This window comes from Marmota monax, unplaced genomic scaffold (assembly GCF_021218885.2).
Source record: "Marmota monax isolate L192 unplaced genomic scaffold, Marmota_monax_Labrador192_F-V1.1 WCK01_AAM20220418_F8-fsc00218, whole genome shotgun sequence".
Lineage (NCBI taxonomy): Eukaryota > Metazoa > Chordata > Mammalia > Rodentia > Sciuridae > Marmota > Marmota monax.
Genome location: NW_026694764.1, coordinates 1564095 through 1708273, shown reverse-complemented (window position 1 = coordinate 1708273; position 144179 = coordinate 1564095). Strand labels below are relative to the sequence as shown.

General features: G+C 47.7%; 1 protein-coding gene across 2 annotated transcripts; it reads right to left on the bottom strand.

The window, feature by feature from the left end:
* Window positions 1-85115: 85115 nt before the first annotated feature.
* Wscd1 (WSC domain containing 1) lies at window positions 85116-129179 on the bottom strand. Of its 2 annotated transcripts, none has more exons than XM_058572812.1 (9): window positions 129096-129179; window positions 117941-118642; window positions 111322-111436; window positions 109653-109837; window positions 105269-105390; window positions 92853-93012; window positions 91807-91971; window positions 88593-88793; window positions 85116-86129 (listed from the first exon to the last, which is right to left on the bottom strand). In XM_058572812.1, exons 2-9 carry the CDS (start codon window positions 118356-118358, stop codon window positions 85777-85779), a joined length of 1719 nt encoding a protein of 572 aa, XP_058428795.1. In that variant the 5' UTR covers window positions 118359-118642; window positions 129096-129179; the 3' UTR covers window positions 85116-85776. The 2 variants fall into 2 exon arrangements, with proteins under 2 accessions (XP_058428795.1, XP_046281052.1); XM_046425096.2 differs by lacking the exon at window positions 129096-129179 and adding an exon at window positions 127693-127899.
* Between the last annotated feature and the right edge of the window lie 15000 nt (window positions 129180-144179).

The window sequence follows — 144179 nt, the reverse complement described above, 5'->3', positions numbered from 1 at the left end:
TTGGACATCCCAGTCAATTCAGTAAGGCAAGATGAAATAAATTGGAAAACAGAGGACAAGAAAACATTGCTATGGGTGGTGAACACATAGGATCAGTAAAAATTCATGAATTAAAGAGTTTAAGGGAGAAGATAGGTGCAGACTGCATGCATAAGAATTGATGTTTTCTAGAAAACAGAAGGAAAAATCTTTACTTTAGAGAGAAATAAATGATCTAACATGCTTAGGAATAAATATAATATATGCCTGACCTTTTTAAAGAAAATTGCAAACCCTAATGAGGTGGGGGCAGAGAGAGAGAGACCTAACATAACCCAAGTCGAACACACTTGATATTATGAAAATGTCTCCCCACCATAGGTTAATTTACAAACATGGCCTATCTCAAATCAATCCCAGCAGTACTTTCCTGAAGATGATAGATTCTGGAAAAGGAAACAGAGGAGGATTTCAAAGGACAGGCTAAAAAAAAAAAAAAAAGAGTAAGTGACAAGGCCTAACCCGTAAGACATTGGACCGTTTCTATAAAATAATAATTTAAAAAATAATTAAAAATGAATGATGCTGGGGAACTCAATAGCATTGAAGAATTTTAATTCAGAGCTCCCCTTTAATAGACTACAGATGGATTCCAGAGCTGAATACATTTTTAAAAATAGAAAAGTTAGCAGAAGATGAAATATGTATTATCTTTACAAAGAAAGACCACTCAGCTTTGAAGCAATAGAAGAAACTGCGAAGATAAGATTGGCAGATGACACAAGAACAAAACGAAAACTCCCATATGTCAGGGGAAAAAAATAGTAAAATAAGGAGATGCTAGATGGAAAAAAAATGTAGTTTCCCCAACTCCAGTACACAAAGAATTGATAGCTATGCCACATAAAAAGTTTATAAGAGAAAAAATATTGTGACTTGATAGACAGTAAGCAACACGTTTAGGCAGGCTTGTCACGGGGCGGGGGGTGGGGACACCCAGTAGGTTAGCAAACACCTGGGAAGATGTTTAGCCTTGTTAGTAATTAAAGCAATTAAAATTAAGCAGTCTTGAGCTATTTGATACTTATTAAATTATCAAAAAACATCTCCCCACAAAACATACCCATAACCACTATGCCAAGGTTGGATGCATCCCTTTGATGATGTTCCATGCAGAATTGTTCAATAACAAAAATTAGGAAGTAACCTGTGTAGCTCTTTAGTAGGGGAATTGGTTAGTAAACTATAGGGCATCTAAATTATTTTGTGCAGCTATTAAGTTTGATTACAAAAGCTGCATGGAAACATGAAAAATGTTTATTGTGTATTGTGAAGGGGACAAAAATTTCCATTTGTATTCAAAATTACACACATGTAATAAATAAAATGAAGGGAAAATGTATGCCTCTGTGGACAAGGGCAGGAAGGAGATACATAAAAGTGAAAATTGGTTTGTTAGGGTTGGGATTTTCAGGTACCTTTGTCATTACCTGCCGCAGTCTGGCTGGGCACAATCAGGAGCCACTTGTCAAAAGAAACTAACTTTATTTTTAGAACCACACACGCCAAACAAAACAGCCTCTCAGGAAAAACCCTCAGAGCCTCAACTGCCACGACCGGCTTTCCACAAGCCTCTCTCTCCCACACAAGCTTCTCCCCACCTCCCACAATCCTCCTGCTCTTGAGGCCGATTGGCTGGGTCACGTGGGCGGAGTCAAAAAAGTCCCCCAATGAGCAGCTCCGTGGTCTGAAAGGGCAGGGAAACAGCCCAATGAGCATCACCGCAGAGGAGCCAATCAGCTAGATGTTGCTGGGGCCGCTGTGAGCCAATCATCAGCCAGCAGCTGGAAGTTTGCTGGCAGCTGGAAGTTTGCTGGGGCCCCTTTGGCTGTGGCTCTCAACATCTCCAAAGCCTTCTGCATTTCTTCCATCTGTTTTCGGTACCTTTGGCTAAGCTCCTCCAGATAGCGACCACTAAGAGACATGTTAACTTCTAAGGCTTTAATACGATTATTAAGTCTCATAAATACTGACTCCTTTTGGTTTGATCCATGTACAAGATTTCCATTAGCATATCCTAGATCTGTAGAGTTTTGTAATTCAGCATAGAAATCTGTAGCTGTCCTCTGTAACCCTTACAAAAGGGTTACACTTGTCAAAAGAAACTAACTTTATTTTTAGAACCACACACGCCAAACAAAACAGTTGTTTAAATTTTAAGAGTTTGCAAGAAATTCTCCAAGGCTCGTGGGATCCAGCCAGAGCCCCATTCCCTGGCTGGAATCTGTGTCCCAGAAACACCAGAGGCCAGCAAAAGCCTCTGCCTCAGCACTGGCAGCAGCTCTGAGGCCTTCCAGCCAGCTACCTCTGCAGCACCAGTCCCCAGGTGGCACGGATTGACTGTCCTCCCAGACGAATTATTACTGCAGTACCCACACGGGCCAGCTTCAGTCTGATTCCCGGGGCTGCCAGGACATCACAGCCATGGGGCCTGAGCCTCCAATCTGACAGCCAGCTGAGGAGCTTCCAGCACCAATTGAAAACTTCTCCCTTAGACTCAGCTCCCTCCAAGTCCTGGGCAGGGGACAAGTACCGGGAGCCATGCAGGAGCCAGGAGCAGGCTGTCTGCAGTGACCTTGCAGAGTCAGGACAATCTTGAAGACAAAGCTACCCAGACCCTGGAGAGAAATGTAACCCCCTCACCCTATGCTTGCAGACCCTGGGAGCTCCAGGTTGGACTCTGTGGCCTCTCCACATGCCTCCCCATCCATCCCAAGAGTGGTTTAAGAGTGTGTGTGTGTATGTGTGTGTGTGTGCATGAGTGTGTGTGTGTGTGTGTATACTCCTCTCATTCCTTCTCTCCTCCCTGCATTTAGCAATTGGCTTCTTGGTCCTGGTTCTTGTGGGTTCTGCTCCTTTTATTCCATCTCCAAGCCTGTCTTTGGACCAGAGTGCTCATTTTTATGAACAATAACTACAAGGATGAAGAAAAGACCACCAGCAGGTGCACAGCTCTTGACAGTTTGCAAAACGCATCCACACACACTTGCTCTCTGTGTCCTTCCTTCCTTCCCTCAGAAGGACAGCTGCAGCTGTGATCCCACCTTAATGCTCAAAAATGGCTTCATTCCTTTTTACACACACACTCACACAAACACACACACATCACCCCATCAATTGTCATAGTTTTTGTAAGGTTCCTGAACATAGGTTCCTGGTATTGGCATGGCATTCTGCTGGAAATATCTGGTAGGTGTGCTTCTTTGGACTATAGCTCATCTCTCTCCAATCCCAAAAGGCCAACCTCCATTCTGGGTGCATGAGTTCCAGGTATTTACCTGACCCAAGAGGGTACCTTCTGGGTGGGGACTTTTGTGTGCCAGCTTTGAAGGTAATATAGTTTGTTATCCCAGAAGGCAAAGAGCCCTCATTTCATTTATACTGTAATAAAACTCTTATTGATTTTAATAAAATTGAAAAATCTCTTTGTGAATGAAAACCCCGGGGCCCCACCCCGTAACTGCTGACTTGCTGCGTTTTCTCCACACCGTGGACATTATGATTCATGTCTGGGCACCGTTGCGGTCGAGGGCTGATTTCCCCAGCAGAATAGATGTGAACTATAAAAAGTTGCACATTTGAGTACCTCCCGAGGGCTTTCAGTGGGTCCAGGCTGGGAGGGAGGGGGATTTTTCAGTGGGGGTGGTCGGATCTGCCAGGACTGTGAGGACACAACTTGGAGAGGAGCAGAGAGAGAGCCTCTGTCACTCTGCCCACGCTGCCTCGGTCCTTGCCACTTGTTCTAATCAAACTCCATGCAGCTCCTTCCTTGTGATGAGTGCCTCGTCCAGGATCACAGTCTGCACGTTTCAAACAGAATCTGGTCCCCAGAAAGCAGAAGAGCCCCCACCTTGGTGCACAAGGCAGAAATCACATGCCATCTCTGATCCACCCTTCTTGTTCTTTGAAGGGTCCCTTGTGCTCTGGTTACCTTCCCTGGTATCATCGCAGGGACCGTGGCCTTTGTCTAGGACTGGGCACCCCGTCCACTGTTCCTGTCACTATTCATCTTTTCTCTCTACCCGTTCACCTGCACACACAAACCTCACCCCCAACATTTGCTGCTCCTGGTCTATGCTCTCAGGGATGCTGTATATACCTCTCTTTCTAGTTTTCCAAGTGTCTCGTACATTACTTTTGAGTGTATGTCTGTTACACTTTTAAGCACTTACTCGTTCTAACAATCTGTTGAGGTAGATAATGTTATTGTGCCCCCTTTTCCAGATGAGGAACAATCCCAGAGAGGCTAAGGAATGTGCCCAAAGTCACAGAGTACAGAAGCAGCAGAGCTAGCCTTTGAACACAAGCTGCCTGACTTTGGAGTCTGGGCTGGTGACAACTCTGCCTCCATTATAACATTTATTCTCTTTATTTCCCTTGGATCTCACATCCTTCACCCTCACATCTAACTAGTGCCTACCATAGGGCTGGGACCCTGTAAGCTGTCAACAACGTGGGTGGGATTCATGCCTTGCTTGGTACCATCCCCTGTGCAGGGAGATAATTCACAATGTCTACAAAGTTTTTTCACCCCTGCCAATATCTGGAGGGTCTGAAGGGCTTGGGAGTAGGCAGGCACTATTCTAGGTCCACATTATTGACTTTTATCTCATGACATAGGTTGGATTTGCCAGGCCGGGCTCAGTCAATATTAGGTGAACTGTGAAGCACCTGGCAGTCCCACCCTAAATAGCCTGCCTCCAAAGCCCGGCTCTTCTCCCTGGTCTCTCAACCCCTCAAACTCAAACCTTAATCTTCTACTCCTTGACTCATGGCTGTTTCTAATTCACAGTCCACCAGCAAAGGCTTTGGCTGAAATAGGACCCAGCTTTGGGTCTTATCTAAGGACCTTCTAAGGGAAATACAGAAGTTGTTTCATTTCCCACTCACTCAGCAAGACATAATACATAGGCTGAATATAGAGCAGGGGACCAGGATGCAGTGTTCCTGTCACAAGGCAAGAGGCTAGGATGGAGCTTCCCTGCTCTGAGTCAGGATGTGGGTGAGCTATCTCCAGAAGAGGCATCTGCGTGGTCGTGACAGCTCTTGGTGTGGATGCTTAGCCCATTCCCCTTCCTGGGGCTCCACCTACCATACCCACAGGTACAGCCCCAGGCAGTCCTGTCCCCAGTGGCTCCTTGCCACCAGTCATAGTTGAGTGGATAGGAGTAGACACCTGACCTGGGCTGGCCCAGTAGACTGTCTCCCAGGGGTCAGAAAGATACAGAGACCATGATCAGCTTTAGCTAGTTCCTTGAGTGACAAGTAATAAAATCAGGTCTTGGGGGTCCCTAGAGGTGGAGGGGAGAGAGAGAGAGAGAGAGAGAGAGGAGAGAGAGAGAGAACAGAGGTAAGAAAGGAAGAGAGCAGGAAAAGAGAAAGGAGAGGACACAGAGAAACATCAGATGTTTAGAAAGAAACAGAGAGAAAACCTGGAGAAATGGGGTCAGAGTGACCTCCATTCCCAGTGGCCATGTGCTTCTTGGTGGCAGCTCTGTGGCCTCTATGTTCCTCCTCACCTTGTATTCCAGGAGACCTCCCATTTTCTCTATCGCCTCCCCACTTTTTTATTTGTGTAACTAATTAGCAAACTAATTAGTTGTCTGCAACCAGAATAACCTTGATTAAGACTTTCACTGACCAAATTGTCTTCCCTCTGAATTTAGCCCTTGGGTCAATAGACTGCAAGGGAGACTGGGGACACGGAGAAGAATTGCCACACACCTCCACCCCTGGCAGGAGGTAGAGAAGGCACTGGGGGCTGGGGGCAGGGTACATGGTCAGTGTCCCTGTGTGTCTAAAGGGCTTTGTGGGAGGGCTCAGACCGTGGGAGGGCTCAGGCCATGGGAGGGTCAGAGAGAGGCTTCGGCACAGTGGAAGGCAGGCTCTCCCAGGTTTGTCCTGGGAAGGGAGGGGCTGCTTGGAAGGTCAGTTCTCCTGGCACCTGGCATGGCAGCATAGGTGCCACAGACACAGGGCCGGGCAGTGTTTAAGTGTCTCCGCTTGAGGGTCCTGGAATGCATAAAAATTGGTCATCCTTGCTCCCATGGGAGACAGATGGGTTCTTGATACTGTAGCTCTGGGGTGTAGAGAAAACAGATAATCTAGGAGAGGCTGATATTTTTTTTTTTCCAGAAATTGGAATGGTGCAGAGCCAATGATCAGTCTCAGTTGTCTTGGAATGAGAAGTCCCTTGTGCCCACCCACAGGAAAACGCAGAGGCCCTCCCAAAACCCTTGGTCCCCTGTCCTGGATCCCAGCATTCCTGATCCACCCACTGTACTAGTCAACCCAGGAGACCTGGCTGTTGGGCTGCAAAACCCTGCAGGGAGTCCTCTGCTTCTGGCACATGTCCTTGGCCCTCTCCTAAAGACCCACCAGGATAGACCAGGTTGGTGGAGACACAGCTTCCTGGAATGCTCAAATGAGCTATGAGTTCTGGATGAAGCCATCTTGGGTTTGGTCAGCTCCTGGGGAATCCTCTTCCTGGCCTGTTCCCCAGTAGAAAGCCTGGTGTCCAGTGAGCCCTGGGTTCCAGTCCCAGATGAGATTGCTCTGTCCCTTCTGGATCCCTCCAAACCTTGAACACAGGTGGATCAGGAAGGTGAAGCCCCATGCCTACTTCTAGGTCACACTGGGAATTTGTCCTTTATATTAGTTTTGGAACTCCCCCCGCCCCACCTTCATCCACCCTGCTTACTGTGTCTCTCTCTTGTTTTATGTTGTCTGTGTCCTATCTCTTCCCACCCTCATGACTGCACTTTTGGCTCAAGATAGCACTGAGCTGGGGTTGAGAGATTTGGGATCTTTCTGGGGGTGTTCACAGCCATGTTCCCTGAAAGCCATCCCCCGGAGACTCTGGGAGAGATGGGGTAATTTTGCTTCCTTCCCAGCTGTGATTTATAGGCTGCCGTGTCTTTCACAGTTAAGAGGACATTTTAGAGTGTTCCTGGAAGCGTGTCTCAGGAAGTGCCAATTAACCCCAGAAACCTGTGGAGGGGGAGTTGAAGGTCCTGGGCTTCTGACCAGATTTGGTCTCACATTTAGGAACCCTGTGTACCCAGGGCTGTGGCTGAGTCTGAGTTTAGGACGCAGACCAAGTGTGGTCCTGTGAGTCCGCCTCTGCTGGGTGCTCATGATTTCTTCATTACTCACCCAACCACTCATTCATTTGTTTATCATGACCCTCTAATTTATTCCTAGTCACTCATTTATTCCCATTGGTCAGTTTTTAAATTTATGCATTCCTTCTTGACTTGTTTTCTCATTCATATACTCGCCCATTGATTCTTTTTATGTCCAGCTTTATTGAGGCACAATAAACAGGACACATTTAATGAGCATAATTTCCCTTGAAATTATGAATCGATAAAGGAAGTGTGGAATACCTACACAACGGGGTGCCCTTCCATCATGAAGAATGGAATCCTGTTGTTTGTGGCAATGTGGATGGAACTGGAGAAGCTTATGTGGAAGCCAGGCATGGAAAGATGAATACTGAGCTTGTTCTTAGTCCTATGTGGACATTAAATAAATAGGTCTCACAGAAGTAGGGAGTAGCATAGTGGTTATCAGAGGCTGGGAAGATTGAGAAGAGAGAGGTTGATTAATGGGTACAAAAATACAGTTAGACGGGAAGAACAAGTTTCTGTATTTTATAACACAATAGGGTGACTACAGTTATCAGTAGTGTTTTACTCAGCTTTTTTTCTGTGATTAAAATACCTGAAAAAAAACAATTGTAGAAGAAGAAAAGTTTATTTAGGGGCTCATGGTTTCAAAGTTTTCAGTCCATACACAGCCAGCTCCATTCCTTGGGGTTTGAGGTGAGGCTCAACATCATGGTGGAAGAATATGGCAGAGGGAAGTTGTTCAGGTGGTGATCAGAAAGCAGAGAGAGACTCTACTTGCCAGATACAAAACATATACCCTAAAGGCACACCCCTAATGCCCACCTCCTCCAGCCATACCCTACCTGCCTTCAGTTACCACTCAGTTAATCCCATCAGGGAATTAATCCACCAATTGGGTTAAGGCTCTTATAACCCAATCATTTATCTTCTAAACCTTCTTGCATTGTCTCACACATGAGCTTTTTGGGGGACACCTCACATCCAAAGCATAACAAGTAGGTTATTACATATTTCAAAATATCTAGAGAAAAAGATTTTGGATGTTCCCAGTACAAAGGTAGGATAAATGTTTGAGATAATGAATATGCTAATTACCCTGATTTAATCATTACCCATTGTCCATATGTGTCCAAGTAGCCCACTGTACCCCATAAATATGTGTAAGTATTATGTAACAATTAAAAATAAAAAAGCACAACCTGATAAGTTTTGAGATCTATCTATACATGTATCTATGTCTAGATCTGTCTCTGCCCCGATATTTTTTTATCTCCATGAAACCATCACCAAAATGAAGACAGTGAACACACTCATCACCCCAGAAAATTCCTCCTTCCTCCTGATATGCTTTCCATCCTCAGGCAACCACTGATCTGCTTTCTTTCTCAATAGACTAGTTAGCACTTCCTAGAGTTTTATATACATGGAATCTACAGTATGCAGTCTTTCCCCTTCTGGTTTCTATTACTTAGCATACAAAACTCTCTGTTCTGCCGCATGAGTCAGAACTTTTATGGTTTATTACTTTTTAGGGTTGATTGACAGTCCAAGGTATGGCTAGACCACAATTTGTTTATCCATTCATCTGTTGATGGACATTTGGGTGGTTTCCAGCTTGCGGCTATTACAAATAAATCTGCTGTGAACATTGATGCATAAACCATTGCAAGGATATAAGCTTTCATTTCTGTTAGGTAAATACATAGGAGTGGAATAGGCTGATTTTATAATAGGGGTAGATAGATAGATAGATAGATAGATAGATAGTATATTGAACATTTTATTCAGATAATTGTAGATTCACATGCCATTTTAAGAAATAATACAGAGAGCTCTGGTGTCCTTTTCTCATTTACCCAATTTCCCCCATAGTAACGTTGTCCTTTATATAAAACAACTGATAGACCTCTCTCTTGTTACTCCCTTTCCTAACCCCAGAAGATCACTGTTGTTTTTTTCTCTATTTCTAAAACTCTCTGCATTAGTTGCCTTTTTCTTCACTGTGACCAAAAGACCTGACAAGAACAACATAGAGGGAAAAAAAATTTTATTTGGGCTCCCGGTTTCAGAGAATCAGTCCATGGTTGGCCAACTCCATAGCTCTGGGCATGAGTGAGGCAGAGCATCGTGGCAGAAGGGCGTGGCAGAGGAACGCAGCTCGGGACATGATAGTCAGGAAGGAGAGAGAGAGAGAGAGAGAGAGAGAGAGAGACACCTACTCACCAGGGACAAAATATAAGCCCCAGAGGCACACCCCCAGATATGTACTTTCTCCAACCACGCCCTATGTGCCTACAGTTACTGCCCAGATAATCCACATCAGTGGATTAATCCATGGATTATGTTACACCTCTCATAATCTAATCATTCCACCTCTGAAAATTCTTGCATTGTCTCACACATGAGCTTTGGGGGGACACCACATATCTAAACCATAACACTTATTTCAAAAATGTCATATCAATGGAACTATTTGGGTGTGTAGCCTCTTGGCATTAGTTTTTTTTTAAATTCCACATAATTTCCTACAGATTCTTCAGAGACGTTACACATATCAGACACTCTTCTTTGTGGATGATTGATATTCCAAGTTATGAATGTCTCAATTTGTTCAACCATCATTCCTCGGCTGATGAACACATGGGTTGATTCCAGTCTTGGGCTATTATGAACCAAACTGTGACGAACACGTGTGAGCAGGTTTCTGTGCAAATACAAGTCTTTGGTTCTCTAGGATACACATTTAAGAATGCGACTGCTAGGCTGTGGGGTAATTGCAGGTTTAGTTTTATAGGAAACAGCTGAATTGTGTCTGTCCACAGAAGAAACTTGACAAATGTTCAACAAACACTAAGTGAAAACGAATGCTGACCTGCATTCCCTCCTTATCCATACTCTCCTTTCTTCCCTTCACAGATTAATTAATTCCTTCTACTCATTAAACTCGAAAGCCCTGTGAATTTCAACTGTTCCTTTAGCCATCTCACTAAAATGGAATCAGCATACGATTTAGCTCAGTCCCGTTGAACTGTGCCACCAGGGCTCTGCCAGCTGTTTAGGGGCACACTGCCAGGGCTCCTCGTGGGTCCTTCCTTCCTTCCCTATCCACCCGGATAGCTATGCCCTAGCAGTTTCCTCTGCAGATTTTGTCGCAGGGTAGGAGACCAGCTGCATCCAAGTGCTTCATGGCTGCTGTCCCTCTCCTTGAAGAAACACTCACCCTGTCTCCTCTATCACCTTCTCCCTTTCCTTTCCGTCTCCCCAGGGTCCCCAAACAGGAATCAGAGCTTTGCTGGATCCTTGGCAGAGAGAAATGAGTCCACTTCTTTTTGTTGCAATTCAGAGAGGGAGTGTTCCTGGCCCGACCTTGATGTCAGTGTCCCCCAGGGAGCAGGCAGTGATGGGGAGGCCAGGAGGGAACTGTCCTCTCCACAAAGGCTCACGAGCTTACACCTGATGCCACACATTGGGCTGAACCAAACAGACCCATTCCCTGCTCTCAGAAAGTTCTTTTTCTTGTGGGGAGACAGACAGACTTGCATTGTACACCTAAATATAATAAACAGAAGCAACATAGATTGGGATAAGGATTATGAGGCAAAAGTTCATGATGCTATAAGAACATGTAACATGAGGGATGGTCTAATTTATGGAGTCATAGAAGTGACATTTGAGCTGAGCAAGCTCAAATTGGGAATAGAGGTGTACAAGGGGAAAAATACAACAATTAAGCCATAACAGCATGTGCAAAGGACATGTGGTCAGAAAACCAGAATGGGACAGCATGGCTGGAACAGAGTGAGATTGAGAGGGACAGGCACCCAGGCCCAGACTGTGCAAGGTCTTGTTGGCTACAAGCAGGATTTTGTTCTTCATCTTAATGATTTTGATACAATCACACTAATTTTTTTTTTTAAATCACAACGAACCTTCAAGAGCTCAGTGTGACTGCTCCGTGGGGAAAAGTTAGATCAGATAAGAGTGGAGCAGGTAAGGGTGACTTTGAAGGCTAATAGCAAGAGATGGAGGCAGCTGAGGTCAGGGCAGTAGGGATGGAGGAAGACAACAGAGGGCCACATGTTCAGGAGGTATAGCTGCGGAGATCCCAGCCTCACTCTTGGCAGTACGTGGCAGGAACAGGGCAATTCTGAAAGTGAAACCCGAGTTTCTGGGCCATTCCCTAAGAATAGGAAGGAAGTCAAGGTCTGGAGCGAAAGATCAAGAGTTTAGTTCTGTATTTGCTGTATGTGGGGCCCTTTGGTGATGTCGCCTAGACAGGTATTGGATATGCAAGTGAGAAACACAGAGGAAAGCCAGATGGGAGATGCACCCGAGGGAATCAGGAGCCTGGAGGTGCTGATTGAAGTCTTGACATGATTATGATCATCTGGGGAGAGAGCTGGTTCAGAAAGTGACAGAGACGGCAGAGGTGCTGCAGGCTGAGTGAATGCAGATCGAGAAACACGGAAACCTTGCAAGAAAATACGGGAAGAAATTGGAAATATGATGCTGGGGAAGGAAAGCCTTCCCACACAGGTTGCAAAACGCAGAAGCTGTAAATGGAAAGACGGTTAGAGAGGAATTCATAAAAAATTTAAAGTCTCTGAACAAGGAAGCACAAGGAACAAAATAAGATGAAAGATTTGCAAGATATTCACAAGAGAGAGACTAAACTCTCTCAATTCCATAGGAAAAATGACAAATAACTTAATAGAAACTAGACAAGAGAATGACCAGACAATGCACAGATGACAATACGCTTACGACCACTAAACACGGGAAAATGCGCTCTGCGTTCCCAGGGGCTTGCCCTCATCTGCTTAGCAAACATTAAATGAAAATACCACTAGCAGTGTGGGGAAACAGACACTCAGAGCCCTGTGGCAAATTGTGTTGGGAGGATAATTTGGTAGGATCTGTCAAAACTCTAACCAGCAGTGTCTCATTGGGAATCTAAGAAAACTCATAAATATGTGCAGAGACGCATTTAGTTATGAAGAAGTGCACTGTGATATTATTTACAAAGGTTAAAAAAAACCCTGGAAGCAATATAAACCTATAAACACTATACAGATGCTCCTCAATTTACGCTGGGATTATGTTCTGATAAACTCAACTAAATTGAAAATATTAAGTCAGAAATGCATTTAAAGGACGAGAGGTAAAGGGGACCCAAATGGAGCAAACTATGTATATACATTTATGAGCATATCAAAATGGACCTCTTACGTATGATCCATAAAGCACCAATAAAAACATTTTTTAAAAATACATTCAAGACAGGTGTGATACACCTGCAATCCCAGATACACCTGTTTTTCCAGCTGCCTTGGAGGCTGTGGCAGGAGGATCAGAAGTTTGAGGCCAGCCTCAGCAACTTAGTGAGACCCTGTCTCAAGGAAAGGGGGTGGTTGGGGATGTAGCTCAGAGGTAAAGCACCCCTGGGTTCAATTGTCAGTACCAAAGAACAAACAAACAAAATGCATTTAGTGCACTCGACCAACGGAGCATTACAGCCCAGCAGCACTGTACAGTGTATAGCATCCCTTGTTTTCCCTCATGGTCACGTGATTGGTAGGAGCAGCAGGGCACTGCCCCTGCCCAGCATTGAGCATGGAAAGACACTGTTGTAGGGCCTTTCACGGGCGTGCAAAAAAGATCAAAATTCAAAGTACAGTTTCAACTAAATGCATATCACTTTCACACCTTTGGAAAGTAAAAAAACCAAAAATTCTAAGTTGAACCATTGTAAGCTGGGGATCAACTGTAAGTGTGTGTGTGTGTGTGTGTGTATGTGTGTGTGTATGTGTGTGTGCACGTGTGCATGCGCATGCGCACCCATGTGTGCTTGTATGTACTACTGCATATATACATACTACATAAAAAATACTATATATAAACTGTATGTATACTATGTGTATATACTATATATACATACTATATGTGTATAAATCAACCTATGCTGTAAAAATGTGCATGTGATTACTAATAGAGCATGGTGGTCCCTTGTGTTTGATGGGTTTCTCTGGAGGAAAAAGGGGTTTGGGGGTTAAGGTTGTGGGGAGGGTATTGAAGGGGAATTCTCAGTCTGCTCTGGAAACTTCTTCATTATTTGAATCAAGCATAACATGAATGCATTCTAGCATTAGCTGAGTAATAAAAAATTATGAAATGATATAAAAAAGAAATTAAGTGATAGCTTCCATAGAAAGAAGGATGGGGGGACTTGCCACCTGTCAGCTGGCTCACCACCTGTGTTGTATCCACGACTGACTAGACAAGGGCTATTCTGGTGTGCAGGCTGCTAGCCTTCGGTCCCCATGTCCCCTTGTCCTGCTGACCACTGGGTACTCCCACATGGGGCAGGGGGAAGCCAGCTGGCTGTTGGAGGAACCGCCACAGGAGGGAGGTGCCAGTCCCCTGTTCAGAGTCTGACCTCCTACTTCAGCCCACGGACTCCTCCATTCACATAACCTGGCAGAATATTTTCGAATAAATCATGAGCATGGCAGTTACATTCTCTAAACCACACTGGAAAAAGGATTATGGTATTTACAGTGGGGACAGCAAGATTGATTTTTGCCCAGAAAAATCTGCCAAGTTCTTGATTTAGGGAGCCGGTGATCAGTACAGGTTAGCTCTGATTTATGTCAGCTTGCCTCTCCCACGGGTTCCGCTACTATTCTGGGGGGACTTTTTTGGGGTGGGAGGGTCTGGAGCAACTGCTGTCCTGCTGGTTCCAGGCCTGGGTTACACATGGACTCAATCCACCTGAACCCCATTACTAAGTGCTCTTGTCCCAGACTAGCCCACTCTTAGGAATAAGTCCTTAGCTAACTAGAAGCCATCAGATAATTCTTGTAGGGATCACTGTTGTACAAGTTGGTGGGATTGGGATGAGTCATGAGCTCAGCTACTCCCGGGGATGCTCAGATACCAGCCTTCCACCTCCCCAGAGTACCTCTGGCATGGACCCCAATCTTCCCCATTTTCCCTTAGAACCTGCACTCCCAAAGCCTTCTCTCAGCCATCTTTCCCTGGGAATACGAAGTATGGTTTGAATTTGGTTTCTGGCTGTTACCCATCCCCCCACCCAATCCTTCAGCACTCCCTCATCTCCCTGTTGCATTTCTTCCAACCCTCTTCAGACAGCCATCTCTCTTCTATGGTAGACGTCGCCTGGATCCACCAAAACTCCAGCTGGTAGGAAAGCACCGTGGGTATGTTACAAAGAGCATGGGGCGTAAGCCTTGCAATACAGACTCCCGTCCTAACTCTACCACTTTGGGCTGAGTGAGCTTCGCCAAGCCAATTGATGCCTGTGAGTCTCCGTTTTAGATAACAGTAGCTAACTCCAGGTCGTTGCAAAATCACCGGTGTCAAGTTACTTCATGTGCTCTTAATATGATACAAAGTCACAACTTGGTTAAACACCCAGTTACTGTGGACCCCAAACCCTTACCTGCTGAGTCTGGGGGACCCAGCAATGCTGGTTCAGGTATCTTCAGAAACAGGTTCCTCAGGCTCTGCTCCAATACCTTGCCTAGCTGTCCCTTCACTGTCTTGGCTCATGGGATAGTTTGGTGTCATTGGACACTGTCATTTTCCATCAGGGACCCCCTCAGCTATTTCCTGTGGTCTATTCCATTGTCACCCCAAACCTAAGCACAGGTCTGGTCTTTCTTTTAATTTTCTCCAACTGAGCCTGGAAGAAACTTTGAATTCTGATAACACTTTCCTAAAGGTTCTGGCTTTAAAAGGAAAAAATACTAAACAAAACAAAACAAAAAACTGCGGAAGATATGGCTTCACCCAGATAGCAAGGGCTCAGACCCCTCCCTGGGGATCCTGAAGAGCACCACTGTGACATTTGCCTCCATGTGGCAAAGACCAGCTTAGCTCAGAGAAAGGCTAGTGTCCCTCTCACTAAGGTCCAGTTTCCCATTGCCCACCTTTTACCTGAGACTAGCCATCTCCCAGTGTGATTGACTTGGGAATATCTATTCCCTTCAAAGAAAACTCCACTCCAAGGTGTGTGACAGTAGTAGTGGATTCAGGCTTCTCCCCTTTCATCCACGTCATCCTAAGGATATTGGCTGTTCCATCCAGTTCCCCATTCCAGCAAGACATGGAAGCAGCTAATCTCAGCCTGCTCTTTGAGGTAATTTCTCCTTCTTCCATGAAGAACTGTCCAGAAAGGACTCTCTCTCCCCCCAGGACTATATCCGTTTGCAGCAGAGTTCATGCAGAAGCAAGAAGTATTTCTCTACAATTTTCATCCTATTCCTCCTGTGACACCTCCCCCCAAATGGGCAAGGAGGACAAGAAAATCTCAGGGCCACATGACTGCATGCAGCCATCCTTGAACTTGAGCTGCCAAACAGAACCTTTAAATTCTGAATTTCAAAGATTTGTATTCAGGCTAATGGTGATTTCATGGTTTTCTCCAAGAACAAACCGGTAAGTATTTGTGTTACTAAAAAGCACATCATGGTGATTTTCCTAAAATTAGTATACTCCCTAAAAATGAGTGTGTGAGATTCTCAGGAGGAAATACAAAGCTGTTGTAACTCTTTTGGTAAGAGGGCGTCCCTTCCCCGGCCCAGTGCACTGAGTGTTTGTGAATCTGAGCAGGGTTCTTCTTTCCATCTCAGCCACTTTAAGAAGTACAGAATCCCAGGTAGGAAGGAACGTGGGAATTACCCAGTTACCTCTAGGAACCATTAACCTGTCCATCAAATGACCCTCCTGTCTGCCTCACCTGCCTTCCTCTTGAATATTTTTAAACAATTTTTAAAATGCACCAAATTGGTTTGTTTTCAGCAGAATGCTTCCACCTCATGAATCAAGGCCACGCTCCCGCCTACTTATTTTATTCCTGTGAAAAGGTCTCTTCAAAGCCCGCCCTGGCCCTGCCTCCTCTGCCTTCACAAAGTCACATTAAAATGATCCAGACTCACGTCCATCAAACCTGAATGGCCAGAATCCATGATTCTTTTCTCCATGTGGGATTCCCGGGCGCTTCTTGCTCCATTATTTCCACACATCAAAAAACATCTACAAGGGAGTTCAGATTGGATGTGACTCAAATAATCTAGTTCATAGGAGTTGGCATGGAGCTAATTATATAGTAATTCAATTAATTAAAAGTAAAATACAATTAAAGTCAAAGGGATTTTTGCAGCAGTTGGTCAATAGCTCGGCTTAGCTGAGATGATATAGTGGACGAGACTTCCGCTTCCAGAACCAGCGTGTGGAGTTGAAATAAACTCAATGTTCTACACTTGCCATGGTGGTTCACACTTCTGATGTCACTAATAATTGTCAATGCGTTATATGTATTGTTCCAAATAAGCAATAGCCATTACTACTAAAAGGGGCAGTATGGGGACTCTAATGCAGAATCTTGGTGCAGATTCAAAAAACAACAACCAGTGTAAGTAATATTTAATGTATGCAATTGACATATAATTAATTTGATATTGAATTACTAGTAAAGCCTAAAAGCCTTCAAATGTCTCATATTATCCCTCGGCATTTACCTACTACTTGCACCAATTTCAGTTAATTACATTGACAGTGTAATTTACTGCTTATGAAATCCTCAGTTCTTTTTCTACCAATGAATTGACATCTAATCAAAATAGGTCATTTGGTTAAACTCCTGTTAGGGTATTTGCTGGAAAATAGGATTGGAGGGTCCTCTACTTAACTGCATTTCGAGGGGTCCCTGGGGCTTTCCTTATCCTGGGTGCTGTAATTTGGATCTGGTGCCTCCACAAAGGTGTTAAAGGCTTGGTCACCAACCTGTAGCACCATTGGGAAGTGGAAAAACCTTCAGGTGGGGCCTAGTGGGAGGAAGTTAGGCTATTGGGGGGTGTACCCTTGAAGAGAGTATTGGGACCCCAGCTGCTTCTCTCTTTTATACTTCCTAGTCACCATAAAGTGAACAGCTTTGTTTCACCACACTCCCTGCCATGATGTTCTGCCTCTTTGCAGGTCCCTTAAAAAGGAGCCAACCAATCTTAGACTGAAACTGAGCCAAAATAAACCTTTCCTCCTTTCAAATTGGTTTTCTCAGGTATTTTGTCACAGCAATGGAAAGTTGGCTACCATGCTAAGGTACTTTGGTGGTAACTGTGTTAAGACTGGAAGTAAATAAGAAATTATAATGGTCCTCAAATGAGCTGCATATTAGATAACCACCCATAGAGTTTTTAAAAATTCATAAGCCCACATCACATCCCCAGATCCCACAAATAATTATATCAGATTCTCTGGGAGTGGAAACCAAGCCTTTGTGTTGTTTTTAATTCTCAGAATGTTTCCAGTGTGCATCAGTTTGACAGATAGGAGGTCCCTTAGACTTGAGGTACAGGCTGGACATCTCTGCCTCTACAATAATGGGACTGTGGCCACAGGTGGTACAAGTGTCCTCTCTTATCCCATTGAAGCTGATGGTCAGTGACAAGCCCTGGATCAGCTCAACCCTAAGCACTTGAACCATGCTCCTAACAACAGAGTTCTGCTCAGTCCTTCCCCACGCCAGCATCTCACTTAGCATCTTGGAACTATCTTCCACCCTTGAAGGAAGATTCTCTTCTCTCCTAGCCAGCCAAGCCTCTCTTTTTCTCCCACTCTACCTCTCCTTTCCATGTTTTCTTCCTTCTTCTACTTGCTCCACTTTGAGTGTGCACCTCAGTTCTTTACGCAGCCTGGTGGAGCCTGAGGATTTTCTCTTCTGATCACACCCATGCCACAGGGCTGGCCATGCTGGCTTTGGAGGGAATTCAGTCCCACAGGAGCAGGGACTGTGACTGCCTGATCATTGCTGAATATGCAATGCCCAGGAAAGTGGGGCTGCCATTAAAATTGATTGAAGGAGCAAAGCAAAGAGAATTGAAACAGGGTCTGTATGCTAAGGACCATGGATACACACTCACCAGCCCCACGTACATTGAAAGGAGAAAGGAGCTGTATTTTTCTGCAGGAAAATTGCTGGGAGTCCATTTTGCTGTTGGATGAGGCAAAATTATCCCAGAAGATCAGCATGAATTGAGAGATTCAGCGAGGGGTGGGGAGTACATGGGTGTCTTTGCACATGTGGAGGGGTGCAGAAGTGAGTGTGAAGGTGCATGCAAGGGCATGTGGCATGGGGGATCACACTCAGGTGAGGACTTATGGACCTCATGCATGCAAGTGTGATTACTTCCACGTGTGCATGTCCGCCTTGCCTTTGTGGGAAGTCCTGGTGAACACTGCTGCTGTGGACCTGACAGAACACGCTGTCTGACCCACTTAAAACAAATTCTAGACAATACAAACCAGTCAACAGTGACAGAAAGCAGGAGACTAGATACTTGAGGGTAGGGACAGAAGGGAGAGATGACCACGTCATCCAAGGAAACTTTTGGGAATGATGAATGTGTTCATGATCTTGATTGTGGTAATGATTTTATGGGCATATACAATACCAAAGCTCATCAAACTGTCCGCCTTAAATGTGTGAAGTTTAGTACATGAGGATTGTGTATTAATTAAACTGTAAAAAAAAAAACATTAATGAAACAAGGTCAAAAAATATTTTTAAGCTGGGCACAGTGGTATACACCTGTAAGCCCAGCAGCTCAGAAGACTGAGGCAGAAGGATCACAAGTTCAAAGCCAGCCTCAGTACTTTAGTGAGGTCCTGAACTGAGCAAGACCCTGTCTCAAAATAAAACAATAAAATAAAAAGGGTTGGGGATTAAGTGCCCCTGAGTTCATTTCCTAGTACAAAAAATATTTTTTCTTTAAGTCAACAAGGCTTCTAAAATCTATCTGGCTTCTGACCCTGGACTTCCTATTTCCTGGCTAGGATGATCTTGGGCAAGTTACTTAAGATCTCTGCCTCAGTTTCTTTATCTGTAAAATGTGAATAATAATCTGCTTATTGCATACAGTTGCTGTGCAAATAAATAAGACAGTAAGACAGAGACAAATCTGCAAAGTCCTTCAGACTGTGCCTGGTACATTTTGACTTCTCAGTGAATGGCACCTGATATTATTGGGGTTAGTGGACAGGTCAGGCTGTGCACATGTCTGCGTGGGTATGTGTGTGCACATTTATGTGATGGTCTTGGCGCCTGTCAATGCACACAGCAGTGTGGGGTGTGAATCCTCTGTCTGTCTGTTTCAGTGAGGGAGTGAGGGGGCTGAGGATTCTGCCGGGTGTGCACACTGTGAGTTCATCTGTGAACCCTGCCTCCTCCTGCCCCGCCCCTCTAGATCGCATGGCTATTGATTTTTTTGTAACAGTTACTAAACTGCTACATTTACTGACTCATTCTGTCTTTTATCATATCCAATAACACAGTGCATTTTGGAAATCACATCGCCTCAGTTCCTTCATGGCTTCTGCAAATCAAATTTATTTTACCATTGAAAACGTCAAAAGGATTCAACCACAGGAAACCTAGAGCTTTCTGGGATGGTAGGACCCTGAAGCTGGTTCTCAGGTGGCAGTGAAGGAGGTCAAAGCTCTCCCTTTCTAATTGGATATAATTTTGTATGAATTCCCTAAAGCTGGGAGGGAGTCAGAGCATCATCTGGAAGGACAGAGCTTTCAGGCCACGCTGGGGCAGGCTCACAAGGAAATTACAGGAGGCCTTTGGAGACAAATGTGAAATCATCAGATTGCAATTGCCCTGTGCTGGGGGACTGGGTAAAGGGAGCTGTGGAATCCTGGTCCTTGGGAAGGTCAGAGATGAGAGGGGGCATAGATCCTGGCCTGCCCCTGGGTTCACAGCAGGGCTCTCCAGGTCAAGTCTGCAAACATGAGAACAGTGTTCCGGGGTGCACTTTGGGGCCCCACTGTTCTGGAAGTTGAGTTTCAGCTTCATTCTTCCCCAGCTATTGCAACCTTAGTTAAGTGCCTTCACTTAACTTCTCTGAGAATCTTGTGGTGATCCAGGCACCTCACACATGGGCCCCCACTTCCAGTTCTTCATACTATATATTGAGCCTGAAATTGCATCTAGACCTAGTCAGGGGACTTGGCATCTTGATAAAATACTTATAGGTGAACATGTCTCAGGATGGGGCAGGAAGGTTGGTGTTCCAGGTTTTCAGAGGAGAAAGGCATCTACAATGGAAGGACAAAGCTTAACCTACATTTATGGAGCACGTACTGTGTGTCAGGGTCTGTTCTGGTCCCTGATGATGCAAAAATGAATGGGTCAAGTCCTGGACTCCCAAAACTTAGCACTTATTGGGACAAGGGCTTGGTAGGAACTGCCAAGCCGTAGGTCTGTGTTAGAGGGACAAGCCACATACGACAGAGCAGGACGTGGAAGCCTCTGGGTCCTGGTAGAAGGGACCCTCCAGGAGGACTCTTTGAGATCAGACCTGGAGGGTGATTGGCAGCTGCATTCAGTGCTTAGCAACAGAGGCAGGAGTGTAGCGGGACATGCGGTGGAGAACATGGACATGAGGGGGAGAGAACAGTCATTGCCAACACACAGTGTCCTGATGTCAGTCAGAGACACAGGCTCTCCCCTGAAAGAAGACCTGTAAGTATTATAAGCAGGGTATCTGAGGTCCCAGAGATGACTAACATGTGTGATAACTTGTTAGGAGAATGGGAGGGACTCAGCATATGCTCACATTCACAGCTAAGATTGATCCTATTTAAAAAAAAATAGAGAGGAAAAGCAGCAGAGAGAAAAGTCACAGGTAAAGTCTGGAGAAGACCAGGTGCCAGCAAGAAGTCACAACTACACATGTGCAATGTCGCCCATCAGAGAGGCTCACTGGGGTCTCAGTGGCCAAGGGTTTTATCGGGGGGCTGGTCACGTAGATCCCCTGGGCCTAACACTTAACTAGACTCCAGACTTCCAGAAGGAAGGCAGGTGTTTAGCACCAACCATGTAGATGACACCACAATTTAGGCAGAGTGAGCCGCTGTTCTCAGTCAAGGTGGGGACCTTTCTGTCATCTAAGTTCCCAGTCACCAGCCAAGGGTTCACTTGCCAGCAACCTCCTTAAGGATAGAAGTCCCAGGCCTGCCGTGTCACCTCTTTTCTGCACACTGTGGGGACTGACACAGTGAGGTTTGCCTGGAAGCCTAGGTGATGGATGGATAGGAATGGAGCCAAGTCAGACTGGAGGCAGGGAGGCCCCGTCCTCTAGAAAGAGGACGAAGCCTGACCTAGGGCAGGTGTCTTTATTAGACTTTTGGTTGTGGTACCCAGTCAGAGTGACTCAAGAAAATAAACTCTATTCAGTACCTAATTTCACAAGTGTCTTGCAGATGTCTCAAGGGCCAAGAATCCCATTGAACCACTCAGGAGACCAGAATTGGTACATGCAAATCTACCAGGAAGAAGAACAGGCTTCTCTTGTTTTTTTTCTGTCTGGAACTTTGGGGTTTCTCTTGCTGTTTTTCTCTGTGAATACTCTTCTTTCCCCTTTCTCTACAGATTGGCTTTCTTCTTGTCTTTGAGTAGTGTCCATCAGGAAGAATGGCCACATCCCTCACACAGTATTGGCCTATCCTCTATCCCCAGGATTCTGACACCAGCATTTCTCAATTGCAATTACAGTTTGCTGGGAGAGAGAATCTGATTGTTGTACCGTAGCTCAGATGTCCCTGTCCTAAACTATGTCAGGGAGCGAGAATGGGGTAATATTCACATGGTTGCCCCATGAGCAGGTACAGTTGTTGAGAAAGGGAATGGTCTCGTGGCTCCTGGATCTCAATAAATGATTAACAATTTGTGATAAATCTGATGAACTTAAGTCTAAGTAGGGAAGTAAATAAAGTAACTGGGAAATCACAACAGATGAATTTAACATCCTATTAGAACATACAATTTTAAAAAATCTTTCTTCTGCAGCGATCATACAGTGGTAGTTCTAACTTTGATCATAGGTTCTGTTCTTCGGGGAAACTGCTGCCGCTCCATCTATTCTGAGAGTGAGGAAGAAGGTCAGGGTGACATGGACCATTTTCTTCATCATCACTACATAACACTTACCAATGGAGAGTTCCATTGGCGATAATGAGGCAAGAAGTTGGGTGGCTTTCTCAAGTTCATATAATGTGTCCATAGAAGCACCTCAAATTTCTCATTCATCTGTTCAGCAACCGTTGACCAAGTTGACAGTATTGATGTCTGGGGAACATGTGCTGAAATAAATGAATGTATTCTCTGCTTTGAAGAATTGGTCTCATTCAAGACATACACAGATGTATGAATTGAATGACAAATGATGTAACCAAGGAATATCCATTAGCATGTTCCAGTTGCAAGCAATGGAAATAAACTTTGGGTATAATTTAAGCAAGGAAAAAAAGGAATTAACTGCAAGGGTATAGAGCAACTCACTGCATTAAAGGAGAAACAGCAGCACAGGTTTTGGGCAGCTCAGGAAAGTGAGTAGCTTTGAGGACCCAGTGTGCAGGAGGCAATGGACAGTTTCTTCAGAGCCCTGGTGCCAGGAACAAAGTCATTCTCCATCTCGGCTCACTTGCTGATAATCTAAGGCCCTGCAGGGGAATCGGACTGACATAACTAGAGTTCTCCTTTTGTCAGGTTTCCTTGGCTAATGGCACCACCAAAGCTATACCCATAGGACAATAGGTAGCTCCCCGCAAAAATCTGCATATTTTAACCCTAATCAGGACTGGAGAGAGAATATTGGACAGGATTGCTCCAGGACCCATGCTTCTCTTCTTTTGTATCCATGAAATTTTTAGATGGGCATATGGCCACCTAGAGAAAAAAAAGAAAGACTAATTTCCCTGCAGTTTCTGCCCATGTAACTAAGTTCTAGCCACATTAATTGAAATGAGTGTCATGTTGCAGTTCCCAGAAATGTTTTAAAAAGTAACATTCTTGCTGGGCGTGGTGGCACATGCCTGTAATCCCAGTGGCTTGGGAGGCTAAGGCAGGAGGATCATGAGTTCAAAGCCAGTCTCAGCAATGGCGAGGCGCTAAGCAACTCAGTGAGATTCTGTCTCTAAATAAAATACAAATTAGGGCTGGGGATGTGGCTCAGTGGTCAAGTGCCCCTGAGTTCAATCCTGGGTATGGGGAGGGGGAAGTAACATTCTTTGTCTCCTCTCTCCCTCCCTGAGCATTCCATTTTCCAGCACCAGGTGTGATGGAATGACTGCAATTCTGGCCACCATCTTGAACCAGGAGCATGAGAACTACACTCGAGGGATAATTGGAGAGAAAGGGGAAGTAGTCTGGATTACAGGAGATAAATAAATCCAGGAAATACATAAATTTTAAGTTATTTAAGCCATAATTATTTGGGAAACCTTGCTACTTGCAGCAGAAACAAATCCTAAGTCAAACAATAGGGGAAAATAACAAATGCTTATAAAAGGTTGCTACAATTTGCTGTTCAAAAGAAGATGATGTAACATAATCTACCTGGGAAATCTAGGAAGGCCTCATAGAGCAAGGTCTATGGAAGGAACCGCATGTTCCAGGCTGAGAGGACAGGATGGCAGGCTCTACTCATCTTCCTGCCTCCTTCACACTCTGGAGCAGGGGCCTTGGAATCACTTGCTTCTGGCTGTATGTTGTGTCCTCTTGGTCTCCACAACTAAACACTACATTAAGTATCCTGGAGAAATCAGGCAATGTGCTGAGAGTGGAGGGCAGTTGTGGCTTGGTGCCTTTTCAGTTCTTCTCAGAAGGCGGTAATTTCTTGTTACATGCCCACAGTTCTGAGAGAGAGGATATCCCAATGGGACTGAGTGTGTCTATGTGTTTGAGCATGGATCCCTGTGAGTGTCATGTATGTGTGATCAGAGAGCACTCTAGAAGCGTACCTTCAGCCTGATTTGTTTTTTGCCAAAAGTCAGATCAACATTTGTGTTGTCAGTTCATTTCTTCTAGGTGAGGAGACATTATTTCTACTTAATACCTCTTTGGCAGTTTCTGATAACAGGCGGACTGCATCAAGGTTAGTCCTTGTGGCTAGTTCTCATGACCCATGGAGCTGCTCATAGGAGAGTCACAATGTGGTTGAAGAAGTTGCATGAGGCAGCAGGTGCCGGGCTGGTTAGAGACCAGTCCATCTGCCTGGGAAGGGCCCGTGGTCATCTGCTCACAAATCAGTTTTGGGTTTGGCCGCTGCTCTTGTACTTTTGCCTTGGTCTCCATCAGCCTCCTCCAGTGCTGTGAAGAGGCGGGACCAAGTCTGAGAATCTTACAGTAACCATTCTCCATAACCTAGGCATACAAGCCACACCTCAGGCAGATTCCTTTGCATATAAGTCTAGCTCTAGGTTCAGCTATTTCTCTCCTTGGAGAAAAGGAATGGCAGAGACTAGATCTGTCTGAGTGAGGTCTCCTCCCGTTAGACTGAAAGGCAAAAAGCGTAAGGTTTCCTTGCCATTAAAGGAGCCCTTCCAATAGCTACTTGGAGTATATGACAGGCAGGCCCAGCCGGATCTGGGCTGGGGGAGGAGTCAGTGGGGAATGAAGCCCCCCTTTTCTCTGCCATTGCCAAGCACTCCAAAGACTCACTGTGTGGATTCAACTTAATTCAACCAAGATTTTGATAACTTTGGTTCTAGGACTGGGGTCATGTCACTTTCCCCATGTCCAGGCCTATCAGTCAGAGACCACCAGAAACACGCATGTAGTTTAACAAGTAGGGTTTAGTTCACTTGTCAAGCAAAGGAGAATACCCCACTGCGATAAACCAGGAGGAAACCCCGTGAGAAGGCTTCAGGGAGGACTTAAAGGATTTGTGGAATTTGAGGCAGGGTCAAAGGAAGTGGAGCTGAGTTCTGATTGGATGCTGCCAGGAAGAAAAGATGATTAATTACGTTGTTTGGTATCTTAATAGTTTTTTTCTGTGTGTCTGTAGGTCCTTCTCTGGGAACCAAGGCTGGAATAGACTAGGGAGCAGCAGTCACTCCCATCAGCCAGGATCGGGAGCTTTTCTGGTGATTTCCATGGTTTGGACAAGGTTCCTGTTTGGTCTGTGATCAGACATGATTATGAAGGACCTGGTTTGGGTCCGGAGGCATCACAGTCACAGTGTATCTTTGTCCAATGTTGATGTCCTGTGAAATTGCTCATGCTCAGTAGGACGGCCCCAAGGCCTTGCTGAGAATGCCAGGCCATCTCTCAGCTGTCGGGATTGTTTTTCAAGCCTTCCCTGACATTTCATTCTGTCCTCCTCACGCCTGGTCTTGTGCATCGGGAGATCGGAGAGGAAACACGCCAGTCACCTTCCCAGGGAAGCTGTCCTGCTTAGAACAGGGACAAGCTTATCAATAGCAGAGGGACTATTTTCAGTTCAGAAACTCCGACTTGCAAAAAATTAAAACTCAGTATTTAAGTAATTCAACCTAATTTCTGTTTCAAGCTCCCCATTCAGCTGATAGTGGGAACTCATGATCTGTTGCTGTGATCTGTGCCCCTGCCAAGTTGATACACTGAAATCTTAACCACCCTGGTGGTGGCATAGGAGGTGGAGCCTTGGAAAGGGGATTAGGTCATGGGATGAGGCCCTTATAAATGGGAGGCCCTAATAAAAGGCCCCAGAGAGCTGCCCTGCTCCTTTTACCATATACACATGGTAAGAAGGCACCATCTAGCAAACAGGAAGAAGGCTCTCACCAGACATTGAATCTGCCTGCACCTTGATGCTGGGCTTCCCATCCTCTAGAACTGTGAGCTATAAGTTTCTGCTACTTGTGAGACAATAAGTCTATCTGTCTTATTATAGCAACCCAGTGAGAGACTAAAAAATCAGTCACCCTCATCCAGACTGTCTTCATGGTTGAATCTCTGTGTTTGGAAGGCTAATATAGTGGTGTGGGACAAGATAAAAAGTCTGAAATAAATATTCTAGGTGATCTCATCCACATGGGGTGGGGAAGAAAGATGGTGAACAGTTAGAGGAAGTCAAGTATGTTAGGGCCTGTCTCAGTCAAGCAGAGGGTTGTATTTATAGATGTATACTGGGAGATGCTAAAAAACAAGGGCATTTGCAAGTAATTTAAAGATATAAAAGGAAAAAAATAGAAACTTCAATTTTTAATCTATTAAAGGAAATAATCATATCTATAACAATAACAAAAACTTTGATTCAATAGAAAAGAAGGAAAGGGACATTTCAAAAAATGAAAAAAAAAGACAAAGAAAGTTGGGAAAACCAAATAAAATAGCAGAAATGATGTAAATGTATCATCAACGACAATAAATGTCAACATATTAGACTTACCAATCAAACAGATTCTTAAATTTGATTTTTAAAGGACCCAGTCATATACTATTGAAGAAGAAAACAACTAAAACTAAATGTCAACCAAATATTTAAAGTAAAAAAAAATGGAAAACAATAATAGGCCTGCAAAACAAATATTTATATCAGACAAATTGAATTTATGGTGAAAGGTACTAAAAATATTACTGACACATTGCATTGTACAAATCCCAACAACTGAAATAGTTATGGGGAAAAGTTGATGAATCAACAAAGATAGTGGGTAGTTGAAACACATATTTCTCAGAAGCCAAGAGATTAAAAATAATGTTTGACTCTGCAGGCATATAGATGTGCATCTGAGCCTGACAACTAGAGAATGTGTGCGGAATATAAATATATATGAAGAGAGATCACAAAAGAAGTCTCAATAAATCCCAAAGAATCTTCATTACCAACAGGTTTTCTATCTGGCATGCAATAAAATTAGTAATCAACCACAAAGAGATGGTTTGAGCGTCTGTTTGGAAACTTAAAAGCATACTTCTAAGTTATCCATGGCTTTAAAAAAAAAGAAAATCATAACAGAAATTAAAAAGTATTTTGAATTGAAAATAGTGAAAGCACGACACATCCAAGTTTGCCCGATATAGCTTCCCTGGTTCTTCAAGGGGTAATTTATAGTCTTGAATGCATTTATTAGGAAATTAGAACAGCTGCATGGAACTCACAGCCCCAGCAATCAACTTGAGAATCTAAAAAGAGAATCCGAGAAACTAGAATGAAAGAAATAATAAAGGTAATGATAGAAATGAATACAAAATAAAACAAATAATAGAACATCTCCATAAAATAAAGACATCAACAGAATTAACACAAAACCAAGAGTGAGTGGCTCAGGAAAGCAAATGTTTTAACCAATTTCAGTAAAACTGATCCGGAAAAAGAGAGATAAGACGTAAGTGAACAATATAATAAAAGAATATAAAGCAATAACGTCCCATGGATAGGCTGGAGATGGCTTACAAGTCGTGGACACCATGAACAGCCATGGTCCCGCTGGGCTGAGAGTCTGGAGAGTGCTTCTTGGGTTCTACTCAGACTCCTGCTCACAGTTCAGGGCTTGGGACAGTGCAAGCTCCCAGCAGAGGTCTGGTGACTTGCAGAGCTGAGTCTGACTCAGAACTCTGGTCAAGAGCAATTTGCATTCAGACTTCTGTTATACCATTTTGAGAAACAGAATCCAACCAAGTGGTATTTGTTCCATGTGACCCTCAAAGCCCAGGGAATTTGATCAGAGAAGACTAGGTCAGAAATCAGAGAGAAGACCAGGGCTCCAGCAGGAGAGGAAGGGAATTCATGGCTGGAGAACAGCATTTGCCAAGGCTGAGAGGTCACCATGAGGACTGCTGGCCGCTTCAGTGACTGTGTGACTTTGAACAAGTTCCGTAAATCACTCCCCTGAGTCCAAACAGCCTCATCCTCAGGTTGAGGGCAATCCTAGTATCTACCTCATGGAATTATGAAGAGGGAAAACGATAATGAAGGTCAGTCCAGGCTCCTGGCTCAGAACCTTCCAGAGAGTCAGTGGTCTACAAAGGCACGTGGCAGTGGTGACGGGGATGACAAGGATTAGTTGTAGCAGTGGGGATGGGAAAAGCACCTGAGAAGACGTGCAGGAGAGTCAGGTTTGGGTTAGATGGTGATGAATCATGAACATCACCCCAACACACTGACTTCATTCCAGATAAGCCAAAGAGCCTCTAAGGTTTGAGTTGGGTCATGCTGTATAAAATAAGACACAGGGAGTCCTATTTTAGTGAAAGGGAGGTGCGTGAGAATCAGCCAGGGAGGAGGAAGGATCTCCAGTAAAGAAACCTTTTGGGGGATCCCAGTTTTCCAATATGCCAAGGTTCTTAGTGCCACCAAATCTCCACATGTTTTCATCCCTTTTCAATTTTCTCTGCTGTATAGCATCAGAGGTGTGTGTGTGTGTGTGTGTGTGTGTGTGTGTGTTTAAATATTAGAAGCCACTATAAACAGAACAATAGCTCAATGGCTCTATACCAGTTCACCCCACAGCCATGTTTATTAGCCTCCACCTCCCCTCTAAACAATAGTAGAAGGGAAGAATATTCCTCTAACTTGGCTCATTAGGAAAGCTCTTTTCTCTGTTTGGAATAGAAGGCCAGAGTGAAGCATAGCTGATATTCTCCAGCCACCTATACCCCAGAGTCAGCTGGCCGTGGCTGCTTTAAAAAGCTTCAAAGATGCAGCTGCCGTGTGTAATTTCCCTATCACTCTGCCGCCTGCACACACGGCCCCCTCGGAGGACGCAGAGACCTCCAGCCCCGATGAGTCTTAATAAAAATGTGCTGCAGAAAGTCAATACCCTGTTGAGTGAGGTCTGCCTGCTTCCTTCTGTTAAAATAACTATTTTAAAAAGAAAGAAAAACTAATTTGTAGAAAAATTGAGTGCCTGTTGGATGAGCCAGCGTTGCTGGATCGGCTGGCCTGTGCTGTTTGCCCATATCCCAGCTCCTGCTGGCCTCCATGCACCTGCAGACTCTCGTTTGCATATAACCCCATCCTTTACCCAGGCCTCCTTTCCTGCCTGGTAACACCAGGGTTGAATTAATGGACTTTTCAAACATTTCCGGAGCATGTTGCTGTGGTCTGAGTCCAATGCTGGGCATGAATAATCCATTGATGGATGAGATGCATTTCTAACCCTCAAGGGTCTGGTGGGGGAGGTAGATAAGGCAGTGTACCTTGATGGGGGGGATCTAGGAAGACAGCAAGAGCACTGGAAGGGGAGGACCTACATCCATCGAGTAGAATCATCAAAGATGCCACTGGCCATATTCTTCCACTCTACTCTTGTCTAGAGGGGAAATGGATACTAATAAACATGGCTGTGGGGTGAACTGGTATAGAGCTATTGAGCTATTGTTCTATTTATAATGGCTTCTAATATTTAAACACACACACACACACACACACACACACACCCCTCTGGACCCACCACCAACCTCATCACCATCACTACCATATCCATCAGGATTACTCAAGGAAGAGCCATTTACCCCCTTTCCCTGTGTTTCTGCCAAGGCCCATAAGAACACAAGAACAGGAACTTCAGTCCTCCTGCAGGCATTGATTTTTGCTCTCGTCCCCACCCCTCGCTCCCTCTTCCCCAAGAGACAAGCCTCCTCCTGGTGTAGGGTGAGGTTAAAGGACTGAGCCTTAGTAGCTTAGTCTCTCTGGCTTGTGCTCTTTTTTCCTGACCAGCCCGACTGTGGCTGCAGGCTCTTTTCTATGTCCTCTCTGTGTGATCATCTCACCTGGACACTCACAGGTGGGTAACATGCCATTTTATTCACAAGTTCCAAGGAGCATCTTCCAACCAAGTCTTACCCAGGGGGAGAAAGTGATTTTGTTCCCTCCCTGTTTCCTGTCTGTATTTCTCAATTGCTTCAGAACCTGGAGGAGTACATCCATTATTTATTGTGATAAAATGCTGCATACAATTATGGCAGATCCTCAGGGGCTCACACCCATTGTGTTTATTGCTCACGCGTCACCTGTCATTATCCGGGTGGCTCTGCGGATCTTGGCTGGGCTTGCTCATGGGTCTGGAAGCTGGTGGAGTGTTGACCCATTTAGAATGACCTTGGCTTTCTTTGTGTGAATTCATCCTCTAGAGACAAGCTCAGGGTCCTGGAGAAGGAGAGGGGGTGGGGCAGGGGGGGAGCTGGAACAAGCAGGGCTGCAAAAATCTCGATCTGGACATCATATGTCCCCTGCATTTTCTTGGACACAATGAGCAGCAAGACCCTTCTGTATTCAGTGGGGGGAGACAGACACACCCTCTTGAGGGAGAGGAATGTCCAGGGCTTGGACCCAGGAAGGGAAACACGCTAGGAGAACGGTCCTGACTCTATGTCAGGATCCCAATCACTTTCAGAACCACAGTGAACCTGGCATTGTCGTTACCACAGACAGCACCCTCACCTCCCACCTCCGCCGTGGACCTTCTGTTTTTACGAGCTGTTCATGTCACAATATGCTTGCTTCCTCCCCTCTGATGGATGTGAACGTGTCTCAGGCTCTAAATCCAGAATCTCATATCAAGGATGAATCACAGCCTTGTGAGGAAGGCACAGTACCTGGAGGAATCTAAAACCCAGAGAGGCCAGCTGATCAGGCTAAACTATCACTGCTGGGCTGCAGGGAGGCCTGACTCCTCCCTCTACCCCAGTGACAGACTTTCACCTCCACCACCATCCTCAGATGGTGGCTTTGTCTTTTTGGTCCTCCCTAGCCACAGAACCAAAGCCTCCCTCACCCAGAGCCTCTTGCAGGATCCGGCTGCTCAGCTTCCCCCCCCCCCCCCCCTGAGCAGGAGGCTGCCTGTCTCACCCCTGAAGCTTAATTAAAATGAAGATGAAGTGCTCTCCATGACGGGTCACGCTCGGTGGCAGTCACAGTGCCAAGGACCCCGCGGGCCCTCTGATGTTGAAGATTCTTCTCCAGCAGCAGTTTCCTCCGGGAGCCTCATTAGAATTCCTTTGGTAATTAAAACAACAGATGTTATAATTAAAAGGCTCCTCATTAAATCACAAATAACTGAAGCTTGAGGTGGGGCCTCACTGAACAGTGTCATCAAGTCACCTTTAGAAGGAATTAAAAAGCAGGTGAAAGGGGAGGTCTCAGCCCAACTTGGCGCACTGCTGCAGCAGGCGGCCAGGCTGGGAGCGGCTGGGAGTTGCTGACAGAGGCATGGGGACAACCCCGTGAGGGGCCTCGGGTCCCAGTTAAGGGATGTGTGGAGAGAGCAGAGCCACCCCAGGTTGGACGGAAACAGCCCAGGGGAGGAGACTTGGGGGGCTTGTTCTCTTGTATTCTGGGGGACCAGGTCCAGAGGCAGCTCCCAAGGCAACTGAGGCCCTGCGAACTTGGAACAAGGAAAGGGCAAAGCACAGAAGGGGGCCAGACACGCGCTGCTCATCCCGGTGGGCAGCTCACTCCCTTGCTGACTCTGAGTTAAGCCTGGCCTCTGGGCCACCGTACCTTCATCTGGGAAATGGATGAAACGATATCTGAGCCTGAGTCGCTGGAGCAGGCGAGGTTTGTAAGAGCTCTAGCTCACGCCTGCAGTGCAGACCCGGAAGTGTGGACTGCCTAGGCTGCTTAGGTGCTTCTAGAAGGTGCCTGAGCCCAGGCCCCGCCTGAGCACAGCTGTGACTGATGGGTGACTTCGACTCCTGTTCACGCAGGGTCTGCAAGGAAGTAGTCTGGGAAGCACGTCTCAGGGGTATGTGTGTGTGTGTGTTTGTGTGTGTGTGCACGCACGTGTGAATGTGGCGTGTATGTATGTGGGGAGTGCTATAGCTGAAATCAAAGCCCCACAGAGGGGTAGCACCCCTGTCCTCAGCCCCCACCTACCTCTCCACCCTGGCTGTGCTGCTGAATTGGAGGGAGCCATAAACAGCAATAACACTCCTTTACTGAAAGAGCCTGACCTCAGCCCCCTACTGCTGTAGAGGACAGGGTGCAGCTGTGCCAGAGAGTGTGACTTGGCCTCTAATTCCCTCTGCCTCTTCCTAGGCTTGTCCTTAGGTGACACGCTTTCTCTCTCTCAGGCTGTTTCCTTGACTGTAAGCTGAGGGCAGTGAGGCCCCTGAACAAATTGCCTTGAGCTTTAAATGACAAATAGTGAAAATAAATGCTCCTGTTGTGCCTACTCCATGCCAGGAACATTCTAGAAACCTGCCCACATCTGTTCATTTCATCCTCACAACAGCTCTACGGGAGGGTAAATGGAAGAGTGAGCAGATAGCCAGGTGGCTGCTGGGAGTCGGGGTGGGGTGTGGAATATGGTCAGGGAAGCGGGGCCGAGACAGTACCAGGTCACAGCAAAGTGCTGCCTGCAGGAGAGCGTTCGCGCACACAGGCCCTGCCCTCCTCCACCTGGGGCCTTCTTTGCCATCTCTGAGGCTCAGACTCACATGCTTCAGGTGAGCCAGTGCAGAGGGAACCAGCGCTCCTCCTCCAGGTGCCCTGGGCCGATTTAGAGAGGACATCTCATGATTTCAGAGCAGCATCAGGCCAGGTGGCAGAATAGAAGCTGAGCAGGAAACCAAGGCCACGGCTTCAAACATCAGGAAGAGAGAGCCAGAGAATGTCTCAGAGCCATCTTGTCCCCAGTACTCGCTACTGTATCTCCAGTCTAGTTCTACGGCAGCATAGGACACTCCATGGAGAGTGGACAGATGGATGGGTGGATGGGTAGATGGATGGATAAAAAGATGGATGGATGGTTGGATGAAGGGACAGATGGATTCAGGGAAGAATGAAATAGATGGAAGGAAGGTCAGATGGGTCCTACAGCTACCATTTATTGAGTACCTACTGTGTGCTGGACACTGCGTATCTCTCCTGTTTCTCACAACAGCCTTCAAGGTCAGCTTCTTTATTTCCATTTTATAGTCAGTCCAGTGCCTCGCCTCAATGCACACACTGAGAGCATTCGAACCCCCATACGAGCATCTCCAAAGTTGTGTTCTTCCTACTCTGCCACTGAGCTCTGCAAGACCAGAGTTAAGTTCAGGGACTGTTTAGAAAAATCCTGGCCCCACCCATGTGTCCCCACCAGGCAGACAACTGGTACCCATATGCCTGCCATGCCGGTCCTGTGCCGAACACCAGGAACACAGAGCTATGACCACAGTCTTTGCCTTGGAAGAGTCTGGAGTCCAGGGCTATTGACCATGCAGTAGGGAGTGCTGGACTTGGGGGTGTGCTCAGGCCATGGGACTCCAATTCAGAGGCAGGGATTTTGCTTGAACTTTCCCAAAACTTTGGTATTTGAACTAGGGTTTGAAGGCAAAGTAGGAGTCAGAAGAAAGAATGCAAAGGCATGAAGAAAATTAAAAATGCGGGCTTCTTGCTGGTGGCAATGATGGGGTGGTGTGGCAGGGATAGGAGATGGAGCAGAAAGGAGAAGTTGAGGCCAAGCAAGGGATGAAGGGCTTTGAATGTCAGACCAGGAAGTCAAAAGCCATGTGAGATTTGAAGTAGAGGAATGCGATGCTCAGACAGGCAGAAAGAAAGCTCAAATGGCATTAGGGCTGAGGATGGTCAGAGGCTGGAAGATCTGAGGCATGTATCTGGATGATTCTAGTTTTTCTTAGAAATCACAAAATTACAGTGGGTTGGGATAAAAATGACCCCCCTGGAGATTTAGTTGCAGAGATGGTGAACCTGAGGCCCAGAGAGGCTAGCAACTAGCTCAAGGTCACACAGCCAGTCAGTAGCTGACCATGACTATAAGCAGTGACTCCTAGAGAGGTGGGTATCCTTTCTCTTCCTCTTTTGTGACTTCTGGGTGTAAAGCAGAAATCAAGTTAGTGTCTTCGCAAATTGTAAACCCAAGCACATCTGGGAGGCTCATGTAAAATGATGCTCATAATAAATTTTTCCCCCTTGAGGACAATGAAGTACAACAGGAGGGAGCGAGTGCTTGACAGGATCTCTGATTAAAGCCAGATACAGATGTTTTCAACTGTAAAGGCTGCTGACACCTCTGAGAAATGAATGACACAGAATGCAACAGTCCGGGGCCTTCAGAAGGAGCAATCCTGCCCATGGCACCCCATGCCTACACCCCACCCTCCCTTTGTTAGGAAGTCCTGTGGCCTCCTGAATATGGGGGGCAGGGGGCCTGTGTGCTATTGACTCTGATTAAGGCTTGTTTTGCTGCATGAATTTGTAAGGAAAAAAAGGTAACTCATTGCTGGGGTGTGTTTTCTATGTTTTTTAGACCCTTAGAAAACCCATCAGCTAAGTAGCTTAAGCTTATACAAGCCTGGAATTTTATAAAAAGGTTTATAGCCTTAATCCCAAACACCTTCCTTCATAAACCTACCTCCATTCTCCACCTACTAAAAGCCCTGGCCAGTGTGTCACCTCCTCCCTGAAGCCTTCTTGGATTCTGCCATTCTGCACAGCTATGCCTTCTTGGGCTCTCCCAAAGGATGGATTCTGGGTCCCTTCCATAGTTTGGTTATCTCTCCTTGTCAGATAGTTTCCCATCACCCCTCAGAGACCAGAGTTGAGTCCAGCCTCCTCCAGATCAGACTTCCCCTGAAATGCAGCTTGGGGGCTGGGTAAACCAAGGCTGAGGCTTGGACTGACCCCTTGCAGAGGGGAGGGAGGTGGCGCACCTGGATTCCTGTTTCTGTGTGTTGTTACTATAACATTTAAACATAACCAGAATGTTCTACCTCCTCCTCCCTACCCCAGACCCTTGATCTTCCTCAGGTAAAACCAGTATTATCATTTAGTGTCCATTCACCCATGCTTTTTTATTTATAATCATATACTTAGGCACTTAGAGCAATAAAGAGAGTTATTTGGCTTTTGTTTGCATAAGGAACCTGTACCCTCTGGGTTCTCTACTCAGAGCCCACAAATTTGCCATCTGTCTGTCCACCAGGCTTGTGCTCTCATCTGAAGGCTCGAACGGGGAAAGCACCTGTGCTCATTCCAAGTTCACTCAGACCACGAACCGAATACATGTCCTTGTAGCTGCATGTCGGGTGGCCCTTACTGGCTACTGACTGAAGAATGCTGTCAGGACTCTCTCACCCTCTCCCTCTCCCTTTCCCCAGGCAGTTGGCTTGTTCAATGTCAATCTCTCTCTCTCTCTTTCTCTTGCTAATAAAGAAACTTCTGTAAGGTAGGATGGTCGTGGAAGTGACATACTTCACCTTTGCAACATTCTATTGGTTAGAAACAAGCCATAGGCTCCACCCACACTCAAGGGGAGGGGATTACAGATGGTGGACTCCAAGGGGTCACCTTAGGGTATGTAGACTGCAGTGTGACAATAAAATCCCTCTTCTTAGTCCTCATATTGGCTCCTAAACCCCCATCCTACCCCTGTGACTTCCCTCTACTTTGCCCAGATATTTGTAAATAATCTCTGTATTGAACTATCTTCAAACTACCTTCTTCTCAACCAACCCATACATGGGAGAAAGTCCAAGCTCACTAGTATGTAATGAGGATAAACACGTCTTCCTCTTCCCTCTGGCTTCTTGCAGAAAGATTGCCCTTAGTATCCCTGACCTCTTCCCATCTCACTGCTCCAGAGGACCTGACCCCTAACTTTGTTCCTCCCTCTCCTTCTTCTTGGAGCTCCACATTGGAGCCTGTGCTCTGGGCTGCTGCTTCATGCTGGACGTTTTCATAGGGAGGTCCCATGCCAGGATGCCTGGCATAGTCCAGCCCTGCCTCCGACTATTTCTGATTCTCAGGTTCAGAATATGGGAAGCCCGTGACTGCGGCATATCTAACCTGTAAACTAGGTTTCAAAAGTCCTTCTGCTGGTAGTTGGATCTTCTTCTGCAGGACTTCTCTGTGCCATTCTATCTGCTCACCACCCACCAATAATAATCACAGACATTCAAATTAACTACAAGCCGTCTCATTTTGCTTATCAAAGTGGTAAAAATTTTAAAGTGAAAATGCTCAGTGCTGGTGATATTGTAGTGAGATGGGCACATTGATTTCTTGTTTTTAGGGGCATAAGCAGTCACAGACATTTTGGAGTACAAATGGGAAATATGAGTCAGAAGCCTTAAAATATTCATCCTTGGTAATTTCACTTCATGATTTGGAAAGGAAAGCAACCTTGTTGTAAAGAAAAACTTATACACAAAGATTGATTCTAGTATTATGAATAAGATAAAATATTTAGGAGAGAGCCCTAAATCCTTATCCATAGGAAAAAGGCAAAGTCAATCACAGCATGGTACAGCCAGCTCATGAAATATGACATAACTGCTAAAAATTTTTTCAGTGGATGCTTAACAATGGCAGAAAATGATTATAATGTGATTGAAATCAAAAAAATAAGAAGAGGAAATTCTTGAACACATGATGCCCATTATGAAAATGTGGAAGAAAAATGACAAGGTTGTTTGTGTCATGGTTATAAGCTATGTTCTCTCTCTCTTTCCTCCCTCCCTCCCTCCCTCCCTCTCTCTCTCTCTCACCTGTTTTCCATTGTAAATAGGCATGTTCTCTGTGCCCACTTACACCCACAGTTACACAGGGAAGAAGAGACCCATATGCCTTCCTCTTTCTGGGGACCTTTGATGATGTCACCAGAGGGTCTTCAACTCCCAGCACACTGTGAGTTGCAAGATGCTTCATAGAAAATCACCATTCCTGGGTCCTTCACGACAGGATCCTGGCTCCCTGGTGCTCCTGGTGGCTGTGTGGAAGGTCACATCCTGGCTGAGGAGCTCTTCCCTGAGTCTTCTTTTTCTGACTTCTCATTCTGTGTCTTAAGAACTCTCTCCAGGTCTTCCTGAAGCAGCATGTTTCTGTTCCCAGAGAGTTCTCAGAGTTGTCCTTTTTCCTTCGTCACATGCTCAGCGGTGACACCAGGACACAGTTGGCTGCTGTTCAACAGTCAACCCTTATGCCAACCCTATCTGAAGGGCATCATCCCCTTGCATGGACATTACGCTCCTGACACGCATTGTCAAGGCATAGGACACATTCTTTAAATGCTGAACCAGGACATGTGCCCATGGACGTGCACACCTTGGCTTTGCCCCTTTTAGATGTGCTGAGTCATGTGGTCATCCTGCCTATGGGCTGGTGTAAATCCTTGTCGCTGGGGAAATGACCCTGGTTTTTTGCTCTGGGTGCAGGAGGTCTTGGCAGCCATGGTGGAGGGAAGAAGAGTGGTTGGGGAGGGTCCAGGGACTGTGGCCAGAACCAGGCCTTACTAAGGTTGTGAAGCTGTGAGTCTGTTACCGTGTGCCTTCGTGAGGAGAAGGAGCAGGTTCTTCTAGTCTGAGATGGTGACTTTCTCCTGCCACACAGCCCTAAAGGAGAAGAGCTAACTCAACCAGTCTGCGAGGGCAGGGGGTTAGCCAGGCACTAGGCAGAAACCTCATTTATTAGCAGCTGGGTAAATGGAAATGAGGGTCCAGGGAGAGGGCATGGACCCTGGTTGTATCAGCACTGGGAAGGGCTGTCCATCACCAGGGACGAGTGCAGGTGGGAGCTGGGTTGGGAGTTCACTTAGGGCCAGGATTAGCTTTGGGAGCTGACCGTGCCAGGCCAGGCTGTGCAATGGATGGGATGGTGGCTCAAGCCAGGCCATGATCAGGGGCTAGTCTGACCAGGATCCAGGCTCTGTCTGCAGCCAATGTCAGGGCCTCCTGTGGAGGGGTCGACATATCTTCTCCTTTTCTTTAGGAGAATCAGTGGCCTGATAGGCAAGGCATAATGGTTGACTGTTGAACTGCAGCCACCGCTGAGCATGTGACTAAGGAAAAAGGACAACTCTGAGAAGCTGAGAACTCAGATATAAAACCTCCCACAGGCCAGGGCCCTGGTTGCTGATGTCCTTCTTGCCTCCTCACCTCCCAGTTCAGCCTCCCCTGCATGGGCTTGCCTCCTAATGCATACCTCGTTGAGCCCAGGGGTGGTACATCATGGTAGAATTCACAAGGAGTGCATTTGGCCTCCACCCTGGGACAGCTCACTGTCCTGTTGGGTAGGATTGTGTCTCATGGGAACAAGAGCAGTTCTGGAGGCTGTGGGATCCTGACTTGGAGGCCCCTTTGCTCTGAGCTTTGTAGCTGGGGCATCTAGGGGAGGCTTCCTGGAGGAGGAGGTGTTTGCATCAAGTGGTAAGACTCCAAAAGACATTGGGGACAGAACCAAATCCCATTAAAAGGCGCACAAAAAACCTGGCAAAACTACCAAAAGGCTTTTCTAGACATGACTTTACTTCAGACACAATATTTTGATAGTTTCCACGTAAGATGAATCAGAAACATATGCATGAATTTCCCCTTAAAAATATACGCTTGTTTTACTTGGCAAAATGCAGCAGCATGAGATTTGATAAATTTGGGGCAACTAAAAAATTGTATAGAATCCAAGACGGGGAGGTCTCAGAAGCTGGGGCATCTTGCAGCCTAAACCTGGCTGCACTTCTCCAACCCACATGCGGCAGGGACCTGAGACAGAGTCGCCTGTTCCAGATGCTTTTGCTGAGGACATCCCAGCACACAAAAGCTCAAGTCTTCAGTCAGGTCAGATCCCCATAAACTTCTTTTATGGAGTATTCAAACATCAGCTGGGCCCATCCTGACTAAGAAGCTTGTGTCTTGGAAAAGGCAGTGGAGATCAGCTCCTTTGGATTTGCTTGATGATGTCTATTCTAATCAAACCCCTTCTCCCAGCAAGTGTTCCTGACCCAAGTGCTCCTCAAATGCCACCCAGAGAAATGCTTACATTATTATTAATCTCCATACATGGAGAGGTTTATCACAAATACCGTTTGGCAATTCTTAATCCCAGACCTGAGGTGAATTCCCAAATTCTCTCTCTCTCTCTCTTTCTTTCTTTCTAGTATTGGAGATTGAATCCAGGGGCCCTTTACTACTGAGCTCCCTCCCAGTCCTATTTATTTTTTGTTTTGAGACAAATTCTCCCTAAGTTGTCCAGACTGGCCTCATACTTGTGAGTGTCCGACCCAAGTTCACATGCTGAAATCCTCACTCCCAGGGTGATGATGGTATTAGGAGGTAGGGACCTGGATTGGCTTTGTGATTAGATTCAATGCTCTTAAGAAAGAAAGAAAGAAAAGAAAGAAAGAAAGAAAGGAAGGAAGAAAGAAGAAAGAAAGGAAGAGAGAAAGAAAGAAAGAAAGAAGGAAGGAAGAAAGGAAGAAAGGAAGGAAGGAAGGAAGAAAGGAAGGAAGGAAGGAAGAAAGGAAGGAAGGAAGGAAGGAAGGGCAGGAAGGAAGGAAGGAAGGAAGAAAGAAAGGAAAGAAAGCCAGAGAGGAAACCCTTGTCTCTTCTGCCATATGAGGTTACAATGAAAAGATGGCCATCTGTGATCCAGGAAGAAGGCTTTCACCAGATACTTCATCTGTTAGTGCCTTGATCCTTCATGTCAGAGAAACAAAGTTCAGTAGTTTTCAAGCCTCCCAGTATATTGTGACAGCAGCCAGAATGGACTAAAGCAGCGCCGGATGTCCCAGAGTCCCCTGCTGCTCTCTCCCTTACCCAAGGGCTGCTTGATGTCCTCCCCACAACAGAGCAACTCGAGAGAGGGAGGGAGGTGAGAGCAATTCCCTGATGACCTAGGCTTGGAAGTCATATACCACTGCTTCTGCAAGACTCTGTTGGTCATACAGGTTGGTCCTGATGCCATGTGAGAGGGGACAATGTGGGGCCTCAGAAACAGATAGCAAGGGTCCTCAGAAGCCAACTCGTATACCTCGAACAGGCTGTCTGTCCCACGGAGGCAGCAAATGGCCCAGACGCCTTCGGTTACCTTATTCACCAGCAGTGACTTCTCTGCACAAGGCTCATGCCACCGGGATTGCTCTTCCTCTTGGGACCCAACCCCTGATTGGGAACATGTCATGTTACAAGCATGAGTCTGAGCCTTGGTCACTAGGGGAATGCCGAACACTTGGTGTCAGAGTAAACAATCCTTGAATTCTGAGGAGGAAAAGGCCCAGAGGGTAGTGGGATGATAGGAGCGAGAGATAGGTTAGGAGCCAGGAGACCCGGGTTCTTGTCCATAAGCTGGTGGGTGGTGCTCATGGGTAGAGGGAAGGGTACTCTTCGTTATCAAGGATCCAGGGGCCCACGTGAGCAGGTGACTGGTCACTTCCATGCCTGAGCTCTGACTGCTCATATGTCAAGGTTGCCTGGCACAGTGCGAGTGATCAATGAGTACAGCTAATATTATTAGAGAGTCATTATGACTCTACTAACCCACCTCCCAGGTCGGGCCCTGTGCCATGTACATTTCAGAAATTACCTTGCTAACTCTCCCAAGCACCCCTCGGGGTCTAATTTCCATTCCTATCATCCTCCTCTTCCACAGCCACAGCCACAGGGATGTGACCAATCTGCACCTTTCAGAGTGTGGCTCTAGATGCAGGGGACTGAGAGAGCTGGTGAGGGGTGGGGGGTGGGGAGTGATGCCATCTTGCCTGACTGCTTCTATTTAATTGGTGGGTTAGAAAGCAAGTTTCTCAGGCAAGAGGGGGTTGCCTTCTGGGTCTGGCTTTGTGTCCCAGGTCAAGATCGGGGATAGAGGGGGGGAGTTGGTCCCTTGATCTGGGGTGTTCTCTCTGTAACAGCCTGTAGGACAAGACCCAGGCTGTTCTTCATTGAAACCACTGTGGAGAAGTCCTCCTGGGCACACCACTTGTTGGATCTGTCTATGGGGTACTCAGAATCTTGCCTGGTGCATGGTGAGTGCCACCTACAGATCTTCAGAGCCACTGGTGCTATTGCTGCTGCTGCTGCTGCTGCTGTGGCTTCCACTACTACTCTGGGCATCCTTCAGCAGAAGATGGGGACCCGTGGGGCGCAGGTGGCAGGCAGTGCGGAGTAGGTCTGGAGCAACAGCAGTGTGGTGGAGCTGGGGACTCCCTGATCAGACAATCCCAGCAAGAGCTTGGAAGTCCTAGTTAGAGTCTTACTCTCAACTTGATAGTGCTGGAAATATTCCAAAGCCACCCATCCAACTCAAGGTCTAGGATGGAGACCTGAGACACCGCAAGAAGAAGGGACTTGTCCCATAGCACAGAGTCTGGCAAAACAAACTGGAACCCAGGGCTCCTGGATCCCTGACCAGGACACTTTCTACCCCTTTGTATTGCTTTTTTTTTTCTTATCTATATCTATATTTTCTTTGCAGCATACCCCCAAACATTAACTTCTCCTTTGATTGATGTCTTTGCTCTGGGCATTTCAGTCTGGGCCACAGCAGTTCTCTAGAAGTATAGGTCCTGTTATTCCTTGACGATGCAATATAGTCTAATAAGAGCTGGATGTTTTGGAGTATTCCAGAATGAATGAGGTATGAATGAATGAATGAATGAGTCAGCCCCTAACTTAGAGAAGCTCAAAAAGCAGATTTATAAAAAAGTAACACCAAGTAAATTGCAATACCCAGGAACAAAGGCAGCAATGGACATGTGTTTGAGGTGTCCAGGGCAAGAGTGAGCACACTGTCCAGGACAGTCGGTGAAGGGAGTCCACAGTACCACAGTTTCCCTGGCTCTAAAACTAGCAATGACAGCATCTTTCTCCTCAGGGTGCTATGATAAGGACCACAAAACATGTAAAATACTAAGCATGGGGCTGACCCACAGGAAAAACTCAGCCAATTATGATTGTTGGTGTTGCTGTTATCACTAGGGAGGCACTTAGATGTCAACTACTGAGACATTTTTTTTCCCATAGATCGAAAGGGAAGTTAGAATGCTGGCACTGGGGCCGGGCACCATGGCTCATTCCTGTAGTCCCAGTGGCTCTGGAGGCCGAAGCAGGAGGATCACAGGTTCAAAGCCAGCCTCAGCAACTTAGTGAGGCCCTAAGCAACTTAGCGAGAACCTGTCTTAAAATAATAATAATAATAATTATATATATATATATATATATATATATATATATATATATATATATATAGGCTGGGTATGTGGCTCAGTGGTAAAGCACCCTGACTTCAATCCCCTAGTACCAAAAAGAGAAAAAAAATGCTGGCCCCCGGGGAGTGGCAGGCATATTTGAAGGTAGAGTGAGCCCAACTGGCCCAAAGTACAGAACAGGGATCAGTGGAGGCAGAATCCAAGTCAGGAAGAGACTACTCATAATAAAGGCCAGAGAGAAAACAGAGTGCCTTACAAGGGGTGAGCTCCCCATCCTTGAAGGTGTGCAAATAGAGGATGAGCAGTCTGGGTAGGGATGCAGAAAGCAAATGTGAATGTATAAGTGTGTGTGTGTGCATGGGGGCGGTTAGGGGAGTTTTCTTCCTTGAACTCAGGGCTGCTGAGGGGAGGGGGGTCCCTCTGGCCCTGAGAATCTATTGTTCTATTATTAAGCCCCTGGGATCCGACATCAAGGCTGGGTTAAGCTGGGCTTCCAACTCTCCTCAGACTCCCACAACAGCTCCACTTCTTCCAGCTTCACTGGGGAGTGGGGCTGAAAACCTTTTGGGGGTAATCTGCAGCTCTAGCCAGAGGAGGGGGCCGGTATTAATTAAAGCACAGATTAACTGTCAGTCATGGGTAACAACACCAGGGCCTAGAATTGCTTAATAAGAGGGTTTGTTACACTATTTGGCCTTGAGAAGGCAATATTGATCAGGAATCCCTGGCCTGGAACTAATTGAATATTCACCCCCCAAATTGCAGAGTCTGATTACTTTTAAGGTCATCTCTCCATTGTTACTTGGGAAATTGTGGGTGGGGTTGGGGCTCAGTTGAAAGAGAGAGGGAGGAAACAGGAGGGGAGGGGGGAAAGGGAAAGAAAATGAGAACGAGCAGCAAATGAAATGGAATCCTTTTTTTTTTCTTTGCCTAAAAAATCAGATATGACAAGTTGGATAACACCTTCATCTTGAAACAACTTCTTATCCCTTGGAGAGAAGCTTCCTTGTTGTCCAAGTTCACCAGGAAGTGTGTGCAGTGCTGCAATTTTGATGAAGGAAGCTTTCAGTATGTTAATTTCTGGGGAATAGACAAATATGAATTCACTCCTATCTGAGCCGCCTCCCTCCCGTTGCTGAGGTGAGGTACTAGGATAATGTGCCTTTAATGGTGTTTGGGGAATCCTGCAGCTTCCCAGCCAAAGAGGAAGACCCTGGGAATGTGTGCTGGGAGCAAGACAGGAGGAAATGGGGGCTGGGGAAGGTTTCAGGGCTCTGCATCTTTTACAAGGTGGTCACATGGCAGGATCCTAAGTGTAGAGAAGAGCGACATTCTCCTCCCGTGGCTTGTGTGTGTTCCTGACCTCAATTTGACGATCTGCCCCTCTTCACACCTCCAAGGCAGCTCAGCTGGCCACAGGCTGGATGCACATGTGCACACACTTCTTAGGCGCAGACTCCCTGATGAGGAAGGCGCTCGGTCTGGTGAGAGATTGGGAAAATGACGGAGAACATACAGACTGGGGTGACGCACACTCGCAGAACCCTACCAGGTGCTCTGGGTTGTGAGCTCCAAGGATAAGCATGAGGTCAACTGGCAAAGAAGGGTGGAGGTGCAACGTCAAGGGCACGAGAAGCACTGTGGTGTGTTCCAGAGAGAGCAGGGGTTGGGTGAGGTGCAGGTGGATGCGGCTTAGCCTGGGGCAGGAAAAGAGCCTCAAAGTCGAGTGCCCTGAGCATCATGGGGAATGCCATGAGGAATCAGGGGAGGGATGGGGACAGGTGGGTGCTGCAAGAAGAGCAGGGGCTTGCAAGTGAGGAAGGTGCTGGAAGGAAACTGGGGCCACTGAAGAGGCAGGGACAATAACACAGGGTGGCAGCGGATGAGGATCTGAACCTGGAAAGTGACTTGGGGTGGAGAGAAGAGACCTGATGATGGAGGATCAAGTGGCTGTGATTGGGTGGGGGATAAGAGGGAGGGATGGGGTCCTTGACACTGGTAACAGAGTAGATGGAGTGGCTGAGATGGGAACACAGGATTGGCAGTGAGTCTTAGCGGGAGATAACACACTAAATCTTGGCAGTGCTATCTGGGATTTCAGGATCTGCCTGACCAGGGAGCCTGGATTCACAAGCCTGGTATTCAGGGGACAGCCCTGGGAGGCTCTTGAGATAGATTTAGCCCTTGAGGCCATGTGAGAGGAAGTCACTGTAGAACCCAGGGAAGCCCCAGAGAGCAGAAAGAGTGCAGAAGATCCAAGCCGAAGGAGCACTTACGGCTCAGAAACATCTTCCAATGACCGAGAAACCACCATCCAAAGCTTAGGAGTTCGTCTAATGAAAGGCAACTCACTATTTTAACAAATTCTTGGTTCTACACACTTCACAGGAGTGGGGAGGCCTGGGTTTTAATAGTAATTTATCTCAATGTAGGCTTTTAAACCTCAATTTATCATTGTTGCTGACAACACTTGGATTAATCTGTTGCTCGGTGTCTTTCTTGCTGCTGCGAATCCCAGAAGGATCAAAGGGAATTGATATACATAAAGAACTGAATTTCAATTAATGCAAGCCTGTGCTAATTTTCCAACACATAACCCAGAAACATTCTCATTCATTGCAATTTTGTCGCTGCCGATCCTCCAGGGGAAACACGCCCATAGATTTATTTATTTTTTTCTGGTGTGGAATTCATCACGGAGGGCATTACAGAGGGGAGGGAGCTGGCTGCACTCCCTGCCCCTCCCCAGCTGTCCATGTTTTGCTGGGGTATGGAAAAGAACTCCAGAATTTACCTGGAGTTGTTCACTTTCAATAATTCTTCCTCCGATGGAGGCTCGGCCTTGTGCGGTTGCAGAGGGAAAGGGAGCCAGAGGTCTAGAGAGGAAAGCAGATTCTGCTACTGAGGAATAGATGCAGGTCTGCCTGTGCCTCAGGTTGTGGCTATCTCTTGGTGGGTCTCCAAGTGGGGACCTTGGTGGAGGGGCAGGATAATGGCTTCTTCTGGAGGCAGAGTCCCGATCTCTACTCCCTGAAGCTTTAATTCTGGAGGGGCGCATGTCTCACCAGGACACAGAGGGAACAGGTAGTGGGTTGAAAGGGATGAGAAGAGCTTCCTCCTCAGGCCACTCCTAGCTCCTCCGCAGGTGCCAACATGCCCCACATTTGCATTGACCTGTCAAACTCCCCTACATTTGCCAAGATCTCCCCAAGCTGTTTATCTGAGGTGCTCCAATGCATTCTCGCTCGTGGTCCTTGGAGATCTCTTTTGATTGACCCGAGTCTGGGGCAGAGCAAGGATGCCAGGTGTACTCAAGAGGCTGCATCTGCCTAGAGGGGCAGATCTTCTAACCTGTTCCCAACCAGAGAGTCTCCTTGTGCCAGTTGGCAAAATGTACCCCGTGCTTGCCCTCCGTAGGCGGCCCCCACCAAGCCCACATCCTCACCATGACCCTGGGGGTATTGCTGGGTGAGAGAGCCAGGCTTCCCTGCCAAGCCCGGATGCAGAGTCTACCAAACAAGCTCATTAGAATTCCCTGGTCTAGCTGGGCCTCTCCGACTCTGTGTGACGGTCAGGAGCAAAGCCTTGTTTAAATTGCTTTGGCCCAAACATGGGAAAAAATCAGAAGCTAACCCCCTATGGCCCTCACTTTGGCCTGTCTCCCTCTATATGCATATGCATATGTCTCCCTCCCTTCTTAGCTCAGTCTGGGCTCTGGATTGAGCTCTGGGATGCCAGCCCTGAAGCACCCTTGCCCGTGAATCATGGCTCATGTCCATCCGGCTTTTCTTCCAAAGTCTCCCTATTCCCAACCAGGAGGCTACTGCTTGTCCCTTTTCCTCTTGGACCCTTTTGCAGAGGAGTGATCACTGACATTTTCATTCCCCCAAATTAAAAGGGCTATGTTCTGTACCTGGGAGTTAATGGTGACCGATGGTCACCACACACAAAGAGGTCAGTTCCATTGGAGGAAAATGTTAATGTTGTTGGTGGTTCCCCCAGAAATAAGAGGGTGTCAAGGCGAGCAGGGCTGCATGAGCACTGGTCAGGAGGCAGAGGGAGCAAGTCAAAAGCACAGGCCACAGAATTACTGGGGCTTCTATGAGGAAATACAAGTCAGGACAAGGAAACAGCTTAGTTGGCTGGTTTGAATAATTCCAGTGGGCTCTGGGCTATGAGGGGCATCTCCAGTTGCTTGGTCCCTGGTCTAGGATGATTGAAGGCAAGCCAAGAAATATTGGCTTGGGGTGCGAGAGTTAGGTAAGGTCATGGTTGAAGGCGTATGGACTCTGGATTTGTTGGCTGGTGTACGAAAGGCTTTTCTATCCCTAAGAATTGGCTGGCCCTGGAAGGGCAGTCTCTTCCCACTTAAGAGCTTCAAGTGCCAGAGCATTGGGTGTTCAGAGAAGAAAAAAAAATGTAGTTACTAGGATGAACCCCGTGATGGACAGATTCAAATAGACAAATACACACTATGAGGACAGACAGAACAGGCTGTTTGGGTTCTCTGTGGCTCTGCCACAATCGTCCCCAGAATGCAGTAGCTTAACATGGCAACCATTTTATCTGTGATTTGGGCAGAGCTTGGTGGGAACAGTTTGTATCTCTGTTTGCTGCACACGGTGCTGTCTAGGCTTGACACAACTGGTCCTTCAAGTTCCAACATGGCTTCCCACTTGCACATCTGACACCTCAGCCAGCCTGGCAGAGCCCTCCCCAAGTGATCCCCCAGAAATGAAGCTAGACTCCTTTCCATGGAGGTTTGGGGTTCCACAAGGACAAAGGTGGAGGCTTCCAGGATGCTAGAGGCCTTGGCTTGCCACTGGCACAGGGTCATTTCTACTTGGTTGGACAAAGCAAGAGCCCAAGCCATCCTGGAGGGAAACTGGCTCCTGTTGATAGAAGAAGTAGCACGCTGTAGTGGGGATGAGGAAGAAGTGCCAGCAGCCACCTTTGCAAGCCGTGTTCTAGGAATGTGGGTCATGGTAGAGGGGAGGCAGAGGCACTAGAGGAGGAATTTTTCCCATCTTAATATGGAGGAGCACAGAGTCCCACCGATCATGAACTACAAAGCGGGAAATAGTTTCCAATTCTCTATAGCCATTGCCACAAGAACAGATTGGCAAGGCCACCTGGGAACACAGGACTTGGATACGTGCAGCCTTGGGCTCAAGTTTATTCAAGCATTTTATGGCTGTGTGACCTTGGGGCAGGGTCTTCCAATGACTTTTCACCACATTTAGAATAAACTTCAAAGCCTCCTCCTGGGTCGCACTCCCTCTCTGTCCTCCAACTCCCCTAGCTCTCCCTGCTCCAGTCACAGTGGCCCCGTTTTGTGCTGCCAACCCAACTATCAGCCACCTCCTGCCGGATCCTAATACTCACTGCAGCTTCTTCCTGGTCCCTGTTTTCACCCAACAGCACCCCCACCTTCCCTCTACTTCCTGCTCTCCTTGCTCCATTCATTCAGGCCTCTGCTCAAACTTGCCCTCCTGAGCAGGACTTCCCCAGACACCTTACATGAAGTGCACCCCAGGCCTTGCTTTCCTGACCCCCTCCACCTTTTATTCATTGCTTTTATTAATTCCTGACCTTACCTATCAATTACCTGTCTCCACTAGAAGTGAGGGGGAGAGGGGCTGGGCTTCATTTTGCTTACTGCTCTGCTCCCAGAGCTTCCAAGTGACTGGCACAAAGTAGGTGCTCAGTATACACTATGTTTTGAGTGCCTCCTCTAAAACACCTGCTGAGATTTAGCCACTACCATGAGGGTGTTGGGAAGGGGGACCTTCAAGAGATGATTAGTTCATGAGAGCTCACCCTCATGACAAATTAACTTGTTACCTGGGAGTGGGTTAGTTATTAGAATGGTGGATTGTTATAAAAGGGAGTTTGGCATCCTGGGCACTCTTTGGCCATGTGACACTTTTGTCATGTTCACATGTACCAGAAGCAGCCCTTGGACCTTGGATTTCTCTACCTCTTAAACCAGGAGAAATAAATTACTTTTCTTTATAAATTGCCTTGTCTGTGATGCTCTGTCATAGCAACACAGAATGAATGGATTAAGATAATATATATGCATTGAATGAATAAAGGAGTTGAGCCTTAGATTTCTTGCCTGTAAATTGAAGATAATAAACCTCAAGAGAGGATTAGATGCCATGCTAAGTGGGAAGGCAGCAGATGCAGCCCCTGTCTCCTGTGGGTCCTGGGAGTATGGCAGTCCCCACTCCTTCTCTGGCCCCTTTCAGAAAAAAACAAAGCTTTGGTGCCTGGGTTCGGTGGAGTGTGGCCTGCAGCTGTGAGCTGTGAGTGCCTGCCTGCTGCTCAGGCTGTCCCACCCCCAGCCATGACATTCAACAGGTGCTGCCCCTGTTTGCCTAAAACATTTCAGGGTGTAACAGCAACACTCCGCGAGGCAGGGACACATTGTCTGCCATCTGAAGTTGAGCTGGGCTTCCAAACACATCCTTATGCAGAGAGCGTGCAGTAATTAGTATAATTATTAGGGGGGTTAATGAAGCTGGGAACAGCGCTCCAAGTGTACATTTAAACAAAACCTTTTTTAAAAAGTGGGTGGAAAAGTGCCTGCTCGACTTTCTCCTGTGTAACTGATGTGATTCTGCAATCTGTGTATGGGGTGAAGGTGGGAGTTCATAACCCACTTGAATCAAAGTGTGGAATATGATATGTCAAGAAATTTGTAATGTTTTGAACAACCCACAATAAAAAATTAAAAAAAAAAAAAAAGAAAAGTGCCTGCTCGACTTTCTCCTTCCTTTTTACAACTGAGATTTCAGGGTTTGCACTCAGTATGTGGGAACACGAATTCCCCATCATCCCCCCTACCCAACCCCGACTTCCTCTCGGGATGGTTGTTGGTGGCATTCCTATCCCGGAGAGAAACCCAGAGCGTCTGAGATCCTCTCACCTTTCCCATCACACAGGTGGCTTCCGAAGAAGGTTTATCAGGAAGTGTTCCCAAGAAAAACTAAGAGGTGAGTGGAGAAGTGAGATTAGGATAGAAAGAGAAAATAAAGGAAGGTGGCCAAATAGTAGTATCACCCTGAGTCAAGATCCCCCAGAGTGTCACTGTGGTTCAGTCTACCAATAGACAGTACAGGTTGTGCTCACAGTTGTCCGGGCAGCCATGTTCCCAAACTGTTTGCCAAGGTACCCCAGCTGTCGTGGGATATCTTCACTTTTTGAAGAAAACACAACAACAGCTTGCAGACCCTACCCTCCGGCGGCTAGTTCCCTGTTCTGACATCAGATTGTCCTACATTCCTTTGAATAATGTCAAATCTTTGTGAGGCTGGGTGTTAAGCAGCAGCTAGGATCGAAATCAAGCACCTGACAGAAATCGATGGGGACCAGGAAATGAGGGTGGTGGTGTCCAATCTGATTCCCACAATTGAAGAGTTGTACAAATGCCCAATAGGCACAAGCACCCATCAAGAAGTAATTGTGGTTATTTGCGAGTGAAATCAACATGTTATTTTCTGCTTTAGTTCTTAGGGCATCATATTCACAAACAGTGGCTAAGTTGTTAGGATATAAACACTAGTTAGCTCTTTGGACCACACTACTTAATAAAAGGAACTCACGGTTTTGATTTTTGTTTTGGCCTAGGATTGGAAAAAAAAAAATTACTGAGACGCAGCAAGGGCTCCAATGAACTGCAAGTTCTGGTACCTCTGGGTGAGGGCTTGCCCCTGAGTGAATTTAAGTTTCCAGCCCCTCTGTGCTACAGACAAAGGGGCTTCTCCAACTGTACAGTGCACAAATCACCTGGGGATCTCGTTCAAGGCTGATTCTGACTTGGGGCTCTGGGGAGGCCCTGAGAATATGCTTTCTTAGCATGTTTTTGGTGTTGCCATCGCTGCTGGTCTTGGCTCCTACTCAAAGTAGCAAGAGCTACACATGTTCCTTCTCTGCCACGGCTTGCTTCACCTTCCAGACCCACACATCTAGGGGTTTCCCCTCAATAATTCTCCAATTCAAGACAGATGTGGGGTTCTTAGGGACACAGCAACTCAGCCCCATTCAGCCAGAGCCATCCAGACTTAGCCCTGCTTCCGGCCTGGACTACAGGAAATAATGATGAGGCCCCCTTCCCAAAGACACCGTCCCTCCCAATTGCTCTTTTTCTTCCTAGAATAGAAGACTGAGGGCTGTGGCCATTGATAAGGACAGATGAAGTCAGAGCATGACATAAGGCAGCGCAGATCCAACATACTGAGTCTAGAATATTACCACAGTGTGCTGGCCTCTTGGGACTGAGAATGGCCCAGCTGGGAAGGCTCTTGGACAAACACAGTGGCCTAAGTCCGTCTTACTGATAGGAAATTTGAGACCCAGAGATGAGCTTCAGTGCTGAGACCAGAACTCAGAACATCAGATTCTTCCTTCATCCAGGATGCTGGCTTATTCTCTGTGGTTGGGTCATGTTCAATTTAGGATACGTTGAGCCCCAGGCATTGAAAGTAAGTACATGTTGGCGGTACTGTCCCCCAGTAGAGTTCCAGGTATTGGAGTCCACTGATCAGAGGTTGGTGGTGCACTTCATAAAATATTGTGAGGATCGCTGACCTCGTATGTAGAAGGTATCCTGTCCCAGGTGTTGGGCCATGATCATTCCAGAAACTGGAGATGAGCGAAGCCTGACCCTGGTGGCCAGGGAGCAAGTGTTGTTGCTGAATCTGACCCTGATGAAGTGGGGTGGTCTCCCCATCCCTGGCGCCTCATCCAATCTTCAGAGGTCTACAGTGGTCTTTTTCCCAGACCAACTAAGGGCACCCTGAGAAAGACCAAGCATCCAGGTCTGCTAACTCTTTCAGATTTCTTCATCCATACCATCAACAGTCTGAGCCTTGAGCTTAGTCTGTACACCCACAGAGGAGACAGAGGGAGGGAACTGAGGTCACAGTGGGTTTTAGCATCAGAAGGATCAGGTTTGATCCTGGTTTTCCCTCTCCTCTAGTGATGTATGTACATTGTATTCTCATTCCCATTTCTTTGCCCCTGGTATTAAAATGATGCATCTGTGCCCTTTTGCAATGTTACCTTATAAGTCCTCTCAATAGAAGAGGTGAAATTTATTTCCCTTCCCCATTCATGTGGGTCCTGACCAACAGACGATTATGGATTTGCATGTCTTGGCTTGGAATCTTGCTCCCTGCCACCTGCCTTCAGAGGAATGAATTGGGTAACCACTGTCCCAGGAGAATGAAGAGAGTCTTTGCAATGAACCAACTCGTAGCCTGGCACCAAGCCCATGGGAGCCATAGCTGTCAGTGAGAAGTAAATGCTTGTTGTCATCTCCTGAGCTGGTGCATTATTTGTTACACAGCATTATTGCCACAATAGCTGACTAATGGACTGTGGGACCTTTGGCTAGTTACTTACGTTAATCTCTGTAGGATGCAGTTTCCTCATCTATAAAAAATGGGCAATATCACTTACCTTGCAGCCCTCGTGGGATGGTTTAATGGGCTGTGACATAAGTAAGGCACATGGCACAGTGCCTGCTCCATAGAGGGCTCAATGAATGGTGATTCTAAAAAGAGGGAAGTCACTCTAGAAGAGCTGCATTGACAAAATGGTAGTGAGTGCCCATGACAGATGGCTCAGGGCCAAGCATCACAAGGGATGGAGTTAAAATCCTATGCTCATTATGTGATTTATTTTGGCCTCAGACAGTCCACTGGGCAAAAATCCAGGCCAGATTGGGGACAGAGCAGCGGGGGAATCTGAAGCTTGCTGCCCTGAATTTCAAGTCTCACTACTGATCTTTGGACCTGCATCCCCTCTTCTAGACTTTCTCTTTGATGAGTTTCTGGGCAACAGAAGCAACTTTTTCAATCTCTGGTCACTTCAACAACAGTGATGACATGTCATCCAAGGGATGCAACTACTGTCACAGTAGCAATACCATACTGGTGCCCAAGGGTTAGGATTTGGGAACTGAGAGTGCTCCCTGAGCCTTCTGGTGCTCCTCCTCCTTTCCTGTAGGGGTGAACTTCTTTTCCAGGGGCCACAGCTCTGTTCACAACATGACATATGGTATAGAGTCCTGCTCAATAGTCATGCTCCGTGTAGCTCAGTTCAATCATTTCTGCCAAAATAGGTAGGGAAAGGGGCTCTTAAAAGGCCTCAGGACTCCATGGCTTTCTGGTCCCTTGCTAAGGCCACCCTTTAAGTTCCTATGAGCAGAAGGGCTGGGAAGTCAGTTTGGGTGGAACCCTTGCTGGGCTTGGGCTTGGCACTGCAGACTAGGGTGGCAGGAGGTGCTGAGATGAGTCAAATCGGGAGTGGGGACTGAGGTTTGGTGATGCTGTGGGGCAAGCGGGTGCTTGGTAAGTGTGCACAGGGACTGGGATGGGGGGGTGCGTGGTGGTGAGCCCTTGACCTAGGAGTCAGCATCTCAGAGGACATTGTCTTCCCCAAATGAAAATCGCTCACTCCCCCTTCTCGCTGCTCAGACTGGGAAGCTAACACATGCCCATTTTAGAAAATTCAAGTACTACAGAAATATATAAAGAAGAAAACAAAAATAACCCAAATTATCTTTACTCAGAAATAACCACTGCTAACATTTTGATGAACATAATTCCAGACTGATTATTCTTGCTGTGTGTGTGTGTGTGTGTGTGTGTGTGAGAGAGAGAGAGAGAGAGAGAGAGAGAGAGAGAGAGAGAGAGAGAAAGAGAGAAAGGGAGGGGGGGGAGAGAGAGAGAGAGAGAGAGATTGCTATTTGCTCTCCCAGCTGCTCTCTAAGGAAGTTTTGTTTAGTCAGTGGCCCGTTGGGAGCTGACCCTGAGCCCTTGGATGGGTTTGAACACATGCAAGGGTGGCCTAGATAGGAATCTGGGGGTGGGGCAGAAGCAGGGCTGAATTGCTCTGCTTTATAAAGTGAGAAGAGCATGGAGCTCCCAGGGCCAATCAAGAGCTAGAGGGAGAGCAATAGAGCTGAAAATAGAAAGAAAAATAAAAGACCAAAACTCAGGTAGGTCAGCAGGAGGCCAAGCCGGGGCAGGGGAGTGGCCAAGGTACTTCAGAGAAACACAGGCACCTAATTATTGAGTTTCAAGTTCCTTGCTGTGTTGCCATGAAAAGGCTTCAACAGGCTTCTAGAAGCCTTTGGCAATGTTCATGGCCTGCACAGACCTCTTGTGAGTAGTCTGGGGCAGGGGGACATTAAGGAGAGGGTTGACTCTCTATCTGGGTTATCATGGTGTGGAACTGACATAGCTACCTACATGGGACAGTAAAACAATCTTGACCTTGAGCTCACTCAGTGGAAGAAAGGGGTGAGAGGAAGGCAGAGGGTGATCGAGAATCTCCTTGTGGGCACATCAACCAAAATCCTTTAGAAATTCATGGAGGGTGGGGGAGGGGTTCAAAGCAACCATTTCTCCATCTGAAGCTATAGTCTGTCCTTAGACATCTGAGACATATGTTTATATTTACAGGTTCTATTTTAATGAAATTCCACAGCACTGGGTATTTTGAATCTCTTTTTACTTCGTCCTGTGTCTTGTGCATCTCAGCCTGTAACCAAGTTTATATCTAACTCTCTCTTCTTTGGGTCTACATGGTAAATTATTGGGAAGGAGCTAGCTGTGTGTATGGCCACTCCCTATAATTGGCATTTAAGTGATATCTGACACGTCTGTAATAACATGCCTCTCTCTCTTATCTTTACACATTTGTTGACTTTGTCACTTAAAAAATTGGTTTCAGGTTGGAATACTTTTAGTATTTTGGAATATACCAAAAATATTTCAGTAACAAAAATATCACATTGTTAATGATTTTTTTCTCTCTCTATTGAGAATCTGTCGAAGGGCATGCCAGCACATCACCATGGTCCCTGCAGGCTATAGAGAGTGATGGTGATGATTTTAGGAACAATGACCTGACCCTCAGGCTGTTGGTGGTGCTGCAGCGATACCCCTCTTAGCCAGGAGGGTCAATCCTTCACCTGACTTTGAATTTGAAACTGGGTGTCTTCAGGTTTTCAACACATACTGAGTTTACTACCATGACCTGTGACAGCTGCTGGGAAGAGGGTGAGGACTCCCGAAGAACATGGATTCTGTGTCCCTGAGAAGATGACAAGCTCAGGCAGGAAGATGACATTTGGCTCCACTGTCAACAGCAGGGACTATCAGAGCTTGAAGGTGCCATAGAGAGTGTTTGGTCTTGAGCCTTCATTTGATATACAGGGGAAACAGAGACCCATTATCCCATCATTTTAATATAGTAAGAGCCCTCTCTCAAAAGGGCCTAAGTTATTATTAGCATTTTATTTATTTGTTTGTTTATTTATTTATTTATTTATTTATTTATACTGGGGATTGAACTCAGGGACACTCGACCACTGAGCCACACCCCCAGCCGTAGAATAAAATATGAAATACTCAGGGTCTCACTGAGTTGCTTAGTGCCTCACTGTTGCTGAGGCTGGCTTTGAACTCGCGATCCTCCTGCCTCAGCCTTCTAAGCCGCTGCGATTACAGACGTGTGCCACCGCGCCTGGCTCATTTTATGTATTTTTAAGTCTGAAATGCAAGAACAATTCTGTCAAGTAGACACCTTTCTACTCCCACTTTACAGAGGAGAAAATGGGGGAGAAGGAGACACAAACCCTGGCAGTCTGACGCCAGGGTCTGTACACTCTCTGTGGAGAACCGCTGTGCTCTGTAACTGAGGCAGAAAGGAATCCAGTATCTCTGCTCGGGGTTCTCTGCTTTGTCTCTGTCACCGGCCAGCTCTCAGGCAGAGCTCCTAATGTGTGGAGGACCGTCAACCCCACGCCTCTCTGTCCAAGTGTCTGTCTGTCACAGCTGTGAGCCTGGGAGGGGGACATTCTGGGTGGACGATGCAAATGAATAATTCAATAAAAGTGAATAATTTCCATGGCAACCTTGCCAGCACGTGACCTGCTCTGCTGCCTCCAAGGGCTGGGTTCACCCTAATAAAGAAACACATTTGTCAGACTCCACAGAGTGAACTGGGATAAGGTTTTCTTTTAAGAGAACTGAAATGAAACTAGGTCGGCTGCTGGGAGCAGGCCGGGGCTTGTAGGAACCTTGTTCAAACATACACCACCTGCAGCTGGGTGGTCTGTGGAAGGCCCAGCACCTTTGCAGCATTGAGGAAAGGACAGTCCTTTCGGGCAGGGACAGGGGGACATGGAGATCATTTCCCCAAGCACCCCCAAATGTGAAACCTGCATTTTGCCACAGTGTATGGTGGACTCCCAGGTGTAGGTTGCAGAAGAGTTATAACATAACTGATGCGGGAAAAGTGCCTCTTATGGCAGTCTAAGATGCCTTAGCTGGTGAGTAACCAATTGCCCTTAGGCCCAGTGGGGTGGCCTTTCTATGGCCTCCCTGGTACTTTTGATAAGCTGGCTCACTCAGGCATGTGATAGGAAAGCCGAACTCCTAAAGTGCACTGAGTTAGACCAGTCACTTTCTTGGTCAATTTTCTTATTAAAACTAAAATTTTGCACTTATGGGCTGGCTTAGGTTGGGGACAATCTGGGATTGTGTTTGGGGCTCAGGATGGAAGAGGGGCTGGAACTCGGTCTGGGGCAAAGCTACATTTGGGGGTAGAATTAAGAATTAGCCTGGGATGAGTGTTGGACTAAATCTGGGACACGCCTAAGACTCAAAGATCAAGGTCGAGGTCAGGGTCAAAGTTGGACCTGGGTCTGGTGGGAATTAGTATGGGTCTGACCTGAAGGAATGAGAACCTTCCTTATGTAGGAATTGCTGCAAGTTCCTGAATCTCCTGGCTGTGCAGGAGTGAGGGCCCCAGGGTCTGGCCAGGGTGGACAGGCTACCAGGAGGGAATGGGAAAAATCCTCCAGAGGCCTCTGAGAGGCAGGGGAGAGCAGATCCAGTCCATGCCCAGAAGTGAAAGAGGCAGGTGATCATCAGGTAAGATGAAGCCAGGAGCAAGAAGGCATAGAGGGATGAGAACGAGGGTGGGAACTCCATTGATTGTGTTCAGATAGTTTTAAGAGATGGGTGAGGGGGCAGGCAAGGGGCACCAGAAATACTGATCTAGAGACCTCTTTAGGACTGAGTTTGCCTGGGTCCCACAGGATCAGAGGAGAAGAACTGCAGCGCTTTCTTGCCTCTCCCTAAAATGCACTCCTGGGGATATACTCCGTCCAAGAACTCTGCATACTTTCCCGGCTAAACTACACAAGTCCCGCCCCGCCCCGCCCACAAGCCCCGCCCAGCCCAGCTCCCCGCTGCTGTCTACAACCCCAGTACTGTGTTCTTTCCTCTCCACTTTGTTCCTGGGGGTTCCCTCTTCCCAGACCTGTTGATGTTTGTATGCCTGGGTCCTTGAAAATAGGATCAGGAGCCTGTGTGCTTGTTACCCTCACCTCTATGAATGGTTAAGGGGGCAGTTGAATTCAAGGTTTGCCTTGGGGTTTGCAATGAATAGATCTGAGTTTTAGGACTTGGTTCTGCCTCCCAATGGCTATGGGGCTGCTATCTGCTCATAGGTAACATTTATACAAAATAAAAACAAAAATGACCTCACTTCTGCACCTCCAGGATCTCAGCCCTCAACAAAATGCTTGCACATCAGCCTCTTCTTTGGCTGTGAATTTTGGAGAACCCAAGGTAAGACATCATCAGATTAAGAGTCAAGACTTAACTTCCAATATATAGACAGCCCTCAGGCTCCCTATCCAGGGGACACCAGTGTGGACTTGACCTAGTTCCAGCCTCCCATTCCATTAAAGCAATAAGAGTAGATTCAAAGTCGGGGTTTGCATTGAACTGAGCCACCAAAGCCAAGACAATGAGAAGAATGTCTGGGTTGCAGACAGAACCTGGTGCAGCCACACTCCTGAGTACACCAGGGGGTGTGTGTATTCCTTAGAGAAGCGGAGACCTGGGTTTGAAAGTCTACATGGGTTTATGAAGGACTGGTCACTCTAGAACTTGCCCAGGGCCTGGAAACCTTGCGCCCACTGTTCGTTGTCATAAAAGTTGGTCTATAATGTAAATGTCATCCTTTAAGGTGGCTCTGATGGGCTGTTTGGCTTTAGGCAAATTATCTTACCTGCCTAAGCTTCTGTCTCTTTTGTAAATGGAAATAATCAGAGCACCTCCCTCAGAGTGCAATCCTGAAGATTTGACAAGATAATTCCTGTGGCTGTGGAATAAATACGTAGCAAATGATGTCTCCTGTTGCAAAACCAGGGTGCAAACAGAGGCTTCCTGACTCCAAGGCCTTTACTCTTTTCCCCCCACCTTCTTTAGGCCTCTGACAGCTGAAGGAATAAAAGCCGGAGAGGAGGGAGCGGAGGAGGGGATGATCCTGGAAGCTACCTCCACCCGGGGTTCTCACTTGAGCCCTTTGGATGGCAGCCACAAAAGAATAAAATGAAGTGACAGTCCGCAAGTGCGGTCTCTCTTTTTCCAATTCAGCTACGTCTGCCAACAGCAAATATCATCATTTCAGGCTGTGGGAGAACTGCAGCTTTCGGGAACCTTTGTCACATCAGCGTAAATCTCTCACCGTTTCCTTCTGCCTTGGCAAAGACGGTCCTTTAAATTACACTACTCACACCCGGCTCCCACCCTTTCCTGGTCACATATGTTGTCTTTGATGGTGGCCATCAAACAAGTCCTCATTTAAATTGGGGCCTTTGCAATCATCAGGATTAGATGCTTCCCTTTTGTGCCCCTTTACGGGTCAGCTCACCAGACAGGGGTAATAATAAGTGTGAAAATAATACAATCGTGCTTGGCACTCTACTAATCTCTGCTAATAGAGCCAGGACTCCAAAATAAACGTCTTGGGCCGGGGTTGTGGCTCAGCCATAGAGTGCTCACCTAGCACCTGTGATGCACTGGGTTCGATCCTCAGCACCATATAAAAACAAATAAATAAAATAGAAGTATTTTGTCCATCTGAAGCCAGAATTAGACAGGCAGTCGGTATAGATAGGTAAATTGAGTCAGGTCGGATCAAGGAGGCCAATTTTGAGTGAGTCTGAGAAGTTGGAGACTGTCCCCTGATGGATTGAAATGTTAATTCCTTAGGAGCCCTTCCTCCACCTTTATCAAGAACCTGCCCCTGCTCCAACCTGTGGCTAAGGTAACCTGTCCCAGGAATTGCCCCTCCCTACAGGGAGCTATAAGGTTGTTAATTGATGTGTCCTGGGCTGTTCCATTCTGCTAGTCCCCCTTTCAGCCCACCTGTTCCCCACCTTTTGGCCATCCCACCGAGCATTTCCTAGGCCTAGTCACATACACAAGAAGGAGAAAGGTGAAGAGGGCCCAAGAACAAAGGAAGCCTAGGACATATAAAAAGGGCGGAACACCTTGCTTCTTGGATACCAGGATACCAGCTATGGCCCCCTTCTCCCTCCCAGGAGAAGTCTGGTTTAAACAAACCCTGCTTTATATGCTTGCCTCAGCGTGCTTCTCGAATATTCAAACTTCAATATGTAAGGAAGCAGGACTCCTCACCAATAAATGGCGGTATCACATCTACAACTAAAAACAAAGTTAGAAAACCAAGCATCTTCAATACCATTCTCCTGATGTGCCGCTTCCCTTCCCTCATGGACTGGGGTTCTCTAAGCCCTTTGCCAAAGGACATTTGCTGACAGCTTCAGAACCAACTTCAGGTGTGAAAACCGAACTTTCACCCAAACCCAGATGGAAGATACAATGCTCAGTAAAGAGGCCCAAGTCCCCAGGGCCTGGCACTCTCTAAGTGTCCTCAACCAAGGGTTATTTTATCCCCCAAGGGACATTTGACAACATCTGGAGATTTTGATTGTTGCTTTTGATTGTCATGACTGGGAGGGAGGGTTGCTACCAACATCTAGTGAAAAGAGAACAGAGATGTTAAAATCCTGCAGAGCAGGGGACAGCCCCCCAAGCCTAGAACTCTCCATTCCAAATGTCAAGGGTGTTGAATTGGAAAGGGACAGGGTGGAGCGTGTGATAAGGAAGAGCACAGGGAACAATCGCTTTGCGGCTGTTCTGCGCTTGTGCTGTTCGGGGCTCTGTTTAGAGTTGTCTTCCTTGCTTCGCTCCTCCATGCCTTCAACTCTGAACAACTCTGGTGGAAAGTGCTATCTTTAACGTCTTTTACCGAGACTTGAGAGGTTAAGAAATCTGCCCCGAGTCACACAGCTCCTGAGCGGCAGAGCTGGGATTAGAACCCAGAAAGCCTGGTTCCAGACACTGAGTAGTTCTAGTAGTTCTAGCTACATCCCCACACTGCCTCAGAGAGTCCAGACTTTGGAACCACCCAGACCAAGTTCCAAGTCCAGGTCCCAACAGTTCTTGCCTACATGACTTTGACAAGATACCCAAAGATGCTGGTGACTCAGTTTTCTCAACTGCTTGTTAGGGGTTCTGTATTTGTTTCCGGGGGTGGGGGTGGGGCTGCCATAGCAATTACCACAAACTCCAAGGCTTAAAACAGCATGCATTTATGCTCTTGCAGTTCTGAAGGGAGAACTCTAACATCCAGGGGCCTGCAGGGCTGCACCCCACCCCCTCCAGACTCTGGAGAAGAGTTTGTTCCTTACCTCCTCCCGTTCCTGGTTTTCCTGGCATTCCTAGACTGGTGGCTATAGAGCTTCAGTCTCTTCCTTGTCTTCATACAGACTTCTCTGGGTGTATGGATCATCTCTTCTGTTTCCTGGACCCTTGTCATGGATTTAGGGATAATCCAGGATAATCTCATGTTGAGATTCTTAATTTAATTGCATCTGCCAAGATTTATTTTTAATTATTTATTTATTTATTTATTTACTTTTGTCTAAACAAGGTCACTTTCACAGGCTATGGGGGTTGGGCTGTGTACATACCTTCCTGGGGGGTCACCATTTGACTCACAACAGGCACAAATGCCTACATCATTAAATGAGATTTTAAATGTAAAAGCATCAAGCAGGTAGATCCTCAATCTTAAGTGACCCTAGGAGCACATGATAGGGACTTGGATAATTGTAGAAGAAATTGCATAAATGGTGTAGCTTTCCTCTCTCCTAGCAGAATGACAAAATGGATTGCATCAGTGCTTTGGGCCCTGATTATTTGGTTCTGTTTTTCTGCACTTGCTTCAGGCAGAGCATCTGAGGGAAGGGGCTAATGTGGGGTTTTTTTTGTGTTGGTTTTGGTTTTGGTTTTGGTTTCTATCTCTGCCTTGCCTCCTCCTGTCTGTCCTAGCCCAGTGTCCCACCAACCTTGTGAGCATCTCTGGAACTCCAAGTGGCATATAAACTCTTCAGAGCCCAAAGTCACCCAGCCCGTATTTGGGGAAACAGGTGTGCAGGTCTGCCTTTCCATATGATCCTTGAGAGAGGTTGTCATCATTGCTGTTTGCCCAACAATTCAATTCTCTGTGCTTTTGGTTTCATGGGAGGATTGCACATCCTGGTTCCTTTTAGTTAGGCGCAGCTCTGAGATTAATTTCAGTCAAGGAGTTTGAATGGGTGTAATGTGCTTTAGTTTGGGGCTGGAGCATTTAACCGCTGGTACAAGAGCTGTCTTTCATGCATATAATACTCCAAAAAGTGACTGTCCCATGAACTTGAGTCTCAGGGGAGGAGGGTATGGAGCAAGGTGGTAGATGAGCCTCCTTGGCCATCATGCATGAGGGAGATACATCCTTCAGTGCCCCTAAGGCACTGAGATTGCCAGGTTGCAGGACCTCACCTCTTCGGACTGAGACTCAGAGCAAAGGAGAGAGGTGGAGTCTGTAAGGTGCCTGGGAGTCAGTTCAGTGGAACACCATCCACTCTGAGGACCCTGAGGGAGATATGATTCTTAGAGAACACACTGTGCTCTTCTCCCTTTCAGAGCCTTGGCAATGCCCATAGGCTTCACAACTCAGGGACCTTTCCTATGGAATAGGATTAGCCACAGGGGATCTCAGGGAGGAAATAATGCAAAACCCATACTAAAAATCAATTGCAAACCCAAGGTGTTCTGGACTTGATTTTGACTGTCCAGGTTTCAAAAATAATCTCTCCAAACACAACAGTGGTTTCCTGAATTTGGCCACGGAACAGAAAAGAACATGAGAGATATAAATAAAAGTCTCTAGTTTAGTTATTCATATGGCACCAATATTAATGTCTCCATTTTGGCAAGATTATGCAAGATGTTATAATATTAGGGAAATGGGTGGAAGGAAATTCTCTCACTTTTGCTGTTTTGCCTCTACCTCCCAAAGTCCAATCGTTTGGACTTTGAGACAGTTTGGTCCTTGAATCACATTGCAAACTTCCTTAAAACATGCTCAATCTGGCCACAGCAGGCCAGATAGTCTCCAAATCCCCTTGCCGGAGTACCTGATGAACCCAGGAAGAAGAGGGCCAAACCCGACTTTAAGGCAAGTCAGCAAAGAGGAATCAGTCCCCTTCCAATGGATGGCATTAAACAATGAGAGCTTCATCTTCTAATCACATTACCTCACCCCAGGGGGTGTTTCCCGGCCCATTATCACATGGCGTGGTTGGCTGGATCTCCATTTGTCACAGCAAACATCAGGCATATGGTAATGGTCCTGTAAAACATGCCCTGTTGGGTCTTAATGTCTATTTAATGACACCTGCTATGAAGGCTCCCATAACTGAACTCATAATGGGAGATGAGGGGATATTAGATTTTGGAGAAGGAGAGTTCTCTGAATGACAGGCTGCCTCTCCCCGGGAGGCCAACGCTGTGCTAGGTTGGGTGGGGGGTGGCTCTGTAGGAAATCACAGAGTTTAACTGCAGCAGGGGCTTGAAGAGATGAGCTGGCCAAAAAGTCCTCTTTGCCCTAATGGGGAGGTGGAAGATGGAGGCTCTGAGTGAGAGGGACAGAGATGGTTCCAGTGGGGGAACCCAGCTTGATTTGCATTTTTTAATTTGACCATTAATCCATGTTCCAAATGAATTCCAGCCACTCCATTTCCTTTTGAGAGTGGGGAGGAAAAACTGAAGCTTGCTGGCAGTAGGAAATACCAAGGAGGTATTTTATTTTTCATCTTTCCAAGAATTAGAAATCTTCCAGCTCCCTTCCCTCCCCCCTGTCTCTCCCTCCCTCTTGCTCTTTTGATCTCTTGGCTTCAACTGTCATCTTCAGGTAGAAAGAGACAGAATGAGTGCTGGAAAGGGTTTTAGAAAGGAGAAAGTGATTTCACTCCCCTTCCACGTGAAAAATCTTATCCTGGGAACGGTGGCAGTTCGGAGGACTCGTGGATCCCATTCATTCACCATACACTGGGATAAATGCTGGGATGCTCACGAGGCTAGGCCGTGTTTTCCAGAAAGTGTCAATAATTGCTTCCGCCCCACGTGCCCTTCTATAATGTGAGCAGCAAGAAATGGAGTCTAACTCCCCACTCCTTGAATCTATGTGGACTCCCTTGCAACCAACAAGATGTGATTGGATGTGAGACCATATGACTTCTGAGGCTGCCTCAGATAAGGCCACAGAGCTTCCTCCTGGTTCTCTTGGGACACTTGCTGTGAAGGAGCAACGTGAGGAAGCCAGGCAAGACAGGATGTACATAGATGTTCCAGTTGACAGCCAGCACTCCCTGCCAGCCAGGTGAGGGAGCCACCTTGCACTTCCTAGACTGTAGCCCTAGCTGATATGTGACTGCAAACTACAGGAGAGACTGCTCAGCGGATCTCTTCCTGAATTTTTCATGAACAAAATAGAATGACAACTTTTAAGCCTATGTCATTAAATTTAAAAACACATAAAAAATGCTATGATATTTTTTAGCATAAAAGGTCAAATATATTTTTTAGCTTTTCAGGCCTTGCGACAGCCTCCTTGGAGACACAGGTTTGTTCTTACAGGATCTTTGATGGACATTTTCAGAGGCCCTGTGTAAGAGAGGGGTCACTCTTAGGATGTTCTCATTCACAGGTTAGACGTGTCATGCTTTGTTGAGAAAACTTTCTCTGGAAACAAGAATGAAAGATGGCTTGGGCAAGACTAAAGGTTGGAACATTCTAGGTTGAGGATCTGTGGAATGGGAAGACAGGTCAAAAAAGAAAAGAAATTATTTTAGAAGACTTCAACATTAGAATTAACATCACCCCTGCCTGACCTTCCATATTTCTGCCTCAGTGCTCTCCTTCTCCAAGAGGTTTCCACATGTAGTAAGGCTTACACACCCTCCTCAGGGGTCTGATGGTCCCCTGTGTTTCTCTCATCATGCCACTTTAGTCACAGCATCAATGTTGTGACTAAATGTTGTGACATCAATGGCATTTATGAAATTCTTCCTCTACTCCAGCCACTTTGCTTGTTTTGGGTTATGCATGTGTTTTCCTGTATAGAACAGAAACACAAAGAGTAGCTTAAGGAGGAACGTGGCTTATGTGAGAGCTATTCCTAAAGACAAAGAGTTGGGATTAAATGGAATTTATGCAGGTGCCCAAGGATGTCATTTGAAAATCAAGTTCCTTCCAGTTTCCTGCTTCATTGTCCCAAGCTTCACAGTCTCAAGTTGGCTGGCTCTTCCATATATGTGATTCTGGAGAGATGATAAAAGGGGTGTCCCTCGTAAAACTATGTCCTTTTATTCAGGAAATGATGAGCTCACCAAGAGTTCCATCTACTTTTCATTGGCTAGAACTGAGACATGTTATCAGCTATCACAGCAAGGGAGTTTGGGAAAGTGAGTATTTTGACAGGGTGCATTGCACTCCAATGGAATCTGTGGATATTGAGCGGACAACCAGTGAGGTCTGCCATATCATGTATTAATTTATCTAGGTCTCTCAGCAGTCATTTGTTATAGTTATTATTAATGGTATACAGATGGGATACCTGAGAGACCGATACATTAAGTACTTGCACATAAAGTATACATCATTAGTAGATAGAGGAGCTGGGAATGGCATGTTTATCTGTATCTCCTATGAGACCTGAGGGCAGGACCATTTATTTATTGTTTTACTTACATCCCTATGTCTCTATCACCTGGGATAATATGGTCAATTGGTTTGATGATTGATTTGAATGCCTTATAAACATTTTAATAAAAATCTATACTTCCTGGTCCTTTGTCTCATGACAATGGAAAGAGAGATCAGAAGGAATCTGCCCAGCATGCCATTCCTCTTGGCGTTAAGTCAGCTTGGACTAAGTTCTGCCGATTGCTAGCCTAGCCATGCTCGGCTGAGCACACCAGGATTTAACAAGGTCTGAATTGTTTCAAGGAGTGTTTTTAGCAAGTTGTAAATGTATTTCACCAAGTCCCATTGCTGTATATAATTGATGCAGCTGATGAAAAGCAATCACGATCCTGTGAATCATTTCTGCCTGTTTACAAGTGCATTTCGTTCCCCATCTTCCAGAAGGATGCACAAAGCACACTTTAAAGGAAAATGTATTTGATATTGACATATGGTAAGACTGTCTTGCATTGCACTTCTTCACTGGCTGATGTGATCTGTGCAAAAGAAAAAGACAAGCTCATAATTACTATAGATTTTTTAACATACTCACAGATAATTGCTTTTAAGTATAAACAAGGGCTTTTGCAAGAATGATCATTTTATCTCCACTTGGCTTGCTTTAGGGTAAGAAATATGGCAGGTATTTTGGGGTGTAAATATTTGTGCATATGGCTTTCACTGTCATGGAAAGGGGTGAAATGTACCTCATTCAAAAGTATAACTACCCCTTACCTGGCCCCAGTGCCTTTGCTAAGATTTAACACAAGTAGTCATTTGTTGACTGTATGAACAAATGAGTGGAAGAAGAAATAAACCTTCTGGAATAAATATTTTAAAACCTTGAAGGGAAGGTTTTCCTTGTTTGTAATGATGGTTGAAGTTATCTAACTCTCTGTATTAATAGTTGGTCTTGCTAGGGTTCAAGTAAGATGGATTAGTTAGCTGATTCTGCAGAAATGCTACCTAAAAAAACCAACCCCAAACTCAGTGGCTTAAAATAAGTATGGCTTTTTTTTAATGGTTTACAGTATGGCTGATCTAGCTGGGCTCAGCTTTTTTAATGGTTTACAGTATGGCTGATCTAGCTGGGCTCAGCTGGGTGGATTCCCTTCATGCTACAGGTTGGCTGACATGGCTCCAGGCTATAGGACAGACTTGAGTCTATTCACGTGTTTCTTCTGGGACCTAGTCTGAAGAAGCAGCATCTCCCTGGCACATAATCTCATGGTGGATTACCAGAGTATAGAAAGAGCAAATTCAATTACACAAGAACCTTTGAAATCTCTGATTGCATCGATTCACTAACATCTCATTAGCTCAAACAAGTCCTACAGTCAACCCAAAAGTCAAGGAGGAGGAAAGGATCCTCTTTAGACCACTGGACCATGGAAAGGGCATGCAAGTAAAATCCTATTAAAAGCAATGAAGAGCTGCGAGAGGTAACACATGCCTGTAATCCCAGTGGCTCCAGAGGCTGAGACAGGAGGATCATGAGTTCAAAGCCAGCCTCAGCAAAAGCAAAAGAAAGGCTGCTAAGCAGTCAGTGAGACCCTGTCTATAAATAAAATACAAAAGTAGAGCTGGGGATGTGGCTCAGTGGTTGAATGTCCCTGAGTTCAATCCCCAGTACCAAAAAAAAAAAAAAAAAAGCAGTTAAGAATTTTGCAAGAATGATCATTTTATCTCCATTTGGTTTGCATTAGGGTAAGAAATACGGCAGGTATCTTGGGGTGTAAATATTTGTGCATATGGCTTTCACTGTCATGGAAAGGGGTGAAATGTATCTCATTCAAAAGTATAACTACCCCTTACCTGGCCTTGAATTGGAAACAAAATTTTAGTCAACCACAAAGAAAGCCATAGAGATAAAAAGGCGGGGACAGAAAAGTGAGATAAGCAGAGAGAATAAGCAGACATTGCAGGGTAAAGAGAGAAGGAAAGTACACTGCATCTAGGTGACTGAGATGGACTTTGTGTCCCATGAAAGGTTGGGAACCACCTTGGTAGACTTAGTCCAAGCCATCGCAAAACTCGTCAAATGTAAAAAGCTGATATAATTTCCTAAGAGTTATTAGGTCTGTTAATGAGAATAAAGACCAAAAACATTAAGCAGAGGTGTGGACTGCAGGCATTGACTAGGTCCGTGCACCCGCTGTGTGGCTCAGCCTCTCTAGCCCCACTCACTCCTATACTATTGCCCCTGACCTCTGACCCCTGGCTCTCATCCAGCCAGTAATGGTTTTCTCCGTGCCAAATCCAATGGACACTTCCCAAACCTTCTCTTATTTTAATTGTCTATAGCTTGTGACACTGTCACCTACTTTCTTCCTGAATTTTCCCGTTCTCTTGAATTCCGCTTTGTGATCCTCATTTGCATTCCCTTCCTGCCTTCCTGAGCAGTTCTTCTCAGCATCTTTTCTAGGCTCATTCAGATTTTCAAGAAGGAAAATGCTGGTGACTGAGTTAGAGAAAAAAAAAAAAAAGAAGTATTTGGCAGTAAATGGTCCAAAAGTCTTTGCCTTGGAAGCAACTAGAGCCTCCTGCGAATGATGCCTGCTGCGATAGAGACTAGGGATGGTGAGCTCATCTGGGACGGACAGCCACATTTAAACAGTGACATCCCCCATCCCCCGATAATAAGTACAGAGGTAAGTTTAAGCCAGTGTTGGCCACATCATCATTTCTACTACCCTTCTGGGTTGCTGGGGATAGGCTGGATGCCTAAATCACCTGGATCTCTACATAGCCCCAGCACAGGGTCTGGCAAGGGGGAGTGCCATACTGATTGTGTCCATTCATCTTTACTATATAGGTAGAAGGGAAGGCATGCTCAGCCTTGAGCTAAAAAATATTTTAAATATGTTTTCCCCACTTCACAGCAACCTTCAACCTTTATCCACTCCATCTTTCCCTTGCCCGCACCATGTCAAAATCATTGCCATGTCAGTCTGAGTGAGCCCACTTCTGCTTCAGCTCCTCAAAGTGACCATTTACCTTCCTACACACCACCCATCCCTTCATACTTCACAGTTAAGCTCAGATTCCACTTCTCCCATCATGCCTTCCCGGATTCCCCAGCAGGAAGCAACCACATCACCTCTGAACTCTGTTAGCCCTGCTATGCATCTCTCACTGTTGACCCTGTATCCACCCCCATTCCCATTTCTGCCTACTGCTTTTAGACCCAATTCCCAGTTGATTACCAATTCCATGCAGCGGGGAGTTTGTTTCAAGTTTTGATTTACTCCAGTGTTTTGCCCATGGGTTTGAATAGAGCAAGGTCTCAATAAATCAATAAATCGTGGAGCAAGGAATTGGTGTAGGGATGGTAATCTGGGGGGAAAAATCTGATATGTTCTTAAAAAGTCCTATCCCAAACTATAGTTTCAGAAAAGAGAAGAGTAAAAACCTTTTTTTTTAATTGAATCCATCTCTTCTTTACAGAATTATTTTGTGGTCCCTTTCATTGGACCAATTACATTTATGAAGATGAATTATGACAGGCAAGAACCCACTTGCATGTATTACTGTGTGCTAACTATGTAATTAGGGCCTGCATCTAGGAAAGGAGTTTGTTAGATATTTCTATAAGGAAAAAAACCCCCACATTATGATCCATAAAAAACAATGAGCAATGATAATTTCATTTTTATTGGTCATTTAAAAGCATTCGCTGATAATTCTCCCCATGCTTAATAGGCATATGTTTGCTTCTTTCAGAGTACACCCATAAACTTGTCGCAAAAAGCACTCTTACATAATCATTCAGTCTGGCTTCCATCATGAAAGACTTTCAAAGACAGAAAGTGTGGAGTTTTGTTGAGGGCATTTAAACATGGGGCACCAGTAAATCCTGAATCAGCAGGTCTTTCCAGACAGTCTGGCTGGGCCAGGCCCAGTGCTAACTGCTGCATTATTCTCAAACTCAGGGAGTTTCACACCTGAGAGGCTTTATCCTCTGGTTTGCCTTTGAATTAGGAAAGGATGAGCCAGTAGCCCTCCCTTTTCATGGATAATCCAGAGGATGCTGGAAGTCCTTTCAGGGGACCTGGACCCCAAGGCTATGCCAAAGGATAATGAATGGTAACTACATGAATGAATGAACAGAGGCTGTACATGTGAATGAAAGGTTAGATGGATGGATAATGGATAAATGGATGGGTGGATGGATGGATGGATGGACAGATGGACAGATGGATGAATTCAGTTGAACTGGATGAAACTTCTCCATCCTATGCTTGGGATTCTGGCAGACACTTCAGACCCCATTGCCACTGGTTATCAGCATTTTTGGAGAGAGGACCAGATTCTTGAACACACCACGAGACAGTTGACAGCCTCCAGAGCTGTCTCTTGAGTTCAAAAAGAAAAATACTTTCATATGTTTCCAAAAACACTTTAGGAAATTATTTCAGTCTTCCTAACTGAAAATTAAATCCTCTGCATGAAATGCATTTTCTTTACCTTCATGCCCCTTTTGGCCATGTAACTCTTTTCTCTGGCCCCTCATTGACTGCTGGCCTCAAAGTCAAGTTTCCTATCATGTGCAAGGCCAGCAAACCATCAAGAATGAAAATTAGGATTAAGGAGCTAATTAGCAGCCCCTCAGAGGGAAGAACCTAGTTCACTGACCTTCGGAACAAGCTGGTTTCTCTCCAGAAATGAAATCCATCCATTTACTTGTGCTTTGGAAGCCTGACAAACTGTCAAGAATGTGGAGTGTGTAAGTATGTGTGCATACATGTATGATTATGCATGTGTCCATGCGGCCTGTGTGCATGTTCATGTGTCCGTATGTGTATGTGTGAGGTAGAAATTGTGTCTCCTTTTCCATATGTGCATACACATTTACACACTTGTGTATATTCATATATATATATATATATATATACATATATATATATACACTATATATACTATATATATGTGTGTGTGTATGTGTGTGTGTGTATAGGTTTGTGTGTTTGGGAAATGTGGGAACAAATGTGTGTATGTATTTAGGTGTGAGATAAAAGTATGTGTACGTAAGTGTGAGTGTGCATGTGAAGTTTTGTATATGTATGAATGTTTGTGTGTGTCTAAGAAAGTGTGTTTATTGTGTGGTGCCCCTGAGTGTCCCTGTTTGCCTATGTCCCTAAATCTTCTCTAGGAGGGGCAAGAGGGAAGAAGGGAACTCAGGGATGTTGCAGGGCTCTCTCCCTCTTCAGAATACTGGGAAGGCTGGGTGGCCACCAGCAGGTGGGTGGGCAGCACCCTGTCTGTTTGTCTCTGGCTGAGGCCCAGGTGATATGTCCTTTTCTGAGTTAGCACATCTGCCTCATGCTCTCCCAGCATCACGGCTTCTCTGGGCCGGACACTTGGTTATGGCTAGATCTCTCCCATTTTCTCATCCATGCCCTCAGTTCTATATGCACCTGTGACTCCTATAGTTGCAGCCTGGCATCCACCTACCAAGGCCTGCACACTCTCCACCCTTTCTCTTGTTTCCTGCATCCACTTGGCTTTCTTCCAGACATCTCCTGCCTGTTCTGCTCGCTGGAACTAAGTGGCAGCCTTAGGATTAGTGTTTGCCCCAGAGAACTACGTGAGGAGGTATAAATGAGCCTGGTCACCCATCTACACTGGCCTGGGTGCAGTTCTAAGGCCCTGTCCTCCTGAAGGTAGTCAGAGTTTGTCCTGGACCCTGAATGGTGTCCTGCGTCTCTTGGAAATGTGTCTGGAAGGACACCCATTGGTGTGGCTTCTATAATAAGTATGCCATGCGGGTTTTCCTGAGAGGGAGGAAGGCAACCACTGACTGGTGGAAGAGAAAGCTATCATTGCTTGGATTCTAGGAAATGCTTTATTTGAGTCATTGGACTGATTTTCGTCAATGGACTGGATGATTTTTCTGGAACCATATGACTTTTCCCCCCCTTACTACTCATTTAATTATTAATGTGTTTACTCTTTAATTCAACAGACATTTAATGGGCACCATATAAAGCCAGTGGGTCAGCGTGGTTAGGTTGGGAATTGTCATTTTTTCCATGTTTCTCAGAAAACCCATTTCCTTATCTGTTAATCTGCCTCATGAGATTCTTTTGGGGATTGAGTAAAATCGCTTTTTAAGTCCTCCATAAATGTTCACTATTATTACTGAGGTTGATGTCACTGTTGCTACTACTTGGAGACAATTGACAAGTGGGATGCTATAGAAAAAGGAGTGTGACACAGCCCCCTGCTATAAGGAGCTCACATCACATTCCAGTCACAAAGGCAGATAGGAAGAATCACCAAAGATGGCTCCCAGCAGAAGGATGAGGAGATGGAACTGTGGGGATTTAAAAGGAGAAGCCCATCAATTCTGCCTGGGAGAATAGCAAAGACTCTCTAGAGGAGGTAAGCCCATTCAAATTGGCCATGAAGGCTATTTAAGACTCAAATAGTCAGAGAGGGAAAAGACATTCCAAGCAGATGAAAGAGCTATCATATACAGTGACTGAAGCATAAATGGAGGATTACAGCCATGGAAAGGAGGGTTGTATGGGCAGGATGCAGAGGGCCCTGAAAGCCAAGCCAAACCCCTTGGGTTTTATTCTTCTGTCCCTGGAAGTGATTTCAGCATCTTAAGCAAGGAAACAATTGGATCTGACCATTGCCAAGGGTAAAACTTGCCATTCTAAAAATAAATACGTTTACTCAAGACTGAGAAATATTGGCAGGAATAAGTGGCCAGATCTCCAATTCTTTTGCCTGTGTGGATTCGTTTCCTGCCACAGGCAAAAGGGCCAAGAAGAATGATGTCACAGGGACTGTAGGATGCTTCATGACCAGAGTAGGCACGAAGCAGGGAAGACAAAGGAGAAAGCATTCAGTACCACACCAAGATTTCTCCAAACTCTGCAGACCTGCGTAATTATAGATTGGTGCATAGGGACTAATAATAGAGTGAACTGGAGCTAGATGTGCATGGGTTTCAATCTGTCTCTCTCTGAACTATCTGTGTGATCTTGGGGGGAAAACAGCTTTACCTTTTTGGAAGCCTGGTTTTCTCATCTGCAAAATAGAAATAATAATGGCGCCTATATCGCATGGCTCTAGGGAGAGAGTACATAGAAGGATTATCCGGCAGAAAGTGCTTGTTAAATGGTAACATTTGGGAACAGCTCTGGAGACTTTGAAAAAAGGCTCAGTACATAAACCTTCCTAACCTCACATCTCCCTTCCTCCCTCAGTGCTTATTGCCAAAACTGTGTCCTGACCAGGCTGTGATTTGCCCCAGGATGAGCTAGAAAAGAGTGGGAATGGAAAAAAAAACGCAGATCCCTTCCTGGGAGGATTTATAGTGATAAAACCCAAGCAGATCATGTTTTTACCACTTCTCCTAAGAGGGTAAGAAATGTATCAGGCATCTTTTTTTCCAGGACCTTTGAAATTTTAGCTCTAAGTGTAAAACACATCAATGAATTTCCCCATGAATATTTATTGAACTAGCACTTTTAATACAAAGATCTTTGAAAAGTGAACCTCTAAGGAAAATGCATCTCGTGCAGCCATTGATCTTAAAATATTTACTATGAATATGCTCATCCTAGAAATTTTACATACTATTTTTTATTATTTGTTCTGGATGAAATCACAGGGATTTGGCCTCAATGATTCCTACAAGCTGAACAGTATTGGCAAGATGATCTTCTGGACCACATTCAACTTTCTTTCTAGCCCTGTATTTGTTAAAGTTTCTAGCAAATTTTCCCAAGATGTCTCTGGGATTCACAAATACCTGGTGAAGGGGGACTAACACAACCTGCTAACAGGTGAGCTCAGAAAACAGGCAATTAGAGAATCATGAATACTTCAGCTAGAAGGGAGGTCACTTTGTCCGATGCCCCTTCTCATAGATGAAGATACTCTTAAAGATGCTTTCAAATTGCATGCCATTTTTCAACCCTTCTGTTGGATTGGAAAAAGTTGATAAGAGTAATAACTCCTGAAGTCTGTAAAGATGCAGAAGAATAAGCATTCATATTTCATGGGAAATATGAATTTCAATGAGACTCATATTTTCTTTGCTGGTGGAAATGTGAATTGCTACAGATGCTTTGGAGAGCAGATCAGAAATATTGATTAACATTAAAACTATGCACACCCTTTGAATCAGAAATTTTACTTCTGGAAATCTATCCTATAGAATTCAAAACATGAAATATATAAATGTCCATGTAGAGTGATGCTTGTTGTGTCATAGTTTGTAGGGATGCTTGTTTTAGCATCTAGAAATATCCTGAATCTTCATTAAAAGGAAAAATCTATGAATAAATTGTTTCCTGAGTTTGTGGACTAGTCATTTCTAAGGCACTTTTGATTGCTCACTTAATAATAGCATCTCCCTCCTAAATACAGATATTTATTTGCATGTATTAATATCTTAAGCATAAGATAAATAAATAATAGAAATTTTTAAAAGATGAGATAAACAGAGATAGACTTTAAATATATTTTTCCTTGTGCAGTGGGGTATATTTGCCCATTTTAGAGATACCTACTGGATAATATTATGCTGCCTTCTAAAGAAATGAATACAGTGCATCATTTACCATAAAGACATTTAAAAACAAACAACTACAAAGAAAAAAATCTGTGCATTGTATGGTCACTTTTTTTTTTTTACAAAAAAAAGAAAAATGATGGTACTCTACATTTTATATCCATACAATATCAGGGGCCTGGAAAGGAAAGTATAAAAAGGAAAGAAATTAAAGGAAAATATGTAAAAAAGACTAGAAAAATGGGAAAACAATCATGATGTATCATGTCAAAAAAGAATGAAAGTCGTTTATTCACTTATGTAGGTTAAAAAGTAAATGAGCCTGAAAAGGGGCCAGAAGATACATAGACACTGAGGGAATTGATTTGATTAGGTGCAGAACTTTCCTCTTAGATTGTGATTGTCCTTATAACATTCATATTGACAAACACTGTCTCGTTCTCTCTGGATTATTTACCGCTTGGTCCTCCTTTTCTCAGCACAGTGATGCCATCTGTTGCTCTCTGCAGAGACCTCAGCATGCCCATGTGCCTGCTCCATGGGCCCCTCATTCACATGTCTTCATTCCACACACCCGGCAGACAGGTCAGGAGCTCTCAGGCTCAAATCCCAGTGACCAAAAGAGAGATTCAGATTCGTACTGCCTCGGCTTAGGTCATGGGACTCCAATGGTCCATTGATCTCTAGCCAGCGAGAAAAAGTCATGAGGTCATATTCAGGTGTCAGCTCCACTACCATGTTTGAGTGACAGTTCTCAGGGAGGAGATGGTGTCTTCCAAAGATGCACAGCCAGTTAGTGGTTGTGGACCCAGAGTCTCCCTGATCCCAGGTTGGATGTTCTTTCCATTCCTTGGAGTTGCATTATTCTCTACACCTAAGGACTGGTCTTGTTGAGTGACTTATGAGATTAGAAGGAGCCAGAGATATCAAAATAGGGCATCTCTGGGAAAATGGGAGAGTAAATTACATTCTGGGAAAGCAGAATGTGACTATAGATGAGGAGATCTCTGGTTTATTTCCATCTGTTGTTCTTTTGCAATTGAAAATCTGCATAAAACATTTTGCATATGGCGTCTACAGGTCAGTGCAGCTTTCAGACCTGAGAGTTTGCAGGCTGGCATCCAGTGCATAGAAGATTCTCTTTGTAGCCCCAAGCCTTAGATTGACCTTGATCAGCAAAGCAAAACTCAGACCTCTAAGAGAGGGGTCAAGGAGAGAGAGTCGGTGGGAGAACAGGTCTTGGCAGAGGATCTGGCTGTTCCCTGTGGAGCAAAAGTTGGAATGATCCCTGCTCAGTGCTCCGAGGGGCAGGAAGCAGCACCAGGTCCGGGTGACTTCCCAGCTCAGAACTCAACAGTGCCAGAGATGGCCTCACTGCCCTTGGCTACTGGCCGTTTGAGGGGAAAATTGAATTATAATCCTAACATCCTTTGTACATCTGGAAATTTGTCATATTAATTAAATGCTAACAAGGTGAGTGAGATTAAATGGATAGTTTCCTTAAAGATTACACTTCACCACCCAAGGTCAGGTAGAAATTATAAGTAATGTAGTGGTGTAGTCAGTTCACTCCAGCTGAATAAATGTCACAGTGAAAGCAAGGAGTCGTTCAGTTTTCTATATTTGAACATCTCATTAGAGTCTATGTCATTTGAAGACATATTGGTGGCAGAAAGGTGACATTTAAGGTCTCTCATGGTAAGCCAAGCCCTTAATTATCTGATGGAGGTTAATGTGGCCATGGAACAGGGAGAGCCTGGGCATAGGAGGGAATAATGGATTCTGTGAAGAACAGGTTTCATGGGTGGGTCATGGAGTGAGCCGTTCCATTAGGATATCTGGCCAGAGTTTTCCTACCTTGCTGGTTGTTCAACAGGCTGCATGTGGGGACCAGAACAGTGCTCTTGGTATGAAGAACTGATGGCCACAATTGTCAGAAAGGAGACTGGCATTGATGCAGGCGGAAGTCCAGCACACTACAGGTCTGGAGAAGCTTTGCTGGGGACACGGAAGGCTGTGATGGGGCTGCGTGCAGGCTTGGGGAGTGCCGCCACTAGCTGCAGGATAGATGGCAACTCTAGCAGAAGAGACCCTCAATGGGCATATGGAAGGCAGCTAGGAAAATTCCTGATGCCCCCTGCCTTTGAGGATTCATCTTGATTCACGCCCTCCTCTGGATGTGGGCTGGACTGAGTGACTTGCTACCAACAAACACAACAGTGACATCACTTCCAAGATTAGGTTACAAAAACCTGTGACTTCTATCTCGCTGACACTCTCTCTAGCTCTTGGCATTTGCTCAGTTTGATGAGGCAAGCTGCCACGTTGGGAGATGCCCTGCGGAGAGACCCAGATGGCAAGGCACTGAGGGTGGCTTCTGACCAACATCCAGCAAGAGGTAAGGACCTCCGTCCAATAGCCCACCAGGAATAGGATCCTGCAGCTATGTTACATGAACTTGGGAGTCAGTGTCCCGAAGTCAAGTTTTCCAATGAGACTGCAGCAGCCCAGCCCAACTCCTTGACCGCAGCCTGAGAAGAGTCCCTGAGCTGGTGGGCCCTGTGCCTGGACTCTATCTACAGAAACTCTCAGTTAATAAATATTTCTTTTAATTGTAGGATAACTTGTTACACATAAGTGGTTTGAGAATTTTGGATGCTCCTCGGGTGGGAGGCCCCAGGCTGACCAGTAGGTAGGTGTTTCTTGCAGGGTCTCTGGGTTCTCACCCTTGCTCCATCCCATAGAAAGCAAGGCTCTCTCTGCACCAAACCTGGGAGTGGGGTCTGTGTTTCACTTTTGAGCCTAATACAGAAGGGTGGTTTATGTTAAAACAAACAAACAAAAACAAATTTCACTATAGACTTAATAGTTAGCTTTATGTAAGGAGCTACAGAGCCAGGGGAGGTAGAGAATCTGTTTTTCCCAACCTTACCCCAGGGCAGATCAGAACAGTGCCCATCTACAGTAGAGACTCTGATATAAGCCAAGGTTTGGATTGCAACACTAAACTATTGTTCTGAACATCCACAAACAGGGATTTTGACAGACATCCTGCCAATTTGTATCCTATTCTTCTCCAAGAGTTGGGAGCAGATGGTTGACTAAGAACTGGAGTGGTGGCTCAGAACAACTCTCCAGGAGAATTTGGTGGCTGCCATATTTCTTCACCTTCTGTACCTGCAGCACCAAACAGTTATAGCTGAACTCAGTCCCTGAGCTAGTCGATAAACAGCTGATGGAAAAACACAACCAAGTGTCTTCAGCCACATTTCCTAAATAGAAAAAGCATGGTATTTATGTCCCTGGATAATATTATTTTCTTGGAAAACTTTAAAAGCCAGGTGATTTGGAATTCTCCAACTCTCCTATTTTGCTGACCTTTCTTATGCCTCCTGTACACCAGCCCCAACCTTAGTGACGATTTACCCAGGTAAATATACAACACCTTACTGTCTCTGTCTCCACTGACTTAAAATTCTAATGAAGGAAATGTATAAATCTAGTTTTTCAAGCAGATAAAAATATTGGGAAATTGTTCATTAAATTTTTTAAATGACCAAGGATGAAAAGAACAACAAAAATATTTTCAGGGCTTTTTCTTTTTCTCAGGACACTATTCATTCAGGAGATGGGGAAACATAACCAATACTGGGAAACCAATCTTTGTGACATGAAATTCTGTCTGCTCTGATATCATTGTTGAAGGCCTATTTGGAGAGGGTACAATAATCATTCCTTTTCATGGGATTATGTGGATGAGATCAGTGAAATTTTAGAATGAGCAAGCCAGATGAAGATTCGGACAATTCTTATTTTAATTTTTTTTCTTTTTTTTTTTAGTGAAGAAATTGAGATCAGAGAAGGACACTTGCCTAAGGTCACCTAGTAAGTTACACTTCCAGAAGAGAATCCAGTTCTTCTTGCTCTAATCCAGCATTGAGAGCATTGAAGATCTGATTTTTATATGCATAGACCTTGTGATAGGTTAATCACCAAGGATGTGTTTTTCATGATGGTAGGCAAGGCAAGTACTCCCTTTATACCCTGAATCAAATCTACACAATGACATAATCATGCTTAAAAATGAGGGGGTGGGATTTGACCCAGCTATTCCCCTTCTAGGTCTATTCCCTAAAGACCTAAAAAGAGCATGCTACAGGGACACTGCTACATCGATGTTCATAGCAGCACAATTCACAATAGCAAGACTGTGGAACCAACCTAGATGCCCTTCAATAGATGAATGGATAAAAAATGTGGCATTTATACACAATGGAGTATTACTCTGCATTAAAAAATGACAAAATCATAGAATTTGCAGGGAAATGGATGGCATTAGAGCAGATTATGCTAAGTGAAGCTAGCCAATCCCTAAAAAACAAATGCCAAATGTCTTCTTTGATATAAGGAGAGTAACTAAGAACAGAGTAGGGACGAAGAGCATGAGAAGAAGATTAACATTAAACTGGGATGAGAGGTGGGAGGGAAAGGGAGAGAGAAGGGAAATTGCATGGAAATGGAAGGAGACCCTCAGGGTTATACAAAATTTCATACAAGAGGAAGTGAGGGGAAAGGGGAAAATAATACAAGGGAGAGAAATGAATGACAGTAGAGGGGGTAGAGAGAGAAGAGGGGAGGGGAGGGGAGGGGAGGGGGGATAGTAGAGGATAGTAAAGGCAGCAGAATACAACAGACACTAGTATGGCAATATGTAAATCAATGGATGTGTAACTGATGTGATTCTGCAATTTGTATACGGGGTAAAAATGGGAGTTCATAACCCACTTGAATCAAAGTGTGAAATATGATATATCAAGAACTATGTAATGTTTTGAACAACCAACAATAAAAAAATTTAAAAAAGATAAATAAAAATAAAATAAATAAAATAAAAGGTAATCTAAAAGCTAAAAAAATTTATAATTTTGTGGGGTTTCTTATCTGGAATAAAAAAATGAAAATTAAAAAAAATGAGGGGGTGGGGGGCACTAGAGTGAACCCCAAACTGAGCAAAATTAGGAGAAAGCCAGTACCAAGGACACAGGTGGGAATTCTACCTCAGAAATATTGCTGCCTTCTGCAGACAGTTGACAGAATTTGGGAGCATGGAGTGGCCCAGGATAATTAACTTGGTTATTAATTAAGGCACCCTACTTAAGACAGCCGGGATGATTGACACCTGTATAATTTTCCTCACCTTTTATCAGTCATCTTTTTTGTTTTTAATTTAAAGCATTCAAAACATAGAAGAGACAGCAGAATCAACAAAGGGAAAAATTTACACTCAAGGAAACTGAGTTAACAGAGTAAACAGCACAGAACATTAACAGAAGAATACTTAGGAACCTCGGAGAGATAAGGAAGGGTATTTACCTATGAAACAAGTTCTGATTGTTACAAAAAATCTACTAGCAGTCTCAGGAATAAAAAAAATATATCATTATGGAAATCAAAATATGGGTTGAAGACTGGAATGTACACAGCAAAGAGCAAATTATGATACTTGGTTATCAAAGTGAAAAATTCTCTAAGAACCCAGAACAATGGGATTGAGAGATGGAAAGTATGAGAAAAGAGACGTTATGTGGAAACTGGACTCTTGTGTTTCAATGTCAGAATACAGGAATGCCAGAATGGGAGATCAGATAGAAAAGAAATGTCCATATTTGAAGAAATAATAATTAATAATGTTATGAAATTAAAGAAAAAAACCCAAACATTGAAATGGGCACTATGAGCTGAACAGGATAAATTTCATTAAAAAAAAAGCAGTATAGAGTGGCTGATGTGAATTTGGGGGTGTTCCTTTGGCATCACAGATCGATGGTTCTGGTTATGTTGACGCAGTAGATTGGGGACTCATGATTATGACTTGACTATAACCTGATCCATTAGGATGATGCTTCATAATACCATACTCAATAGTCCTGTGGTCAGTGATGCTCTATAGACCATAAAGCATGTCCTGATTTCTGGAATATTTCCTTACTGGTGTTGTGGTAGACAGTAGGTGATCCCTAAGGTGATCCCTAAATACCCCTCCCTGCTAGCATTGATGCTTTTGTATCATTCCCTCGCCTTCTCTGTGGGTGGGTCCTGTGACTTGCTTCTAACCAGCAGAATATGGCAAAGGTGAAGGTTTTGTTATGTATATAAAAACTCTCTCACTCTTGGCTGGCCTTAATGAGTAAACAGCCTTGTGGTTAATTGCCAATGGAGAGGACCTCTTGTCCGGGAACATTGGGTAGCCTGGCAGAACCCAGAGCCTCAGTCCTATAACCTCATGTGACTTGGTTCTGAGTGACCTTGAAAGTGAACCCTTCCTCAGTCAAATCTCCAGATGCAAACTCTGTCTGACTGACATATTGATTGTAGTCTAGGGAGATCCTGAAGCAGAGAACAGAGCTAAGCTATGTCCAGACTCCTGATCCACAGAACCTATGGGATGATCAGTGGAGGTTGTTTTAAGTTGTTCAATATGTGCTCATTTGTTATGCAGCAAGAGAAAACAAGCGCAGGTGATTCTGGTGAGGTACCATTCCAACCTTTGGCAATGCCACGGCACAATTGGATGGCTGAATGCTGGAGAAGTATCTGCACTTTGTTCTACTCCTCTGCTCTCCTTGATCTCCTCCAACACACTAAATATGTGCTCTGCCTTCCAAGAGTGGGAGTGGATTACTATGCCATATTCCACAGTTGACTGTGGGAAGGTTAGATATCCAAGTGACTTAATTCCAAAGGCCAGGTGACTGGGCTCTGGTCACTTGTAACGCTTCGGATGGCTGGCATCTGATTCAAAGGGCATTTGTCTGTTGGCAACTGGAGCTCACACCAGACTGTCAGTGCACCTGTAAACATACACATGCTCTTGGACTCAGCTCCATCAGAGATATTTGCCTCCTAATATCTTGGAATAATAGGACTTTAGGCCACCTGTGATGTTTGTGACTCAGGATGAAAACTCCGGAAAAATACAATTATTTGGATAAGTTTCCCCTCAAGTCCAGCCCATAGCACTGTTGGGAGGTAGTGGAAACTATAAGAGGTGGGGCCTATTTGAAGGTCTTATGGTCATTGTGGAGGCCCACAAAGGGGCTATTAGCACCCGAGCTCCTTCTCCCTCTCCTTCGTTCCTGGCTGAGATGAAAGGGCTTGTTCTGCCACACACCTCTGCCATGGTGTGCCACCTCATCATAGTCCCCGGAGCAACAGGTCCAACCTACCATAGACTGAAACTTCCAAAACCACGAGTCAAAATAAACCTTTCCTTTTTAAAGGTCATCTCATGTGTTTTGTCTCAGTAACAGAAAGCAGACTAACTTCAAGCTATGGTCTGTCTCTTTGACTTCACTTCTGATCAGGATTCCAAGTACTGAGAATGCTTGATAAATGACCTTTAAAAGTGAACTCAGGGGCTGAGGATGTGGCTCAAGCGGTAGTGCACTCGCCTGGCATGCACGGGGCACTGGGTTCGATCCTCAGCACCACATAAAAATAAAATAAAGATGTTGTGTCCACCGAAAACTAAAAAATAAATATTAAAAATTTCTCTCTCTCTCTTTCTTAAAAAAAAAAAAGTGAACTCAGGGGCCCACCAAAAAGTATTTAGGCAAAGAATTAGCAGTGAAATTAGTGGGGTCATTTCCAAGTGAGCTGAACATTCACATTTGTCTCATTTCCAGCCATTTTGTGAAGAGTTACAGGGATGCATAGTGACAGGGACAATCAGGTGGTCTAATAGAGCCAATATTCCAGTCCTAGCTCCATCACTCATTCTTACAGCATCACCTTGTACAAGATCTCTCTATGCTGAGCCTCATTTTTATAATCTGTAAAATAAAGCGCTAAACTTTGGCCAACTCAATCTCAAAAACTAAATTTTCTCTTCTCTCCCAGTGGAAATAATAATATCTACCTCACTGAGACACATGTGGAATGATCAGCCCATGGAACTCTGTGACCCATAGGACACTATTGACTGTTCACTGATCATCAGGGGCCACACCTTTAAGGTATGGATTTGTCACCTTGATGCCTGAATATGGGGGGGGGGGAGATGTCTCAGGTACTGAAGATACCCTGGAAAGTTAATTCATTCAGTTTGTGGTTTTGCTGAAATTCTTTTCACTTTTGATTAACATCAAGTTTCCTCATACTAGAGAAGCAATCTTGTTTACAATTTAAGGTGGATCTGCTCATATTTCCCATGGCAGAGGCCTGAGTTTCTACAATGTTCCTGAACACTTGAAGTTCTCAAGAGGAGCCACAGTTGGCTATCTTCAGCCACAATTGCTGTAACTGGCAAATATACTTACACAGATGTCCTGGGATCCTCATCGATCTCTCTATATTGTACAGACCTCCACCTGGCATACAACATGACAGTCAAGCCAATGAGACCTTGAAGATAGGGACCCCACATCACTAACTCTCTTTGTTCCTCCAATTTCTGGCACACAGTGGGGTTAGAGAAAGAAAGACAGGACGGGACTCCTTAGTGGCACCACATCAGCTCTCCTCCAGTGACAATTCTACTCTGCCCCAAGCTTGCATGTTCCATTCAAAACAAAAATCAAAGTTGTGTGGTTCACTATAACTGCCCTCCTCAGAAGGTAGTTTGTTGCTCATCTGCTGCCATCAGTATCTGCTATCCCCTACAACTCTTCACCCCCAACCCAAGAAGCATATCAAACTCCTTCCAACACCACCATGTATCCTCCATGAAAAGAGTTATGTTCAATACGAAAGGGCCATACTGGAATAACCATTAAAGCTTGGCATCCCAGTCCTCTCCTCTGTCAAGCAAAGATAATGATCAAATAATAACCTCACCCTTGGGTGGATAAAGATCGAATGAGACAAGTGATGATTGGGGCTGAGCACCCAGAGGAATTATTTCCTGAGGGTGCCTGGGGTGACATCCACATACTGACTTAAAAGTCTTACACGTCTGGGCTGACTGAGCACGGCTTTTTATTGAGCATTTCACACCCAGCTCCATTCCTGTGAAAGTAACCTCCCAGTCCTACCGGCTCATGGTGTTATCTACATTAGCTACAGAGACAGAGAAAGTCAGTGCCTCAGGGCTTTTCAATCCAAGCTCTTTGTACATTGCTCTGGGTTGTGAACAACAGAAGCCCAACTCAACCCCACTTAAACAATAAAGAGACTTTATTGGATCATGTATCAAAAAAGTCCAGAGGTAGGGCCACTCTCAGGCAAGGTTTGACCCTGGACGTGAACAGTGTCACCAAGGACTGGTTTATTTCCGCTTCTTGGACTCTCCCTCCTGTACTGCCAACTTCCCAGGCTGAGAGTGATTCCTCACGATGGCACCATTTCAACCCAAGATTACCTGCTTCCTTCTTCCCACCCAGCAGGTTGCTACCCAACATTCCCAGAAACATCTCAGAATTCCCTCTGGCGGCATAGACTTAGCTCACCTGGTCACATCTGGACCTGTTCTTCAGCCTGGGAGATGGAATGTGCTGTTGGCTTATCCCAAGTCAAGTGTTCCTCCCCCAAAGTGGTGAGAGACAGCTCTACCAGATCACATGGGGCAACAGCATAAACGAGAAAATGGAGAATGGATACTGGGGATGCAACCAATATCTACCATATCCCTCGGTTTGTGGGTGAGAGACTGAAATGGAACAGAGATGGCCTTGTTCAAGATGGCAGCAGAGCTGAGAACCACAACCCAGTCTGGCCATCACAGGCTCTCTGCTATTCCCATCCCACTTTTCTCTTGTTCAGGCCAATGCACCCACGATTGAGGACCAGTGTGAGGTCAGACCAACTGATTTCTCCCTAACCCTCATGAACATCTTTGGAATCACTGACTTTCAAACGCCTTCACTAAGTTTCCAGGTCAGAAGAAAACAAACCTGGGCCCCCAAGGATTCTTGCCATCATAAGGGTCAACTTCAACACTTCCTTCCCCCCCTGTGAGGCCTCCTCAGAACCAAGTAGCTCTTGCTACTTTTAAGAGGAAAAACTGCATTCTGATGTGCAAACATTATCGCATATTCATGCACTCAAAATCTAATTTTAGCTGCAAGAAGCTTCATTATAAGATGCTCACATAATTAAGCAGCTTTCTTCCCAGGATTTGGGAGTCTGTCTATTCTTCTCCCTCATTTACACATCACTGGGATTATCAGAATGTGTTTTAGTTTTTTAAAATTATATATTTTGGTTTTTCCAAATTGATCCACAACAGGAGATAAAAATCCATGAAAATTACATGTTTTAACACAGGTTTGTGTCACTCCATAGCTTTGCTGTTGAAGATGGAACCTGTAGAGAGTCAGTGTTTTTCTCTTCTGTTCTAATTGGATCCTGATGCATTTGCCACACTTCTGCCCAATAAACAGGTCAGCTTTTACCCTTGCTGATTGGGACAGTGTCTTCTTTATTGAGCTGTAGATCAGACTTAACTTGGAGTCAAATGAACTTTCCCAAAAGGATGAGCAAATCCCCCATCCTGTTAATGAGTTATACTTAGGATGAAGGCTACTGAGGACCAGCAGCCGCTGCAGGGTCTTTGCGCTTCCTTGTTCATCCAACATCCAGAAGCATCTATCAAGTGTCAGGTGCTTTGCTATTTGGAGTGATTCAGTGTGAACTGGATGGACGCAGACATCATTGCTCTACTCACCTGTACTACTAGCTATGTGCACTGTAAACCATAGGCCATGCGAGCTGGTGGCATGCCACCTGAAAGCAGATGATGCTTTGGGGCATATGGCAACAGTGAATGTACTAACTCAGGAGAAACCTCTAGGGCTTTTGCTCGTCCCAGACTCCTGTGGTGGTAGGAGAAACACAGAGGGTCATGCCCTGGCTACAGGCCCAGTTAAGTATTCTCGCTCCATCTTTGCCCTTCCCAGCCTCCATGGATTCAGTCTTCTGGATGACTTGGGAGGTGAGGGCTTGAGTCAGGGACCCATCTTGGGAGGAGGCCAGCATTCCTATTCCCAGGCAGTCTGATGCTATGCCTATTCCTTTTTGTGAGACTCCAGATTTGCTCTGGGATGCACACGGGCCCAGGCAGCATGGAAAGTCCCGTGGGCCTCAACTCCTCCTGCAGTCCAAGGGAATCAACCTCAGGAGGAACCTTCACAGACCCGATGGGCAGAGCCATCCTGAGCCAATAACGAAAGACCTTGCTGTTCCAAATTTTCAGACAAACTGAGGGGTGCTGAGAGACGACCAAGAACAGCCTGGCATCAGGAAAGACCTGGAGACTACCAGGATGCCTCAAGCCCCCCTGATGGCGGGAAGGGCAGCTCCCCTGGGTCCTGTACCCCGGCTTATTCTCACTGGGAGACAGCGGGGCCAGGGAACAAAGACTTGGAGTGCTCCGGTGCCCAGTGCTCCCAAACTCCTCATCCTGAACCTCCTCCTGATGCAGCTTGGCTCTGGCTAAGGGAGGTCTCCCCAATGGCTTTCCCAGGATAGGCCCACCCGGCCTCCTCTCCCTGCCAAGGCCAGAGTGCAACCCCATCTCCACACTCCTGCCGGCACGTGGACCACCCAGTGCCTTGCACCCAGTCACCAACCTCTCCTAAGCCCAAGACATGTGGCAGAGGGTGAGCCATGCAGGTCACTAGCATCAGCAACACTCTGGTCTCAGGCTGGCAGGGTACAACACTGAGTGGCTGTGAGGACAGAGGGCCCCACATGTCCTCACCACCCTCTGCTCCCCACTGCAGATGTGGAGAGACACTCCCACCCCACGCTGAACCATCTGCCTATTTTGCACGCAGGCCAGGGCCACACAGTCCCTGAGCCTTTGTAGCTGCTGCTCTCTGCCTGGTGGGCCCTTCTCCTGTCCTTTGTTGGGATAATTCCTACAGATTCCTCAAGACACTTCAAAGCAGCTATGAGGCACTCCCCAAAGACCCTGGGCACAAGGGCTGAGTCCCCTCTGAGTCACACAGCACACGTGCTCCTCTGTGACAGTGCTCTGTTCTCTTGTGGCAGGGCCTCCTCTGCCCCATTAGATAGTGAGTTGGGCGGTAGGGGGCAAGAGGGGGCCTTTGGCCTCCGCCTTCCCAGGTGGACAGCACACAGCAGGCGTCAGTGTGTCTGACTTCCTTTCCTTTTGGAGGAAACGGATGAACAAGTGGGAACAATGTCAGCCTCATAGAAACAGACAGAGGGTGTGGTGAAGATGCTGTCACAATGCAACAGTGACAGGAAGTGTCAGGGGGGAATGAGTGACAGGGAGGGCTCTGCCACCAGGGCTCAGGCAGAAGCTGTGCCACACAGCCTCTCCTCCAAAGGTCACATAGCACACCATCCTTATGATCCTCATAGAGAACAGGAGTTTGTCAATACATGTGGGAAATCAGTTCCAGGGGTCCCCAAGTCCAAGTCCCCATGCCTGCCCCCAGCCCCCTCTTGTTGGCACATGAACCCCCTGATCTCAGGCTCCCTTAGAGGCCCAGCCCTGCCCTGCCCTGCCCCCTGGCACTCACACCCTACTTCCCAGGGGCAGGATGAATCCCTAGCTTCCTCAGAGGCCGTGGGAAGATGGGCAAGAGGGCCCCACTCCAAGACTCCAAGGCGCACTGATCTGGGTGAGCTGGAAGTGGGTGGCAGCTCAGGAGCTGTTGCAGCTGCCTGAGGTCAATGTGTGCCCTGGCCGAGGAAGGGGTGGGATCTACTCTGCCCACAGTGCCACCAGCCCACCCACAGAGCAGAGAGAATCAGGGCTACAGTTGGCGGTGCCTGGTAGTCACAGCACACACGTTTATGAGATGTCAGACATGTGATCAGGTCTACACGGCCCAACAGCAATGATCTGTAGGTCCACCTCCATCCCCATGGTCCATGCTGCTCAGAGCACAAATACCTGGCCCGCCTGGCGTTCCACAGTCAAGGGCCTGGCAGGCAAGTCTGTGCTGGGGCTGCACACAGGAAGCCTAAGCTTCTTAGAGCCCAGGATGCATGTATGTTTGCACATGGGTGTGTGAGACAGACAAAGAGATGACCTCCGGTGGCACACACCCTGGCACATCACATCTGTGTACACATCTCTGGCTGCGTTTGCAAGGCTGGGGGTGTCTGGCGCACCCTGCACAGGTGGTTCAGTCACATCAAAACAGGCACTGTGAGCATAATGTCTGTGGGTGTCTGAGAACGAAAGTGTCTGGCTAGCAGTGTGTCCCATTTTTTGTCTGTCTTGTGAGGTGTGTCTGGACAGACGCTGTGTCCAGGTCTCCCTGCATGGAGGACAGCATCCGAGTGGGCCTCCCTGATGGCTGTACAAGCAGCCATGTGTCCCAGAGATCCTCCAGCCTGGGCCTCAGAGCAGTGGTGAGCCCCGAGGAGTGGCAGTCTATTCTCAGCAGTAGGCAGCTGGGGCCGAGGCCTATCATCTGGGCACGTACTCCCTGGGCAGCCCCGCCCAGTTGTGATCACGCAGGGCCTGGTCTACTGTCCGGATGTAGCCATTGATCAAGTCCTTCATCTCGGGGGTGAAGGGCTCTGGGTCCTGAGGGCGTCGGCCACGCCTCCGGAAGCTGCCCTCTTTGTTGTTCTCCACGCAGAGCAGCCGCTCCTCACTGACGGACACGTTGAGGAAGGCCACCATCTCCCGCAGCGTGGGCACCAGGCTGCGCCGTAGCTCCTCATAATGCACCACCAGCAGTCGTTTCCCATACTTGAGCCAGTCTAGGACGTGCGAGGACCACCACGAGGCGTAGCTGTTCACAAAGTCTGGCCACTCTAGGATGGGCACAGAAGGGACACAGTCAGGAGCTGCCCTGCCAGGGGTCGCTGACCCCACTCAAGAGAGAGAAGTGGCCAGGATTTTCCACTGCCCACTGCCCAGGGCCCACCTTCCTGGGTCCCTGTGGGAGCAAGATCCTTCGGTGATCTTGCATGAATAAAGGGCTAATATCAAGCTGGGCTCTGAGGGAGGAGTCCCAGGTCTGCCTGAGGGATAGTGACCTTGAGTCTGCCTTCGCCCAGCAGCGTTTCCTTGGAAACATACCAAGTGAAGACAAATGTGGCCTGCTGTGTGCCAAGAACTGGTTATCTCTTCTATTGTACTATGAGCTCTTTGACTTCAGGTACTGTATCTGGACAGGAAAGGATGTGGGTGGACCCTCAGGTCTCAGGCTATCATGACACAGCAACATTTCTTTTATGTACATCAAAATACCTTCTACTGTCAGGTACAAGTAAAAAAAAAAAAAAAGACTGATGGGGAACCCAAGCAGGGCATCTCTGTTCAGATGAACCACAAACACCTTGGCCCATCTTTGGCTGTTCTGCACATCCAACCTCGAGGAGAAAGAGGTAACCAGGTTTTTTCTACTGCCCACTACCTAGGGCCAACTTGCCAGATCCCCCATGAAGAGAGACCCTTTTGGGAGGGCTGGGGTTGTGACTCAGCGATAGAGCACTTGCCTAGCAAGTGTGAGGCACTGGGTTCAATCCTCAGCTCCACATAAAAATAAATACATAAAATAAAGGTATTGTGTTCATCTACAACTTAAAAAAAAATTAAAAAAAAAAGAAAGACCCTTTTTGTGACTGAGCAGCATTGGGAAGCTGCTGGGCCTCCCGGTGAGATGCAGCTCTGTGTCCTGTGTGGGGTCCTCCTGTGAAGCTAGGTTAATGTGGTACTTGATGGATGCCTATGGTGTCTTGTGAATTTGTTTGCCAAAATTTGAACCCGTGACCCTGCTGGGAAGTAGCACATACAATGACACCACAGAAGGACGTGGCCTCAAACTTCTTCAGATGATTTATTCTATGAGATACCCTTTTCCAGAAAATTAAGAAATTAATTTTTTGGAGGCGGGGGCGAGGATACAAATTTCATCACAACAAAAATAATTTCCATAATTGGGTTACTGATACACCTCAAATTCTGGGGCTTGCTTTCTCTCATTTTCCCTGTGACCCTATGATATAGGGGCTAACCTAGTTTCTAAGATGGGAAAACAGTTCTGAAGAGAAGGTATGTCGCTTGCCTTGGGTCAAAAGGTTTGCAAGATGCAGAGAAGGGATCCGAGCTCAGCCTGTAGGATCACAGTTTCATTTCTGACTACATTTGCATTATTTTACCATCAGACCGGCACCTCTACTATTCACTGTCAAAGGCTGGACATTTTCAGGGCTCATCTGGAAAGTCCCTCAAGGCAGGAAAGAAATCCTAATCCTTTCAGCCTGGGCCCCAGGGCCTGGAATAGTACAACTTCAGTAACTATGCGTTGGCAGACTGACTCCATGAAAAATAAGTCATTCTGAATCTGGGTGCCAGGGACAGAAAGTTTGTAGTTTCCCCAAAATCATATGTTGAAGCCTTCATCCCTCATATGATGGTATTTGAAGATGGGCTTCCGGAGGTGATTTGGGTTAGATGAGGTCATGAGGATGGAGTCCCTGCAATGAGCCTCCAGAGAGCTTTCTTCTCTGTACTGTGAGGGCACAGGGAGGTGGTGGCCCTCTGCAAGCCAGGAAGAGTGGCCTCACCAGGCACTGAATGGGCAGGCACTCTGACTTTGGACTTCCGGTCTCCAGAACTGATATTTTGGCTATCCAGTCTGTGGTACTGTCATGGCAGCCCCAGCTGACGAAGATTCAGGGCTTGTGACCTATCTCTGCCACCCACCACCCAGGCCCACTGGTCAAGTCACTTAGCCACATTTTCAGGGCTCATCTGGAAAGTCAGATGGGTGGCTCTTCCCCTCTAGGACACTGTGAAGAGTCATGGGGGACAGTATAGGAGGCGACTGGCATGCTGAGCACTGACCACAGAGTGGGCATGCACTTTATCTCACTGATCACCGAATCCCCATGAGCTGCGGGTCTTGGCCTCATTTTATAATGGAGGACCCTGGTCCTGAACACAGAGGAGGGCACAGATCAGGCCCAGGTGGATCCAAAGCCAATGTTCTTCTTCCAGCTCTGTATGACTCTTCAGGATATGAGTAGGGATAGAAAGGGGGTGCAGATTACCCCACTACCCATTCAGAGTGGGCAGAGATTCTTGGATGTCCAGTTGGCATCCATATAAAAACATTGGGACGTATGAACTGAGCGGGCTCAGAGGGGACAGAAAGGGGGCCAGCTCAAGCCAGGCACAGCAGCAAGTCCTCAGGACTGTATGTACTGATCCTGAATCCCTATGGGCATCCTGTCCATACCTTTGAAACCCCCACCTGAGCAACCACTTACCTTTGCTCTTCCAGTTGCGGTCAGGTGCGTAGCCCAGGTGCCCGGCACATTTCCTATTGAATTCGGCCACCAGGGACCTGTAGGGATTTCGGATGAGCAGGATGGCTGAGTCGAACATCTCAATCTCCCTCTTTCCACTCTCGTGGGTCTTCACGCAGATGGTGCGCCGGCTCCGCCAGTGGTCCTTCTCACCCTTGAACCCTGCCCAGGAGAAGCGCGAGAGCACAGATAGAGAGAGGCACCTTTGCTCCCCCAGGGGGCACCATACGTACATGGCACCAGGAAGTCTGATGCAGGGAAAGGTCTTTCTGAGGGAAAGCTAGCATCAGGGGCAAGAGAGGACCATGGGTGACACCGCAGGGGACCCTGAAAGGACCTATGGATGGGAATAGGAAATAAATCTACAGGAGTAGCCCTATCCCAGGGAAGGAGGGAGCAGGAGGTGTTTAAGAGTCAAGAATGATGATATCTGCTTAAGAAATGAAGCAAGTCACCTCCTGTAGCCCCCAGGGGTCAGGAGGCAGAAGGCCTAACCATGTACCCGTATAGACTCTCAGATGCACACATACATACGGGGCTTTTCCTGGAGATAACTTCACATGAGCATTGTAAATAGCCTTTTGAGTTAATCATAGCTGCAGGCAGAGCTGGATGAAGAGATTTAGGCTCAGAGTGGGTATATGATGAACCCAAGATCACACAGCACATGAAACCAGTGCCATGGCTCTCTCCACGTGCCTTTGCATATTTCTGTGAGGCCCTCAGCTTCTATCCACCTCCCCAGAGTTGGGGCAGGAATGCCATCAGGCTTAATTGCTTTGAGTAACTGTAATCCCACCCTCTGACATTATGCCATAGCCTGTAACAAGGTCCAACCTTAGAAGTAAGAAGATTCTCCAGCTTAGGATTCAAAGCAGGTCTGGTCAAGGTCTCGTCCATAGTGTTTGAGCCTGGCCCAGAAGAACATAAGGCTCAATTTCTAGAAATGGAGGCTTACTCCCATTGACCAACCTCTCTGGGCCACTTGGGTGCTCAGAGACTCAATGAAAACTGGCTGAGAAAATAAGACTCTACCCGTCCATCCACAGAGGGTCACATGATTCCCTGAAGGCTGACCACTGTGTTGGCCTTTTCCTCTATGTCTTTTAGCTTACACTTTAGTAGGTGAAATGGCCCAAGCACAGAGCATAAGGACTTACGGGGATAATAAAGAGTAGGGGAGAAGGGGAGACCAAAGAGCAGGATGTCATAGAAGGATTCCTAGAAAGATCTCACCTGAACCTGAACTTATCTTGGGCTCTTAGAAACTAAATGAGTCCTTCCATCTGCACCTTCCTCATAAATGGCTGGGAAGCCCTTATGTCTACAGTGAGCAGCAGAGGTTTCTCTGATGCTGGGGAAATGTAAATCTCCTGAATTTGGAAGCCTGGGTTTATCCATGAAACCCAACGCAAGTTTCAAACTCTGCCACGACATGCGACTGAATCAGTCAGGGTCACTTCAGAGGAATTGGGCTGGCTACTAACTAACCACACAGAGACAGAAAATACCTTTTTTGGGGTCTAGCTTCCATAAAGGAGGCAAGAGAGGCAGGCAAAGAGAGAGAGAGTGCATGCCTGAAACCCTCTTTATTGGGGGAAAGACACTCGAGAAAGTTCCACCCAAATAAGGCAAGGAATTGGGTTTCAGGGGGTTGCTTGGTGATGTCTTGCAGTCATCAGATTGACTGACATCTTGGAAAGCCACACCCATCTCAGCTGCTGTGTGGGATCATAGGTAGAGAGAGCGAAAAGGACGCACATGTCGCACAGCCCAGTCAGAGCAGCAACGTCAGTCCAGTCCCCTCAAATGCACATAGACCACACACACGGCCCATGTGGCTCGCAACAAAACTCATCACTACCTTGGGTCAAACAGCAGGAGCCTTTGCTTTGATTCGTTTTCTCAAAGTAGCTGGGAAATGCCACAAAAGGAAGAATCAAAACAGCAGCTAAATAAGCTTGAGTTTTTGACAATCCTGAGACCCTGGGTTCCTTCCTTGGTGCTTTAGCCCATTCCATCAGCAGCTATTCTGCCTTATAGCTCAGACCCACATTCACCTGCCACAACAGGTGGGCATTCGGGCAATTGGCGCTGTCTTGTGAATTTTGAATGTGTGCGTGTCATCACCCTGTCAGTGCTCTGAAGTCAGCGGCCACATCCAGTCCTGAAAGGCTCAAAAATCCACTGGGTATCTCTAAAGTATCTTCGATTCAATATTACACCAACCCTCATAGCTCACTATTCCAGTCTTTGGGTCAGACAGTCATAGGTGGACCAAAACATACGGTGCTTCCGGTAGGGAAGGCCTTCTAGAGGAACACTCGGATAACAGCAGCCTGAGCACAGGTGACAGGCCAGAGTGGGAAGGACCACAAACTTATCTGACCACTTCCTCCCCCATCTGCAGGTGGTCCTAGCACTCCTGAGGCTGGATTATATGGGCAACTGTGGCTTTTCCCCAACCAGACAAAGATTGTTATGAGTGATTCCAGAACCTTCTGCTAAGCTTAGGATGTTTCTGTTTCTCTAGGATGTTACTGACAGTAATCATCTTTTCCTAAACCAAACTCTGGTTAAGAAACCCATCAAAAATGCCATAACACTTGACAACAGATAAATACATTTTGCCAAATTTAGATGCCACTTGACTTGTCTGAGGCTCTTCATTCTTAAACAGCACACAGTCTTGAACCATTTAAGTTAATTTACTTGGCATAATGAGGCCTCTTATTTCTACAAGGGAAAGATTAGAAATCATAAAACTCTTTGAGATTTTTGGACCTATTTAAAGAAAATTGCATTTTGATGAGCTATCCCTTGCCTAAAAAAAAAAAAAAAAAAGGGAAATTCAAAAAATGTTTATAGAGAGGGAATCCAAGCTGCGAGTCTGACCCTTTGAATCTGGCACTGTCTCATGAAGTTCCACCCTAAGTGGTCCCACGACTGGCTACATGAGCCTCCCCTGGAAGCTGGTTAGAAATGCACATTCCCGGGCCTCAACCCAGACAAACTGAATCAAACTCTGGGGTGTGGCCCAAGAATCTGTATTCTAGAAAGGCAGTCAGGTGATTCTCATGTATGCTCAAGGTTGACAGGCACTGCTCTCATGCCCCAGGAGGGGACAGTCTAACCTCTGGGAGCTCCTTTGCCCCTCCCTGCAGCTTTGACTTGCCTTTGTTGTAGAGGGTCCCATCAAAGTAGTAGCTCCCTGTATAGAAGCCGGTGGCGTGCTCGATCAGGTGCCTGGCCCACGTGTTCCCGGCTCCCGGGAAGCTCGACAAAGCCACAAACACCTTGGATTTGTTGGGCAGGAACCTCCTGTCCGTGCACCGAGTATCTGAAAGTCCAGAAGTCATCCCAGGGTTACTCCCCTCCATTCCAGATTCCCCAGGATGAGAACTGATGATCCAAGATTTCCATTTAACAGACGGGAAAACCAAGACCCAATGAGGTGAAGGCATTTGCCACCTGAACCTTGGGTGCACAGGTCTGTAGCTGGCCAAAGAAAGCCCCATGACAAGGCTGCTCTATGGACTTTCACCCCACTTCATGTCAATGGCCACAGCCAAACTCTGGCTTGTAGCATTGCCCAGATGACTCCAGATTCTAATAGCAGAGGTGAACAGGAGGTTTAGCCGGGCTGAGCCATGTCACATACCACAGGGAACCAGGGCTGGCCTCATTTCAGGTGAGCAGTTCTCTGGAGCTCATCTTCCTTTTCTAGCACATGAAATGGCCAGGAGAAAGTCCCCAGACCCTCAGGCCCTCAGAGCTGTCCTAGTCCGAGCTGATGCTCCAGAAGTTGGGAATCTTCCTTTCCACCGGCTTGTCCCCTCTCAGTTCTTAAAGTCAGCTAGGGCAGATGTGATGCTCACACCAAGGACGATACCAGGGTCTAGAGGTCTTAGAGATGGAGCTCTCTTCTCCCCAAGCCCCCCAACCCCACCACCTGCCATTGATGTCCCTCTGGGCCTGCCCTTCTTCCCCACTCTTCTCATCCTCCTGTTACACCATCATCCCCAGAGAGACTCAGATAAAGGGCCAGGGGTTCCTGAAACTGAGCCCTGGCATCCATGTCTCACTGGCTAAGATGCTGGAGACTCAACCCACACACCTTCCCCACCCAGTCCCGGGGGATCATTGGCATTTCCAATCCTGGGAACTCTCCCCCACCCCAGACCAAAAGCCATCACACCTAGTGATGGCTGCAGATCTCACCTTGCACGGGCGTCTGGTAGACCTCGCAGTAACCCGCCAGCCTCTGCGCTTCGGGGACCTGGCCACACAGCGAGCTGTCCACAGCATCCCGCAGATTGAACTGTGGGGTGGGGTAAGCACAGTAGCATTCCCAGCCCCGGAGGACGGCCAAGGGGAACTCCTGCCCGGGAAGGAGAAGAGGAAGAACTGGGGTGAACATGAAGGCCCCGTCTTCCCACAGCTCAGGCTCCAGGTGGGACAGATGTGGGGACTGTCTGAGGCCTTGGTCAACAGGGGTGACTGCCCTCCTTCCATGAGCAGGTTCTGTGCTCAGATCCAGGGAGACAAACCCAACAAGACGTGACTTCTGCCCGCCAGGAGCTCTGAGTGGGTGACAGGACAACTGTCAGCACAGTGTAAGTGGCACTCAGGCAGAGGGGTGGGTGAAGGGCAGGAAGCAGGAAGCAGGGCCCGGAAGTGAGATTTCAGAGGTGTTTGCCCAAGGTGGCCCATGTGATGGGGGTTTCCTGAAAAAGGAGGGACCCTTCTGGGTTAGGAGAGAAGAAATGCCTGCCTGTGGGGACCCAGCCAGCTCCTGGCAGTCTCTCAAGGGGTTCTGGTTCCAATTTGGTGTGTCTGCACCATCCAGTGGAGTGGGCTGGCTCCTGAAGATTGGAAAGCTACTTACACACTTGCTGGGCAACTTGGGTAAGAAACGTAACCTCTCTGAGTCTCACCATTGAGAAAAGGTAATAAAATCCATCTTGTAGGTATATGGTGATGGCTAGACGAGACAGGTACAAACTGCCCAGCACTGGGCCTGGTCCACAGGAGCCGCTTCACCGAGGAATGAGCCATCCTCAGCCTCACCCCTTTGGGCACCTGCCACAGCTCACTCAAAAATACATCTACCCACCTTTTCCACCTATTTTTTTTTTGAGCACCTACTATGCACCAGGCACTGGGTAGGGACATTTAGCCCTGTTTCATCTCCACTCCTTCCTGTGTCTTTCCACCAGAGATGCTGGGTGCCCTGGAGCGTGGAGGGATGAGGGTGCCGTCCATGAGCGTGTGCAAGGGAGGAAGGCAGTGGGTGGAGGGAACTGCTCACTGCCGAGGGAATCGCTGCACGAACATTTTTATTTATTTTTTTGCCCACAGCGAGAAATCTCATAAATAAATAAATAAATAAAAGAAAATCGATAGCATTTACTATGCACGGCTTGGTAAAGCTGAGGATCTCAGCACTCCCGTAAGACAATAGAGAAGATGCAGACAGGGAGGGCCAGGCAGCGGGAGGAAATGCTGCTGAGTGCTTCTTGAACCGCAGGCTGGATCCTCTCCCAGGCCCGGCAGCCCCTGGGAAAGGTCCCCCACGTCCCTCACCCTTCCTTAAACCAAGGAGGCCTCTGCGCTCGCGGGGAGAGTACAAGAGGCCATGGAGCCCCACTGTCTCTGCAGCTAGACTCCACGGCTACTTCCTTCCCAACGGAAAGCGCCATCTGGGACCTGACCCTCAACCAGAACACCGCTGGCTTTGCTGGAAGCAAGTGTCCACTGTGATGTGAATTCATGAAAAGAGATCTCAAGAAGTGTGACCTCTGACCCCTCTCACAGAGACCTCGTTGAGAGCTGGGAATGGAGCTCAGTGGTGGAGGCCTGCCTGGCATGCACCAGCCCTGGGGTTGATTGCTAGTACCCCAAAAACCAATCAAAAAACCCCCAAAACAACAATAACAATAACAACAACAACAACACCTTGTCCCACATGGACACCTCCTCCCCAGGGAGCTGCAGAACCCAGCAGCCTAGATCCCAGGGTACAACTTGAGAGCTCACACAGGGGACTGGCTGTGCCCCCCACACTTCCATCCATATTAAGCTATAATGAGTGGAACTGTGTCCCCCAAATTCAAGCCCTGAAGCTCTAACCCCAGTACCTCAAAATATGACCTTATTGAAAAGATGAGCTTAATGGAGATAATTAAGATGAAGCCTTTAGGAGGGGCCCTAATGCAATATGACTGGTGTCCTTGTGCAGAGAAGAGGTTAAGACAGACAGCACACAGACCTAGGGACAACTACCTGAGGACCCAGTGAGAAACGACCACCTGCAGGCCAAGGAGAGAGGTCTCAGGAGAAACCTTCTGATACCTCCATCTTGGAGTCTCAGCCTCCAGATCTGTGAAGGTAAATGTGTGTCATTTAAGCCACCCAACCTGTGTCAGAGCAGCCTGTGCACACTCAGACAATGGCCTTCTTGCTGTTCCTGACCACTCTGTTCCGGCTCCTACCTTAGGACATTTGCACTCGCTGTTCTATCCTCTTGGAATGTTCTCCAGATACCCTTGTGGCTCTCTCCCCCTCACCGTCTTCAAGTCACTGTCACAGTGCCACCCCTTTACAAGTTGCAGTGCCCCTCCCATCTTCCTCAACACACCCTGCTCCCATGCTCTGCTTTCTAATTTTGTTAAATAACCCCCCTGGTGTAGCACTCAATCAGTTTTGGTGAATACACACCAAGACCGGCAGCATGTCCATCACACCACAGGGTCCTCTGCCCCTTTGCCCTCATCCCTCTCTCATCCAAAGCAACCACTCCTCTGATTTCTATCACCACTGACCTGTTTTAAAATATCATACAAATAGAATCACCCAGTACCTATTTTTGTGTGTTTGGCTTCTTTCATTCGGAAAGATATTTGTCAAATTCATCCCTGTTTTTTTTATGTGTCTGTAGATGGGTCCTTTTCATTGGCACATAGTATTCTATGTGTAGATGGGGCAGTGTGTTGATTCATCCACTTGTTGATGGACATCTGGGCTGTTTCCAGCTTCTAGCTATTGTGAATAAAGCTGCATTAAATATCCTCGTACAAGGCTTTTAGTGGATAGATGTTTTCATTTCTCATGGGTAAACACCTACGAAGCTTGCCTCATTTTTCTTTCCTGAGCTTATCAACACAACATACTATGTACTTTACATATTTATCTGGTTGACTGCCTGCCTCTACCCAGGAGGATGCAAGCAGGGAAGGGTTTCTTGTGAGCTTTGTATGCTTTGCTATATCTTCAGCACCTAAAGTGGTATCTCTCCTGTGGCAGATACTCAATAAATGTTTGATGTATGAATGCATGAATGAATGAACAGATGGATGGATGGATGGATGGATGAATAGATGGATGGATGGATGGATGGATGGATGGATAGATGGATGGATGGATGGATGGATAGATGGATGGATGGATGGATGGATAGATGGATGGATGGATGGATGGATAGATGGATGGATGGATAGATGGATGGATGGATGAAAGGATGGATGGATGGATAGATGGATGAAAGGATGGATGGATGGATGGATGGATAGATGAATAAATGGATGGATGGATGGATGGATGGATGGATGACCAAGCTCTTTTCCGATCCTAAGCCCCTCAAACGCCATTCCAACCACCTCGAACACTATCTTTCTGCTCGTTGTTGGGCCAATAGCCTCACTGGGTGTGAAGGAGGAGACAAAAATCCTGCTACTGCTAAGCAAAGCCTCCCCAAGCTCAGGAACCTGGGGGTTGGGGGCTGTGCTGTCTTGGGATTCCCGTTCAGAGGCAGGCATGGGAAATCCGCTGTGCTCACAGGAGCTCCGTCTCCCTCCCCAGCAGCACCAGCGCTGCCAACGCTGATGCCTCACAATCTTATATCCCAGGGCTGCAGAATGAGCTGCCCCCACCAGTGACCCGAACCTTTTTTTGCTTCCCTGAGTGGATTAAACTGTCAAGTTTCCGGGTGTTTGCAGAGCGGCGGGAGAACTGCAGACAGTAATGTGGTTTTATTTACAACATAACCGCTTCAGCAACATCACTGGATTCTGAAAACACAGAACAATTTTCAGCCCCTTGGGGATTTCTAGGACATGATTTCCATAAAAATTAAATATTGATGAATCTTATCTCTCTGCCAACTTACATTCCCCCCACCCCACCCCGCCACCATTCCAAGCTTCAGTGAGAAGAGAAAGGGCAGAGAGGAGGAGAAGAGGATTCGGAGAAAGGAAAGCAGATAAAGAAAGCAGGCGTGGGGTGGTTTCAAACAAACCCAAGAGGGGGCTTCAATGGAAGCACCTCGCCCATCCTGGGCAGGGCAGAGACACACCTTGATACTGCACCTGCGGCTGGAGGCAGGGCAGGGGGCAGGATGGGAGCTCAGCTGGGGGTTTGGGGGATCTGCATCTGAGCCTGACAGGAGGGTGGGCATTCGGCTTGGAGCCAGGTCATGAAACAGCAAAGGCTGGGCCCTGTAGATCGTGAGGATCCACATGCAAAAGCTTAGCCCATGGCCAAGGGATCGAGGAGTGGATATTCCAGAACACATGGAGCCAGGGTCCCAGCAGGCCTGACCAGGCCTTGCCTCCTCCAACTCCATCCTTCTCTGAGCACCATTCTCAGGATCTCTCAAACTGTGCAGAATTATAGAGATTTGAGAGAGCACAGAGGGGAAATGGAGGCAAAAAAGGCAGGTGACCCATAGCCCAAGATCTCCAGTCTGTCAGGTGAGTGGGCACAGAGTCAGCCTCCCGGATTCCAAGACCCGTGCTTTGCCCAATCACCGTGACTTGACTCCTTGGGGGATGAACCAAGGAGAGCAGGACGGGGGATTCCCAGAGAAAATCTGTGAGCCCGTCTCTCACCTCCGGGGCCTTCGCTTCATTCCAGAGGCAGCTCTGAACATTTAAGATGTGGGAAGGAAAGAAGATGTCTGCAAGGGTAGCTGCAGGGATGAGGGATGCCGAGCGGACTTCTGCTGTCAGGCAAATGACAGGTTGAAGGAAAACGCATCCAGTGATGTTGTGACTGACATCAGGGCTGTGGGGCTCTGAGAGGCGGCTCTGGGAGGTGGAGACAGCCCAAGGCTTGCCATCAGGAACCTCAGGTCTGAATCCCGTATGTGGTCTCCAAAAAAGGCCACTGGGTATCTCTGAGTCTTGGCTTTATCATCTATAAAAGGGGCAGGGTTTAGCGATGAGGGCTCTGGGGAATGCAGTTGTGCGTTTAAATTTAGGTGGGTTGAGTTGATATCTCCATTCCGAAGAGGGATTTGAGCACTGAAATGCTCTCGGGTACTTTTCATACAGTAGATACTGAGCAGCTTAGATGGTCTGAGTCTGGGTGAAATTAAATGCACAGGGCCAGAAGCTTTGCCCTCACAACCCCAGTGTCTTCTCTTCTCCATGTCAAGAGCTGACTCCCCTTCCATGTGTCCAGCCTCACTTTAAACAGATACTGAGCCATCTGTTCTTTGGATATGGAGAAAAGGTCAAGTATGATGGTTTGGGGCAAAGGTTAAAGAGTCTCCAGGTACCATATAGGATTGTCCCCTTGGGTGAGTAGCTTTCTGAAAACCTGAACCCCCTGGGCAGCTGACCTGCCAATCCCACTTCCAGGGAACACCTTCCCATCAAAGCCACCCATCCATCAGACAAAAGTCCACAAAACGCTCTGTGATGGACCCATCCCACCATCGAGATCCCAGGGCACCTGGGTTTCCACCGACCTGGGAAAGGACCAGCTCTGCATCTTAGGCAGTTTCTCAGACATCCCCCCATAGAGCAAAAGAACCAGGGGAAGTTGAATGATAGGAATCATCATGATCCACATCTGGAACACTTGTTACTCAAGAGACACTCAAGAACATAAATCACAGAGTCCTTGTCCTAATCTGGTGAGGCAGTTTCACCTCTGACAGTCCCACCTAGCAGATGAGAAAAACGAAGGTTCAGGGCAGGGATATGAACCCAGAATACTATAAGTCCAAATCCTCCTTTCTATCAACTTAAGGGTGAAGCTAAGAGATGTACTCCAAAAAATGTATCAGAAGTCTGAGAAGCACACACCTAAAACGTACATATCCTGAGTCCCAACGATTCCATATCTGCTAGCACAGTCCAAGGAAATAATAAATAATGAGCATTTTAAAAAGGAAAGGAAAAGAAAAGAGGAAGTGAACTCAATGTCCACCAGGAGAGAGTGGAACGCATACAGTCATGGGAGGCAAAGCATGAAAACATAAAAAATGTCCTGGACATAAAACACAAGAAAAGGGAACAGATGTAAGGAGGGAAGAGTCAATGTTCATAACGCAAATTCCCTATACTATACCTACAATAAAAGACCCAAAGGCTGTAAAATGTTAGCTGTTTTCTCTGAGGTGGTAAAGTTACGGATGAATTTTATTTTTATTTTTACGCTCTCAAATTTTCTAAAGTAGATATTCCAAAACACAAACCAGTGTTCTTAAGAGCACACACAAGGTTCAATATTGACAGCTTCTCTATGGATTCTTCCAAAGTGTTACTTCAGCCACCTATTGGCAAGATAGTCTTTCAACAAGGGAAGATTCTTCACATCAAGGTAGCAATTCTGAAAACCCCACCCCGGGGAAAGATGTGAGATAGGGTGCCCACCCCCAGAGACCAAGCGTCTATCCAGGATGGATTGCATCTGCCCAGATCCATGTGGACTTAGCGAGAGCAGCTACCTAGCGGAGAACAAGCAGGCTCCACGTGAGTGCGTGCCTTTCCAGTTCACAGGTGGCCCTGTTAGCACCACCATTAAATGGCCAAAGAAAAAGCCCTTAAGAAATGTCAATGGGAAACCATCCAGGTGATTAATATTCTGCAAGCAAACCTAGACATCAAAAGAGGCTAAAAGAAGGTAAAAGAAAAATGTGATCCCTTTTCTACCCACCCCCCATTCCTTTATCAGCACAGCCACTGAGAACAAAGCTCAGGTCCCAAGGTGTACTAGCTGGTGAAGCCTCCCTCCTTGGTGACCTGTCTGCAAAGGGTGTGAGATTTCACCTATCAGCCCCATTTTGGAATGCTCACTCCCACAAATGGTCTATGCGTTTGTTTGTGGACAAATATCAGGCTTCAAAAATCAATGACCCCAGATCCGAACTGGTAGCAATGCAAATATCTACCTGCCCCTCTGCTCATTCGAACTTTGCGTACCAACGAAGGAGCTGATAGGATCTTGAAGGCGAAAGAGGGTGAGCAGGTCTCCTCCCACCTCAATATGATCACCACCGGAAATTAGGCAGGATCATTTCAGGAGGCTTTAAAAACACGTTACACTGGTCAAGTCCCTCTCGCTGGCAGAGAATCAGATCATTAAGATGCTAATATTGCCCCAAATGTTCTTTTTCTTTTTTTTTTTTTTTGTTCAACTGCACTCCTGGAGCTCCCCAAATCCATTTTCACCAACAAGCAAAAAACACAGTAGAGATTTTTATCGGGGGGGGCCACAAAGAAGCCTCAGAGGGCAGCTCTAAGGTGGGGGTGCTGCAAGGAGGGCTCCCCCTCTTTGCCTGCTGCCAAGCCCCACCTCTACATCTGTCACTCCCAGCAGCCCTTCTACCCAGCTGGCCCCAATTAAGCCTCTGGTCCCCTCCCCTACCCCGACCGAACATTCTTCTGCGAACATTTTCCCTCACGCAAGTCTTTGGAAAACATTTTCAATGGCTCTATTATAGACCACGGTATGACCCTGGCATAATTTAGCCATTCCCACCTCACAGGGTATTGGGAGCCTGCTTTTTTGGCCAAATGAGCATGAGATAAAGCTTCCACGGGGACTGCCCTGCAGCCTCCGTACCACCGGCCTTCCTGGAGAAGAGGGCTTGGCCTTCAGAACAGGAAAGCACTGCCAGACATCCCAGAATGCACCGCTTTCACCACCCTCAATGTTCAGGAGACCAAGGTCAGATGAATTTCCAACTGCTTTCACATGCCCAGACCTCAAGGCTAGAGGTAGAATTCAGACCTGGGGTAAAGTGGGCCAGGCCTGGGCATTGCTAACCAACGTCTTCAAGCAAGCCATGGGGCTCAATCAGGGGTGCTTTCCCCTCCAGGGCCCTTTGGCAATGTCTGGAGTCTAAAATTGTCACAAGTGAGAGGAGAGTTGCGGTTAGTATCTGGTGGGCAGGGGCTAGGGAGACTGTTAAGTATCTTCTAATGCACAGGCAGATCCTGAAAAAAAGAATTCTCCAACCTGAAATGTCTTTCCCCCACCTTGCCTAGGGTGAAGCAAAGCCCCTACCAGGAATCTGCAGGGCTCAGGGGCTGCCAGCCCAGAAGGCTTGAGTCTAAGTTATAGCAACATCCAAAGGCTAGACAGGGGAGCAGGGATAGCTGGTCTGGGAACCAAAGGCTGACTCTGCTGGGTCAGCGGTCATTGTAATGGGATGCACGATATCTGGGTACCATTCATGCCCTTCCTGGAATCCCTCACTTTATAGCCAGGTCATCGGTTGACTTCTGTGGCTGCTTTGTCAAGGCACAAAGGAATGCTGCCTTCCAGAGGGATCCACGGGAAACTCCCCTTCTCCTCTGGCCTGATGTTTCCCCCTACCCCCCACATGCCTCCTCATCCCCCCAGCTGATGCCCACGTCTCATGTGGATTCTGCTCCTGGAGCATCTCTCCGATCGACTTCTTCCTTCATCCGCTCTACCCCTCTCCGTGTTCCAGAATAACCTTCTGGCAGCTGTGCAGTATCATGTGGGTCATATGACTCCTTCCCTGCCACACCCTCAAGAACTCCCTCTCTTTTTCCCCCCTGAAAAAAAAGTCTGAATTTTAAAGCAGACATCTCAGTCTTCTGCAACTTGTCCCCACCCTACGTTTCACGCCACCCCCAGGTAGCCCTCCACTCTGGCAGGACTGGGCAGCTTCCCCACCATCTTGGTCCCATTCCACAGGTGCCACCTCTCACAAGGCACTCCCTGCTCCACTCACCCAACCTGCTGACCTTGCCCAACTGCTCCAGCTCCCACCTCCCTAAAAGGGGCCATCCTCCTCCCTTCTAAGCCTCCCTCTCAGTTTCCTTCACCTGCTTCAAGCACTGGCCTTACTCTGCCAGGAGTGAGTCCCCTGAGTTCCCATCCCAGCCCCTCCTCAGACATGAGCCGGGTGTGATGAGTGGGGCCAGTGATTACGGATCACTAGACTCTGCAGGCACCCAGCATCTGGCTTCACCCACTATAAATATCAGCGTATGTGTTTTGCCAAATTTCACTCCACGTGCGTTTACTAAGTCGGGCTTTCAACTTTCAAACTGGAAATAGTGACTCTTCCTACAGCTGCAAAATCCTGCAGCTCTAAACAATGGGACCCGAGGAAACACCCACCCTCCCATCCGACAATACAGATGGGCCGGATGAGGGAGACGCTGTCACGCGGAATCCAATGCTGCAGGCACGGAGGGCACAGGCACAGGAGATGCCTTTCCCTACGGTCTGACCAGAATGATTCCCAGCCACATGTGCCAGAGCTGAGCAGGTAACTCGTCCTTGAAATGTATCACAAGGGGAACTGGACAAGGTGCTAAGGTCTCAAATGGCTTAAGATCCCCAAGAGCCTGCGGGTATCTTTTGGCACAGGCTCCGCTGTGAAATTGTAGCAACCTGGATTTGTGCCAGTAAATAGGAAGGAAAGCTGAAAATAGAAGTTTGAAGAGTTCTAGATCTTGAAAGTCTTGCCTGTGACCACAAGGCAGGACCCTCTGGGTTCTAAAGGGCTGGCCAATCAGTGGTGCTCCTGGGGTATCTGCCTAGGATTGGAATCCACCCTTCCCATAGATGAGGGTTACCAGGGTGGCACAGTTGTCCTCACTCTTCACTGGAAGGGAGATACAATTAGTATAACCTTTGCTAAGGGCAACCTGACAACTCTTGACTACAATGACAGACACACTCTTGAACTCTCCTAGGGTTGTTTTATTTCCTTACAGATTCACTCAGACAAAATGACCCCAGGATAGCCAATGCCATGTTGTAACAGCAAAAGACTAGAAATAACCTAAATGTTTAACAGGCAGGGGTGGGTTAAATAAATTATAGGCCATCTGTGTAATGGGGAAAAAAAAAGATGGAGAAATCACTTTCTCTGCTGATATGGAACCATCTTGAAGATGGATAGTCCAGTGGAACGGGTTTGGTGCAGAATCGTGTGCGGGGCACTATACCATCCGGGGGGTTCATAATGACATTGAAGAGGATGCAATTGCTTGAATATTCAGTCTCGGAAAGCAGACAGCTGTGGGCTGTCTGGGAGGATGGACGTGAGCAGAAGGACTCAGGAGTGAGGAGCTTCCCGCCAGGCCCTCTGGTATCTTTTTATTGTGTTACATGTGAACAGATTATCCACTCAAAGCCATCTGAAGTGCTCAGGGCACACAGCCATGGTGACAGCCCATTCCCTCTCCTGTTTCTTCTCATATTTTCTGCCACTTACACAGAGTGGCAGCGAGGCCCTGGTGTCAGGAGACAGGGCTGTGAAGCTAGTTGCTTGGTGCCTGGGTGTGGACATTCCCACCTTGCAAGCCTGTGCTGCCTCTTGCAGCAACCAGAAAGGAGAATGTCTCCCTGGCAGAGCCCCTGGGAGGACTGAGGCAGATGACTCATGCCCAGCACCCAGCCCTCAGCAGGAGCCCTGCAGGGCTGCTGATGGAGGGAGCCAGCCTCAGCCTGTGTGACCAGTGCAGCTCCTTGATCCCAGTGGAGGGTTCCTTCTGGGGAACTACTCAGAACTGCAGATGTGAGGTTCACCTTGAGGGGGTGGTTTGTTCCCCTGAGGGTACAGGCAGGAGCTGGGGGCTGAGCATGCATCCCGACTGCCTCCCCCAGAGGTCTGCCTCCCACAGGTCCGAAGGCCAGATGTCTGCAAATCAATAAACTGGGTGCAGAGCTGGGTGAATTTTTGTGTCCTGTGGACTCTGATCCCCAAGGCATCCTTGGCAGTGGCTTTAGAAATGCTGGTGATGCAGTAGAGCTGCTTCAAAGGACACACTCAGGCAAGAGGGAAGCCCCAGTGGAAGCTTTGTTCTCCATGCAGCCTCAGAGGAAAGCTCTCCAGGCAACCGAGGAACACAGGAAGCAGGAAGAGGGCAGCTCCCAGGGCGTGTGGGGTGGGGTGCAGCAGAGGATGTGCTCATATAGGCCCGAGGACATCTGCTTCACTGAAGCCCCTCCCCGGTACCCACTGAACCAACAGCTGACTGCGGAGCTGGCTGATGTCAAGCCTGGGCTCCACCGCTTACTGGCTAGGTGACCTTGAGCAGACTACTTGGGCTCTCTGCCTCAGTTTCCTCACCTGGAAAATGGAGTTGACCTCAGTCCCTACCCTATAGGATTCTTAGAAGGAGTAAAGGAGTTAGCCACATAAAGTGCTTGGGATGGTACCTGGCATGAAATACATGATCAGTAAATGTCCCCTTCTCTTGATCATCATTGTCACCATCATCGTCATAGTGAAGGCCCTTGCGAGGTTTGGATATGAGATGTCCCCCAAAGCTCACATGCAAGATGTTCAGAGGTGAAATGATTGTATGAGAGTTGTAACCTTATCAGGGGATCAATACACCGATATGGGTTAACCCAGTGGCAGCTGTAGGCAGGTCAGGTGGAGCTGGAGAAGGTAGGTTACTGGGCTGTGCCCTTGGGGCTTTTATTTTGTCCCTGGTGAGCAAAGTGCTCTCTCTGCCTCCTTGAGCCGCCTTCCTCCACCACGCCCCTGCTCCATGCTGTGCTGTCTCACTTTGGGCCCCGAGCTATGGAGTTGGCCATCTATGGACTGAGACCTCTGAAATCAGGAGCCCCAAATAGACTTTCCCTCCTCTACGTTGTTCTCATCAGGTCTTCTGGTCACAGCAATGAAAAAGTCACCCAACACAGCCCTTTTCTCTCCTTAGTCCTGTTCTATTATGTAGATTAAGTACCACAGTCCTGTCAAGACTACTGAAACGCAGCACACCCAGGTAGCCCTGGACCCCAGCCCAAGACCTCATTGTTCTCTGGACACTGTTTGCTGAGTCTCCCAGCCTTTTGTCACACACTTCTGGCCCTGCCTTTTGCAAGCCCCCTGTGTCCTTGTTCAACTCCTTCTACTCCTGAGCTAGCATGCAATGTGGGGACAGTGGCCTTGCGTGCTTGGTCCAGTGCTAGCAGAATCACCCTCCATTCCTCAGTCTGGATCCAACCAAAGGAGCAGGTGTGACCATGACCCCTGCAGTCAGATTTGCAGCCCAACATCATCGGTGCAAACAACAGAAAATCCATCAGCTATCCCCAAGTCCCAAGCCAGCATCTTCACGCATCCAAACCAAGTCAATTTAACATCTGACACTTGTGCAGAGCTCGCATCCAGAAAGGCACATTCCTTCCAGCTTTATAGCCTTCACCGACAATTCCCTACCTGGCCTCAAACAACTGGCATCCTCTGTGCAACAGGTGCGTGGCCTGCCTCCCTCCTGTACCCACTGCTTAGCTCCCACCTGGGCCAGAGCAGACAAAGGCAGCTCAGCACGGGCACCTGTCCTTTCCCCGCAGACCACCACACATGCTGGATCCTTAAAGGGCTGAGAAATTATCACGGATCTTACTTTCTGGGAACAAAATCCTGAGCACGTCTCCACGGTCACATTGGCCTCCACCAGGGAGGTGGGGAAGGTTTGCGTGACGTTCTCTGGCAGTCGGAAGCACCCTCGGTAGGTAGCAGTCCGCCCTGGGAGGAAGGAAATGGGTTTGTGGTGAGAAATGGTGTCCACGGGTGCTGATGCCTGTTACAAGGGCAAATGTTGGCTTTGGATCTTGAGAAAGGTGTAGGCATACTCAAGAGGGGCAGAACTCAAGTCAGGCAGAGAGACAGTCCTGGAGAGGGTGCAGTCAAGATCCTGAAGGAAACCAGGCACAGGACCTTGGTTGTCCAGGGTCACTGACAAGGGACCATTTGGCTGAAACTGCTAAGCTCAGGGTTTGCTTTTACCAGATCTCTGCAGATGGTGTCCATCAGTCTTTCCTTTCTTCTCTCCTTCCTTCCCTGGGTTGGGCAATTACTATGTGTCGGAGTCCATGACAGGTGACCTGAGAAGCTGATATTCTAGAAAACTCTATGCCCTCTGAATATAGGCATTAAAAGAAAAGCAGACTTGGAAGTTCGCAATCCTGCTGTGCCACTGGGACCACAAGGCTGCTTTGCTTCTGAGCAAGTTTTGCCTCCCTCTGATCTTGAACTCCCACCCGAATTCTAGGAATACTCCTGACACCTGTGTCACCGAGGAAGCTTCCTGCCAAGTTGTTCTCTAGACCTTCTGGTGGAAAAGCCCAGCTCCCTCGTTGGCTCCCTTGGTGCTGAACAAACCTTCTGGAATGTTCCGGCACCAACTGTTCTTATTTCTTCCAAACTCATCAGAGTTTCTCTAGGAAACATCCTGTTTCTCATCCCACACTCCCTTGAACAAAAGGTCTCCCAGGGCTCAGTCTCTCTACCAGGCTGCTCTGCCTGCTACACCTCCTGTCCAGCAGCAGAATCCCTTTCGCTGGCATTGACCATGGCAGAGAGCACTTTCCGTGCCAAACTGCCGAAGCAGGATCAAACCCTGGATCTGGAAGCCCATCCTGGCTGACCACAGCAGCGGTGATTGGAAAGTCAGGACTTAGACCTAGTAAGGCACGAATGCAGGAAAGCAGCCTGTTGCAGAGAAAACAGAGGGACTTAGAGTCCCCAAGGCCTGGGTTCATGGGCAGTCACTGCTCCTGACTAGCTCTGCAACCCTCCTGTGTCACCGGCTCAGAGACTCTGTTTCCTTTTACATCCCACCAAGCTGGGGCTGGCTATGAGGAGCACAGTGCACCACATGGCTGAGTCGTGTCTTCCCACACCCATGCACCTGCCCTGGGTGTGTCCAGGCGGAGGGCGAGGACACACATGGGACCCACAAGGCTGTCCTGTGGCATGGATGGTCTCCAAGGAACCAACCTGTAGATGCACTGGGTGCTAGGGTGGGACAGGCACAGGGACAAGACAAGGGGAGAGTCAGTAGGACAGGAAAACACAGGGAGGGTAGAGTGACCAGGATCCTAGTGAGTCCCCAGGTCACAGAGAGGGAAGCAAAGGGCATCTGCATCTGGCACCCTGAGTGGCCTTCAGCCAGCTGACCCTGACAGAGCAGGCTCCCAGGAAGAGCTGAGTAAATGAAGTAGCTGAGCAGACAAGGTACATGAGAGGACGGCATCGACTGTGACAGGAGAGCAACACATGGGCTGTAGGGGTCACACCAGCTGTCCCCAGGTACCCCAGATGCGACTGTGAGCAGTCAGGTTGTTGCCTAGAGCTGCCTGTTCCACAGCCTCTCCGTGGCTCTCCAGGTGAGAACCCAAGGGCCACTCAGGACAGAATGACATCATCAAGGGGAAGACATTAATGAGCTCTCAGGACTGAACCCTGAGTCTGACCTGGAAGCTGGTCCATGAGTCTTGTTACCCAGAAACCGCTGCTAGTTACAATAGTGGGGTCACCTGGTCACCTATGAGAGAGATCCTGTCAGCCTGTCCTCTCAAGAAGGGAGCGGGAAGGCAAGGGTCAACCACATAGGGCTTCATAGCCTGCCCAAAGGGGAGGTGTGGACACCATTTTCCACATGAACCATGACAGCAGGTCTGGCAGACTTGAGATCTGGGGCTGGCCCAAATGACTGGGCCATGTGCCCCTTAGCCAGTGGACAAGAGAAGTACAACACCTGTCTCTGAGAGTTAGTGACAGCAGAGAGGAGAGTGGGTGGCACATCCTAGAGTCCACGTACAGGACTGGTCCTGCTGGGGGTCAGAGGTGAAGGGTAAGGGGTCAGGCTAATGTTTGAATCCAAAGAAATAAAAGATCCAAGAAAGCCAGCCTAGGGCAGCCTGGTCCTCAGGAAGCCCATGTGGATGTCCAGGTGACGGCAAACCTCTGTGCCAAGTCAAGGCCTGGTGCAGGGTAGGTGGCAGTAAGCACCTGTGGAGGTAATGGCCTCTTTGCTGGACCCTTAAGCGGAAGAGCATGTTGTCAGTTTCCCCATCCTGTGCCCATTGCTCTGTCTGGCCCTCCTGGCTTCCAGACATGTCCTGTCTGAATGCAAGGAACACCTGAGTATCCCCAGCTGTCAGGGACAAACACTGAGCTGCTGTCCCTACACTCTGATCCATACAAGGTGGCCAGGGCTGACCTTTAGGTGCACTGTGGTTCTCAGGGATGGGCATCTGAACTGCTTAGAAAACTCAATTGTTGCTAGAGAATCCCCCCAGTAACCCCTCTACAGACTTGGATTTTGACTTGACACCTCATTTCCTGAGTTCTGTCCATTCCTGAACTGATCCATTGACCTCATGGAACCATGGACAGAGGCAAGACCATGGACAGAAGCAGACCATGTCTGGGTTGTGCCACCATGATCTGTAGTTCCACCCTGGCCAGTGGTAACGTAAGTCTCCATCCATGCTGTGGGAGAAGGCTCACTTCTTCCCGGCCTGGCCCTTCCAGTCACAGGAAAAATGACTCCCAGAGCCAGGTGCGGTGGAACACGCCTGTAATCCCAGCGGCTCAGGAGGCTGAGGCAGGAAGATCGCAAGTTCAAAGCCAGCCTCAGCAACTTAGTGAGGCCCTAAGCAACTCAGTGAGACCCTGTCTCTAAATAAAATACAAAATAGGGCTGGGGATGTGTGTGGCTCAGGGGTTGAGTGCTCCTGAGTTCAATCCCTGGTACCAAAAAAAAAAAAAAAAAAGACTCACCCCCAGCACATGTGAATGTGCACAACCCTGTTATATTTTATAGAGGAAACTTTTGTTATCTGGTTAAGAAAATCTGAGGCCCATCATCTTATAATAAGAACAACCTTGAGTTTCAACTTTATCTAATTGGGCCCCCTCAGGTGTCATCTCTAATTGACAGTACTCTCCTTGAAATTCTTGTTTGGAGTTATCAGCTTATTCTCCCTTATGGTTGATTATTTTCTCTTGAGTTCTGTAATTTTGAATTGTAAATTCATCTTCAGTGAGAATTTACCTGTGGGAACTCTGAGTGATGGTCCAGCGCTCGCTCTCTCTCTCTCTCTCTCTCTCTCTCTCTCGATTTTGCATTTATCTCTACCAGATACTCCATGCATCCCAGAACCAACTTTAAGGTTAGAATTTTTAGAAACACACAGTATAAATTTGAATCCCAGAACTTGTAAAAATGTATAAGGACTCATTTGTTGAAAAAGTTTAATTTCAACTGAAGTTCAAGTTAAAATAGAGAAGCTTCCTTTCTATCTCCCTGAACGGGTGGGTGACTTATTAATAATTATTTTTTTTCATCGAAATTTCCACTGGTTTATACTTCAGTGAAATGGAGTTCCACTTGATGCAGAGGTTTTAATCCTTGGATGACAGGCCCAAGGTCTCATTTCCTGCTCTGCTCAAACAGGAAAAACCTAGACCTTAGTAAGTTTACCAAGACTGATGACCCAGGGCCCTGAGACCCAGGGCTGCAACCATCATCCCCTCCTCCTACCACCGTGGTTCTTACTTTCCTGCTAATGAAAGCTGTCCATTTAAAATGATATTGGCTAACCTTACCCAACATTTCCAGATGTTTTCTAGCTAGAGAACTTTGAGATTCTCTGTCCGCCCTATTGCTAGAAATCTAGGTCTCCTCAGTGGCAGTTTACAAAATAGACTAGAACCAAGAGAAGGTAAGTGAGCTGTCTGAGGTCACACAGCATGTATGAGGCATATCTAGGCCTCCTAATCCTTCCCTCCTGCAAGGCATGTCTCAGTCACTAACTCAAGCAGTTGAGTGAGTCTTCAATGGGCCCTGACACCTACCATGACATAGCACCATATAATGAAGATGAGAGAGAAGGGAGGACACAGGATCTGCCCCACATAGTGAGGTTGAGGGGCTATAAGTAGGGGACAGTTGGAGCACGTGGGACATGCACAGTTCAGGGAGAGGCGGGCACACTCACGCTTCCTGGAGCTGGACAGCAATGCGTCCACACGATACACAGAGAGCCGGTCCACAGCCCCGCACACGGTGCCCTTCTCTCCCTTGCACTCCTGGTTGCACTCCTTTAGCCCAACACGCAGGGCTGGCAGCCGGTTCCCGCAGTAGCAGTCCGCACCGGCCTCCAAGCCTGCGTAGACGTAGGACCTGCAGGGACACGGAGACTGGGTGAGTCCAGACCTTGGCTCAGAGCCCTAGGTGCAGAAAGGTCCGGGTCAGGCATCAACAGATGGGCCTTGAGCCAGGATAAGAGTTGGACGGGAAGCCAAGGTTAGGTCTGGGTGAGGAGGCAGGGGGGATGGCCCACAGCCTGTGGCTGGCCTGAGGAGTCAGTGTTCATCCAGAATTAAAAGTCATCTAGGTAAGTCTAGGGGACCATTTTCCCTTTGTAATAAGTCATTAGCCCCACTGTTCTGTCCTCATCCCTGAGCTTTAGTGACCTCACGTCATAAGATACATGGGGCTGGATCAGCCATGTGCTGGGAACCTAGTTCTCAGCAGGGGACAGGGAGAGCCCTGATATGGAGTGCTTGCCCATTTTTGTGGTGTAAATACTCTCACTGCAGACAATGTCAAGCTAGCAATGTTACAGTTGCACAAGTCAAAACTTTAAGTGTGTCCCAGGCCCAAAGCACCTGCCACTTGTCATATTATAAAGGGGCCGTCTGCCCAGTCCCTGGCTCCGGTCATTTCTCTACCTCCTTTCCCCCCGTTGTAATTGCAGCTGTAAACAAAAAGAGATTGGAAATGGAATGTATTAAGTTTCACATGGGATTGCAACCACAGAAAGTGGTCAGTGTTTTCAAACTCCCCTCTCAGTGGATCCTGGAATAAAAAGCCCCATACTAAAAACCCAGACAGAAGCATCTAGACCTTGTTTGGCCACTTAGTAGCTGTGAGATGCTGAACATCACTTCCTACCTCCAAGTCTCAGTTTCTTTCATTGTTAAGAAACTAAAATGAGATGCTGCCATCTTCAGTTTCAGCTTTATCTAAGCTGCAAAGTGCATCCAATGCAGGAGGGTCTTGTCCTGCCTTTCCTCAGCCTCAGTTTCTCCATGTGAAAAAGGGGACAAATTAATTTGCTACCTAACAGAGCATTGTGGGGCTCTGTGTGACATCAAAATTGTAAGAGGATCTAAGGTGATAGAAATAGATGACAGTGTCCTCTCATGCTGCCTTGCCTGTCCTCTACTCGTGCACAAGCACATATGCACAGTGGACCCTTGCTTGGCACATGACAAATGTCTGCTAACTATTAAGAGAGCTGGCAGTATCCGAAAAAGGAAAACTTGTTATAAACGCAAATAGAAACACTTTTGCTAATGGAGTTGGAAAGATCCTTGGAGAAATCTAGATTAAAACGTCTCATTTTATTTTTAAAAGGTGGGTAAATGGAGGCTCATGGAAGGGAAAAAAAATCTCACCAAAGTCACACAGCAAGTCCCTGGCACAACTGGATTAGAAAGCAGGTCTCTGGACAATGGCCCAGCACCTTACTTCTGGATGATGGGGATCTGATCTCATCAACTGAGGTCTAAATATATTGGCAGCCACGGCATCACTCTTTCTGGGACTCTCTTCTGACCTTATCTCCAGGGGAGTCAACAGCACAGGGTCCCAGCACTTACCGCTCAGCGCATGCGTCCTGGCAGTGGGTGACGGTCATCTTTCTCAAGTCATAAAACACTACCCCCTTCAGAGTTCTCTCCTGGCCTTCGTCACGGAAGCAGCCAAGGTAGGTTCCTGTGGGAGGAAGGATAAGATCAGGGAGGCAGAGGTCTGAACCATGGGGCCATGCTTAGGAAAAGCCAAGGAGTCTCTAGTCCTGTCTGACTCAGTCACCTCTCCAGGGAAGAGCAGGGGGTGAGGGCTGCAGCCCAGTGCCCGCTCAGTGCAGGAGCCAAGTGGGCATCTGGACAGCTCCATCTTGTTCACTGCCTGCCCCTCTTTAGTAAACGGCCCACTGTCCACCAGGGCAGCCCTGTGAGGAGCTTGGCTCATGCTGACTACTGCTTTCTCCACTACCCACATGTGGATTTGTTTTTATTCATTATTATGATTTTAATTATACATTATACATTATAATTATAGCGTGATGATCCAATAGACATATAGGACGTATCGTATAAATCAGGGTAGTGAGCATTTCCATCTCATTAAACTTTTTAAAAATTATTGACTTGCAATGTAACTGAATAGTTTAATGACCTCCCATGGCCACTACCCCCTCCTCCCCATCCTTAGTCTCTCTAGGCTCAGAGAGGCCCTTCTGCCTCCACAAGGTCTCAAGAGAAAGTTTTGCTTCTTCCATGTGAGGCCAGAGAGAAGACAGGACTCCAGAAAAATCTGATGTCAGGTGACATAAGGAAGAGCTTTCCAACAGGCTAAGAAATTAAAAAAAAAAAAAATCCACTGTCCTATGCTGGTGCAAGCAGCATCTGTTAAGGGGGTAATAAGTTAGGTGTCCTGTGTGGCAGTCAATGGGACCAACTGACCACGGAGCCTTCTCTGGTCACTCCGGCACATCCCTGGATGGGGACACTGGGGGACAGCTCCATGAGGGGACACTGGGGGACTGCTCCACTAGTGGGTGGGAGTCTGTGACAGCCTATTCTGTTCCGCTAAGGGAAGGAGAAGCCTCCCAGAGATGCACAGAGCAACACAGAGATCAAAAACACCATGCGAACGCAGCACTGGGCAGGTGAATGTCACACACACCACCGTGTTTTGAAGGAACAGAATGCTGGGAATTTGCAAACACGCCATCGCCCGGTCCCCAAGCTGTGAATGCACACCCACAATAGCTGTGCTGAGATCTGGATGGGGCACCTGTGATAAAGAAGCTGCACCTCTCCCTGCATCCTGCTCCTCTCCCATGCCACTGGCAGTGGGCACCACCACCTCCAGGGAATGAGGCTCTCCGGAAGCTGCACACCCAAGGCCTCCAGCAGCCAGCCTGCTGGCTCCCCGATGGAAAGTCCTGATGGTCTACTGCTTCACGGGCTCCCCCAGAGCAGGGGAGACTCATTTTTATTCTTGGGCAAGGAGCTGGTCCAAAGCAGGGACTCAGGGGCCCTGTGCTAAGTGATCTGGAGAAATGGGTCCACCAACCTCATGCTTGAGGCCTGAAACCCAAAGTGGCTTTTCTGTCCATCTCTGATCTGGCTGAATCACTTCAACTGGGCCTCAGTTTCCCCAACTGTCAAATGGATAGTCACCCACCCTCGCCGCCTCCCCTTGTTCAAGCTCATTTCTCCTGCCCCACTCCATCACTGCTCCCCTGACACATCCACCCTGTTCTCCCTGCCTGTCCTGAAGACCAAGGGCACATCTGCCCACTCTAGCCCACTGTGACATGTCTCTTCTTTGGATTCTTACAAGTTGTACCTGGAAAACTCATCTGTTAGCCAAGTTCTTGTCATTAACTGTTGCCCTTCACCATCTTGCAAGCCAGTGGGTCTTGTCTCTACATGACTGAAGCCTCCTGGAGCACTGGGGCCAGACCTTTACCCTCACTGATGACCCACCCTGACTCAGCAGGGTTAGGCACAGTGACAATGTCAACACCCAACTCTGAACAGTGGATTACGGCTCCTAAAAACCCACGGATGTTCCCTATGGGTGCAAGAACAGGAGCTGAGAGCTCAGATACAGGGAGGGATGGTCCTGCTGACGGCACCAAGGTGCAATTCTTGAGGCTCTAGTTTAAGAGAGAGGAAGCAGAGAATGACCAAGATGAGAGTAGACTGCACTCCTCACCACGCCAGGACCCCCAAGAGCCTTAGGGTCAGAGGACACAGGGCTGAGGAAGAAGCTGACAGGCATCTTCAATGTCTGCCAAAGTGTCTGGCCATCTTCCAAGCCAGAAGCCTCCCGCGGTCACTCCCAGCAGGCCATCCCCTGGCACCGGGCACTGCGTGCTTCTCTGGAGACCCAGGCCCCGCAAGCTTCTCTGCCCTGTCAGCCTCAGGACGACTGCAACCATCATGCTTCACTGCAGAGAACTTTCTCCCAGGACAGCAGGCATGAATTTCCCTCCTCTGCCCACCTACTTAGCAAAAGAAAGCTCGTATCTGGGAAATTTTTGATGTGTTGCCCAGCAAAGAAAAACGTCCATTAAAGCTTTCAATTAAAAATCCAAAACATGAGCTCAGGGAATGTTAAACATTTATCACTGTAGCTGGGACATTAGCCACAGGGTTTTAAAACTGGCCCATCTCAAGACTTTCCAAGGCTGAGGTTCCAAGGTTTCTGGGCAACCGGATGGAAACAGCTTTGGGCAATGGGTTGACTTAGGTTCAAATCCCTGCTCCACCACTACCTGGCTATGTGACCTGGGATGTGCAGCTTCCCCTCTCTGAATCTCAGCTTTCCCATCGGTAAAATGGGCACAGGGTGGCAATTCCACAGGCTGGTTTTGAAGATTGCAGAAGATAACACATATGAAAGGTCAAATGCAAGGCCTGACACAGGAACTACCCAGGTTTCTAGATCATTATTAATAATGAAAATTTCTCAATGACTTTACTTTCCTGAAACTCATATTCTTTGCCATGAAAACGGTGAGGGTGCCATCAGAAGGCTATGATTAAATTAAATGAGAAAACAGATGTGGCCTGTATAGAGCTGTGCCTGGTACTTGACAGATGTTCAAGTAAGCAACAGCTATTATCATTCTGATCCTCCCCTCTAACCTGGGACCTAGCGTGACAATGGATCCATAAATATTAGCCAAATAATGAGCATGCCATTAAAAGAGGAGGGGAAAAACTGGTTCCCAGGAGTCAGACTCCAGTTCTTCTTCAAACAAGGAGTGGCTAGCAGTTACCAGCTGGCCAGTTATGGACCTGATCAACGTAGAGAGAAAGCCCCGGCCTCAGATGCAGATGGCCACTCTGGTTTGAGAGGAGCAGGTGAGCTCTTTCATCCCCAAAACACCACAAATGTTTTCTCTAACTCGCCGACAGAGGCGAGAATGTGCAGGAAAGAAGAGAACTTTCGAGGGATGTGCTGGGACACATCCTGCCGCGGATTTATTACCTTCGGCTGAAATGGAGGCCATGCATTATTGTCTGTGACTCTGCATCTGTTCATTTGCACATCAAAATGGACAAGCCGTGAGGCTATTAACGATGGCTTTGGAGATATTGGAATGTCTTTGAAAATTACTATCAATAAAAAAACAAACTGGCTATGGAGAAGTTACTATTTTTTCCCCCAGTAAACTTACTGACATTTTATTCCATTATGGATGTTGTCCAAGGTATAATGAAATGCTCAGTGATTGATGGAGCCTCCTGCAGCTTCCGCGCCTTGCAGGATCCCCTTTCAGGAGGATGGCGGGATGCCCAGGCCGCAAAGAGATGCTTGCTTTGTCTGTGGCCCCAGCGGCTGTCCAGAGGGCTGCACTGTGACCACTCTCCATCAGTGAGGCCCGCCTGGCTCTGCAGGCCCTCCCGAGCCCTACGACGGGAAGGGAGCAGGAGGGGCTCCCAGAGAGCCTTGGGGCCAGTTCCCTGGCTTCCCCTGCTTTCACTGAAGACCTCCAGCCAAGGGACAACAGAGACGATTTTGTTATTCTGCAGGGAGAGCAAATGCGTCCTGAAACTGTGGGGCATATTCAAAATATTTAACAACCCATGGTGCGGGGCAGACCATTCAAAATTGTCACCATCCTGCTGGAACTGGATTCCGAATACCTCCTGTTGTCCCAGGAGTTAATCCTTTCTTTGCTGAATAATGAGGAGGTTTGATGGTCACTGGGGAGGCAGCCAGAGTACAGAGGGCACCCCAGAGGCTATGGGCAGTAACTATCAATAGGTATGGAAGTATTTCAATTTTTTTAGCCCTCAATAAGACCATGCTGTTAGATAACAGTTGAACATCAGTCCTGCTTATATCTAGCCACAATTTCTTCAGCTTTTATTACTAGAAGTAAGTTAAAGAATGCTTATTGGTTCTCTTGGATATACATATTCTATACTCAGGGTCATAGCTGGTCACTCTGAGCCCTCTTTTCTGCTGGTCAATAGCAGAGGTCACATTTTTTTTTTTTTGCACCAGGAATTAAACTCAGGGACATTTAACCACTGAGCCACATCCCCACACCATTTTTTTTTAAGTTGCTTAGGGCCTCATTACGTTGCTGAGGGTGGCTTTGAACTTGTGATCCTCCTGCCTCAGCCTCCCTTAGTTGCTAGGATTCCAGGCGTATGCCACCACACCAGGCTAGAGGTCACTTTTGTCTAATGAGTCTGCAAGCCCTTTGCCATGCCGCTATCATACCTGGGTCATGGTGTGTAGTAATCACTTGGGCACAAGTCTGATTCCACCACCAGACTGGGCTCTCAAGGGCACAGTGAAAAACACATGTGTAGACCCATAGAGAAGATCCTCAGTGAGAACAGAGAGAAATGAATAGAGGAATTAAGGCCAATTTACCCTAGGTTGCAGGATCAATGGATGGCAATACCAAGAAAGAAACCCAGGTCTGTTTTCAGAATTATGCTCTTATCATGACTTCCTCTCAAGAAGTCTATGCTGCTGTCTGTCAGTCGTTTACACCTTAGTCTAAACAAGTTGCATCAGTGAAAACTGCATAGAGACAGATTCTTGGTGTGTTTGGGTGAGTTTACAGAAAGCACACCTGTGTAAAATAAGCTAATGAGGAACCATCAGCTATTTCTTTCTTCTAATGTGCAAGCCTTGTGGAGAAATCCTAAATCCTATAGATGATTTCTGAGAAAACTTCTTTCCTCTAGTTTTCAGTCTTTGGGGCTACCAGAATCATCTTCCTAAGGCAAGAGAAGCTTGGGCTCCTTTCTTTCCCTTGGACCCCTTTTTCTTTCTTGGGCCCTTCTCACCATCCTCAGACCCCAGCACCCCTCCCCCAAAGAATACAGCTTAACTCCAAGGCCTGGCACTCATAGCTCTCCTAACTCAGATTTGGTGCCCACCCTGACCTATCTCCTTCTACACGCTTCCACATAGGACCCGATGTTCCAACTACACCTTTTACAGTCAAGAAAGCAGTTCTTCTTGTAACTTAGGGCACAGGACCAAATGAGGAGGCGTCAGAGATGCTGAGAAAATGACTGAGCCCAGTCACCATTCAAGAGCAACTTCAGCACTTACTGGCTACTCACCAAGCACCCAACAATTGACTGAGCCCTGCACAGACAGTCTGCATAACTCAGTGTCCCCAGGTGGGAAACCCAGCCTTGTAACCATGGCCAATCCTGCTGTGCCTCCCCTGTCTCTCAGGCCTGCTGCTTCCAGGTCACCAGGAGCTGTGTGATCTATTCTGACTCCAGACCCTTCCGAGCTGGTCAAGCTCTGGTTGCCCAGTAGTAACCTGCTCAATAATGCACCTTTATGGCTGCTTCTCTTCTTGGTCTCTTTCCCACTCTCCTACCAGTGTTTGCTGGGATCACACCCCAGATCTACTGTGTGCATCTGAATCCCGGTCTCAGGGTTTGCTTCCAGGGAACCCAAGCAAAGAGAATGACCTTGGTGACTTAATGAACTTCCCTGTGCCTCAATTTCTTCATCAGAACATCTGGAGATAATTCTAGTACCTGTACATGGTAGATATACAGATGCCCAGGAAGCGCTATATAAATTAGTTTTACTGAATAGCAAAAGCTGCGAGGGAGAGTGCCAAAGGATATACTAGGCCCCTTCTCTTAGTGGCTCTTGGCTGAAGCATGCATCAGAAAGATCCCAGAGAGAGAGTGCTGATACATGGATGGCCGGCCTCACTGAGTGTGGGAAAACCTGAGCATCTGCGTCAGGAACAGGTATCCAGGTGCCTGGTGCTGCAGGCGTGGGACCCGCTGCTCTATACTAACACCCACAATCCTCACAATAAACCTGGGGTGGGTGTCTATCTCCATTTCAAGGGGGATCCAGAGAAGTTAAGTTGATCTGCCCAAGGTGCCCAGCAGGGTGCGACTGAGCCAATAGAGAAAGTTATTCTGAACCCAGAGTTGGAGCTTTGGGTTCACACATCTCGACCTTGAGCCCTATGAAATCCCGGCTGGTGAGTGAGCAAAATGCTAAAGGACTTCACATCACAGTTCCTCTCTGTCTCGGGCTCTGCAGGAGTAAAGGAGTGATCTGGGAAGGCCATAAGCCGGTAGGACCTATTTCTCCAGCTGCCTTAGCTACAGAGAAAGGGAACATCAAACCTGGAAGCCTGAGCAGGGCTCCTAGGAGCAGCCCCCCAAGATGCAGCTGAGCACCTACCTCGGCTGAGCGCGGCCGGCCTGGGGGCCTCGGGGCCCAGGGTGGGCGACCCCTGGTGGTGAAACCAGCGGCGCCGCAGCTGGCGCAGCTCGGTGTTGCGGTTCCTCCGGGGCCAGCGCAGGGGGACCGGCGGCGACCGAGCCAGGGGACTCCGCAGCGCGTCCTCGTGGAGCAGCGGATCCGGGCTGACACGGGGATCGCGCAGGGCTCTGCCGTCGGGCAGGCCCACGCCCAGCGCCACGGTGGCCACCGGCAGGGCCTGCAGGGTGCCGGGCGCCCGGGGGCCCGGTGGGAGGGCCACTCGGGCCCGCTGCAGGAGCAGCAGGCTGCCGGTCATCAAGTAGGCGGCCGTGAGGAAGAAGAGCAGGAACTGCGTTCTACGGAGAAACTTCTGGAGTCGGAAGAAAGGTTTGGCCATGCCCCTGGGCAGCTGGGCTCCCGGCTGGGGCCTGGGGACGGCTCCTAGCGCGCGGGCAGGAGGGAGGCTGGGGCCTCCGGAGGCGTCATCCTCGCATCCTGGCTCCCAGCACCTGCCCGTGCTCTCCTGGGGCTATGGTTTCTGCACCATTTCTAGCAGGTGTTCAAATGGCGCCATCACTTATCTCCAGCAGCCACAGGGCCCCAAGGCTGCAGCTTCTGTGCGGATGGCACCGTCTTCCCCATCGCTGAGCGCTACCAACCCTCCTCTCCTGGCTTGGAAATCTGGGAAAATGGAGAAAGGGCACTTAGATGCAATAGGAGGGTCTGCCACTACCTTCCCTGGGATCCAGGATACCCCCAACCCTAGGACTAACTTATCAGAAGGGCTGTAGGTATGGCAGAGGGCGGGGTTCAGTCCTCAGCTCTGCCACTGGCCAGCTGTGTGATGCTGGGCAAGTTGCTTAACCTCTCTTGGCCTCAGCTTCCTCCTCTGTGAAATAGGGATACACTCTGCTCTTGAGGAGCAGTGAAGATCCAGAGATAATAGCAGTAGCAATAAACAGCAGGAGGAAACACAACAGCAGCTTTTTATTGAGTCCTTATGTGCCAAGCACTCGGCAAAGTTCATTGTGCATTATCTCATTTAAACTCGCATCCATCCAATAGAGGGGATATTGTAACATCCTCACTTTACAGGTGAGGAAATGGGCAAATGGAGGCAAAGCAATTTTCCTAAAGTCACACAGTCGGCAAACACAAGAGCCAAGCCTTTGATCAGTCTCTATTCAGATCCTATCCCCTCAACTACTACACGGTCCAACCTGTGATGAGTCACCGTCATATAAAGTGCACCTAGCCTGGGTAGGTGTATACAGCAGGTACTCAATGCATGCATGCATTCAGCTGACTTCCAGGGGTGCGCTGGGACTGTGAACTATGTTCTGGAAGGAGCTCCTGCAGCTGGTCACTGCCTTTCACAAAGAAGGGGGCCCAGGGGAGGGAGTGTGTTTCAGTTGGCTTCCTTCCAGGGCCAAAGGGCGGGGACAGCACCAGAGGCCAGGGCACGGGGTGTGGAGAAGGTGGAGGGGCCTTTGAGCAGCCCTCCATGGTGCCTTCCACTCCCAGGGACGCGGGCGCTCCCGACGGGCTTTGATTCCCCTTGGCGGTGCCTCTGAAGTGCTCTGTTAGGGTTGGCCGAGGGCTCTGCAGCTGCCCAGCTGGGCTGGGCTGCGTGTGAGGAAGGCCCTTAGCACAAGGACAGGCTTGTACCAGAAGAAAGGCCCCCAGAAGCATGACTAAGCCACTGCCCATAACTAACATGGCCTGGGACTCCAGCCAGGTCCGCCAGGGCCCCTCAATGGCCTATCTGTGTGCCTGGGACAGTCAGCCGGTGTGAGCAGAGAGACATTGTCTGGGCTCCAAGGCCTGCATTCCAGGCCCCGGGAGGCTGGGGGCTCAGGGAAACTTCAAAGGGGCCCAGACCAGCCTGGCCCTTCCTGATGGAGTGGTGAGGGCCGCCAGATCGGGGTAATCAGCAAATGGAGGTGGGATCAGCCCTGAGTCAGGAAGCCATTCCGATGGCCCCAGAGCCTTTCCTTTCTCTGTAAGCTGGTGCGTCTGCCAGGCCCACCCCACCCAGTCTCTCTCGTCAGATTTGTAAAACCAGAGAGAAAATCCCCCCAAATCCTGACTGATCTCTCTGCCTCCAGCTTTGGCCCCTCCAATCCATCTTCCACAAGGCCGCCAGGGTGATCCTCCTAACTCGCAAATCTCATCACGGCACTCCCCTGCTTAAAACCCCTTTCAAAAGCTCCCCGAGGCTTTGGGGATAAACTCCAAGCTCCTTAGCATGACATACAAGGCCCCCTTCGTGACCCAGCCTGTCCAGACTCATCTTCTGCCAAGCCTTTTTCTTCCACTTCCGCTTTCCCATCATACACACACACACACACACACACACACAATCACCTTCCAGCAGAGCCTCAGTAGCCACAGCACATCGAGCCCCAGTGCCTTTGCACATGCTGCCTGTTTTCTCTTCCCTCTATGTCTGGAGAATCCCTGCATTTTTCCAGGGATCAGCCCAGATGTCACCTCCTCCAAGCAGCTTTCCCTGCCCATCACCCACCTACCGGTAGAGTTCTTTGGTCTTCTCACAGCCTGTGCTGACCCCTATCCCAGTACTCACCATCCTGTGACAATTAGCATTGTTCCTGTGTTTTCCCATCAACCTCAGTGATGGAAAGCCATCTCCTATTTATTTTTGTAACTCTGGTCCCCAGCCAGAAGCCTGGCACAGTGTAACTGCTCAGTGATCCTGTTTATGAATACACTTTTTATACTAAGCAAGAGGCTAGATGAACGGATAGACTACCAGAAACCTGTTCCTGTAGGATCCTGGAGCAGTCAAAGCTCACATTCCACCTACCCAGAGCCAGAGATGAAGGCTGAAAGGTGGGAGAGATGGAATGTTGCATGGGTCATCAAAGGATGCAACTTTGCAGAGTTGAGGTCACATGCATATGAACTAGAGTACCTGAGCCTTTTATCTGCTCTAATGCCACAGACAGGGCTTTCCAGATGTGTTTGCAAAAGGTTCTGGTGAAAGGAGGTTGGGATCACTGAAAAATCCCACACAACTAAAATAAAAGGCGAGAAGTGGTACCTTGGCCATGGAGAGGAAGTTCCTGGGGCGATGGAGCAGAAAGGTGGGCAATGGCTCTACGATTCAAATTCTGAAGGCCAGGTACGGCATGAACTGCACATGCATTTTAGAGATAGGATTGGGATACAGGGCACTAAGAAGGACCGGGGTGCTGTAGGGCCTCAGAACCAATCAGGATTCACTCTCAGTTCCCCAAGACCTTACAGCACCCTCCCCGGCACTCCTCCACCCCACAAGGTCTCCCCCTGGCCTGGGGAAGAGGCTTCTGGGCACTATGAGGTGGACAGGGTGCTTGCTAAAGGTGGGCTACGAAGACGTTCTGCCCAAAGCATCAGAAACTTGTTCCCTTACCCCAGACTTCAGCCATCCTTGACCAACAATATTTGCCAATGGTCCCTTACTCTGCCACGCTCACCTCTCCACAGGGACACAGCCCCTTCAGGACACGGATCATGCCTAATAGACCTCCACACCCCCAAACCCCAACTCACAGCTAGCAGGGCAGTGATGGGAAATGTTTGTTGAGGGACTAACTTCCAAAGAGGGGGCTCACAGGTGAGCCACAGTGAAACCAGCAGATACCTGGGCAGGTGTCTGGCCACTGCCTGTCTGCATCGGGCCTGTGAGGCTATCAGCGGTGCCCAGTGCATCCCAGAGCCAGCGGGCCCTCCGGGGGAGCACATCTACCATGGGCAAATCATTGCCCAGGACAGGGCCTCAGGCTTCTCATTTGTTCAATGTGGGTAGATGGTATTGCTATGGGACTGAAGCAGGGGAGTGGATGTGACACTTCTGTTACCTACAGACTATGTAATGCTCTGGTTATGAATGCAAAAGAGGTGAACAAGGCCAGGTGTAGTGGCTCAGGAGGCTCAGACAGGAGGATCTCGAGTTCAAAGTCAGCCCCAGCAATGGTGAGATGCTAAGTGATTCAGTGAGACCCTGTCTCTAAATAAAATACAAAATAGGGCTGGGGATGTGGCTCAGTGGTTGAGTGCCCGAGTTCAGTCCCCAGTACCAAAAAAAAAAAAAAGGCAAAAAAGGAGCAGTTGGAAGACAGGCCTATAGCAGCTCTGTCACTGGTAGAATCAGTCTCAAGTAGCAGGCAGTCTCCTTGTTAGCCCCCTGCTCCCTGAGATGGGCCCGATATCCCACTCTAGCTTGACGCTGATCTCAGCTAAGACTGCCGTTAGCAACCGCTTTATTTCTCAATGCCATCACTTATGAAGCCCTTGCAGCATTAATAAATAGGCTACATGGGTTGTGTACTTCACCGGCACCATCTCGTTTCCTCCCTGCCACTTGCCAAGGCAGAGGCTCTGCTTCCCCACATTTGAGAGCTCAGATCTGTCCCTGAATGTCAACCAGGTGAAGCTCAGTGCCTAAGGGCAGACATTCAGGGCCAGCCTACAGGCCCAGCCCACCAGCTCCCAGAACCCACCTGGCTACCACTGAGCTCCCTGCCTGTTTTCTCCCCCTCGGTCCTGGCTTTGCCCAGGCAAGATTTATTCTTGAAAGGAGTTTAGTGTGCCTCCGTCAGCACCTTTTTGAAATCATGCCAGGCCAAAGCTCCTGGAGATGATGCGACACATGGCATCTCCTGAGCCAAACCTTCCAGACACAGCCATGTGGGTAAGTGTTCCAGCCTTCTGGGGCTGGCTGAGAGACAGCCTCAGAGTCTCTCCCCTCTTCTGGAAGTCTCCATCCTTCTTCCCCAAGGCCCGCCTTCCAGGTGCATTCCCGTTTGTAACCATGCAAAGTGCTTCAGTAGGAGGTTGGTGAGTTCTCTCCAACTCCCCCTACTGCCTGAGGCTCAGCCCCGCTGGGAAGGGACATCCAGAATGGACGAAAATGCACACTTGCCATCCCATTAGTGTCTTCTAGAGGTCTCAGGTTACTCAAGCATGGCCTAAGGAGGGACACCCTGAGTTCCCTCTTAGGAATGGGAGAATAATCAAACAGAGGAGTTTCTGGAAGCCTCAAGGAGTAAGAAGGAGCCTAGAACAAGTGGGTCTCCTTCCTGAGCCTCAGGAAGGAGGAGGTGGGGGACAGGTGTTGGGGATACCTACCTCCCAGTTAAGCTGGGAGTTAGAGACTGAGGGGTGGCAGCAGGAAGAGAAGACAGCACAAGAGCCAGTCTCTGCAGCTGGCTGACCAGTGGCCACTGGAGTTCAGGCACGTGACCATCTCTCCTTTCAATTGCCTGCCCAGAGATGACACTCCTGACACCCCCGCTCCCCACAAAGGATCTCAGTCATGGTGGCCACTGCAGCAATGCTCAGAGCTCTTAAGACTCAGAGCTCTGAGCAGGACAGGGACTCTGAAGACAAAGAACATGGCCCAGCCTGTTGCTCTCCACACAAGAAAATGGGCACCCATGTCCCAACAGCTTAGAGCCCCCAGCCTCAGTGACAGGCAGCCAGGGAGTCTTCAGCCTTGGGACCTCAGTAAAGCCATGTATGGGAGCCTCCAGCTGGATTCTGGGGTCCTTGGTTACTTTCTCCTCTCCATCCCCTGCCTCAGCACCTGCTCAAGCTCACCGCCTGTCATCAGACCTCATCTCCTCTCTAAGAGACTGTCCCCTTCCAGCAGCCTAAGAAAATGATCTTTCTGATGTAAAGATCATACTGCTACTGCCTATAGTGAGTGCCCTGGGCTTGAATGAACAAATCTAAGCTCCTTAGCCCAGTATTCAGTGGTCTTCCCTGACTATTCCTTCTAGAACCCTGTGTCCCAACCAGTGTTGTGTCCCTGGCCAGGTACCACCTGCCTCCCCTCAACCTCTTCCTCCCTGAGACCCAGATTTTCTGAGTCCCACCTGCTCTAGGCTCCTGCTCCCTCCCTGAGAAGCTTCAAGCCCTTTTAAGCATGCTCTCCCCATAGTCACCTCTGACTGTGCCTCATCTCAGAGCTCTGAAATGCTTTCTAGCCACCAAGGCTCAGCCCCCCATGCCACCTCTTCCATGAAGCTCCTCTGGTCCCCAGAGCAGAGCCATTCCCCAGTGCTGATGGTGAGCTGGATACTGCCCTGTGCCTGGGTTTTGTGTTCTCCCTTGAGTTAGGCTTCCTGCTGTCATCCCAACTTCCTCCCCATCCTGCCCAGACCCTTGCAGGCACAGAGGTGCCTCTGTCCTCTGTGTATGAAGCCCTCACTCCAGGGTCCACACCCCTGGGTCTTAAAGGCTGAGAAAAGGAACAAGGAACCTATTAAATATAAACCTGCTGGACCCTGGAAAGGGACAAGTTCTAGGAAACGGAAATGGCGTGGGGCCCCTGTCTTTGAAGAGGCAAATCTTTGATCTTCTGAACTTTAAAACTTAAAAAGAAAGGGTTCAATTTTTTTTAAATGTTGCTTTAAAGAGATGCAAAACATAATAGTCAATAAGTGTAACCACTCCTCATGGTGTACAGGTATCAAACATCAAGTTGCACCCCCCCTTAGTGTATACAGTTATGCTTTGTCAATCACAAATAATAAAAACATAAAAATAAATTATAGTAAGGCCCAAACGTTTAATGCCAACCTGGAAAACCCCTTCAGTAAACCTACTGCTGAAGTTCATATAAATAATAAATATTTTATACCACACTAAAGAGCACAAGGCACTTTCATGTACTATCAAGTGCGTGAATGAATGAGCAGAACAGTAAATGAGTAATCCTCCTATAAACTTACAGAGTTATTATATTATGAATTAGGATCCCCATTATATAGATGCAGAATCTGAGAAAGAAAGCAAACCAATTAACTTGAACAAAGAAACAGCTTTTGCTAGACTGAACTCAAGTTTTCTGATTCCAAGTGTGTGGTATGATCTGCTGGATCATAGGGCCTTCATTGCTCAATACCAGATGGGGAGACTTTCAAGCACCATGCTAGAGGCTGACAATGGTTGTGGGGGCTGGGGACTGGCGTTTCCCTGTTTGGGTTGATTGATTTGGAGTCCATTCCACTCTTAAAACCACCAATCATAATCTCTTCTGAACTATTGCTGAACTATTCCTCTAATAGTATCCTAATTTATTCATTTGTGTTTCTTCCACCTGGTGGTGAATCCTTAAAGACTGTCTTGGGTCTAGCTCAGAGGGTAGCAGGTAAACAGGTGTTTGAGTGACTTGGATCAATATGGACCAGGGAGTGGAACACTGAATCAAAGTCAGGCTTCCCCTTCCCTGGCTCCATTCGTACCCCTGGGATAGGGCTTGGTGCTGTTGAATGGGGGCCAAGAAACCCTGGGCATTCCTGTCCTCAGAAGCCCCCTATCCCCTCATGCCAAGGGGGCTCATATCCCCAGGACTTTCTAAGGAAAGGGAAGCCAAATGGAGGGAAGGGGTCTTAACACCCACCAAGAGGTGCACCGTATTGTATGGCTTACAAAATAAATCCAGCCCATTCCTTCACACACTTCTCACAGTCATGCAAGGAGATGGTGTAGAAGTAGAGCTCCTCCCTGACCACATTCCCCTCAAAGTGGCACACCTGTGCTAATTTTGTAGGCCATAAATCAACATGGTGATTATAAAAGCCAAGAGGAGGAAAGATTAGGGGAAGCAATGAGAAGGTGTGCCTGTGAGGCCCAGGGAGAAGGTAGTGGAAGGCCATGCTCACCCACTCCTTCCCCAAATGAGCAGCAACAGCCTCTAGCCCAGCCTGGCCCCAGATGTTAGGACCCAGCTCTGGCCCTGCTGTTTCTCAGGATTACCACTCTCATCTTATGGATAAAGCCCTAAAGGCATAAACTCAGAGCTGCCCCAAAGTCCTTGAACTTGAACTCTTTGAAGCTCCAGGGAGAGGATCTGGTCTCAACAAGACTGACCAGTGTCTAAGCCAGATGAGAATGTCCACAAAGAGAAATACACCTTCTTGAGAGGCCAGACTCTGTCTGGGCCTGGAGGCTCTGAATTTGGAGGCTCTCAGTCACATTTTTAAGCTGACTCTACAAGGAACCCAGCTCTGCGAATCACTGACTTGCTCTGCAGTGCTTGGGCTGAACCAGCTGGGCTGGAGACTCAGGCTTAACAGGAGGCCAACTGGTGACCCATAATATCCCCTCTGCCTGGTGAGACCAGCCTTCTGCTCAATCTAGGCTTCTCTTCACTTCTGACCAGATGGGCAGCAGGCCACATGACAGCACCATTGAGAGCTCCATCACCCACTGAAAAGAAGGACCTCCTCACCCCCAAAATAAGGTCTTCCAGAGGAGCTGTGGGAATCATACTATTGAGACCTGAAGGGTGCAGCTGCAGATGAGGGCCAAGAGGCTTCTGGTGGGGAAGATGAGGGAATCAGGCTCAGCCCACCAGCCTGGTGGCCTGCTAAGTTAGCTTCAGCCACTGCACTCTGGAAAGGTCCTGCTCTTCTCTACAGAAACACGGAGCTCTGGCAGCCCGCAAGGCACCTTCTCCACACAACCGCCAGGGGCCATGCTGACTGTGTGTGGTGGTGGTGGTGGTGGTGGGGAGCATGCTTAGGAGAAATAAATGTCTTCCTACCCCAAAGAAACCTTCCCCCTGCCCTCCTCCAGCACTTGTAGCTAAGTAGGGGGAGGCTGCAGTCAGAGCAGGGCCAGCCAGCTTGAGGCCTCCTCTAATTCTTTAACTACCCACTAGCCCTCACTTCCTGTGTCGGATAACCCAGTAATTCTCTGGAGAAAATGCCCCTACTTCTGATCCCAACTATGGGTCCCAACATGGGTTGGCCCAAATGCCTCCCTCTTCCAGCAACAGGAGGGTTGCTAGCATCCAGGGTCACAAAAGTACGGTGGAGTTCTGAGTCTGTCCATTTGGGAGCATCTGGGACAACAAGAATGACCTGTCATTCAAGAGACTGGATCACAGGGCAGGGCTGTGGGGCGAAACCCCTTTATCAGCTCTCCTAGGAGTCAGAAGAAGGGCCAGAGGTCCCAGTCCCTGCCCCCACTTCCCCACCAGTGAGCCAGCCACGACCAGGTATCTTCTGTGGGGCCCATATGCTCATGTAAAGCAGTCATCGGGGTTATCCTGAGACAGGGGACCCAAACCTGGGATGCTTCTGAGTATCAAAGAAAAACGCAATAAACAGCGTCCAGTCGTGAGTCTCCGTCCACACCTAGGAAGATGCAAAGCTCTATGCTGGGTAATTTTCCAGACAAAATACATACGTTTAGATTGATTTTTGCCTTTGCTTCGGTCTCTGTTCAAGTTCACCAAGAAACGGGGCTGGGGGCAGCGGGGGGGGGGGGGGGGGCCCTCCGCTGACCGGAAGCCTGGCTTGGTAGCGGAACGAGAGGGAGCTGCTTCTGCTGAACGTCCCCGACTAGGAGGGAGACAGTGCGCACCCCAAATCTTGCCCTTGCCCCCTCCCTGGGCCCGGACCGCGGAGCCCTCCTGGGAAACGGACTGTCTCTCCGGACCCTGGCGAGGGACCCGTCTTGTGCAACTGGCTAAAGCACCACCGGCTCAGCCCGATTGTTTCCAAGCGCTCCCCACACACGCACACGCTCCCGCTCCCGCTCCCCAGCCCCCCGGGAAAGGCACCCCGCGAAAACCCGCCCCGAAGCCCGAGCAGGTGCAGCCCCTGCGCGCTCCCAGTCCGGGCTACAAAAACTTGTTTGCCCACGGCTGGGGGAAATCCGACTTGCAGCCCGCGCGGGGGTCCCAGCTGAGGCACCCGGGAGACAGGACTCACCCCGCGATCGCCGCCGGCTGGGGCGTCCGCACCGCCGGCCACGCGCCCGCCTCCCTGGGCGCGGAGCCCGCAGCCCCGCAGTGCCCGGAGCAGAGGCGCCCCTGGCGCCCGCACGCCCCGGGCGCCCGCTGCAAGCTGACCGACTTGTCCCGGCACGGCCCCGCCGCTCAGCAACCCGGAGCTGCGGCTGTCCCGGCTAAGCCGCGGCGGAGCGGGCGGCGGAGCGAGCGTGCGGGCGCGGAGCTGGTTGCGGGCGCGGAGCGGGCGGCGGGCGGCGAGCGGGCGAGAGGGCGCCCGGCTCTGCACATGCTCACTCGCGCGGCCCGGGGACAGCGGCCGGCCGCCGCCGGGTCCTAGAGGCGCCGGCGCTTGTGCCCTCCGCTCAACTCGCAGGAGGGGTCTCGGTTTCGCGGGCGAGGGTCCGCACCTGCCCTGGCCCGCGAGATAGGCACACGCTGCGAGCCACACACGCCACTGCCAAGCAAAGACACTGACACTCACTGATACATACACACTCAGCCACAGCCTTGCGTCGGAGCCTCTGTTGGCTCTAATACACACATCATGGTGCTCACACGACACACACACAAACACACTGTGCACCGTCACCCAGAGGAGCACGCCCCCACAACTCACTCAGATGCAGACACGGTGACAGACACACACCATCGGATACAAATACACACTGAATCACGGCTTCACAGATAGATACACTGACACCCACACTCACACATACGCACACACTCTGGGCTCTGCTCCACTCACACAGAAACAAGCTAGGACACTGTAACAGGCGTGCACACACACATAAAATCATGCAGTTTGTAGCGCTGTCTTACAGATACACAGAGTCAGGCACAAGCTGGATCACTGTCCCATGCAGAGCTGGACACTGATCACCACATCTACAGGCATAGACACGGGCACAGACCCACACAAACACTCACTCAGACTCACTCAGAAACAAGCACATGCTACAACACACCCACCCACAGAATCTGAAACAGTCCCACACAGAATGATAGCCCCACAGACAAATCACTGACACCATCTGCCTATGCGTTCAGGGCTCTGCCATTAGCTTATTATTACACTGCCCCACACTGACACACAGTGACAGACCCACTCACTCCTTGATATAGTTACCCACAGAAGCAATGCCACATACTAAGTGGAGTCCATTAGCAAGCAGACGCACTTGTATAGAGGGACATACTGGGCATTGCCTCACAGACACACACATATGGACAGATGTGGAACACTCCCATAGTTCTTTAGACAACCTTCTCTTCAGATAAAGGCTGGATCCACTCTTAAGGAATTACCCCCATTAAGGAGTCCCCCACAGCTCCCCAGAACCCTCAAGTCACAGCACCACCTATACCAGTGGGCCCAGATCTCACCCAGGGCAGGCTGTTAAGATGCTCCCAGAGTCTGAGGACAGTAGAGGTGGAGAAGCAGGTGGTGTGGCTCTAACTCGGCGCTTCCTGAAAGGGAGTTTCATGCCTCCAACTCCCACTAGGGGCAGAGCTGCTCAGCCAGGCTTAGAGCAGGCTTTCAACAGGTGCAGGGCAGCAGGGAGAGGATTAGATGGGACTAGTGGGAGCTGGCTTGGTGCAGATCAGTGACATTCAGAGAGGGAAGAGACTGCTGAAGTTTGCACAGCTAATCAAGCCAAATCTAGAATTAGAACAGTGTCCATGGCCTGGGAATGAAAGTTGAGTTTTCTGGAGTCCTTGGAGGACCTGGGTGAGGACACAGTGACAAATTCTATGCTATCCCAACATTCCAGGCTTGCAGAAATGTACACACCCCTCCCTGCCATAAATATACATATCCTTTACAGACATATTTGTATCATTGTAATCAATAACACTAACTGTGCTTTACAATGCTTTTTGGGTTTTCAAAGCCCTCTCTATGACCAGCTACATAATTTGCAGAGCCCGGTGCAAAATAAAAATGTGGGCTCGTGTTAAAAAATTATCGTGAATTTCAAGATATGAAAGTGCAGGATCCTTCTGAGTGCAGACTCCTGTGCCTTGCATAGTCTCATTCCTATGAAGCCATCTCTGACCACTTTATTCCCATTGTTCCACTTAAAACTCACAATAAACTGTCTTGGTGTATCCACTTAACAGATGAAACTTTTGACACCCAAAGTTAGATGATGGCCCCAGGCTTGCATCAAAGACAGCCCAGGGTAACTGAAGCCCAGTTTCTCTGGGAGGTCAGATGCAGCCCCACGGCTGCTACTTGGGCGAGGAGACCTTGGAGAGTTATCTGGGACATAGGACTCAAGCTGAGGAGTCCATGGGGTTGCCACCAGGGAAAGAGAGAAGTCTCAAGGACAGAACCTGATGTCCCACTTCACCTGCATTGCAAAGTCCTCCAGGGAAGCACCTGCACAGACCTCTGTGTGGAAGACAGGTGGTGTACCTGCTGACCGTAAAGGAGGGATGTTCAGAGAGGAGACACATGAAGGGACCCATGGGGTATTGAGAAGGGCTTGGGAAAGGTAGCTTAGGTGTCAAAATGGTCAGGAGCATTTCAGCATTGGGATGAATCCCTCTTCCCTAGCGATGGTGACAGGTAAGAGGGTGTGAGGAGGACACATGGGCCAGGCCTGATAACAGAGTTGCTCCCAAGCCACACCAACTCCCTGACCCCATCTCTTCTCTGCATAGCCAGGACCATTTTCATATTACCCCTGTCTATATCCCAAAAGCTCCTATGGGAAGAGATTCTAATGTCACCAGGGCTTCTATAGTGGTCCCACCATGGTTCTGATATGTCCAGTAACAAATGGGTAATGTACCCATCACTGCCTTCCCTGCAAGTCTGGGTCTAAGAATCAGATGGATCTGATCTTACCTCACGTCCATCTCTCTGTTTGGCTCTTGACTTCATCATCTCATCTCTTGGTGGACCTTGATCATTGGATCTCAAGAATTTACACTACCTCCTAACTTTAGGTCATCTGCTGGCTGGCCTGCCCATCTGCCTGCCTTCCTTCCTTCCTTCCTTCCTTCCCTCCTTCCTTTCTTCCAGCCATCCTTCCATCTATTCACTGAGCAAGCACCCACTGTGTGTCATATTTTGCCACAAACACAGGAGACTCTTGATGGGAAGAACCAGAACCCTTAAGGAGTTCCCAGGGTAGAGAACTGGTCATAAAACAGACCCAAAGTCTGAGCTGATGAGTGCATAAATAAAACAGCATGTGCCACAGAGCAAGTACATATTTTAGTAAATATTACATGGAGGGGTTCTTCCAAAGGCTTTGCTGAAATCCAGATGCCTCATACATTGCAAAGTCCTCTTACCTGTCACCATTGCTAGGGAAGAGGGATTCATCCCAATGCTGATCCACCAGGCTCAGGGTACCTTCTCTTTCTCTAAATGCCACCTCCCCAAGGGGCCTTCCCTGACATTCCAGCTACAGCACCCACCCTGCTGTCCAGTTCTCAGTCCTCATGATACTTGTCCCCCCCACCAGCACCTTGTGCATATACTGGTTTATTGTCTGTCTTCTCCTCCTCAGTCCTCTGAGCCCCCACATAGCCAGGGAACTTTCCATCTCATTTAGAGCTATATCCTTAGTGCTAAGCTTATTCTTGGCACATAGGCATGCTCACTAAACATTTATTAAATAAATAATTGATTTTTAAGATGCAATGTGTCTAGCATGAAATATTTTTAATGAACCCAGGCAGGTTCCCAATGGATCCCATGTTTCTTTTCAAGAACTCCGGAGTCTGCTTGCTCTTGCTCTGGTCACAAAATAGATCCCTGTTATATGGAGCCGTCATCTTATTGTCCATAGGATTCTATTGGCCACCAGGGAGACCCTGAGGGACAGTGTGGGTGTCACTGCATGACATTGCCCTATCCCCCCTGCCAGGGACTTGTGGTGGGGTGAAGAAGCACGTGGCCCATCAGCATGCGGAGTGGGGCTGCATCTGAGCACCTCCATCTTTACCCACACAGCTCTTGGCTGCTGCTCCTCTACTACCCTGTCCTGCAGGGTAACACAGACTTGACCATCCTAGAATATTCTGGGAGGTTACTTTTCACTCTGTGTGTCATCTGAGCATCTGTCATTCAGAGACCAAGAGAACCTTTGGCAGCGTCTCAGAAGGGGAGATGCAGTTTCCTCTTTTCTTCCTTTGCATTTTTTTCCAGAGTGCTGTGAACTCTTTGATGTCTGCTCCATGCAGTCAGACCTGAGGCTGGGTTCAGTGCTTTGCTGGGCTGTGTATTTACTTGCTCTCTCCTGTGAGTGCGGCAGCGACTTAAATATGCCTCTGTAAAGATGCCAGTGACACAGATGGTAATTGCAACCCCCTGCTGAGCTGGGCCTGCAGACACCGAGGTGATGATGGGGGGTGTGAAGCAGAGCAGAGAATCTGTACCTACCTGGGATAGCAGAAACTCCCTGAGCACTGGACTGATCTGGGAGCAGCTGGACTCCAGAAGCATGGGCCAGAGGCACTCAGAAAGTATTAGGAATTTAGAGGCAGAGGCATAAGGTTGGGGGGGGGGGGGCAGGGGGGAAACAATGAAGAAATCTTGGTTTCTTTTTTAACCAAACCTGGCTAGGCTGTGTGGCCTCATGCAAAATTTACTTATTATAATCCTGGTTTGCCTCTCTGTCAAATGGTCAGTTTGATCACTCTGGAAGAGCTTCTTTAAGGGAGGCAGGAGAATAAGATGAAAGTGGTTTGGGGGTCCAGTCTGTATCTCTGGTTGGGCAAATTATGCCATTTCTCCCAGAGGTAGTTTTGTTTTGTTTGTTTGGGTTTGGGGAGTTTTTGGTCTTATTTTGCTTTTCCTACCTGCTAATACAAGGTCCATTCTGCAGTCCATGAATCAAGGTTCAACTTTCAAGTCTTATTATTTAACAAACACTTTTTTGTAAGACTATAGCCCCACCATAGATAGTGATTCCTCTGATGGATCTGGGCAAAGTGAATTGAAAACCTTCTGGAATAGATTTGCTATTCTAGATATCACAAAGAACATTTGTGATTCAGGGGGAAAGGTCAAAATATTAACACTAACAAGAGTTTGGAAGAAGTTGAATCCAACCCTCATGGGTGATTTTGAGAGGGGTTCAAGACTTCAGTGGAGGAAGTTAACAGCAGATTTGGTGGAAATGGCAAGAGAATTAGAAGGTGTGACTGAATTGCCGCAATCTCATGATAAAACTTGAACAGATGAGGAGCCGCTTCTTAGGGATGAACAAAGATAGTGGTTTCTTGAGACAGAACCTACCGTGGTGAAGATGCTGTGAATGTTATTGAAATGACAACGAAGGATTTAGAATGTTACATAAGCTTAGCCGATAAAGCAGGGTTTGAGAGGATGGAGTCCCGTTTTGGAAGAAGTTCTACTGTGGATAAAATGCTTTCAATCTGTACACGGTGGAAAAATGAGAATTCATACCCCATTTGAATCAAATGTATGATATGTCAAGATCATTGTATTATCTTGAGCAACTAATAAAAAAATGCTAAGATGTCATTTCTTACATCCTTGCAAAATAGAGAAAGTGTTTCATTTCCAGGGCATTGTTTCTAGCACAGAGATTGTAATAAACAATAACCATGATCTAGCCCTGGCATAGGGTCTGACATGGCAGGTGGCTAGAATAAGGGTTGTTGTACTGGGAATTGTAACTGCCTGATCCCCCACCACTGCCATTGGCACCAACTTGGCAATTGGCTGGGACTGAGGAACAGAAAGCTTTGAAGAACGGCCAAGTGTGAAGAACTGGGTTGGGGTAGATGTGAAGCCCGTGGAATCAGCCATCGGCGGGAAGGGGTGAGGGGGGCAAGTAAGCCATGGTGCAGAGGGATGGCAGAAGTGGCCCCTGCTATGTTCCCTCTGCCAACCTGTGTGCACCAGCTGGCAGACACAGATGAGGGCAAAGCACCTCATGTTTGCCCCATTTTTATGAATTTCTCTGTTCATCACTCACCCAAGACCTTGAACTTGAAAGTCATTTAAATCAAGCTACGGAAAAAAATAAATAAATAAATAAATAAATAAATCAAGCTACGGGAGAACCTCAAGTGTATACATAGCATTTATACAAGCATGGGTTCACTTAAATAAACTTTTCACATTGGAATAAACTTAAATTTTCAGACAAGTTGCAAAGAGAACAGCATTCTCATTGGTTTTCCCCATGGTACTTTTGTCAAAACCAAGACATTGGCTGACATTGGTACACTGCCGTTAATTACACTCTAGACAGAAGGTGTGTCTCTTCTGGTCTGTGGAGGTTTCTTATTTCTTCCCTTGCTTTTCATGACTTTGACAGTCTCAAGAAGCACTGGCCAGACAGAATGTCCAGTAGGCTCATTTCAAACAACCAGACATCCCAAACTAGAGGACTTTTTGAAGTTGGTGGCATCACGTGACTACAGATGCTGTCTCTCAGGGAGTGAGACCCATTGGCTGACCTCCAGGGAGGGAGAGCTGGTTGATATCCCAAGGAAAGGCAGAGGGTGGGGGAGAAGGTGCTGTGGTAGAAATTCCAACAGAATGGGGGCTGGCCGATGGCTAGTGGTTGAAAGAAAATTCTGGAAAAAAGTCAGTGGCAAGTTCAAATGTACTTCTGAAAGATTATCAGAGGCGCACCTGGTAAACAAGGGCCACTCATTTTTACCTATGCCGTTCCTCATCCTAGGTGTCTTGATGGCACAGGAAGGGTCACTTTGAGAGATGGTTGGCTTTTCCTCAGCCTCCATCTGCCCCTTCACCCTAGATGGATAGGTTCATCCATTTAAAAGCCACTCCTCCCTTCCCTTACATCAAAAACAGCACATTGATGTCAGTGTGCACAATAAATGGGCCATAAATGTTCTTTTCAAGGCAAATTGATCTTTTGTTTAGAAATACTTTTAAGTAAGAAAAACAGTTTTAGTCCATTCTAATCCCTTTCCTCACCCTTTCTTTCTGAGGGTTTCTATCAGGGCATCTAAACTCAGCTGCTTTATTCTTTGTGTCACTTTGGGATCATAAGGTGACAAGCTAACCCTCAGGGGGCAGAGGACAAAGAACAAGGAAGCCTGAGTCCTCCATGGCAGCCCTGAGCTGCTGTCCCAATGGAAGTACAGTGTTTTCTGAACACTTATCAGAAAATAAGGTGTTTTTGTATAGGGGAAAAAATCCTACTCACCTGTGTGCCTTCATGTGATTTTTTTTTTCCTGCTACAAATTTCCCTCCAATATTCAGCATAGGACCAGTAGATTCCTAACAAATGTCTGCTGACCAAATGCATGAAACCCTTTAGAAGTCATACTTCCATATGGGGTTCTTCTGCCTTCTGGAAGGATCGGTGTGCAAGCAAATGGATGATAAGAGGTGGATGAAAGGGCCAGGTTTTGTGCAGATGGGCAGAAGGGGCAATGAGTATCCAGGGGCTGGATTTGCAAGAGCAGGTGTGAATATATAGACCATGTGCCAAGAAAACAGGAAGCTTGTTGGTCTTCACAGTTGCTGATACCCATCACCTAGAAGAGAGTCTGCAGCCAGCAGATCCTCAATAACTATTGATTGATTGAATTAATGACTGGTTTGATAGCTAAGAAGCAAGTGTGGATGGATGGATGAGGAGATAAGGGAGAAAATGGGTGACACATGGATGGGTAGACTTCTGGGTGAATGGAAAGGTGAATACTGGGGTATCATATTCATTTTCTGTTACTGCATAAGAAATTAACACAATCTTAGTGGCTTAAAATGATTCACATTTATTATCTGAGTCCCTGTACACCAGAATTCTGGGCATAGCTTAACTGGGTCTTCTGCTCAGGGACTCATCAGGCTGCAGGTGAAGATCAGCAGAGCTGCTTTCTCATGTGGAGTCTCCACTGGGAAGAATCGGTTCCAAGCTGATTTGGATTTTTTGCAGAACTCATTTCCATTCAGCTGGATGACTGACACCCTGGTTCCTTACTAATTAGTGACTGGGAGGCCACCTTCAGTTCCTAGAAGTCATCCACAGTTCCCTGCAACGTGGCTACATTCACAGGAATGACACCTTATCACATTTGCCTATTTTCCTGGTAAGAAGCAAGCCACAGGTTCTGCCTGTATTCAGGGGGAACAGTGATTTCTCAATGGTGGGCTGATTGGGGGGGGGGCACCCAGAGGGGTGTCCCACACAGGATTTAAAGGTCCTCTTTTGAAGAAATACCCATCTTGACACTGCCAACTTCTTAAAGGCCCCTATCTCACCTGCTCTTCCATAGCCCACCCAAGAGAGCAACATTCCTCTTATGTACCTTGAGCACCCACCTCACAGGTTTTGGCAGAAAATGCTGGGATATCAAAAGGAGTGGCAGGAGCACGGCCCTGTCCTTCAGCATGCCTTGTCTCTGAGCTTCAAATAGCACCTAGATTTCCCAGAATGTCCCTGGCTCCTCAGTTGGGTATTTGGAGTCTGCCCTGAGCAGAGAGCCTTCCAGATGCCCACCGTCTTCATCCAACCTCATAGGCCTAGTTCTATTTTGAACTCTGCTCAGTGTGTCCACACATCAGTGCAGCTGCAGGCCAAGCACCCCCTACCTCTCTCTCCGATGGTCCTTCTCCCTGTGCCTCCTAACCCCCACCTCTAGAGAATTGCTCTTCCAAGTCTCCAATTTCACTGATGAGGCTGACATGTTCACAACCCTCCTCACTCCTCACCTTAGGACTGTCTGTGTCTTTAGACCTCCTGTGTCCCACCCCCCCTCTCCAAAAAGAATCTTTCCCAGACATTCCAGACCCTACTTCTTCCCTCCTTCCTCTGTCCAGCCATTTGTGTCACAATCTGTCCCTCCTTTCCCCTGGCCCCTGCTCTTCCTTGCATCTCCACAATATGGAGGCCTTCCACCAGTACACATGTCCATGTGACCACCAACTCCTCTTCCTCCTCATCTGCAGCATCTAGTCATGCTCTGGCAGCCTTCATTCCTTCCACTACCTCCAAGTCTGCCTCTCACCTGCACCACTTGCTTGAAAGAGCTCCTCCCAGATGTCAGCGACAACGTCCTGACTGCCAATTTCAGAGGCCACCTCTCCGACCCTATCTGACCCACCTCTGTGGTCCATTCCCTCACTATACAGCCCCAGGAGCCTCCAATCTCCTTGCCTTCTCTCCTCCTCTCAGCTCACTATCTCACTCACAGCCTCCTCCTTTTCCTGTCCCACACCTTAAACCAGGTGGAAGTTCTGTCCCCAGACCTCGTTTATTCTTGTTCTCCTTCTCTAGATCCTGCCTATTCTCTGTTTGACCTCTGACTTGAGCCCCAGATGTCTTTTCAATAGCTCCCCGTGGATGGCTTCTGATCGTTTGTCAGTCACCTGACAACATATCTCCCTTTCCCATCCCTGAGCATCTTCTGCCCCGGATCCTACCTCCCTTGGTTCTCCCATCCATCAAGGACCTGAGCTAGACATGTGGGTGTTGTTGGTCTTTGGATTTCCCTCTCTCACACCTCAGCTCACCTCATTGCAAACCCTCATCCATTCCACACCCCTAAATTCTGTTCAGATGGCTCTCATCTCTTCCATCCTGACCACCTCTCAACTGGTCCAGATTGTCCCCCACAGCCCTGCTCTTACAGCCCAGCCCTAGCCTGTCTGACATCATGGATGTGATCTTAAACAGCTCTCCTTATGTCCCTTCATGATGTTCTCACTGCCTGCAACTTAGCTGCTTTCCAAGGGCATGGCTCAGGAAACATGTGTCCCATGGTTCAGGGTCCCTTCTCTCTTTATTCATCTGCTCTGTCCCTGTCTGGGATTATGTGTGGACAGGGACATATTCCCTGCACCTGGGAGACACAGCATTTGAGTGCCTGCCAGGGTGGAGAGTTGCGGGGGAGGTTAGTGGGTGAGGACTGTGGTGGAGGGCAGGCAGGAAACCCGGGGGGCACAGAAAGTGTCCATACATTCAGAAGGGCCCTGCATACCACGCTTTCCTCAGGGTAGGTAGCTCAGAAGAGCCCATAATGTGATTTAGAGGACTAGAAGTAGAGTTTAAGAACACTTTGAAGTAGAATCCAGGAGTGGATGGAGAAGACCGCTCTGGGGTGAGGAAGGTCTGGGATGTTTCAGCCAAGTCTAGAGAGAAATCACACTTGGAATGCTTGGGTGAGGGGAGGAGTCCTCTTCAGTGACACAGGTGTGGGACAGAAAGCTAGGCATGTTAGGAAACCCTAAGAGCCACTGAAGGTCTTTCACCAGTGGACAGGAGCTATGAGCTGGACAAGGGAAGGTGGTGGATCTTGACCATCACTCAGGGGCCTGCCTGCCTGTTGCCATAGCAACCAGCGCTGGGGAGCGTGGAGAAGTATGTTTTAACTTCTCTCTCTCGGAGTTTGATCCTCAGAATCTCAGGCTGAGTTTGGAACAAATAGCTGGGGTTACTTATTTCTCCCTTTGGGTCCCCTGGTGAGGAAGCAGTATCAGCACCTGCCTATCCTCCTGTCCCCCCTCCTAGCTAACAAAAGCCTGGATTGAGGGGCTGAGCACCCCTCTTGGTTCCTCACACCTGAGGGATGACAGGGCTCAGGTGTGCATCAGGCTCTCTGACCAACCTCCATCCAGTTCCAACCAAGCTGTGAGGAGCAGAAAAATGGGAAGTGACAGCAAGTGCCAGGAGTCACTAAGTCTCTGTCACCTCGATTTCCAGGCAGACAGAACTGGCTCCAAGTGAATGCGGCATTCAGCGACACCCTTGTCTCTGTGGGATCCACCTGAGACAAGTGAGGCTTTGCCCCCAAGTCTCCTCTCTGCCTCTGTGAGCCCTGTGACACTCCTACCCCCACTTATCCCTATCGTCCTTCCCCACCCCTACAGGTTCAGCTGACTCCTGGATCCTGAACCCCAGGCCCCTGGGTCCAGTCACAGCTCCCCATTTCCCAGGCCCATCCTCCACATCTCATCAGAATCATTATTTATCTTCCATAAAGACAGAGCTGGTTCCTCTGCAGGCAAACCACAAGCACCTCTTTACCCACTTTGAGGAATGTCTCCTCGGAATAAATAACTCTGTTCATTGCTTTTTTAAGATAACCTTTAAAAGGTTTGCTTACAATAATATCTGATGATTATGGGGTCAGACTCACAGGAATAATGAATTACTCCATCTGTGTTCAATTTCTTGGTCTCCTTTTATTTTCACCAACAGATTGAGGGGGTTTCAGGCTACTGCATCACTTTTTGAAATCATCTGCACACTGGCCTGCTTGTTACATGACAGACTTGGGAAGGAATCGTTCCAGAGGGGAAAAAATTTGAGAAAAATCCTTTCATCTTGTATGTAGGCACTTAAGGCATCTCCCCGAGTCACCCCATTCCTTTTGATTCTTCAAGACCCCACAAGATTAGGTACAAACTCCCTCCCCAGGCCCTGCCACATCCAATCAAATTCACCATCTATATTTTGTCCGCTTTGCTGAAAACATTACCCTCAGTCCCTGAATTACATTCTCTGACTCCCCCAGACTGAGTTAGATGTTCCCAATCCAATCACAGACACATATAAGCACACACATATTCACATGCTAGCACACACACAGGCACGCATACCAACACGAGGGCACGTGCACATGTATGCACACACAGGCACATGAACACACATAAATGCACACATACACGTTGAGGGCTGTTCAGTGGTTTGAACATCCACAGACACACATGCACACACACACACATACACACACACACAGATGCATCCATGTGTACATGTAGAGTGTGCGCGCACGTACACACATACACACGCATGCATTTTGGTTTAGGTGTTTGTTTTCATCATGATCCTGAGGGACATGACCTTGTACTTACCACAGTGTCTTTGGATCCTCTGAAACTGGCCTTTCCCTCCTCAGCTCAACTCCTGGCCCAACGAGAGATTAGTAGTATGGTCAGTAGTCAAGAAGCGTGGCTCTGGTGCTGACTTGGCCTCCCATAGATCAGGGGTGTGGACCATCTAGGACCCCCACGGCCATCTCCCAATCCACACAGCCCAGGAGGCAGCAGGCTCTCTGTGTCTGGCGGGGGCAGCTGGGCGACCACTCTATAGCTCCCAGCTGCCGTCGGCATAGTCTCTCAGCCCAGCTTATTTACGATGCTTTTAGCTCCAAGCGGACCCATTTCCGAACTCCTCTCCCAGACATAAATTATCCTAAAGGGCTGATTTGTATCACTGTGGTTGGACAATGCCTAACTAGAAAGCATTCCTGCCGCTCAACAGTTTCAATCTAGGGAGAGCGATGCTTTTTTTTTTTCTTTTTTCCCCCCATCCTAATTGAGCACTTCAGAAAGGGGGGAGCTGAAAGTCTTCAATAGGTTTCATTTTTAGGGAAAGCAATTTTGACTTATTAGGCTCTGTTGGCTTCAAATATATGCTCGCTAATGACTTCTATTTAAATATTTTCCTCCAGCTGAGACATTTTAAAAAAAATACTGTGTTAATGGATTCAACATCCCCTCAGTGAGGATTTTCCCATTGTAGCCTCTGAACATCCTTGACCAGATCCTCTCAATGGTCAAGAGGTCCCAAGCACGTTGTGTTAAACCCCTGTTGGAATTCCCTAGGGGAATAATGACGGCCACCCATCTCCTGTGCGTGCTTATAATCATTTTTTATATGTAAACACAATCCTAGGTTAGATCTAGGTTTCTTAAAATCTTTCAGTGGCTACCCAACCCCTATAGGATTAAAATCAAACCTTAAGCTTTGCAAAAAAGGCATGTGTGTCCTGAATACCCACCACGTTCCCTCTTGAACCCCAGGCAGGAAACCATGGTGATGGTGGCCCAAACTCCTAGCTGTCTTCATGGAGATGGGACATTTGCAGGCTTACATGTCCTGGTATCGAGAGATCCACACCTGGTTTAGTGTCCTACTATTATCATTGCAAAATTCTTAATAATTAATGAATAAGAGACCCCACATTCTCATTTTGTGCTGGGTCACGGATCACATAGCTGATCATACCCAGATACTCACATTCTCCTCCTCTCTACCTTTCTTGGCATATGCTGTTTATTTTATATGAAATGGCAGCCCCAGCCCAGCCCTGCTGTCCCTTATCCATTTGGTAGACCTTGGTGAGGGGCACAGTGGGCAAGGGAGGAGGACTTGAAAAATGCCAGAGTCCAGAGTTCCAATTTCAAACTCCATCACTTCTGACGCTGGACAATCAAGCCTTGGTTTTCCCATCTGAAAAATGGGATCATCCCTGTCTGTATTGTTAGGTTGCTACAACAACTAAATGAGAGATAAGCACAGAGCAAGTATGAGAATGCCCAGCATAGGGAGAAGACGATGATGTAGGTCACTGCTGTTGGTCCTACTTTACTGTGATCTCATGTTGGCCCCTTGTGAAGCCTTTCCTAGGTGTCATGAACCCTTCACCTGAAGTCGCACCCCCCCCCTAGTCTGTGCCCCACAACATCCTCTCCTGTCAGAATTATAATTACACCAGTATGTCACAACTGTCTGTCATATAGTTTAAAATCACTTTTGTATGAAAGTGTTAGGAACTCACTCAAGCTAGCTTAGGCAGGAAAAGAAGGCCTGGCTATGGAAGGGGTGTCTCACAGAACCCCAGGGACAAAAAAATGCCCCTGGGCCTCTAAAAAGCCTGCAATATAAACTTGGAAAAACTCTGCAAATGCAGGCCATGCCAACTTCTCCCATTCCTTCTCTCTCTCTCTCTCTCTCCCATTTTTCAGATGGGAGAACTAAATCACAAGATGAGCTCACCCCTCAGCCTTCTAACTTTACCTTTATGGTTCCAGATGCTGGGAAGTCAAGCATTTCTTGATTCAGTTCCAAAGTTCTGCAGACAGGCCTAATCAATTTCTCCAGGTTCAGGTACCCTGGGGTGTAGTGGCACCCGAGCTACAGGATAACCTGACACTCTAGCTTGGCTCAATTTCTCTGTACCTGCTTACCGCACATGTCTCTCTTCCCCTAAAGAACCACACAGTTCTCATCTTTGCTTCCTACAGAACTCGGTCCGGTGACCAGAATATAAATCGTTGTTGAATAAAGGAAGGAATGAACAATAGAAAAGGGGCTTGCATTTCCAAGTTTGAGCCCTATGTGGTCTCCCAGCTAGTCTCTTCCCTTCAATAATCCACTGGAGGAGGCTAGGCACAGCTGCATGCCACGAATCCCAGCAATGGAGGGAGGATGGCGAGTTCAAGGCCAGACTCAGCAACTTAGCAAGGCCCTAAGCCATTCGGTGAGACCCTATCTCTAAGCAAAATATAAAAAAGGGCTGGGGATGTGGGTCAGTGGTTAAGCACCCCTAGGTGTAATACCTGGTACACGCACACGCACACACACACACACACACACACACACACACATCCACCAAAGGAAACCTTAGTACCAAAAGCCTAGAGGTAGCAATTCATCTTAAGGGTGCTGGAGAGCCCATAAGCCTACACACTGAGGAGGCATGGCTTTTCCTGTGTTTCTCGACTTGCATCCAAAGCAACTCCTGCTTGTCCCCAAAACAAATCAGGACTTGGTCTTCCTGAATATGCAGTGCGCTGCTTCAGGATTTAAGTTGATTTCTGCAGGAGGCAACCTGCTCACTCGACAGAATTCACACTCTCAGAAATTATTAAAGGAGCAGAATTAAATCCACTGGTGTCAGAGGTCAAGGGGTAACTGGAAACAAGGTGATCCCAGCAGAACCTCAGCTAATTGCTGCTGCCGAACGTGCTGGAGGAGCAGAAACGCTGCTGAATTATTTACTTGGGCCTTAATACCAAAGAAAATAACAGAAGCTGCTCCTGAACTGGTGACCCCATGAGCTCAGGACATGTGGTGGTCAAGGGGTCTCAGTACCTAAGGGATTCTCAGAGCAATGGACACCTACTGAACTGTGCGGACTCCTTCCTAGCTCCTTTGCAGGGCAGAACAGGGTTGGGAGAGAATGCAAAAGAGAGGAAAAGGTGAGTCTGGTCAGGTCTCCTCAGACTAAGTAACCCAATCGACTATTGAATTTAGAGCTGTCACAAAGTGCTCTGTGGACTGGCGGGCTTCTAGAAAAACAGCTTAATGTTCCTCTTCTGAGTCCCCATCTCCAAGAATGGTGCTAGAAGGGAATGCAGTCTCCCCTTTCCTGGTTTCTAAGCAGAGGCTTTTCCAAAGCTCTCTCTGGTCTCTCTGTCCCTTCATCCTCTCCAGAGTGAGCTGGCTGTAGGGAATGGGTCTTGTGTTGCTGCATCCCTACAGGGGGGTGGCCTGCTGGGGTCCAGCTAGCAGACCTTACGCAGATCCTTCAGCCTGGCTTGAGGCAGTGGTGCAAGATTTCTGCATCTTGATCTTTATTTTTTGTTCAATGCAGAGCTCAGGTTGCAAATAGGGAGTGCTATTTATTGGAAAGGGGGCTTCTCAGAGACCCTGATTTCTGCTGCAGGTTTTAAAAGTTCCAGTCACCCATCAAGGTCAACATACCACTCAGACTAGGGTACAATCTTCCTGTCCCTACCAGAACTGCTGGAAGACAATCATACCACAATGAAACCTCCCATAGGCCTGAGCTGAGTCAAAAATGCCCCACCCAGGTTTGAATAAGTGTCCCCCCTCCAAGGGCCCAGGTCTTGAAGGCTTGCTCCCCAGCCTATGGTGCTGTTGCGAGGTGGTAGAACTGTTAAGAGGTGGGGCCCTGGTGGAAGTCTTCCTGCCCTATGGGATCATGTCCTTGAGGGAAGTATTGGGACCCCAGTGCCTCCTCTTTCTTTCTTCACCTCCCAGCCACCATAAGGTGAACTGCTTTGGTCCCCAAACAATAAGGCTAACTGATGATGGACTGACGCCTCTGAAACCATGAGCCCAAATGAACCTTTTCTCCTTTCGTTTGATTATCTCAGGTATTTTGTTACAGAAATGGAAAGCTAAGATACCAGGGTCAGAGGCAGAGAGACTCTAGCCACCCCAAAATGATTCCATGGGCAGATTTGACTTCCTGATTTCTGATTTTTTAAATTCCTTAATACATCAAATTTTGAGGATAAGGAGATCCCTAGTAAATGGTACCCCAGTCTTCCTCCGAGGTTTTGAACAAGTTGTGATAAAAGAAAAGGAAAAAGGTAAAAATGGAGGTCAACATATCAGGTTTTGGTCTGCTGGACACCAGGTGGAAGATGTGACGTTAGGCCTGAAAGACCAGTGGCTTACTGGCGCTGAACCCCAAACCTGGCAGCGTATTGCAGGCAGTGTCAGATTGCAACAGGCTTCCCCCGTGGAGGGCCTGCCCCAGGGACACAGCTTGGAGGAGCAGAGAACGTTCGCCCTTGGAGGTCAGACTTGACCCCAAGGTGAAGGACAAAGCCCAGCAGAGAATGCACAGTTATTCTTCCAAAGTGTGTGAAAAGATGGACAAAGGCCACATGTGCCCAGAGAGACCCCTCCTCCTGGGAACCAGTAGTTGGAAACTCTGTTGGCCCAGCTGCCAACAGA

Coding starts and splice junctions, on each gene's coding strand:
- Wscd1 (XM_058572812.1), bottom strand. CDS start 118,358: ATGGCCAAACCTTTCTTCCGACTCCAGAAGTTTCTCCGTAGAACGCAG. Junction 109,838..111,321: donor CAGGACGCATGCGCTGAGCG/GTAAGTGCTGGG, acceptor GTGTCCCTGCAG/GTCCTACGTCTACGCAGGCT. Junction 86,130..88,592: donor CCGCAACTGGAAGAGCAAAG/GTAAGTGGTTGC, acceptor TGCCCATCCTAG/AGTGGCCAGACTTTGTGAAC.